This window comes from Salminus brasiliensis, chromosome 14 (assembly GCF_030463535.1).
Source record: "Salminus brasiliensis chromosome 14, fSalBra1.hap2, whole genome shotgun sequence".
In the NCBI taxonomy this organism is placed as follows: domain Eukaryota; kingdom Metazoa; phylum Chordata; class Actinopteri; order Characiformes; family Bryconidae; genus Salminus; species Salminus brasiliensis.
The window spans coordinates 5,549,102-5,693,280 of NC_132891.1; the positions used below are offsets into that span (position 1 = coordinate 5,549,102).

Consider the following 144,179-nt stretch of genomic DNA (forward strand, 5'->3'; position numbering starts at 1 on the left):
TTAAAAAAGAGATGATGTGCTGCTAGAAGAGAAGGAAACCATGCTGCGTTCCCATGTTTTAGTGCAGACCTTCAAATAAATGTGCTCGAACCAGGGTTCAACTTGGAAGTAGGTCTAAACCCCCTGAGGACTACAGTTCAGTTGTTTGGCACCTGAGTACAGGTGGAGTGTTCACACCTGAAGAATTTTGGAGCAGAAATGTTATTGGTCCTCACCAAAAAAGGTAAGTTCTTGTAAGACAGGTGTAGAACTTTGTCCTTGATCCTCTTTATCATCTTGATCCTGTTTACACCTGCTCATCTCATACTTCTCCAGTATCAGGATTCAAATTTGGGTGGTGCTAATCCATCTAAGAATGTAGATGTAGTTGTAAACCCCTGATTTGCGTATTAAGTCCCATCTAGCAATCTGACTTCAGTCTGAATGACAGAAGGCAGTGTATCTGTTTACAGGCCAACAACCTATATTTTAAATGAGAGAACCGGATGTGCTGACCGCATCAGATTCAAAACCCTGACGCTGGCCTACAAAGCCCAGAATGGAGCAGCCAGCCCCTCCGTACTTGATGGCAATGGTCAAAAGCCTGATCTGCACCAAGAGCCCTTCCAGCTTCAAGTACAGCTCGGCTTGACCCGCCATCCCTCAAAATCCACGGAAGACGAGCGTCCAGGCTTTTTCTGTCCTGCACCGAAGTGGTGGAACGAGCTTCCCCTGGGTGTCCGAACAGCAGAGTCCACCGCTCACTGTCGTCAAACCCAGACTGAAGACCCTCCTCTTCTGAGAGTACTTGAGCGAATAGCAGAGTGGTCTCCTTACTGACTTGTGTTTAGTAGAGTCTAAACTTAGAGGATCTTTGAATTTTAGTCTATTGAAACTAGCTGAGGTTTTTCTTGGGTAAATAGCAAAGCACTTTAGTAAGTCGCTCTGGATAAGAGTGTCTGCTAAATGCCTTAAAAGTTAATGTAAATGTAAATTAATGTAAACAGAGTCTTTACTTTTTTCGTATCCAGCCTCACCTGTTAAGTGTTTTAAAAACTTTTCCTTCTTCCTGAGGTCTCTGGGGAAGATTTCTGCAAAGAGACAGAAAGACAGAAAGAGTTGGGTCAAATGTCAAATCCTAGATCAGCTGACCGCCAGGACGGAGCAATGACCCTGAAGCCCAGAATTGGGCCCCCAGCCAATTTCCCACCATCACCGTGCTCTGACTAAGCCCATAGTAGCAGATTTGGCTTTAGTTCAGCACCTAATTACCAACAGGCCACACTTTCTGCCCTTTATTGAACACGCTGTGTTCAGTGGACCACTGTGGTCCAGGTCCTGGCTGAGGTGGTGATTATTATTCATCATTTTCAGCATTTTATTTAGGCAAATGTTGGTTTTACGAGCTTGACCTACATGATGCTTTGAGAGAGGATTTTTTTTGTGACTAGAAATGAATCCATAAACTGAATTTAGGTTCTAGACATTTATTTATTTATTTATTTATTTATCCAAACGTGGACCTGTTATAAGTGAAGGTCTTTGTTTAGAGGTTCGTAAGTGGCCTAAACTCATACTCGGGTATAAGTGTAGTTACTTCGTTAAAATGCTGACTGCACTTGAGTAGAATTATTTGGAAGTTTATTTGGCTCTATTCTTCTCTTTTTTATGCACTTGAATGCTAAGAAGGCTAAGTTGTAGCACAGATGCAGAATATACAGCTCTGGACAAAAATAAGAGACCACTTCTTAAAGCTTAAAGCTGAGTTTCCTGAATTTGCAGAATATAAATGGCATAAAGTCCCGACAGCAATGTGAAAGACTACTGGAGAGCCTGCCGAGACATGAGAGCTGTGATTGGCAGTCGAGGTTATTTCACCATAGTGATTTCTGAATGCTCTCAAAGTTCAGATATTAGTACTGTGTTTTCAATAATAACTTCTGTACATTGTAATTATTATCATCATTTATTTCCATTATTTGAGCAGCTGTTTTTGAGCAGTTGTCATTTCTGCAAATAAATAAATGCTCTAAATATTAATATTTTATTTGGAATTTAGGAGAAATGTTGTCCATGGTTTATTAAATACAGCACCAGTGTTAATTTCCCTTAAACACACTGCCTATAAACAGTAAAACCAGAGCTGTACATAAAATGAAACACATAAAAGAAGTATGTAGTAAATAGATGAAAACATAACTGCAGAAAAATCAGGCTTTTCCTCACAAATATGCTTAACTCAAACCAGAGTTAGATTCAGGTATCCCACTGTCCTCTATTTCTAATATCAAATCGAGCTTACTGATCGAGCTGAGAACCTGTGTACTTCAAGAACAAGAATTAAAGACAGACTAACACAAACCATGCACACTATATGTTTTTAAAAAGATGCCCCATAAATATTTGATAAACATATTTGACAAAAAAGTATGAAGAACCCTTTATAAGTCTTTATAACATAATGGTTTTATATGGGTGTAAAACATCTTCTTTAAAGAGCCTTTAAACTATGTGGGATCACTTTTACAAAAGTGGTTCCTTAAAGAATCTTTTTCTATTAAGACTGTAGGTGGATCAAGTCCATGTGTGTAATCAATCCCCTCCTCTGTGTTTCACTTTTGGTCATAATTTGAACCTGGCAGCTGTCCATTATGTTGTATCAGACGACCATATATATATATATATATATATATATACACGGAAGACGAGCGTCCAGACTTTTTTCTGTCCTGCACCGAAGTGGTGGAACGAGCTTCCCCTGGGTGTCCGAACAGCAACGTCCAACACTCGCTGTCTTCAAACCCAGACTGAAGACCCTCCTCTTCTGAGTGGTCACCATACTGACTTGTGTTTAGTCGTGTCTAAACTTAAAGGATCTTTGAATTATTAGTCTATTGAAACTAGCTGAGGTTTTTCTTTGGCAAATAGCAAAGCATTTTATATATATATATATATATATATATATATATATATAGTGGACTTTGTTTTAAATATTAAATATACATTGCCCCCCCCCCCCCCCCCCAAAGTTATACAGGGTTTCAGAAGCATAGATATATATATATATAATATGTGTATTATATAATTAATATGTGTATTATATAATGAAATTTAGTAAGTATTTAAAGTAAAATGTGTGTATCCAATTATAAAAAGCTGTATTTTTCATTTACAAACGGACCATGCTGTTTTTGTTATTTGAGTAACTCCTACTTTTTTCTCAATTTTTCTGCCTAATTTAGTCATTAAGATTCAGTGTGGTTTGATTAGAAATGCAGCATTTTATAGAAACCCCTTCCGAACTGCTGGCTGTGATGGGAACCAGATGTCTCAAGGCTTTAATGAGTTTATAGTGCTGAGATAAACCTTTGGTCTGAACACGTTTTTATAAATTTAAGTCAAAGAGGAGGGGAACATGTAGGGCGTTGTAGGGCAATATAGTCCAAAAAGAAGACACATGTTTTCAGGTTTACCACTATTTTACCATCATCATCAACATTCCATATAAAACCCTGAGAACACGTGTAGGCTCACTGGTGGCTTTGGATAGCAAACAGAACGGCTACATTTGCGATGCCTGCTTCTTATAATCACCACTGTACAGAAATCTGAGACTCTACATTTCTCATAAATGAACTTTTGCTTACGTCTCAAGGAATTAATTATGCAGAGATTTTCAATGATCAGAATCTGACTTTAAAGCTGATTGGTTTAAATTAAATCTGCTCTTATTGGCTGACCTGCTGTATATTTTGCCTCATTCAAAAGGCAGTCCAGGTTAAAGCAGACCCAAAACAGTAGGATTTACCACGTTGACTTTTGGCTTGAGACTATTTCATTGGTGTAACAGCGTTTCTCGGCCTCTCTACCGGCATAAATAAAGGAATAGCACTTAACAGCCTTCATTTCCTATGCTGATAGATGGAGGATGTACACTATAAATCCTTCTTATAGGGGTCTTCAGATACACTCACTCACACAGGTGTTCAAATGGCAACACATAGCTTATAGAGTTATACAGAGCTTATACAGAGTATAATTTCCATAGAGTGGGACACTCTAGCGCAGTGGTGCCCAACCACCAATCTACCTTCAACCCAGGGAGGGCTTGTTAAGATACAGCTGATTAGCTGTACCTGGTGAGGAGGGTAAACACTAAGATGTGCAGGACAGGGTGTCATCCAGGACCAGGGATGGGAACCACTGCTCTAGAGCAGCCACACTTGAGCCTAGGGTCACTACCCCCAGTGCCAAACATCAGCTAGGGGGGTAGAAATTCTCCTAGGATTGAGCTGGAGTGAGGTACTGGAGCTCCATCCACTACTTGTGGGATAAGCTGGAGTTGCAGAACTAATCATCCAAAATCAGTACCTGACCTCACTAATGCTCTTGTGTAGCTGAACGCAATCAAATCCTCACAGCAATGTTCCATTGGCTGAGTACTTGATTTCAGAAGAAACGCTGGATAAGCAGACGTCTACAAACTTTTGAAGAGTATGTTCCACTGTGGTTCAACAGGGAGCTCAGAACTTGGTTGGCACTCTACCCACCTCACCGGTTCTCTTACCGAGTATCTGTTCCCCGTTCTCCGTCTTCAGCCCGTGCCCGCTCCTGGAGACGTCCTCGTGCTCCAGCTTGTGCTCCTTCTCCGAGGTGGACTGTGTAATCCGCTCAAGAAGGGTGTCACGGCACGGTGCGCACTCCTCTCCATTCCCACCCTCCTTGGGCCGGCCGCTCACTCGCTGAGACAGAAGTAGCAGCACCAGCACCACAACGAGGGGAACCCGTAGAGCACACATCTCTGAACTGCTGTGGTAAGGGCAGAACCACAGGGCAGTGGAGCTACGAAGGCCTTGTGCACTCTGTGCAGAGAGAGAGGGAAGGAGAAGAGCGAGTTAGTGAGAGCAGTGGAGATCCTACAGCTGGAGTCATTAACCAGCATAATAAAGGGATGCTGAGGAGCCCATGTTCGGGACAGATGAGGTTTGAGTGGTTTTATGTACCCCCCAAAAAAATCCAGCAATGCTAATTTCTGTTGGCATCAATATGGGATTCTAGTACTATGTTAGCGATTAGCTGTACCAGGTGTGCAGGACAGGGTGCCGGGTGCAGAACTAGGGCTAGGAACCAATGAGCAATGGAGATCCTACAGCTGGAGTCATAAACCAGCCCAGTAAAGGGATGTTGGAGGGATGTTGGTTTTAGTACTATGTTAGCGATTAGCTCACAACAGTGCACAAATCATTTTTCTGGGCAATCAAGATTGAACATGGTCGTTTTAAGCCTGTAAAACATCCCATGTTTTATTTGAAGCTTATAACAGACATAATAACATGTATTTTATCTTGGATGAAGCATTTCTAGAGTAACTTTAGACCTCCTGCTGCTGTTTTCCATTTCCTGAGAGAAATCTGGCTAGGCTACCACTCGTATTCAAGGACAGTGATGTACCCAGGACTGTATTTGCTTGTATTTATTAAATCCAAAGAACCATTTTTGTAAAAAGGGATGTGTGTGAAGAACCATTCAATGGTTTAAAGAAGTGGATTTCCCCATTTAAAGGTTCTTCACACTCACATCTTTTAAAAATAGCTCTGTATGAAAGGAAAATGGTTCTTCCATGGCTCAAACAACCATCTGCAGCACCTCCATTGATAAAAGTATATGCTAGCGGTTAATTGGACAAGTTAACCAATGACTATAGAAAACATGGACGCCATGATGTCAGACATGCAACCAAAGTCTGTGCAGTAGAGACCAGAGGCAGAGCCAGACTCGCCCCCTTCTCCCACACCTGAGACCGTATGTCTCAGACCGCCTTCACTGAGCTTCCAGTGCAGAAGCAGAGTGAATTCACCCCTGGATTTCCAGTTTGTCCGGTAAGTGGATGCTCCTACAATAAAAGTGCAGCTCATTGTAAGGTCCACTACAGCTCAGCTCCTCCATATAATCAACAGAAAGGGCTGCATGCAGGTCCTGCAGATGACCAGTCTCTCCCAGCTAAGGCTGTCGATCAATTCATTCCTAAGTGTAGCCCCGCCTTCTCACGACAATAAAAAATGGGCTGATATTAGCACAGGGAAAAATGACTGTTGGAATTTGGGGCCACTGGAGATGGGAAGACAGTTTAGAGGAGGAGAATGAGATGGAAAATGGGTCACTGGGCCTAACCAATGAGTTAGCCTGCTTGGTTCTACATAGATATTACAGAAAGAAAATCTGATTGGACGATACTAATAATATTTACTTTGGGTGTTTCAGGATTTCAGACCTTTTTTTCTGCCCAGTGCAATAAATAAGTAGTTTAAATATGCAGAGGCCTTCTCTGAAGGTTTGTAAGGGGACCCTCTAGGGGACCCCCTCTTTTTATCCCTTAGAATTAAACTCACCTTTTTGATACTGTGCATTTAAGACTAATCTGTGTGAAGACTGAACAGTGACCTCAGGAAAATGAACGTACGCACTACAGCAGACGCTTTCTCCTTAAACAAGTGAAGAAGTGGACCCCTTTATCATGGGCCAGCCTGCTGTCGGCAGGATTCAGGTAGCGTGGGCAGGTCATAAACTCTTGTTTACTCCAGTTTCAGCTGCTGATTCTAGTGGATTCTTTCTAAATGAGCTAAAGACATGCTGTAAATAAGCTCAGTGCAGTTTAAAGGGAAGTAAATACACAAATACATGACATTGCATGACTGCTTTTCTGGAGGACTCTGAATAAACGAGTGATGGGAAATGGTGTAAATAGCTTCATTACCTTAAGAGTTGTTTTTAGTGGGGAATTGAATTAAAGGATGGGATTATCAGTCGGAGCCCCATGTGACCTATAACACACTAACCCATATGAGCTCAGTCCACTCTGGCAGGGATGCTGAATTGCTGCTTCGACACAGCTGAGTCATGTGCTCCAGCGTTTAAACACACTGACTTTGTGAAAGTTCAAAAATGTCCCTAATGCTATTATGGCCCACCAGGTGAGGGGGAGGAGGGGCGGGGGGCTTTTTGTAAATGCAAAGTTGACCTTTTTAACCTTGCATGTTTGTGTGTGTATTCATGTTAAGTATGCTTTGTCATATCATATCATTTCCGACATAAAATTCTTGTTTTTTGTAAATTTTTTATTCAATTTTAGTGACTTTCGCTAGTTTTTGACCCTTGGTTACATCGCCATGCACCAGAGGGCGGGGCAAAGTAATATTAACCTCCCTCTCCCACCACCTGCAGTCTATCACAGAGCCAAACAGCTCAGCTAGACCCCCCCTGATGTCATGTTTCACTCAGAAATAAGAGATGGTAGAGGAGGACAGTGTGCTCTGACTTTTGCTCCACATTCAGCTTCGGTTATACTGTATTTGTAAGGTATTTTTATACTGTAAGGGATTTTATGTCATACTGTATTTGTAAGGTATTTTTATACGGTATGGGATTTTATGTCATACTGTATTTGTAAGGTATTTTTATACTGTAAGGGATTCTATGTTATACTGTATTTGTAAGGTATTTTTATACTGTAAGGGATTCTATGTTATACTGTATTTGTAAGGTATTTTTATACTGTAAGGGATTCTATGTTATACTGTATTTGTAAGGTATTTTTATACTGTAAGGGATTCTATGTTATACTGTATTTGTAAGGTATTTTTATACTGTAAGGGATTCTATGTTATACTGTATTTGTAAGGTATTTTTATACTGTAAGGGATTCTATGTTATACTGTATTTGTAAGGTATTTTTATACTGTAAGGGATTCTATGTTATACTGTATTTGTAAGGTATTTTTATACTGTAAGGGATTCTATGTTATACTGTATTTTTAAGGTATTTTTATACTGTAAGGGATTTTATGTTATACTGTATTTGTAAGGACAGACTGTTACTGGGTCTAAAAGTTACTTTTACTTGGGAAATTCAATAAAAGCATGGCTTTTTGATTCAGGGATCCATATCACACACAGCTGGCATGAGCATCCTTATGCAAAAGTCAATACCCAAGACATGCAAAAGTCACAAACACAAAAGCAGAGCATGTAGAATCATGTGTGGCGCATTAGCTTGCATATGTGTGGTTTGTTTTTTTGGACATGTTAGTTCAAATACAGTCTTATTCAAAGGTTTTGGCACCCCTGGTCATATTGGGTTCAAAGCATAATTACTGTTTATTTGCTAAACTGAACATCGCACATATTTTATGACTTGATAAAGTCTTTTACTCTTTTCAGTCTAAATTCAGTCTTTAATAAACTGAAAAAGTTGAGCAATTTGTGCACTAATGAAATAGATTTAGTCTTTATTAAACTCAGCCTTTGAAACGAGTCAGAGTGATCAGATGGGACTGAGTTCTAACAGAGCCACAGGAAACCCAAATCCATATCACACACTGCCCCATATGAGCTGATGGCCCAGCCCCAGCACACTCGAGTCCACCCCCCCCCCCTTCTTCGTGACGTCACGACTCAATGCACTTCTGTGGAACACTTTGTGAAAGAGATCAAATGAAGCTCTTCCAGACAGAGCTGTCTGATTGGTCTGCTCCTAATGCTTAGTGGTCCTCAGTGATGGAGTCAGGTGTTGTGAGCCATCAGGTAATCTGGGACAATTTGTGGGATATTATTGATCCCTGAATGATGATGATGATGATAATAATAATAATAATAAACAGTAATGACACGTCTTAGTTCCCCAGTTTTTAGTTTTAAGTCATTTTTTGCTCCACCAGTGAGATCTGATATGCTTATTGATCTTATTCATGGACATGAAAATAATAACATGATTAATAAAAATGATAATAATAATAGAAATATGATAATAATGATGATGACAATAATAATAATTGTTATTATTCTAATAATAATTATAATAACGGTTATAGTAACATTTATATTAATACTACTACTACTAATAACAATAATCATAATAATCGTAATAATAAATAAAAGCACGTGCGTTTGTAAACTTACCTAACGCGTCTTTTATTCCAGACAAGTTTCAGATCCGCGCGCTTTTTTAATCGTCTCGTGGCTTTTCCTTCTAAAACTGGGCTAAAAGTCGACGGGGCGCGAGCGCTCAAAGCCGCGTGTCCGGTGTGTCCGGTGTAGCGCGCGCGCGCGGCCGAGCTTGTCCATCCAACTCGGAGATGCGCGCGGTGAGGAAACTCAAGAGCTGCTCGTGACACGGTCTCCTTCTGTCTCGCGCGCTTTTTTATCGTCCCACGTAGACGTAAGAAGAAGAGACGATGATGATGATGGTGATGATGAAGATGATGGTGATGGTGATGATGATGATGATGGTGGTGATGATGGTGATGATCCCTCTCGGGATTTAGTCTACATGGCGCGAGGCTTTAATTAGAAGCAAGTTACGCTCGTGGACATCTCCGCGTTCCCGTTCATCGCGTGCCATGTACTTTCCCCCCCTCTTTATTCTTCTGTGTGCGCGCGCGCAGCCGCACCGTGGTACCGGGAAGCGTCCGGAGTGAAAGTCCCAGCGGCCGCGAGGCGAGTTTCACACACGCGCCGCATCAGAGTGTCATCCCGCCGCCGAACAGCTCAGCAGCCCAGCGGTGACTGGAAGCTCCTGCAGCTGATCTAATTACAGTAACGGCCAAGAGAAACACACACACACACACACACACACACACACACACCGAACACCAAACACTAAATGCTCCACTAAAAGCCACGAAATACTCCAGTAAAATACACCAGTCCTCAGAAAGACACCACACACTCCACAACACACTCAAACACACAGAACCGCACCAAACACCCCACCAAACACTGAGAAATACACCAAACACCCCACCAAACACTGAGAAATACACCAAACACTGCACTAAACACTGAGAAATACACCAAACACTGCACTAAACACACAGAACCGCACCAAACACCCCACTAAACACACAGAACCGCACCAAACACTGCACTAAACACACAGAACCGCACCAAACACCCCACTAAACACACAGAACCGCACCAAACACCCCACTAAACACACAGAACCGCACCAAACACCCCACTAAACACACAGAACCGCACCAAACACTGCACTAAACACACAGAACCGCACCAAACACTGCACTAAACACACAGAACTGCACCAAACACTGCACTAAACACACAGAACCGCACCAAACACTGCACTAAACACACAGAACCGCACCAAACACTGCACTAAACACACAGAACCGCACCAAACACCCCACTAAACACACAGAACCGCACCAAACACTGCACTAAACACACAGAACCGCACCAAACACTCCACTAAATACTCCACTAAACACACTGAAATACACCAAACACTCCACTAAACACACAGAACTGCACCAAACACTGCACTAAACACACAGAACCGCACCAAACACTGCACTAAACACACAGAACCGCACCAAACACCCCACTAAACACACAGAACCGCACCAAACACTGCACTAAACACTGAGAACTGCACCAAACACTGCACTAAACACACAGAACCGCACCAAACACGCCACTAAACACACAGAAATACACCAAACACTGCACTAAACACACAGAACCGCACCAAACACGCCACTAAATACTCCACTAAACACACTGAAATACACCAAACACTCCACTAAACACACAGAACCGCACCAAACACTGCACTAAACACACAGAACCGCACCAAACACTGCACTAAACACACAGAACCGCACCAAACACGCCACTAAACACACAGAAATACACCAAACACTGCACTAAACACACAGAACCGCACCAAACACGCCACTAAATACTCCACTAAACACACTGAAATACACCAAATACTCCACTAAACACACTGAAATACACCAAACACTCCACTAAACACACAGAACCGCACCAAACACTCCACTAAACACTGAGAACTGCACCACACACTCCACTAAACACACAGAACCGCACCAAACACCCCACTAAACACTGGGAAATACACCAAACACTCCACTAAACACTCCACTAAACACTTCACTAAACACACTGAAATACACCAAACACTCCACTAAACACACTGAAATACACCAAACACTCCACTAAACACACAAAAATACACCAAACACTCCACTAAACACTCCACTAAATACTCCACTAAACACACTGAAATACACCAAACACCCCACTAAACACTCCACTAAACACACAGAACCGCACCAAACACTCCACTAAACACTGAGAACTGCACCACACACTCCACTAAACACACAGAAATACACCAAACACTCCACTAAACACTGGGAAATACACCAAACACTCCACTAAACACTCCACTAAACACACAGAAATACACCAAACACTCCACTAAACACACATAAATACACCAAACACTCCACTAAACACTCGGAAAATACACCAAACACCCCACTAAACACACAGAACCGCACCAAACACCCCACTAAACACTGGGAAATACACCAAACACTCCACTAAACACTCCACTAAACACTGCACTAAACACTGGGAAATACACCAAACACTCCACTAAACACACAAAAATACACCAAACACTCCACTAAACACACAAAAATACACCAAACACTCCACTAAACACTCCACTAAACACTTCACTAAACACACTGAAATACACCAAACACTCCACTAAACACACTGAAATACACCAAACACTCCACTAAACACACGGAAATACACCAAACACTCCACTAAACACACGGAAATACACCAAACACTCCACTAAACACACTGAAATACACCAAACACTCCACTAAACACACAGAAATACACCAAACACTCCACTAAACACACAGAAATACACCAAACACTCCACTAAACACTGAGAACTGCACCAAACACTCAAATGTACCCACAGCAAACACACAGACACACACTGAGAACGCAGGCACGCTGAGCTGGAAACACACATACAATAAGCACTGCGAGAAACAGAAAGCACCCAAACACCCAACACACACTGCAATCGCTGAGACAAACACCAGAGTGAAGTTAAGGAGAGAGTGTGAGTCCGAGCCCCGCTCTACACTCCCTCTTCTGCTCGCTTTCACCACTCCCTCAAAACGAAGGACAACACGGACCTGTTGGCTCTGTAGCACTGGCTCCGGTCCCACTCCAGACTCTCACAAAACCAGCACCGAGCCCAGACACTGCCCGACACCCTGCAGCCTTTCAGGCCACGCCGCACTTACATCTGGTAACCATGAGGAGGGTCTCATGTGGGTTTGTGTTGCTATTGACCACCTGGAAGCTCTTAACCTCTTATCTGTGAGATACAGAGCATGAAGTACTCACGAGCGCTCTGCAGGGCTCGCACTTTTAGCATCATAGACTGCTGATGGGGGGGTGGTATCACTCCATGCCCCTCCAAGTCCTGGGGTACAACAGAGGCTTCAGTAGCTGTATTTTTTTTTTACGTGAGCGACAGAGGAACGGCACCAGATACCCATTTGACGCATCTGCCGTTTCTTTGTGTGTAAAAGTCAGTGAATCAGAGTCAACTGTAGTGGTAATTATGGTCAACTCTTGAAGTTGGCAGCATGTACACTGTGAAGGCACCATGTGTTATGAACTGAAGAATTTCCTAAAGACCTCCAAAATGTTTCCCTGCCCTGATTCCAGACTTTAAATGGGCTTGTGCAATTATTTCCATGGACTGTGGAGCGTCACACATCCACACATCCAGAAGGGCTGTCCCTTCCAGAGACAGTTTGGTAAGAGCAAGGCCTAAAATTATCTGTGAAGTAATGAAATTCCTATGAAAACTGTAGAAACCTTCAGACCACATATGTCCTCAGGGTTCACGGATTCATGTACAGCTACATGAATTTGCCTGGTGAAAAAGCCAAGTCATCTAAATGGGAGTTTCTACACTATGCAGCTCTGGAAAGATATCATTAATTTTTTTGTCTTCAATTTGCATCTCTACGTGTCTGGCAGTTTATTTCAGGCATTTTATCAAATAAAGCTGATGTACCTGAATCTGCAGACTATGAATGGCATAAAGTCCCAACAGCAATGTGAAAGACTAGTGGAGAGCCTGCCGAGACAGGAAAGCTGTGATTGGCAGTCGAGGTAATTTCACCATAGTGATTTCTGAATGCTCTTTAGAAGGGGTGTCCACAAACATTTGGACATACAGCTTCAGTTCAGTTCAGATATTCAGAAGGGGTGTCCACAAACTTTTGGACATACAACTCCAGTTCAGATATTCAGAAGGGGTGTCCACAAACTTTTGGACATACAGCTCCAGTTCAGTTCAGATATTCAGAAGGGGTGTCCACAAACTTTTGGACATACAGCTCCAGTTCAGTTCAGATATTAAGAAGGGGTGTCCACAAACTTTTGGACATACAGCTCCAGTTCAGTTCAGATATTAGTACTTCTTTGCATTGTAATTAATATAATCATTACTTTGTATTATTTGAGCTGCTGTTTTTTTCAAACCCCAGTCTCCAACATGATGTTGTAGCTTAGTGGCAGGTAGTGGTGTCTGTTGACCACTGGAGTCCTGGAGAACCAATGTCCTGGAGAACGCTGTAGTGTCCCCTGCTCTAATGCAGATAATTGACCCACCCATGCTTCCCATTTATTTGTAGCACTTTTGTGAGGAGGCTTGCTTAGCAAGCTGTCTAACTGCTACAAAGGGTTCACATAGAAGAACCACGTTTGGCCCCATAAAGGGTGGAAAAAGCCTCAGGTTGGTTAAGAACCTTTACATCAAGCGAATGAGCCTTTAAGGGTTCTTCACGCGACCCTTTGTAGCACCTCATATTTTCAACAGCGAACCATAAACATTAAAGGTTGTAGTTGGGCCTTCTAATACAGTATCCTGACTGACTGCTTTCTGGCACATTTAGTGCCATTTAAGGGTCTACAAACCCATGGACTTCAACTTCACCTACACTGTATGTCCAAATGTTTGTGGACACCCCTTCAAAAGAATGCATTCAGCCACTTGGACTATCGCCCATTGCTGACACAGCCTGTCTAGTCCCTGTAGAGAAGTACTGCAGATAGTATAGGACTTCCTGGAGCAGATAAACATGCACCATGCCTAATGCCAGGTGTGGGCTAGAGGGGTACAAAGCCCCCCCTAGCATTAAGCTGTGGAGCAGTGGAAAAACTGTGCTCTCTGGAATGATGGATGATTGGTGCTCCGTACGATACTTTTGGGATAAGTTGGGGAGTCCTAGGGATGAGGTGGGGTGTTTATCATCCATGCAATCAAATGCAATCAAATCCTCACAGCAATGCTCTTCTAAAATCTAGTAGACATGCTTCTTCTCGGGACAGTAGAGATAGTTACTCCAACAAAAGCAGGATCAACTCTTTTTAATGAACACCCTTGATTTTAAAGATACAATGAATGTCCAAATACTTTTGTCCATATCGTGTAGGTGAACGTGAGTCAGTGGGTTTGTAGACCTTTAAATGGCACTAAAGTTGCCAGAAAGCAGTCAGTCAGGATCCTGTACTAGAAGGCCCAACTACAATCTTTACTGGTATGGTACTCTTAAAATATAAGGTTCTACAAAGGGTTCTTTAAGTGATGCCATAGAAGAACCATGTTTGATTCCATAAAGAACCATGCTTGAAGAACCTTTTAAAGGCTTGAAGAATCATTTAGTTGATGTAAAGGTTCTTCACCAACCTTTTTTGACCCTTTATGGAACCAAGAGTGGTTCTTCTATGGCTCACAGAACCCTTTGTAGCTTCCTCACAAAAGTGCTACAAACAAATAGGAAGCAAGGGTGGGTCAATTATCTGCATTGGAGCAGGGAACACTTCAATGTTCTCCAGGACATGAACAGCGTAAGCGTTGCTGCAGCAGGTTTCACTCATTTCCAGCTAAGGAATAAAACACTAGCAGGCCCAATATTGGTTCTGCTACTCTGAGGTATCACCAGATTGCATGTAAGACTGCTGTACCACACAAATAAGTCCAAATCCGAACAGTTAGTGGAAACGGAGAACTTTGACCATGTATCCCACTGGTATTTGAGGCGACATGTTGTGGTTGTGATGAAATCTCCAACACCATTCAACTAAAACCAGACATGCATGGTTCAAAGCCAGCTTCACTCTTTTTGGCAGTGGTATTCAGTTCAGGCTGGGAGGCTTAGAGATGGTCCTTTCCATGCTCAGACACACCAGCATCAGTTCAACTGTTCACTTTCAGGTTTCATAGGCGTGTTTGAGCTGGGAAACCTGCAGACTCTGCTGAACACTGCGCCTCAAGGACCAGATTTAAATGCCTGTGGCCAGTGGGGTAAAATTCTGGCTCCCCCTGGCAGACCCAAAGTGTATTACACTGGCTTGTTTTTCAGACGTAATATTAATGTAATAATCATCAATGGTGTTTAACGTTATCTGGTTGAACATAGGTTGAAGGTTCTAACACCCTGCACAAGGGGCATCGCAATGCTCATTGCTAGCAGCGCTGCTTGTGAATATATCTGCGCTGATGGGCATGGTGGTCTTGAAATGAGGCATGTTCAGGTACATTTCTGGAGTATTGCTGTGTATCTTGACAGTGGAAAACACAGGAGGAGCTCCACTGATTGAAAACAGCCTAGGCAGATGTCAACAGTCAGACATTCGTTGCTATCTCGGCAGTGAATTGTCAACATAGGCACGTGCAGCCTGACGCTCGTACACCCCTGCTTTGCGCCATTGAATTAGCAATCCCCCAAAGTCAGACTGCATCTGGCTATTAAAGGGAACGGCGAGAGACCTGCTGATTGGTTTATTGGACGTTACGCACCCATGATTCATAAAGAGACTTATTTTTCCCATCTTTCCGAGAGCAAAGACACACCGACACGTCCTACAAGTCAGAGTAATGTCTAATGCCAACGTCAATTTGACGTAAAAAACAGCTGACTTAGATATTTTGTTGGTTTGAAGTTGTTAAGTAACCAAAATCCAACCGTTTTCAAACGTCACATGTGGGTATTTTGCCACAAATTACCAACATTAAGTTGTGAGGTATGGTGACTAAAACCCAACGTCTGCTCAAATTCAGAACGTTAACTTTCACACAACGTAAAATTCTTGTTAAGCATTGAAGCTGGTTTGAAGTCCTGGTGTTAAATTACCTAAATTCAACAATTGTCTAATGTTGGAACTTGATGTCAACCCAATGTTGTTTTCTTTTGACGAAGTGACTTTGATTTCCAGCCAAAATTCGATGTCTGTTTAACATTGGATTTTAACATCAACCTGATTTTCATTTCAGTTAAAAATCTGCATTTTTTCAACATTAAAGTCTTTCCAACGTCTTTCTGATGCCAAATTGATGTCCGGTGCCTGCCGGGAATATAGTTTATAAAATATAGCTTGTTTCAAATGGCTTGATGTGAAACGCTGCATTCTACAGAATTTTAGTAATGAAGAACTGTTCTCAGTGGTGTGTACAGGAACAAGAAATGCTAAGCCTTGAGAGGATCGAAGGCTAGGTGAAATTTCTGAGAACTTGCAGCCCAGTAAGATAGTTTTGCGATAAGATTTTGCTTTAAAATACATATACAACTCCTTCATGGTGGAGATTCAAGATTTATTCTAAGCAAGTATGTCTTCTGATTTACTTTTCTTTTTACTCTTGTCAAGAAATCGAAAAAAAAAAAGATTGAAAGATGAACGTAAAAATATTTGGAGACTGTATTCATACTTAGAAGATGTATAGAGTAACTGGACACAGGGATTCCCAGATTTGGGTGCCAGTATTTGACTTGTACTGCTGCCTTACTGATTCCAACTCTGGAGTGGTGGAGCACTATTCTACTGTGCAGCGACACCTGTTGATTGACTGAGTGATAAGAAGAAAACCTCTCCTGTGTCATCAGACATTTTCAAAGAAACACCAAAACAAGTCTGAAGCATTTTGAAAGTCAAAATAGAGTTTGTTTGAAATAGAGTTTGTCAATAAGCAAGAAATGTTTGAAAATCAAATAAAAAAAAATAATAATAATTTTCCAACCCCTTTTTTCATGTCCGATATGGATATGGATACTACAAAGTAGTTGCCAGTTCCATCTTTTTCCCTGGACCCCTCGGTCAATGTTGTGTGATTTTCAAGAGACAGTCAGACAGGCCGTTTTATTTTCAGCAGATTCTAAGCCACTTCAATATGTCAGAATTTTAGATATTATATGAATATGAACAGAATTAGGGTAATTTTACAAGTGTGACCATGTTTTGATCATGAATTTACTTCACACCTATCATTGGAGTTGCCTGTAAAGACCTTATAAACATGATTAAATAGGGTCAGTATTGCTGCTTGTTATAACATGTGTATCTGTCTGTACGTTACACTAATCCTGAGTCATGAAGCCTGGAGTACCGGCATATAGGCCTGATCTATTATTGAACATTTATTTGATAGTTTAGGGTAATAAACACTTTTTTTTATCCGATACTGATACTGATACTGAGTTTCGGGTATTGGATTGCCGTGTGTGTGTATATATATATATATATATATATATATATATATATATATATATGTATGTTAACTTGTCAGTTTGGATAGTAAATTAAATGGTATTGTTGCAAACACAACACCTCGTTTCTGATGCCACCACTATAAAGCAATCCATTTCAAATATCATCATTGTCAATTAATGTTAAATTGCATAAATTTGCATACATTTCATTGCATTTTAAAACCCTATTTAATCTGGAAACATTGTTCAAACCTTTTTCAAGAGTTTTCAAAAACACGACCTTGGCCTAAAGGCCCCAAAAGTGGAAAATGTTGGCAGCAAAACTCTTTATTGCTTCAATATTTGTTGGCTAATAACACAGCAACTAAAGAGAGAAGCAGAATGAGCAGAATCCATTTTACCAGGAACTCTATATTACATTAATTAATACTGCATGTTGCAGGAAGGACCACTCCTGTGAGAGCTGACTCACCGGCTCTTTTTAACAGGCAGCCCTGCTGCCCCCACCATGCTGAAATATAGACGAGTGTCACACTATAGTGCGGAGTGGCGGATCCGCTGCATTGCCGGACACATTCCCCCCGACACTGGCAGCGCCGTGGACCCACCGCAATGCTGGAACGGTCTTACATTCGTATCGTCATGCTCATCATTTAAACGAGAGGTGCAGCCAATGATACCTTGCGCATTGCTGCCCTGTAAATGTAAAACAGGTGTGATCTCTGAGCTTCCTCCTGGATGCCAGACCATTTCTCCTGATAGAAATATGGATGGCTCAACTCAGAAAAGATGCTAAACCATGTTTCCGTCTGTCTGACAGCGCATTTCATTGAATACCTCAGCTCTGTCAGGATCACTGAAAGTCTGACACTTGTTCTGCCCTGTGGGTTTTTGTGAGCGTCTTCAGTGTTTCAGGTTTCAGGTTCCTGTATTGGGTTTTCCCTCTTCTGCTCCATGATCCTGCTTCTTATCTATATGCTCCCTCCGGCCTTTAAATGGAGGAATTCAGTTAGAGAGATTAGGTTTTGAGCACTGTGGCTTACGGTATTTGACTTGCACTGCTGCTATATCAAATCTGAGTTACCAAAACCCCTGTTTGACTGCAAGAGATCTATAGGAAGATTTGGCAGACTCTGGAGGGGTGGTGCACTGTTCTACTGTGCAGCAATACCCTCACAAATATGACCTTAATGGAAAAGTCAATTGTTCAGCATCCAAGGTTTTCAAAGGAACATCTAAACAAGCCTGGGACATTTTGTAAGTTCTGTAGACTGAAGGGAGTTAAAGTAGAACGTTGTGGCGCATTAAGCATAGATCAGTTTGGAGAAACAAGGTTGCAGAATTTTATGAGAAGAACATCTCTCCAACTGTTAAGCATGGGGGTGGGGTGATCAGGCTTTGGGTTTGTGTTGCAGCCAGTGGCACTGGGGACATTGCACTGGTAGATGAATTTAATTTAAACCAGCAAATTCTGAAAGCAAACATCATCACACTGTCTGGGATAAAGCTGAAGATGAAAGATGATGGCTTCTACAGCAGAAACACACCCCAACATTCACAAATTACTACCCAAAGAGGCACAAGCTGAATGTTTTCCCAAAAATCTGTGGAAAAAAACTAAAAAGAGAATTAGCAAGATGGCACAAAAATCTCAAAGAACTGCCCAGATATATTTTTTTTCGTTACAAGAAATGTTACAATTCTTAAAACATTCCATCTGTCAAGTTTTCCAGAAGTTCCTAGATTGTTTTTGTGTGTGTGTGTGTGTGTGTTTATTTGTTTATTCACAAATGGATACATATTTGGTGGCATAAAAGTAATGCAAGTTCATCCTTTATCACTGTAAATTCAGGAAATATTCTGTGTAAAAAAAAAATTTAAACGAAAAATTTAAAAAAACATTTTATGATGCATTTGTTGAATATTATTATTTATTATTGTGATTATGTATCAGTTTTATCAGCATTTTGGTTTTATTTGTATTTTTATAGAAACGTCAGATTTCTTTACTTTAGATGTTTCTAAAATGTTAATATTTTGTGTCTGGTACTGGTACTGGGAATATTGTGTAGAAACATTTTAATAACATTGTAATGCATTTTCAAAACATTCCTGGAACGTTGTTTCTGTAATGTTACAGGCTAACCTTCCTGGAACCTTAAAAACACAGATGGACATTCCTGTAATATTCTCTGCTAGTTGTTTTTTGCCTTTTCCAAACAAGAACTCCTGAGCATACAGAACACTGTAAAATAAGGAAATAAAAAATTTAGCTATATACAGTAAAAAAAATGGACCAGGGTGCCCAAACTTTTGCATGGCATTGTATCTGTTTGTGTTTGTTTGTGGTTTTCGGCCTTGACCACTCCTGAAGACTTGACTGGGCTTTGTATTGTTTACTTGGGAGAAGCACAATGCACTTTGTGAACTCGTCACCTGTGGTCCTGGTCAGTCTGCTTTCTATACATACATTTCCATTTGTTTTGCAGTATAACTCATACCGTCTGTTACAGCTCTTCCTCCCCAAGAGAGGAAGGTCATAATACACTCCATATACAGTATATTTATTTGTATCATATCCATGTTTCTGAGTTACTGTGTAAGATGTGCTCCCACTCACATTTCTACTCAATTATTAAAGGGCTTTTCTTTTATTTATTGGTGGGATGTTGTAATTAGGAAACACTGAGGTAATTACACTCTTAGACACTCTGAAATGTTAGACTAACCATGTAATCCACACTACACAAAAGCCTAATCTGGGGACCAAATAACAGCAAAGGGCTTCTCGCAGATGAGGACTCAATCTGAACAAGTATGAGACACAAAAGAACAATAGGCCTCATTCGCCAACCAGTCTTAGGACAAAAGTTCTTCCCAAAACCTCCTCACGCAGAAGTCACGAAAAGTCTGGAATTTGCCAGGGTTTCCTTTATTTGGGATTTGTTGAGTTTACGAGGACAGTGGGATCCATCGTTATAAGAGCAGAGCTGAGAGCCTTTCTGCCCTTTAAAAACACACCATGAATCTGACGTAGACTTTTCATTAGGGCTTTTCTCAAAAACAAATTTAGGACAATACTTAGAAAGATATCGGTGAGTGAGGCCCAGTGAGTTCATGAAGCATTGCAAATTAGGGTTATTAGCAATGTTTACAAACGTTCAGCTGTTTGCAATAAACCAATCAAACAAGAAACTGCCTATTTAAATAGGTCAACCCAATTAACAGAACAAGTGTTTCTCCGAATTCAACACAAAATGCTACTTTTAATGACGACTGCATACTCTGAAGCCTCTGAATAGAATCCCACACAAGACATGCATTCTTACATCCGGTGTTCATTCATTAGTTTATTAGGTGCGCCAGGTGCGCTTTAGATAAAACACTTCGAATGCCTGAACTGGCCTTGGGGGGGGGGGGGTTGTTGACTGTGACTTTGAGTGAATGTTAAAAATATGTTCAAAGAAATCTAAAAAGAGTTTATTGCCTTCAGCATCAAGGAAAGGGAATCTAATGCACTCAATGTTAAATTGTCCCTCACAGTCACCTGACTTCCACCCAAACTACTTAGGAGCTTAAAGAACCACTGAGAAGAACCAAGACTCAAAAGAAAAAAAAATCCAAATCCAACCACTGAGAAGAACTAAGACTCAAAATGAGAAACCCCCTAAGTGCATGAGGAAGAACCAAGACCAGGAGAAACCAAGAGAAACCGAGACCATGACCAAGAGAAACCAAGAGGAACCAAGACCAAGACCAAGAGAAACCGAGACCAAGACCAAGAGAAACCAAGAGAAACCGAGACTAAGACCAAGAGAAACCAAGAGAAACCAAGACCAAGAGAAACCAAGACCAAGAGAAATTAAGACCAAGAGAAACCGAGAACAAGATCAAGAGAAACCAAGAGAAACCGAGACCAAGACCAAGAGAAACTGAGACCAAGACCAAGAGAAATTAAGACCAAGAGAAACCGAGACCAAGACCAAGAGAAATTAAGACCAAGAGAAACCAAGACCAAGACCAAGAGAAACCGAGACCAAGAGAAATTAAGACCAAAAGAAACCGAGACCAAGAGAAATTAAGACCAAGAGAAACCGAGATCAAGAGAAACCGAGACCAAGACCAAGAGAAAGCGAGACCAGGAGAAACCGAGATCAAGACCAAGAGAAAGCGAGACCAACAGAAACCAAGATCAAGAGAAACCGAGACCAAGACCAAGAGGAATTAAGACCAAGAGAAACCGAGACCAAGACCAAGAGAAACCGAGACCAAGAGAAATTAAGACCAAAAGAAACAGAGACCAAGACCAAGAGAAATTAAGACCAAAAAAAACCGAGACCAAGAGAAACCAAGACCAAGACCAAGAGAAACCGAGACCAAGACCAAGATAAGCCAAGACCAAAAGAAACCGAGACCAAGAGAAACTGAAACCAAGAGAAACCAAGAATTTTTCCTGTTGAGGAGAATTTTTCTCTTTGGATGAGTCTTGATTCTCCTCACTGATTCTTCTTTATGTTCTCAGAGCACTTTTTAATGACGGTTGCAGACTCAGAATTATTCAACCCTTTCATGACAAGCGTTTTTTTGTATTCAGTATTTAAGCACTCTTTTGCTGTCACAACCTGAATAACAGATTTTTAGATTAAGCCTAACAAACCCAGACTAAATCTATCAGAGGTAACCTAAAAACAAAGGGAACGAAAATGGAATCTGGGACTGCATGCCCTTACAGTGTGAACAGTTAAGGAACTCAGTACGGAGTGAGGCGGGTAGACTGAAATTGAGTTTTCTCCAGCTGTCCACCAGCTCTGTCTGTGTCCATGTGGAACAACTGGTCATTTTGTTCCCTTTAAACTGTCCATAGGCTGCTTTTAGGGAGTTTTTTGGGAGTTTCTCATTTTGAGTCTTGGTTTCTCTCCATGGTTCATCCTCGTGCTCTTAGAGAGTACCTTATTTTATGTCTTGTTTTTTTTCAGAGTGAGGTAGGTAGATTGAATTTCCTCAGCGTTTTTGAGGAAATGGCATTTGTGTCCATGTGGAGCAACTGGTCTAAACTCATGCAGTGGTGATGTAAGCTGTAATGCCAGCATTTGAATTCCAGAGTATTTCATTACTTGGTGAGAGTCTGTTAGTTGCTCTTGTTAAAAGTGTGTCCTCAGGTGATCCACCTACCTGATGTCGCTGTATTAACCACCAGGCTAGATATGGCCTGCGTTTATTTTTCATAGGCAGTGTCTCTGTTTAACCCAGCAAAGTGTCTCTGAACTTCATGCCCTGGGACTACTCCCTCCAGGCTGGTGAAGCAGTGATAAATAATGGGATTACTTTGGTCACGCAACCGATCTGTTTTAAGGAATAGAGGAAAACACCCTGCCTCAGCAGTGTTCCACAGTTCTGACATTTTGCACTTTGAACCACACATGCCTTGTAGACCTTTGACTTAATTAAACCCACACAAGCAGAAAGTCAAAATCAACATATTCATCAACACCAAATAAACATATTTGCCCGAAACCATCAGTGAAGCACCACAAAAGAGGCCTTTGTGCTGACGTTATTTACTAATGGATTACCTTGTGCTCAGTGTTTGGGGGGGGAGTGGCCGCTCAGGTGCTGCAACATGAACAGGTAAGACAGAAAGTCATGGGGCACGCTAGGGCAATTCACAGAGCACTTCAATCTGTTTACTCTGCAGTGATCCGTTGGTAAAGATCTTGGCATGCCACTGTAAACAAAAAAATAATAATAATTTACTGAATGAACTTAGTTCAACTAAACGTGTGAGTCAAAGACCACCCTTCCTTCCATCTAATTTGAATTAGACCACTGGTAGACCACCAAAACTGACCCCCAACGACCGCAACGAAGCGATGTAGGGGGAAGCGCCATCTACCCACCCTGGAGAGAACAAGGCCAATTGTGCTCTCTCTGGGCCTTGGTTGCTGGTGGATAGCAGCACAATCCGGGATTCGAACCAGCGATCCTCATGGTGACATGGTGATCATGGTGACAGCGCCTCAGTCTGCTGGGGAGTCTTGGTTCTTCTCAGTCTTGATTCTTCCCCATGTTCTCTGGAAGTTTCAGGATGTCTGGACTTAGTATGGAAAGGCACGTACCTGGGTCTATAAGCAGCCACATTGTACACTGCATTGTCAGGACAAAAACCAAGTCATTAAGTCCAAGGATCTGTCTGTGGATCTCCTTGATCAGATTGTGGCAAGCCATAGATTTGTAGACAGTTTTGAGGAGGAATGAAATTAATTGAGGGTGGTCTCTGACTTTTGCACAGTGCTGTCATTTTGTTTTGGCCAGTTTTACTTTTCTTACTTACTTTACCTTCTTGCTGCTTCTCTGAGAGCTCTTCAGCTGACGGCTTGTCTCTGATATTTTTAGGCCTGACTTTGGTGATTCTCCCTGTTCTAATCTGCTTTTGTTTGGGTGTCCCTGGAAACCCCGAGCTTGTCTCCAGGAAGAGTTGTTGTCCTTTTAGAATATGTCTGGATGGGAATCTCTTCAAACAGATGTGAAGCGAGCGAGAGAGAGAGAGAGAGAGAGAGAGAGAGAGTGTTGAAGTGTTTTCCGCTTCTGAAAGTGGTCATCTTGTACAGGATAGTATCTCCTGTAGAGAAACTGTGGAAATAATAGGTTCTTGACACTCACACATCTCTTACAAACATGGCTCTTAATGATACCAAAACTGGTTCTTCTCTGGCATCACATAAAGAACTCTTTGTAGCTGTTGAATCTTTTGATTTTCTATTTAAGATGTTTTCTATGACTAAAACTTGTACTTAATGACATTTTTGACTGAAACTTAGATGAAGGGTGACTTTTGCACAGAGCTGTAAGTTTTAAGGTGAGAGGAACCAAGACTCCTAAACTCCTAAAGAGCATTAGAAAGAACCACTGAGAGAGACCAACCCCCAAAAAGAAAAGCTGCCATAGAGCATGAAGAAGAACCACTGAAGAGGACTGAGATTTAAAAGGAGAAACTTCTTATGAGCATGAAGAAGAAGTACTGAACCAAGACCTACAACAGAAATCCCCAAGTGTTAGAAAGAACCACTGAGAGGAACCAAGACTCCCATATAGCACGAGGAAGAACCACTGAGAAGACCCAAAAAAACAAAAAACAAAAGAGCATTAGAAAGAACTTCCTATGAGCATGATGAAGAACCACTGAGGGAACCAAGACTCAAAAAAGAGAACCTCTCTAAATGCATGATGAAGAACCACTGAGGGAACCAATACTCTAAGGGGAAATGTCCTATGAGCATGAGGAAGAACCACTGAGGGAACCAATACTCTAAGGGAAAACGTCCTATGAGCATGATGAAGAACCACTGAGGGAACTAATACTCTAAAGGAAAACATCCTATGAGCATGAAGAAGAACCACTGAGAAGATCCAAGACCCAAAATAAAAAACACCAAACGAGCATTAGAAAGACCTTCCTATGAGCATGAGGAAGAACCACTGGGGGAACCAAGACTCTAAAGGAAAACATCCTATGAGCATGATGAAGAACCACTGAGAGAACCAAGACCCAAAAAGAGAACCTCTCTAAATGCACGAGGAAGAACCATTGAGAGAAACAAAGACACAAATCAAAAACTGGTTCTTCTATGGCGTCAGGAAAAAAACCCTTTGTAGAAGCATTATTTTTAAGAGTGTAGCTGTTGAATCTTTGAATTTTCTGTTAAAGATGTTTTCTGCTGGTTCTCCTGACACTGAAAAATGACTAACTTGTCCTTCATGACATTTTTGCTTTAAAGACCCAAAAGGTAAAACTCCAAAAGAGCATTAGAAAGAAGTCCCCATGAGCATGAGGAAGAACCACTGAGGGGAACCAAGACTCAATAGGAACTGGTTCTCCCATGGCTTCAGTGAACGAATCCTTAGTAGCACCTTTTTTTGAGAAGGTACCTGTTGAAGCTTCTGATTTTCTGTTAAAGATGCTTTCTGCTGGACCTCCTGACACTGAAACTTCAGAAACGACCAACTTAATGATCTTTTTGACAAGAACTGAGATGAAGGGCGCTCTGACTTTTGCTCAGTGCTGTGTCTGAGTTTTGAGGCTGCTTGTTTTGAAAGATCTTGTTGTTGTGCAAGATGCTTCACCGTGTCAACTGTTCGTAATGAACTAATTACAGAAGGGAAAACCTGTGCGGTTTGTAATTGTTGGATGTAGGAGGCGGTGGAATGCTTGTTCCTCGGGCTGTTTGTTTAGCAGGCCGTTCACGTTCTGCTGGAACCAGCTCTATCAGTTTTGAGAAAGCCTCATCCATTTTCTGAAGTGACGGCTGGTTTAGGATGACCGAATGGAAAGCGAGCTTGTGTTTCCTGATTGCAAAATGTCAGGTTGCAAAGTTCTTACACTCCTGCCAAGTCCAAAAACGAGTGTGTGTGTGTGTGTGTGTGTGTGTTGTCCACTGGGGCTGAGTATCAGGGGAACGTAAAACACATTCCCCACCAAAAAGAAAACAGTTTTGATATGACATGCTGGAGCTGGGTGTTTACATGCACTCGAGGTGCTGTTGTTGTAAGCTGGAGGAGCATCTACTCCACTGAGCGCGGCCAGGCCGTCCGTGGGAAGCTTCTGGAGGTGACGCTCGTTTCCCTCTGTGCAGCAGGGGTGAGTTAGGACACCCGGACACCAGCTAAGCAGGGTGTGAGACAGGAGAGGAGATGACAGTTATATATATACTGTGTGTGCATATGTGTGTGTGTGTGTGTGTGTGTGTGTGTGTGTGTGTGTGTATGTGTGTGTATGTGTGTATAGAGTATGAGTTGTCAGTGAGATTGGTGTGGAGATAGGACAAATGTGAAACTGCTACCTGACACCTCGAGGGTATTAATAAGGTGTTGGTCGCTGGTTTTTGCTGCAGTAACAGCCTCTACATTTTTGGGGAGGCTTTACAGTAGACATTGCTGTGATGATCTGATTGCATTCAGCCACAGCCCAATGCTAGAGGGCTATACTGCTGGATTGGATTTGGATATGGTAGCCTTAGGGCTTAGCTGCTCCAGAGCGTCCCATTCTTCTGGTTAATGCCTGTGTTAACAGTAGGTGCACCTTAAAGTAATGTCCAGATACTTTTGAATACATGCACTCCTAAAACCCATGTCTACTCATTTTCATGAGTCTCTTCCAACTATTATCAACTAAGTTTTGTGAGGTTTTGAGAAAAATCATGCTGGTCTGTTGAATTTAAGTTGGGCCGGACATCAGATCAGCCACAGAACCAACCAGAGTAAGCAATAAGCTCACGTCACCTACCTCGACAAAGAGAAAGCCTTCCCGTGCATCCAGCTAAGCTTCGAACTTGGTGTGAGATTTACCTTTAATTCCACTAGTTTATCTAACCTGCATCCCCTAACTACGTCCCAACTGCATCCTACACACTGATACCATAAGGTACTATATACCGAACAACAGGTCATTCAGCTGCACTTTTTGAAATAGCTCCTCCCTTTCTGTTTTGTATTGCATTGTGGGATAAACGTGTCTATCACAACCAGACTCAAAAGCCAACCAGTTCTGAGTGTGCATCCTGAAGAGTGGAGTAGACCTTACCCGACGCTTTTATCTATACTACACACTTCCTCGGTGCGTCCAAAGCTAGTTAGTAATAGTAATTAGACTGCAACATGGACACATCTCGAGTCACTGAAACACTAGTTTTACACTACTAGTTTAAGCTCCCTTTAGGAAACCTATGGGCCGCCGGCGGGCCAAAAGTGTTAGCACAAACTTTCGAAAATGTTCTGTTTTGAAACATTCCCACAAACACAGTTGAACCAACGATATTCTCCAGCTTCTTACAGGAATTTTGCGTTCCACCTTAAATGGTGCAGGGCGCAGTTTTAGCTTGTGATTGTGTTGTTTAAACTATTTTCTATCCGTCAGATCAGATGAAAACCTGAATTGTCACCACCTTAATAAAGCCAATCATTCTGAGATCTGACGCCCTCATTGTTCTCTCTCTTTCTCTCTCTCTCTCTCTCTCTCTCTCTCTATATATATATATATATATATATATATATATATATATATATATATATATATATATATATATTTAATTTAACATTGATTATAGCTAATGAATGCTTATTATCTTCTATTCTATTAAAATACATGTGTAAATATTCTGCAATGATCCACTCCTACCACACTCCATTTCTATACATATACATACTTAATCCACATGGACTTTAACATTAACATATGTCTGAGCATATGTCCAGCACCTACTCACAATCATACTCCATACCCTGTCCCTACATTAGCTCTAGCTCTTCATTATGTCTTGTTCCTTATGTAATGTCATTTGTTTGTTTGTTTATGCTGTACGGGTGATGGGTTCCTTGGACTGAGTCTTGGTTTCTTCCAAGGTTTCTTCCTCTTAGTATGAGAGAGCTTTTCCTTGCCACTGTCGCTACCAAGTTAAGTCAAGTGGTTAAGTGGGTTTTATTGTCATTTCAGCTACATACAGAGTACACAGTGAAACGAAAGAACGTTCCTCCAGGACCATGGTGCAACACAGACACGGTGCATACAGAACACAAGTGCAACACAGTACAAGTGCAGACAAACAACACAACACAGTACAGATAGAGAATAATAAATAATTAGGGTTAGTGTGCAAATTATGCAGTGTGCAATAAATATTGAGTCCATTGAGGTAGTAAAGTTATTAGTGCAAATGCTTCCCATATTGGGGTAAATGGTTGGAGAGAGAGAGAGAGAGAGAGAGAGAGAGAGTATGGAGCAGACCATCTGTTCAGTCTCTGGAGTTGAGAAGTCTGATGGCTTGGGGGAAGAAGCTATTGCAGAGTCTGGTCGTGTTGGACCGGATGCAACGGTACCTTCTTCCTGATGGCAGGAGGGAGAACAGTCTGTGTGAAGGGTGGGTGGAGTCATCCACAATGCTGGTTGCTTTGCGGATGCAGCGGGCAGTGTAAATGTCCATAACGGAGGGGAGAGAGACTCAGATGATCCTCTCAGCTGTCCTCACAATGCGTTGGAGTGTCTTGCAGTCAGAGGCTGTGCAGGTTCCAAACCAGGCAGTGATGCAGCTGCTCAGGATGCTCTCTATGGTCCCTCTATAGAAGAGGGTGAGGATGGGTGGAGGGAGACGGCCCTTTCTCAGCTTCCGGAGGAAGTAGAATCGCTGCTGGGCTTTCTTGGCTGTAGAGCTGGTGTTCAGGGACCAGGTGAGGTTCTCCGCTAAATGGACACCAAGGAACTTGGTGCTCTTAACGACCACAGAGGAGCCATTGATGCTGAGCGGAGAGTGGTCGTGTCTTGTGGTGCTTGCTCATAAGAGGCGTGGACCTGGATCTGTTGTAAAAGGCGCTATATAAGTACATTTTTAATTGAACTGAATTTAATTGAATTGAATTAAAATATTCAAAGCCAGTTATAGACAGGAGCTTAAAAAAAATAAAGGCATATTTGTTTGATTCCATTGAAGTTCCACAGTTTTTGAAAAAGAGACATATGTGTACCCTTCATAGCACCCTTATTTTAAGAGTATGGTGTAGTGGGAATTTTATTTATCACCCTATGCGCTACCGGCGGGCCGAAAGTGTTATTACAAACTTTTATTACCAAGGAATAGCCTCACCAGTTTGTACAGAAATCCCTGTAGTTACGGAGTAATACACCTTACTGTGTGATAAGGGGTTAAAATGAGGATCCCTAAACTGTTCTTGATTCGGAAGAACCTTTACTTGAAACAAGAGTATAGATTCTATAACTTTACAAGATCCGTCATGCCCACACATCATTTCTATAAACCCCAGTCTGAATATTCCATAAATATGACCTCAATAAAAGATGGACCTCCGATTTCTGTCTGTGACAGTTAAACCCTTGTTAAAGTTAGCAGAATTTATAGAGGAGGGAAACTGAGCTCAGGACAAAACTATGTACCATTCACTCTCCCCTCAGGAAGGCAATGCCAAATAGTACCATGTGCAAAAAAAAAAAAAGAAAGTCTACACCTGCAATGAAATCAACACCAGCAGGCCGAGAACCACGTACAGAGAGCCCGCACAGCATGTCAGCACTAGGTAACTACAGCTACTTCTAAAATCTTCATTCAGTAATGAAGAACCTGAATAAAACATCTTATTTTTCACTGCAGCCCTCTACAGCATGCCATTATCATTATTCTTAAGTAGGAGAAAACCCAGGACAAAAGTATTGGGACACCTGCTCCTTCATTGTTTCTTCTGCAATCAAGGACATGGCTGTGAGGCTTTGATTTGCACTCAGCGATCAGAGAGTGAAACAGCATCAGTGTGGATGATCCCCACCCCACCTCATCATCCCCAACTCCCCAGTTCATCCCAAAAGTATCGGATGCTGCACCACCATCCATCATTCCAGAGATGGACACAGTTCTTCCACTGCTCCACAGCTCAGGGCCGGGGGGCTTTATACCCCTCTAGGCCACGCCTGGCAGCATGAGGCAGCATGGTGCCAATAGGTTCATGGTTAGTCCTATTTTATTGGCAATTCTTTTCTACAGGGACTAGACAAACTGTGTGTGTGCATTTGCACATCTGTGTCAGCAGTGGGTGCAGCTTAAAGTAGCTGAATGCACTCACTAAAAGGGGTGTCCACAAACATTTGAACATATAATCCGATACAAAAGAATCGCTAAGTAGCTGCAGTATGGTTGTTGCTACTGTGCCAAAACGCAGACACCTTGCTGCAAGTCTTCTTGTTATAGCAGAGCTACGGTATAGCATTTCTGTAAGGAAAAGCCCTCATCATTAGCAGGTACAGAATAAACATCTTTAATTAGACTTCCCAACACATGTTACCTCTTAGCAATGTGCTATCTGCAGGCCGTAAAGCTGTGTGTAAATGCTTGAACTATCGTGTCAATGGGATTTTAACTCAAACCATCACCTCAGCTGTAAGGCTCCATTTGAGCTTTATTGAAATCATTCTGTTTTGATAGATCTATTTTAAAATGCCATCCTCATTTAATGCGTGTGTATTTTTATATTTTTATTACGTCATAGATACACACTGGACAATCAACAGCAATACCCCTATCTAACGAAAACACCACCACTACTAGACTAGACTACAGTGTCCTAGCATGGCCCACACACCAAGTTCTCCCATGCATAGCTGTCCCATTTTCTGGGTCTTGCTCATAATGATAACTGTTTAGCCTGGTTCTTTGTCATTGCTTGCCACTCAAGTGTGAAATATGAGCAAAATCATAGAACTATGATATCATATAACCCACCTAGCTTAGGTCATCAAAGCAGACAGAAAGAATTTGGTTGAACTGTTGCTGGTTTCTGCTGCAATTGTTACCAAAGACAGGTACTGTTTGGTCTTGTTGGTACCCATCCAGCACAGGTACCGCAAACCATGAAACTGGAACCTGGAGAGCTGGAAGAAAAGCATAGTAGCAGTTTTTGGTGACAAAGGATCCAGTTCTCTGTAGCGTGGAAGTATAAATCAGTGATCCAACTATGTGACCACATCTCATGTAGATATCAAGTATCAAGTATATATCATAATATACTGTACTACACTGTACTGTACTACACTATACTGTACTACACAATACTATAGTATAAACCATACTACACTATCCTAGACTACACTATACTATATTACACTATACTATACTGTAGTATACACTATACTATACTATACTGTAATATACACTATACTACACTATACTATACTACACTATACTGTAATATACACTATACTTCACTACACTATACTACACTATACTATACTATACAATACTACACTATATGTATATAATATAGTGTAGATATAATAGTGTAGATACGCTACTGAAGATAGTGGTAAATACGAAGTGTACTTGATTGACTGAATCTCTGCAGCAGATTTCCCTGGCTAGGGTTGGTGACCTTTGCTTTAAAGAATAGAAGGATCTAATTAGAAACCACATCCTGCTATTAACTGCCTAGATGGCGCCAAAAACACCAGGGAGCAGCACAGCGTGAGGCTTGTGTGTGTGGCAAAGTGCTCTCGCTTCTTTTCCTCTGGACAACTCCCTCTCTTTCCACTAACTCTCTCTCTCTCTCTCTCTCTCTCTCTCTCTCTCTCTGCTGCTCTCGATTCGAGCCGTTATTACTTTCCCTGCTGACCTCCCCTCGAGATTTGTGTGGAGGAAAGTGTAGCGTATCGGCCCTCATCAAAGTACGTGTTGGTGAAGGCGCCGTGTTTTTCTTAATTAATAAGTCAGCCCTCTCGCTCGCTGCTTCTGTGTTGTTGCACGCTGAGATTTAGGCCTCTTTTTTGGGGGAATAAACAATAAACTCCCTCCGTTTTTTGGGCCGCAGCTAAAAAGGAATGTCAGCAGAAACAAATCAATAATGAAAAAAAAGAAGAAAACACATTAACAGAAAATTGTGCGAGGGGGAAAAATGCAGGCGGAATCTGTCGGCCTGCGGCCTTCATGCAACAAAAGTCTGCAAAAAAAACACCTGTTTGTTATTAGATGCTGATGTGTGTGTATGTGTGTGTGTGTGTGTGTTGGAGGGGTAGAGTGGGGGTGTTCTTGTGCACAGCCTGTCCTTTTATAATCCCAGTTGTTGACCTAAAAAGAGCAGCATCGTTCACACGCATGCACACACACACACACACACACACACTCAAAACACACGCTGTCCTGTTGCTTTAAAAGGATGCAAAACCGGCCTTTACTGCATCAACTTAAACTGTCATAAAACAATGTAAATTGAGTGCAGAGTCATAAACGTTCTCAAGCATTACAGGCCTGAGTTATGTGTGACGGGGTGGTTTCTTTTATTGTCTTTCGTATGTGTCTGTGCCTGGGCATGTGTGCACACGAACCAGCAGTCGTTACTGATCTCTGTTAAGCGTGTCCACAAATTACACAGGGTTAGGGGTGTGTGGCTGTGGTAATTTGGGCTTTTTGAGCATTAAACATGTCAAATGTCTGTGGGGGCTTCTGGCACGTGCTCCGCAGCAGGAGAGAGAGGAGGAGGAACACTCCCTGTCTGAAAGACACAGTGATACATATGCAGACATTTCCCCATAGAACATCCCATATTACTATATACGCTATGTTCAAATGTTTGTGGACACCCCGTTTCAATGGACACATTCAGCTACTTTAGGTAGCAGCAACTGCTGACACAGATGTGCAAATGCACACACACACACAGGTCGCCTAGTCCTTGTAGAGAATTACTGCCAATAGAATAGGACTCTCTGGAGCAAATAAACATGAGCCTATTGGCACCATGCTGCCTAATGCCAGGCGTGGGCTAGAGGGGTATAAAGCCCCCCAGCATTGAGCTGTGTTCTTTGAAATGAAAGCATGGGTTGCAGAGTTGGTGATCACCCAACATCCTGACCTCACTAATGCTCTTGTCGCTGAATGCAATCAAATCCTCACGGCAATGCTCCTCCAACATCTAGTAGAAAGCCTTCTTCCCTGAACAGTAGAGACAGTTACTCCAACACAAGCAGGAGAAACAATGAGTGAACAATGAATGAGCAGGTGTCCCAATACTTTTGTCCATATAGAGTGTGTTAGGCAGTAATTAAATGGTCAGTTCTTGTAGTTGATGTGTTAAACCTGTAGGCACCCAGCCAACATGGCAACAGGGCCCCATTGTTACAGCCCATCTTAATCTTACATGGGTCCCATCTAGACCCCATCTGCAGTGTTCAACCCCTCCTGGTCCCATCACTGACCCTGGTGGGCATCCATATATAAGGGCAACGTGGAACCCGAGGACAAAGCTGCTCTGGTTCCCAGTTGGGGTCCCCGTACAGGACCCATATGGACCCATATGTTCTGCAGTCATCTATAATAATCGCTGTGTCATGATGGCCGTGTGTTCAGGTTTTATTAATATGATGTTCATGTTTTCAAGGGGACTGAGATGTTCTTCTGAAGGCTGTAATCAAGTCACTTTTGCTGTGTTGGGCAGAACTGCAACTGAAGGAGCGAGCTCGGGTATGAGCAGTACAGTATGAGCAACCCGTCACGTCTACACCCACCTGGTCTATGCATACAGGCCAGAAGACCTGTTTCCATCCTCTCATTCTTCACATACACCTTTTTTGAGACTGGAAGACACTCAAAGGTTCTTTGAAGTATGGAGACTGATTGTTCCTGGAGAAGGACACAGTGACCTGTTGGGATGTTAAGTGGACACTACAGACGCAGCCTTGCTGATAGAGGTCATCCAATGATGCTATTTTGAAGTCATACGTATGTTTTTGAGACCAGTTTTAGAAGAATGGGTATCTGATTTTAACATAACCAATGAGAAGTCTGTATTTGATCCTTTTGATTTACATGTAATTTGCATAAAGGTGTCATTGCTTTCACTACACAGTTCAAGTCTGGGTGTAAGTTTAGAGGATGAAAAAAAACAAGGGTTTCTTTGCTTCTCTCTCTCTCTGTGAACCTGTTGGCCTGCTCATTGTACTCCATTTTTCTCACTTTTTTATTTATGCTTCTTTTTATCTGCCTGTAATACTGAAAATATTTTACATTTACATTTAAAACTTTATAAAAAAATTTTATGTTAACTTTATCCAGTCAGGTTTCAGATAAGTTCAAGGTTTTATTTTAGTCTTGTTGTGGTGAATTTCCCCAGAAGTGTGGGGACACTTACCCGACAGTTACCTGAGAACTGTGTGGGAACATCATTCAATTTATGTGTTATACTCAGTATCTGTATTTGTTTTTGAAGATGAAAATAGAAAGAATAAAAACAACAATAATTATAAAGACAGTTTATGATTTTTAACAAAAAAAGAAAAAAACTACCAAAAAGCCAAAAACAAAATATTATATATTCATATATATAAAATGGGGTGGGGGTTATAGGCATACATAATTACTGTCAGTTTCTATTCTGACACTGCAGTCAGATCCTTTTATACTGTTCCTCTTTAGGCTGTTCCTGCCCACATTTCCTTATAGAACACCCCATATTACTATATATGCTATATATTTCATTACATGTGTGACATAGGCTTCTCAGCGTGTCCAGCAGGCTACAAATATTTACACAACATAAAGATATAATTGTTCAATTATCAGTCATTAAAGTCAGATGGCTCTCTTTTCAATAAAATTTAGGAAAACCTCCCATTTATCTATGAATGACACACAGTCATCAGAATATCATGACCACCTACCTAGGAATAACCTCCCTTGGCTTGGATGACACGAGGGAGACATTGAGGTTCTTATAGAGCTTAGCTGGTCCACTGTGGCGCAGTGTATGCTCTGTAGTACCCTCTGGCATCAGTGACCCGTGGGGGCACTCAATGTGCGACAATTCTCTCCACAACTTTGGGGGGGACGTTTGAGTGGATTGTAGTCTTGCTGTAAATTATCAATACCAACCAGACAATATCAGCAGGGTGGGAACGTTTAATGTGTTCTTCTCAACAATCATATCACCAAATTGTGGTTAAACTAATAGCCTACCTGTTTCTTTTTTATTTACTTGACTTTTAATTTAATCTTTATTTTACATTTTATTTTTGTAAAATGTTGAAGTTTTTCTAGTTGATCTCTATTAAAAACACAAGGGCTGTCATTTGTAGACTTTCTCTTAGTATGCATTTGGTCTTTTATTGGTATTGGACTCCAGATTGGACGCATTTTCTCTGTTATGGTCTCCAACCATAAACACCATGACATTGCGAAACCCAGCTGAGTTTACTAGGCCGAGACTTAAGAGCAGCTACATTACTTTGCATGAATCATTCCAGTTGTTTCTCTCTCCGTCTCTGCCTCTCTCTCTGTTTCTCCCTCTTTTTATGCGAAACTATCAACCTGTTGCTGTAATTTTAGTCTATTTAATTTGCCTGTAATAATAAAAAATATTTTATATCTTTTCAATTTTAATCTACAACTTTCTTTATGGGATTCATACAGTCATTCACTGACTGGGAATGCTTTATACAATATCAAGTTTTTATCCTAGCCTCACTGTTGTGAACTACCTGACAGTGTAAACAGTGTGCGAACATCATTCAATTGCTAACAGCCCACCTGTTTTTGACTTCTTTTAAATTTTACAAAAAATTAGTTTGTGGATTTCTTGTTTGTCAGTTTTACATTAAAAAAAGTACCTCAAAGCCTTTCAATGATCAACATGATTAGTTTCGGATGGCACTCATAGTTTAATGGCACTTATCTTACATCAAGAACCTGTCCTGTTGTTTTTAACTTGCCTCTTGTTATGTACTTTATGTAAGTTATTTCTAATTTTACCCCATTTCTTACCCAGTTTGATAGAAAATAGGCAATTACCCAATCCCCACTCATGTGAACTACCCTCATCACTAGCAATGCCCCCAACACTAGGAGGGTAAAGACCAGCACATGTCTCCTCAGACACATGTGAAGCCAGCCATCGCCTCTTACAGCAGCTACCAGACGCCTGCGCTGACCAACATCACACTAGAAGTAATGTGAGGAGGAAGTGCCATCAAACCATCCCTGAAAGAGCAAGGCCAGTTGTGCTCTCTCTGACTCCGGCAGCTAATGGCAAGCAGCATGACTCGGGATTTGAATCACATGGACCACTCTGAGCCCCCCGTTATGTGATTTTTTTATTAGACTGCGGTAAAGATCTAGAACGGCTGCCTGTCCAATCAGATTTAGTTTCTAAAACATTGAGAAAATGAGGTCAATTATGCTCTCTTGGACATCTGGCCATGAATGGCTGTTGCGTCACAGGGGAACCTGGAACCTGTGATCTATCTCCTAATGATACGACCATGACCATCCCCATGATCTGCTGGGACCAAAAAATACTTTGAAAATGTCATTTGTTACCTAATCCAGGCGATTACTAGTTTTTTTGTTTCAGGTATGTGACAAATACATTGATCAGCCATAACTTTAGAACCACCTGCTTAACATTGTATAGGTCCCCCTCGTGCCACCACAACAGACCAGACCATTTGAGGCGTGGACTCCACAAGACCTCTGAAGGTGTCCTGCTGTGGTATCTGGCACCAGTATGTTAGCAGCAGATCCTTTAAGTCCGGTAAGGCCTCCATGGACTGCACCAAAGAGCCGTATGTGCCCATGACCCTGTCACCGGTTCAACAGTTGGAGCACTTTTGGTAGATGCTGACCACTGCATACCAGAAAAACCCCACAAGACCTTGTGAAAATGCCTAATGCAGTCTATCCCACGTCGTGACAGACGTCACTGAGGAGGGGGATAATCAATGTTTCCCACTTCTACTAATGTTATGGCTGATCGGTGAAAAAATTATAGATGATCCCTTTCAGAAACAAGAGGTGTGGTCTGTGGACAGTCCCTATGTGTGTATTCAGCCTGTAATTGGTACAGTGACTCCTTGGCCCAGATTGGACGCATTTTCTCTCTCACAGTCTTCAACCATAAACACCCCAACAGCGCGAACCCCAGCTGAGTTTAGTAGGCCGAGACTCCAGAGCAGCTACATTACTTTGGCTCATTCCAGTTGCCTTGCGCCTTCTGGAGAAAAAGGACAAAATTCCAGACTAGCTGTAACTATGTTTTACCATTTAGAAAATAAGAAAACTGATCTTCAATTAGTGGTCAAGTGCAAACTGTACTGACCCCGCTTGGACGACATGATGTTTCTTGCGCATGTGGTTTCCCCTCGCATTTAAGAGGGCGTGTAGGAGGAGGCCGAAAGTGAGTTTTAGGAGGGTCTCTCTGCATACCCTTGGACTTTTCTTGGTTTGAACAGGTCAAAGCCTGGGTTTTAGGGGCTGTTTCATCCACAGCGTAATTCATCATGCTCAATTAGCCATCAGGTTCTCCTCAGCGCTGTTGACAGCTTCTGAGCATTGATCGAAACCAGGCGAGATTATATTTCCAGGAGTGGAGAATTTCCAACAGGAGCTGACAGAACATTTGAAGTATCTACCAAACTACTGTCCCTGTGTGTGTGTGAGTGTATGTGTGTGTCTATGTGTTTCTGCCTATGTTTCTCTCCGTCTGTGTGCCTATGCTGTGTGTAATGAGCCAAAGTGTTTCATCTGATTCATCTGCGGTCTCCGCTGCTGGCTTCATTACTATCAATAGCGCTGGGATTCATTTGATTCCTCCCTGTCTGTCCCAGCCTAATTCTTCCACAGAATTCATCTTCCACACCCCACTTACAATAAAGCTATTTTAACCCTGACGAAGAAGCCTCCTCTGATGGAGCTTCGCGATTACGCTCTCTACGTGCCCATAAGCCCAAGGACGACGGTGTTTTGCTTGTCGTTTTTTTTTGCTGGGGCAGTGTGGGTGTGTCGTTGAAGGAGGACTAATGTAATCAGTATGTTGGTGGTCCTTGTAATGGTTGTGTGCGAATGCTCGTCAGCCTGTTTCGAATGACGATAAGGCCCATCTGGTGGAGGAGCTGAAGTCGAGTGAAGCTCACACATGCTGCGGTTCAAATGCCCCGATGCGTCCTGATCACATCCAAACAAAGCACTGCAGTGGAGAGACACATGGAATTACTCCGGTTGATGTTCTTGGACCATAACAATTGAGCTAGAAATAATTATGTGACCAGTGGACAAGCTCCAAGCGGGTCTTAAGCCTGTCTGAATGGTATACTCTTAAAAATACTGGGTTCAAAACAACCCAATCTGGGTTATTAGGCAATCCAGTACTGGCTATTGGACTGAACTTGTTTTTAGCTGGTTGGGTTTAGTCAGTTAACTACTGTTACTCTGACCCACAATGCTGGGTTCCTTTTTTAAAATATGGATGTTGTTGTTGTTTTTTCAGCTGATATATGTATTAAAAACTACAATAAAAAGCTATGCAGAAATATAGTATATCCTGAAGACAGTATACAGGTGGTTGCTATGGTGTTGCTAGGCAGTTGCTATGCTGTTTTAAGTAATTTCTACTAGAAGAAACCTTAAACTTAACAATAATGGAAGGTTAAAGTTTTTGGCATGGACCCTGTTGTCTGCCCAGTTCTTGTAACATTTGGACCCATGCAGATCTTGTCACACAGGGGCGGCAGGGGTGGAGCCAACCCCCTGTGCAACCGGGCGGGACCAAACTGGTAGCCAATCTGGTTTGAAAGCAGCAAAGTAGGCGTGTTTAGTAGACAGGTGGTAGCTGGTGATTGGTTCAGGGGAAGGTGATGTAGCATTAGGTTGCTGGTATGGGGTTTTTGGTAAAGAAGTTTCTATGGTATTTCAAGTGCTTAATACGGGGTTGCTAGGCAGTTGCTATGCTATTGCATACCATAATAGCATGGACAGCATAGCTTAAAAATAGTAATAATAATAATAAATAAGTCTGATCAGGAACAGCGGCTCATATATAGCTTTTGGGTTTGCTGAACAGTTTCCGCACCACCTTAGCAACACCCTAGTAACCATCTTAGACACCACGGCAACTACTTACATCACTTTATCAACACCACAGCAGCCACCTGACATACCATAGGAACTGCTTAGCAAGAGCACAGCAACTTATCTAGTATCTAGTAAACTTAATATCAACCACCTGGAATACCATAGCAACTGCATAGCAACTGCATAGCATAGCAGCCGCTTGGAAAAGCAGTTCGAGCTTGGAAATAGAGTCCTACAAAAATCTGTGCAATTGATCTTGCACATTTAAAACCTGTTAGAGAAGGAGCTAGAAGAGCAGCTCCACACGCTCTGCCAAGACATCAAAACTCAGCAGGAGATTTAACAAATGTAACCGAGAAAAAGTCAAATTCTGTTGGTTTCCAGAACGTTCTGCCACCGATTAAACGCATCGTTATTATTAATACAAAATGGCAGCGTTTCGCTTCGCCAGCAGCTGTAAACACAGTGAATAAAGCTGGAAGCGCTCATCCCACACTGCAGGATCAAAACATTCTACAATTCCCTGAGCACACCGAGATGGACGGAGACTGAGAGCATGGACTGACCATACTTGTTGTGTCGGGGAGTTCAGAACTTTGGCCTTAGCAACTGCAGTGTTTGTGCAAACATAAAAGTTATCCAGAGTGGAGTTCGTGCACTGACACAAGATCGGGTCTCCGTCCAAATGAAGCAAAAGCTGTCATAGCGGTGTAGAATTAAGGGGTACATTCACCAAAAGCTGAAATCACCCACAGTAAGCCCTTCCACCCACTCTAGTGTTCTTATTTAAAGTGTCAGTGTTCTTCTGGCCTGCTCAAAATCCATCCCTGCCTCGAGATTTCATATGCTGTACCATGGCGGTGCACAAATCAACCTTGCTGTAGGCCATACAAGACAATGAAATGCAGATAGCATCCACCAGAAGTGCCAATAGTAGCATTGTGCCAATATAAAAAAGTGCAATGTAATAACATATGGTGCAAGAATGGTAGTTTTGTGCATACATAGAACAGAGTGCAAGAGTAAATGATAATTAATAAGGAACCATCAACATATTGACACAAGAGTAGTGTGCATTATAAGGTCCAAGGAAGACAAGAGTCCAGGCTTTTTTCTGTCCTGGCCCCGAAGTGGTGGAACGAACTTCCCCTGGGTGTCCGAACAGCAGAGTCGCTCGCTGTCTTCAAACCCAGACTGAAGAGCCTCCTCTTCTGAGAGTACTTACATTAACATTTACAGCATTTGGCTGATGCTCTTATCCAGAGCAACTTATGAGGTTACTCGTATTACAGAGGTGGGCCAATGTAGTGTTAGGAGTCTTGCCCAAGGACTCTTATTAGAGTAGCCACCCATACCGGGAACCGAACCCCAGTCTCCCACATGGTGTGGTAGCTCAGTGATAGGTAGTGGTTATATCTGTTGCGCCACACCAACCACACTTGGGCAACTACTAGGGTCTCCATGTTGACTATTGTGTTTAGCAGTGCTTAGAGGTATCTTTGGATCCTAGTCCTTACAAACTAGCTGAGGGTGTTTTCTGAGGAAACAGTGAAGCACTTTTGTAAGTATTTGAATAAGATCGTCCGCTAAATGCCATAAATGTAAATAAGTATAATGAGGCAGTGGTATAGCCAGTGTAAAAGCCTGTCAGTGTAATGAGGAGTTCAGTAGTGTAATGGATGTAGGGAAAAGGCTGTTGCTGAGCCGGCTACAGCTGTAACTGGGGCTACATTTACCATGGCAAACCTTGGTTCTGGATGTGAATTTAGCTGCACACTGTTAAAAGTATAATGAAAAAAAGTTCATTGAGGAACTTTTAGGGGTTCTTTCATTTGAAACTGTATAGAAATGTATCAAGGTGCTTTGAAGAACCTTCAGCCTTCTTTTTTTTCTAAAAACCTTTTCCTTATAGTTCTTTATAGCACCTTAAGAGATTCCTCCACAGTTTCAAATTGAAGAACCTGCAAACGTTCCTCAAGGAACTTATACTTTTAACAGTCTCCACACATAGACACATGTGTCCCTTCAGAAATAGACTAGCCTAGCATTGTTTTTATCAATGTGAAATTGAATATTAACTATTACTGGATAGAGTTGCTGTTCTTTTGGTGCGGAACGATGAAGCGATGACCCGATTGGCTAGGGTTTAGCTTTTTGCTGATACCCGCTGTGCTTTCCCTGAAGGGTGCTTTCCACAGCTGTTGCCTGTGTAGGGTGACCATATTTTGGTTTTCAAAAAAGAGGACACTGGGAACATGCGGGCATCTGTCGTGGTTAGGATGTTTAAGTAGGCCTACGTTGTGTGTAGGCCTAAGTTGTGAGGGTAGGAGGGAGTCCAATATCTCTAAAACCATGCAGCTTTATTAATGAACATAAATTAATGTTGAACATTAATTTATTCTTTTAACAAAACTAATAAACAGCCTTAATAGCCTGTATTGATAAATCATCTCCTTTCTATTCAACTTGAGTGCCTCAAAAAAAAAACACCTGTTACATTATGTTTTTATTTTCAAGGCAATATAAAAAGAAGCAGCTTGACCAATGGTTGATGTAGATGTAGGTGTTTGTAGACCAATAGTGGTGGTGAGAAGGCGGGACTTAAAAAGTTTGACCAATATCTGCATGAAGATGCAGGTACATGATGACCAATAGTGGCAGTGAGGAGGTGGGAGTGCCTCTTGACCAATGGTTGACCAATGGTGCAGCTTGACCAATGGTTGATGTATATGTGGGCATTTGTAGACCAGTAGTGATGGTGAGGAGGCGGGACTTAAGTAGTTTGACGAATGGTTGATGTAGATGCAAGTACATGTAGACCAGTAGTGATGGTGAGGAGAAGGGAGTGCCTCTTGACCAATGGTTGACCAATGGTGCAGCTTGACCAATGGTTGATGTGTATGTGGGTATTTGTAGACCTTTAGGGGTGGTGAGAAGGCGGGACTTAAGTAGTTTGACTAATGATTAATGTAGATGCAGGTACATGTAGACCAATAGTGGCAGTAAGAAGGCAGGACTTCGGGGGTGTTTAGTCCCCCTATGCCTGCGCTCCTCTGAACACTGCTTTCTTCCACTGATGGATGCTTTCCACAGTGAAGCTTCTCCAAGCTGTGCTTCCGCATGCTAAGGTTAGCTATTAGCCTAGCATCTGCTAGCTTCTCTGGCTTTATCTTCCTGAATGGCCGAATGTGAGCTACCGTTCAGCAGACACTGGCACTCAGTGCCGGCCCAACGCATATTCAAATTACGCGGCTGCTTAGGGTCCCAACACCACCAGGGGGCCCCCAAGAGCACCAAGATATCATGTAAAAAACACATATTTTTAAAATAACGTTGAATAATAAAATGAAATGATATTACACAGGTAAAATCAATTAATCAATTTATCAGTTAATCAATTTCTGCTGTTGGCTGCTGCCACCATTGGGCAAATGCAGATATGCGCCGCTTGGATGGTGGATAAAGGCCCGGGCGCTTCAGGGTGTTCCACAATATCTCTCTCCCAATGAAATGATGAAGCATCTGGTGCTAAGTGATGATATGGGGGGCCCAAAATGAAAATCTAAGGGCCCCATAAAGGCTTGGGCCAGCCCTGCTCGTGGTCAAGTGTCAACAACACCACATTCCCCCGAGGGATCTGCTGCCTTGTCCTGTGTTCCAGCACTGTGTTCCACAGGGCTAGCAGGGCTATGTTTTGGTTATGCTGGATTTTCAGTGGAAGGAGGAGCAGCAGTGTTTGAGGCTCACGGTGCGAACTGTCATTATTTAACCATCAAACTAAGGCGAACACAGTTTTCCTTTCTAGGGCATCTTAAACTCAGACAATTTAGCAACTAGGCTAGTAGCTTCTATTCTAAGTGATTTCTGATTGCCAGTGACGCTCCAGCCTCTTCTAAACCTTCAAAGCATCACTTAATGCTCTTAAGACGGGTTCCACGTCACAGTGCTGTTAGAATGAAATGAACTGGACCAAAAGAGGGTCAGTCAGTGCACCTATCAGTGGAACCCTGATGATCCGCAGCGTATGACTCAACTCTGCACTCTCTCTCCCTGACGGTCACGTAGGACACCACTGTTTCTCGCCATCGCAAGCGGCTCCGTGTGGCAGGATGATGACAGGTGTGAGTCATCCTTACCTTCGGATCAAGAAGGAGGAGATTGTCTTTCCTTGGCTCTCAGAGGAGTGTGTGCATGGGCTTGTTACTTGGTACATGTACTTTGCAACTTTATGAGACCCTACTTCTAAAAGCCAGTTCATACCTAGTTTGGACATTGTGAAGAGTGAGGCGTAATGTGAGACTTCGGGGGGGGGGGGGCTGTGCCTGTGGTCCTCCTCCTTTTTTCCATCGATGGATGCTTTCCACAGCTAGACTTCTCCAAGCCGTGCTTCCACAAGCTAAGGTTAGCTATTAGCCTAGCATCTGCTAGCTTCTCTGGCTTTATCTTCCTGAATGGCCGAATGTGAGCTACCATTCAGCAGACACTGGCACTCAGAGCCGACCCAACGCATATTCAAATTACGCGGATGCTTAGGGTTCCAAAACCACCAGGGGGCCCCCAAGAGCACCAAGATATCATGTTAAAAAACACATATTTTTAAAATAACATTGAATAATAAAACAAAATGATATTAGACAGTTAAAAGTGATTTATATATATATATATATATATATATATATATATATATTGTTTTTTAATTTATGGTATTTAGCTGAGGCTCTTATCCAGAGCGACTTACAAGGTCACTCGTATTACAGATGTGGGCCAGTGTAGTGTTAGGAGTCTTGCCCAAGGACTCTTATTGGTGTAGCGCAGCATAGTCACCCAGACCAGGAATTGAACCCTTGTCTCCCACATGGTGTAATAGCTCATTGGCAGCTAGTGGTTTTATCTGTTGCGCCTCACCAACAACTTATTTAATTTCATAGTTGGCACACCAGTACTAGGTTAATCAATTTCTGCTGTTGCCACTGTTGGGCAAATGCAGATATGCGCCGCTTGGATGGTGGATAAAGGGCCGGGCGCGTCAGGGTATTACACAATGTCTCTCTCCCAATGAAATGATGAAGCATATGGTGCTAAGTGGTGGTATTGGGGGCCCCAAATGAAAATCGTAGGCTGTTTCTTCACTGAGACACCACTGTTTCACTGTTTCTCGCCATCGTGAGTGGCTCTGTGTGGCAGGATGAGTCATCCTTACCTCCAGAGGAGTGTGTTCATGGGCTTGTAACTTGGTACATGTACCTTGCAACTTTTTGAGACTACTTCTAAAAGCCAGTTCATACCTAGTTTGGACATAAAAAATGAGGCGTAACCTGAGGCGCCACTATGAGACCAAACAAGCAGCTTTGGCCAAAACTAACATTACCCACAGAACACGGTGAGGTAAGAACCACACAAATCCACCAGCTTAAATGACAACATCAAGCCACAGCAGCACCACAGCACACTCTCAAATCTCTGTCTCCGCCTGACCTTTTCACCTTTTAGTTTTAGAAACTAACAGAAACATGGTGTCATTTTTTTTGCATGTACACTACATGTCCAAAAGTTTGTGGACACCCTTCTATGGAATGCATTCAGCTTCTTTCAGTTGCACCTCTTGATTGCTTCGCTTCAAACACAGAGGTGGTGTACAAAGGCAAAACTGCATCGAGAAATGTGAAAGAAGTGTCGCTGTCCAGATACTTTTGGACCTGACTGTTTATGAAAGCAGTGGGCGCATGGCAGTGTTTACAAGCACAGCCAAGGTGATGTGCTAAAGCTATTGTACATTATCTGGCACTGAGACTAACAAACCTTTCTGTTTGTTACATTAGCAGTCTGAGAATTAAAGCAAATGAGGTGTGCTGGAGGGAAATCAGAGCTTCTCCGAAGCGCCCTCAGGTGAGTTCATTTTTATATGGACCTGGCTTTAGCACTCTGGGAGCGAGAAGAACCATTTCCCCCACCATTCCAGTCTACTCATGTCAGTCCAAATCTTATTTATTTTCACTTATTGCAACCAAATCTTGGGGAAATCCATCCTCAGGCTTGGATACTCTTAAAACAAACAACCGTGGTGATGAACTGTGATGAACTGTTACTGAAGATGCTTGGAGGGGGAGAAACCTGCAGAGAGAAAGAAAGGCAGTGAAAGCGAGAATGAGTGGGCGATTCCAAATGATCAGAACAGCTGACCAGGTGGAGGACTTTGGACTTTGCATGGATGAATGGAAACTTTTCTGACAAGCACAAGGCCTCCGAACATGAGTGCATGTGTGCCTGACTGATACATAAGCCAAACTTTGTAAAGCGTGACCTGAAACTCCACCAGATAAATCTTTAGTCACAGTAGTTTATGCTTCAGAGAAGCCTTAAGCTCAGGTGTTTAGTATGGATGTATGTGTGGAGGTGAAATGCTTTCATCTGTGGAATCTACCAGCTGGGTAAATTGTTCTGTTTGAGCAGCCCGTCACCATCATATAGCTGAGTGGAACATAAGGATTAAGCAAGAATACACAGAATCTGCAATGATGTAAATCTCAGCCTCTATTGTTTGGAGCCCAAAAGGAGAAATCTTTTAAGTCAACCTGAAATCAAAACTCCTTAAAACACCTATGGACCACCTGCAGGCCGAAGGTGTTGTTACAAGGTTCTACTACCAGAGAATAGCCCCACCAGTTTGCACAGAAGTCCCTGTAGTTACTGAGTAATGCACCTTAGTGTGTGATAAGGCTTGCTTTTTTTTCTTCTTACCGACACTCTGGATTCTTTGAGCGATGCCACAGAAGAACCACTTTTGGCGCTTTAAGAGATGCTAATATAAAAGTTCTATACTACTTTATGGACTCTGCCAAGAATCTCTACATCAAAGATGATCAATTCTTATTGATGAAAAACCAGAACAACAGCCTAAGGAGTTCAGTCTAAAGACCTCAAACTAAGGTGTTCAATCTAAAGACCTCAAACTAAGGTGTTCAATCTAAAGACCTCAAACTAAGGTGTTCAATCCAAAGACGTCAAATTAAGGAGTTCAGTCTAAAGACCTCAAACTAAGGAGTTCAGTCTAAAGACCTCAAACTAAGGAGTTCAATCTAAGGATTTTATTCAGGTGTGTTTGAGCTACAAGATCACTGGACACTGACCCTAACATAATTGAACCCCCAGCCCTATGTTCTTTAAACTTTAAAAAAGTTCTTCAACCTCACAGGATGGAGTGATGGATGCTAAAAGAAAAAGTAGACAAATTCCCAGAATGTGTGTGGGAATGTGTGTGCTAGGGAGGCATTAAGTAAGATTGAATAAGTAGACCCAAGAGACTTCCAGAGACTTCCAGAGACCCAAGACTCGACTAGAATACACCCTCCAGAGACTTGAGGCTCAACTCAAGAAACTCAAGACTCAACACTCAAGAGTCAACCTGGAGTGGCACCTCAGAGACTCAAGCCAAAACTCAAACTCACACTCAGTAAACTTGACTACGACTTGCACCCCTGATTTGGACAGGCCCACAGAGACTTGAGACTCAGCTCAGAACCCATAGACTCAAGCCCATATTCAGACTGACATCACAGGGACTCAAGACTCAAGACTTCAAGAAACTCAAGCTTGGTCTCCCTGTTGAGAGACTTGACCTTGACTTGTACCCTGGAGACTTAAGACTTGATTTGGACATGACCCCAGAGCTCAGACTCACACCCCATTGACACAAGCCCAAACTCGGACTGGCACCACAGAGACTCAAGACTCAACTTAGACTCATGTCCCAGGGGACTTGAGACATAGCTCAGAATTGCACCCCAGAGACTCAAGACCCCAAGACTTAAACTGGCACTGCAGAGACTCCAGACTCAGCTAAGACTCACTCCCCAGAGACTCGAGACTCAGCTCAGACCCACCCTAGAGACTCAAGCCCATATTCGGACTGGCACCACAGGGACTCAAGTCTCAACACAGACTCACCTTCTAAAGACTCAAGCCCAGACTTGGACTCACTGTTGAGAGACTTGACTTGAGTTGACTTGAGAGAACTCTCTTGTACCCTAAAGACTTGAGACTTCATTCGGACATGACCCCAGAGAGTTGACACTCTGCTCAGACTCACACCCCAAAGACACAAGCCCAAACTGGCACCACAGAGACTCAAGACTCAACTTGGACTCATGTCTCAAGGGACTTCAGACATAGCTCAGAATTGCATCCCAAAGACTTGAACTGACATTGCAGAGACTCCAGACTCAGCTAAGACTCACCCTGGAGACTCAAGCTCAAACTCAGACTGGCACCACAGGGACTCCAGACTCAACGCAGACTCACCTTCTAGAGACTCAAGCCCAGACTTGGACTCATTGTTGAGAGACTTGACTCTGACTCGTACCCTAAAGATTCGGACATGACCCCAGAGTCTTGACACTCTGCTCAGACTCACACCCCAAAGACACAAGCCCAAACTCAGACTGGCACCACAGAGACTCAAGACTCAACTTGGACTCATGTCCCAAGGGACTTGAGACATAGCTAAGACTCGCACCCCAGAGACTCAAGACTCAGCTCAGACTCACCCTAAAGACTCAACCCCAAATTTGGACTGGCACCACAGGGACTCCAGTCTCAACTTGGACAAAGTAGTCCCTGAACATATGTGGTGGAGAGATTTTAGGTAGGCTTGGGTTAGCACAAACAGTGAAATACTAACACATGGAGAAGGCTGCAGCGATCCAAAGGGAGATGGGTCACAAGGATCAGAGAGAATAAGAGAATTCAAATAACTTATCATTCTCAACAAGACCTTCACTCCAATTCAGCCCATCTGACACTGTCCAATCAGCCTCCTACTCCCATCCTTTCATCCATCTATCATCTGCCTAATTCGCACTTCTGTTCATTAATCCCTTAAAGTGGAAAGAGGAGTCTGAGACAGAAATAGTGAGAGTATGTCTGACAACCTGACATGATTCATTATCCTCTAGAACAGTCTGACAATACTGGGGGAACAGATAGAGAGGATAGTGTGTGTGGGTAGATTCCAAAAGTTTTCCGCTAGTACGTTTCAGGGGTTATCCAGACATGGTCCATTTTCTCCTGTTAGGCCTAATGGCTGGCCCTCTCTTTGCCATAGCAACACCTCTAACAGACTCTAAAAGTGAGGAGCCAAGCCCAAGCATCAAAAATCATTTAAGCAAAGCTTTACATTTAATGCCGGAAATGAATTACAATTTTGTTTCCAGCCATGTGTGTGACTTTGCCCATGACTGTAGCAAAATGGACAGGCATTCATTACAGCAATCTTATTCTTCCCCAGCTCTCCTCAGGTTCAGTATATTTACATTTGCATTAATGGCATACATTTACAGCAAGGCTAATTACAGCTTCGTTACAGAAAAACCTTCAGTGTCTTCAGACAGAGTGACGCGCTAGCTGCTGTACATGTAATGTTTTAAAAAAAACCTTGAAGCATGCAGGTGTGCTAACTTGTGCAAAAGGCATGCTCTCTACTAAAGATTCAAGATTGGATTCAGACTCACACTGCGGAGACTCAGACTTGCATCCCAGAGACTCAACAGTCAACTAGGAAATGCTCCCCAGGGGGCAAAACAAGTTGAAGCAGTGTGGATAGCAAATATGCTAAAGAACACTAGCTTTAGATCTTCACTACGTTCTCTACTGAAGATTTAAGACTCAGACTAAACTTGGACACCCTCGACTGGGGGATTCAGGCTTGAAACTTAGGACTTGACTTAGACATGCGCCCAAGAGACTCAAGGCTCTTCTTGCAGTTAGGTCTCCAGTTTCTGGAGTGTATGTCCAAGTCAAGTCTCAAGTCTCTGAGAGAGTGCAAGAAGAGCCTTGAGTCTCTTGGGCGCATGTCTAAGTAAAGTCCTAAATTTTGAGTCTAAATTTCAGGGTTCCATGCGAGCCCCAGTCGAATCACAAGTTTCTGCAGGTGTCCAAGTTTAGTCTGAGTCTTAAATCTTTAGTAGAGAACGTAGTTTAACGTAGATTCAGGCTCAAAATTTAGGACTTGACTTTAGGCCCAAGAGACTCAATACTCTTCTTGCACTCTCTCAGAGACTTGAGACTTCACTTGGACATACACTCCAGAAACTAGAGACCTTTCTTGGACTTACAGCACAGAAACGTAAGATTTAACCTGGCATGATTTGGACATGCCCCAGATAGACTCAGAGACCTAGATTTGAGTAGACTAGACTTGCACTCACCCCACTCCCAGAGACACCCAGAGATATGAGTCACACTCCAGAGTGACACCCCTTGAGCCTTGAGACTGAACTTGGACATGCCCCCAGGAGATTTAAGTTAGACTTGCACTCCAGAGACTGAAGACTTGACTTTGCTTGCACCTATCCCGACTGCCAGAGACTCAAGACTGGACTTGGATGTGCCCCCCCAACACCTGACTCAAGAATCTACTTGGACAATCAGCAAGAGACTCGAGACTTGACTTGGACACGCCACCCCAGAAACTAGAGACCTAACTTGGACTCCACAGAAACTTGAAATTAACCAGATCGCCCGACTCTTAGAGCCTTAAGGCCTTAACTCAGATATGAGTCACACCCCAGAATGGCACTGCCAGAGACTCGAGACTAGACTTGGACGTGCCCTTCAGAGACTTGAGATTCGACTTGGACGTGCCCCCCAGAGACCTGTCTCAGTCCTCCAGAGACTCTACTTGAGAATCTACTTGGATTATCCCCCAGAGACTAGAGGCATGATTGAGAGATGCCCCCCAGAGACTTAGGACTCTCAGAAATCCCAAACACTCAAGACTCGACTCGGGCTTGCCCCCCAGAGACCTGAGACTTAATTCGGACATGCCCCCCAGAGACTTAAAACTCGGCTCAGTGACATACCCCTGTCCTCGCACTCCTGAGACTCATTTAGCTATCCAAGATCTATTTTGTACTTTATTGAAACTGGTCATTTCACTGCCAAATCCCATGTCTGGCAACCTAACAGGATCACCACCAGAGTAGCACTGCCCGGGACAAATGGGGATGAAGTGCCTTTCCAAGGGTGCAACCAGAGGTACCTAGTGAGTCCTTGGAATTGAGCCTACAACCTTCCATTGCTGGCTTGCCCTTCTTACCATATGACTACCAGCCAACCTTTATTTTTAAAGTTGTATGCTCTGACGCCAAGCTGAAGGAATCTCAGCCTAATTCTAATAATTATATATGACATTTCAGATGTTTGCTTGAACTTAATCTGACAGCTTGAGCGGAAACCTGGCATTGATGTGTGTAAAAACCCCAGCAACACCGCCGTGCCTGATGCCAGGTCACTGCTTTATCACTGTCAATACTGTGCTAGGAAAGGTTCGCCATGCATCTGCTCGGCAACGGGCCTGTGGTGAGAAACCGCCCAATAATAAATCATTTGGAGGTGACTAATAACATGTAAATGACAACAGTTTGGATGTTTCTAATAAAGTGGACATGTCCACAAATTCATGACAAACTAATTTAGACTAGAAACCATAAATCAACCATTTCGGTGTGAATCACTTTTATACACACAGGCTTTGCCCTCAGCAACATCGTGACTGCTTAAACACCATTAAGCCTGTTGTTCTGTAACTAATGTGTTGGCATACGAGTGTGTGTGTGTGTGATTGTGTGTGTGTGTGTGTGTGTGTGTGTGTGTGTAAGCCAGCATATAAATGTTTTTTCTATCAAACAATGAAGTGCTGAAATGGGTCTTCCTCTGTGTCATTAAAACTCTATCAGGGCAGGGCCCAGCCAAAACACACAAAAACACACACTCTCTCTGGGTCTCCAATACACCCACACACATTCACACACACACACACACACACACACACACACACGCAGACCTCTACAGGGAGATTTCCTTTAACGATTGCCATGGCGCTGGAGGTAGTGTGTGTGTGCCACACAGTTTCAGGCTCCTCGCTCTCTGCTCTCACTGTCTGTGAGGAGTCGTGGAGGAGGTGTGTTCTCCAGTGTCTGTGTGGTGTGTCCTCTGGGTGTTTTGGCATTCTCTCACTTCCCAAACACGGTCAGTTCACATGGTGGGTGAAACGGCGCTGCTAAATTGCCCATGCGTGTGTGTATGGTACCCAGGAATAGACTGGCGCCCTGTCCAGGGGGTGTTCCTGCCTTGCGCCCAATGATTCCCTGTAGGCTCATCCTTGCCACAAGTGGGTAATACTACGGAGAAGGAAGACAATGTGCTTAAACACATGAAACGTGCACTGAACACACACACTAGTGAGCACACACACACACTAGGGGGACAGTGGGCAGCTCGAGGGCACAGCAGGTAGTAGTGTGCCCTTTCTTGCCCTTTAGAAATCCGATACATATCCAGGAGTGGCAGAGCGACTCAGACTGAACAGCCAGATTGGAATTCATGTGGCTTTTACATCAGTCCAGCTTAACATTCCTCATAAATCCATGGAGATGGAAGTAGGGGGCAGCATGTGACGCTCTTTTGCACAGGCACGTCGGTTTAGGTCAGATCAATGTCAGATGTCAAATCAGATTCGGTGAGAAAATCGGATTTCGGACACTTTATCAGCAGTGTGAACGGACCTACACTTTCTTTACAGGGGTTTAACCTGATCTAAGATCTAACTCTAAGTTAAGGCCTTCACAGTCACCAGATCAGAACCCAGTCATTCACCTAGAACAGAGATCATCGGATCTGGACCTTGAATCCAGTCTCCAGTCCTGGATTTCGTGGATCACTGGAAGTTAATGGAACCGGTGATGTAATCGATTGGCCATGTAGTGCCACACCTACCAAGGATCACATAGTCCAGGAACGGAAGCTGGATTCAAGGTCCAGATTTGAAGACCTTTGACCTAGAGGATTGCTTTGGCTTGTTGGACAGAGCTCTCTGCCACCATCATTAAAACACAGACTGAAGGAGTAGCCTTTAGGAGAATGATGTTCATCCCGTCAGTACAGTTGCAGACACAGAGTCTGTGCAGAAGGTGCACTGAAGACGTTCTGGTGGTCCAACTCTTACTAATGCTGTGTCAGTTTTCCTTCCATTTCTCACCCATCTGTAGGTAGATACAACATCTAAAGTTCTAAAGTCCTTCAGAATATCATCAAAACATGCTAATTGACCTGGGATGTCCAGATTTCTGCATACGACTGTAATCAGCATCAAATAATCTTCATATGCTTCGATTATAGAAGGTTAGAACTGCTGAATTCACAATGCAGAAGTAATGTGCATGGAAACATCTTGAAGGGATTTAGAGAACTGTGGCTCTGCTCTCTAAGCTGTGGTAAGAGTTTAGTTAGACTCAGCTGGAGCTCTTCAGTGATTCTGGTTCTGATTTGTGCGTGCTGATGGATTTCTGATGGGACGCTGTGTGAGTGTGTGTGTGTGTGTGTGTGTGGCTGGCCTATGTGAGGCTGGCACTGCGTGAGCTGTTTGTTCGCGCATGTTTCTGATTCATGGACATCCTCTGCTGACAGTGTATGAGTTGAAATCAGTCAAGCTGCCATAACCCTAAATATAGAGACCAGGAGACCTTTCATCAAGCAGCATCCCAATTACGCCACACACACACACATATACACACAGTTGTGTGCAAAGATTTGAGCAAGTCTGGTAAAATGACATGTTTGGGTCATTTCCCAAGGGTGAAAAAGATCTCAGGACTGTGCAACTGTAATACACACTTCAGATAAAATACAAAATGTAGTACTAATGTTATGGCTCAGTTTATAGGGGGTACACTCAGTTTCCCCCACATTTTAGTGCCAGGCTACACAGCTTTGTTGAGCCTGGGCACTACACACTGCAGCCTCAGCTTTCTGTTCTTGGCTGACAGTAATGGATCCTGACGTGGTCTTCTGCTGTTGTAGCCCATCCTCCTCAAGGTTGGAGGTGGTGGTGTTTATTCTGAGATGCTTTTTGGCTCACCACACTTGTACAGAGTGGTTATTTGTTGTAGCCTTTCTGTTAGCTCCAACCAGTCTGAACATTCTCTGTTGACCTCTCTCATCAACCCAGTGTTTCCACCTTCCATCTTCCAGCTCACTCCATTCTGACCATTCTGACCAATCTGATGATCTTCTAGAGAAGATACCTCTGACATCAACAATCACGCCATGTTCAAAATCACTCAGATTATTGCTCACTACATGTCTAAATATTTGTGGACATCCTTTTCTAATGAATGCATTCACACACCCAGCTTGCCCAGTCTCTGTAGAGAAGTACTCCCAATAGACCATAACTGGGGCAATAGAACAGGTGTGGACTAGAGGGGTATAAAGCCCCCCAGCACTAAGCTGTGGAGCAGTGGAAGAACCATGTTCTCTGGAATGATGGTTGGTGCTCCGTCCAGTACTTTTGGGATAAGTTGGGGACATCCTGACCTCACTAATGCTGTTGTCACTGAATGCAATCAAATCCTCATAGCAATTCCCCTCCAAATTCTAGTAGAAAGCGTTTTTCCCTGGACAGTAGAGACAGTTAGTCCAACAAAAGCAGCCTTGATTTGAAAAGAAACAATAAATGAGCAGGTGTCCCAATACTTTTGTCCATTTAGTGTGGTATAATTCATGTAAGTTATTGTTGCAGAAAATTACAGTCGCCTGTTTTTTTTATTCCAGTAGTGTGTTTCCTTTCCCCCCTCTCTGTCTGTCGTTGCATGCCTTCTTCCCTTCCTTTCTCACACACACAGACACACACACACACACACACACACGAATACACTCTCATTCACACACATGGTCTAATGAAGATCAGAGCATATGATGCAAAAGCCTTCTCCCCTTTCAGAGCTTGAGGTGTGCTGGCATTCTTCACAGCAAGATCCAGCCTTGTCATCACAAACACACATAGAACACACACACACACACACACACACACTGAAGACTTTGATCTTAGTCTTCTCTACGTATACATGGCTTTCTTTTAGTTCTGTTCAATGTATTTGTTTTAAACTCATCGTACACTATGTGGACAAAAGTATTGGGACACTTGCTCGTTCATTGATTCATCCAAAATTAAGGGTGTTAAAAAGAGTTTGTTTGAGTAACTGTCTCTACTGTCCAGGGAAGAAGGATTTCTCCTAGATGTTGGAGGAGGATTGCTGTAAGGATTTGATTGCACTGTTGGAGTGGATTGTTGGTGAGGTCAGGACGTTGGATGATAACCACCCCACCTCATCCACAATTTAGCCCCAACTACCGAACTCATCCTAAAAGTATTGAATGCAGCACCATCCATCATTCCAGAAATGGACACAGTTCTTCCAATGCTCCACAGCTTTATGCTGGGGGGCTTTATACCCCTCTAGCCCACGCCTGGCATTAGGCAGCATGGTGCCAATAGGTTCATGTTTGTTGATCTGCTCCAGAGAGTCCTATTCTATTGGCAGTACTTCTCTACAGGGACTAGACCAGCTGTGTATGTGTTTGCACATCAGTATCAGTAATCGCTGCAACTTAAAGTAGCTGAATGCATTCATTAGAAAGGGTGTCCACAAACATTTGGACACATAGTGTACTTTATGCAGGTCTGGTGTTGAGTGTGTAATTTATCTTTAGGATGTGTTCTGTAAGTTGTGAAATAAGTAAATCTTTGGACACATCATGGTTTGGGTTATTCCAGGCGGGGGATTCTTTGTTGTTTAGGAAGACCTCTCAACTTTCACTCCGGGGCAGACCGGGCGAGAGGCGGGTGTGTTTGTGGACGGTAATAGGGTCTTCTGACCTGCAGGATGAAAGAGATTCTCTGTAATTGTCTTCTGTTCCTGGCGCTGAGTGACAGCGTTCAGAAGCGGAAAACACTTTCACAGCTTTAACTCTCTCTCTCTCTCTTTCGCACATTTTTTCTCTGCGTCACATCTGTTTGAAGAGATTCCCGTCCACCCAAATTCTAAAAGGACAACAACCCAAACGGAAGAGACCCAGAGACAAACTCTTTTTTTTCCAGGGACACCCAAAGCATATTAGAACAGGGAGAATCAGGCCTAAAAATATCAGGGCCAGGCCTCCAGCTGAAGACCTCAAGCAGCAAGAAGGTAAAGTAAATAAGAAAAGTAAGACTGGACAAAAAAACCCTGACCTTCAACTATCCTTCAACTTAATCTGTATTAAATGCAACTGAACTCTAAGTTGAATGCAAATGACTATTGTGTCTATGACTGTCTGCCTAATCTTAACCCTACCTTAAATCAGCCATTAATCCTAACTCTAACCCTAACCTTAAACCTACCCTTGAATCAATTCTTAATCCTAACTCGAACCTTAACCTCAATCCTACCCTTGAATCAACCCTTAATCCTAACTCTAACCTTAACCTTAACCCTACCCTTGAATCAACCTTTAATCCTAACTCTAACCTTAACCTTAACCCTACCCTTGAATCAACCTTTAATCCTAACTCTAATCTTAACCTTAAACCTACCCTTGAATCAACCCTTAATCCTAACTCTAACACTTACCTTAACCCAACCCTTGAATCAACCCTTAATCCTAACTCTAACCCTAACCTTAAACCTACCCTTGAATCAACTCTTAATCTTAACTCTAATCCTAACCTTTACCCTACCCTTGAATCAACCCTTAATCCTAACTCTAACCTTAACCTTAACCCTACCCTCGAATCAACCCTTAATCCTAACTCTAACCTTAACCTTAACCCTACCCTCGAATCAACCCTTAATCCTTACTCTAATTCTAACCTTAAACCTACCGTTGAATCAACCCTTAACCGTAACCATAACCCTACCCTTAAATCAACCCTTAATCCTAAATCTAATCCTAACAACCTACCTTTAAATCAAACCTTAATCCTAAATCTAATCCTAACCTTAACCTTAAACCTACCCTTAAATCAAGCCTTAATCCTAACTCTACTTCTAACCTTAAACCTACCCCTGAATCAACCCCTTAATCCTAACTCTACTTCTAACCTTAAACCTACCCCTGAATCAACCCCTTAATCCTAACTCTAATCCGAACCTTAAACCTACCCTTAAATCAAACCTTAATCTTAACTCTTACCCTAACCTTAACCTTAAACCTACCCTTAAATCAAGCCTTAATCCTAACTCTACTTCTAACCTTAAACCTACCCCTGAATCAACCCTTTAATCTTAACTCTAATCCTAACCTTAACCTTAACCCTACCCCTGAATCAACCCTTAATCCTAACTCTAATCTTAACCGTAACCCTACCCCTAAATCAAATCTTAATCTTAACTCTTACCCTAACCTTAACCTTAAACCTACCCTTAAATCAAGCCTTAATCCTAACTCTAACCCTAACCTTAAACCAACCCCCGAATCAACCCTTAATCCTAACTCTAATCCTAACCTTAACCTTAACCCTACCCTTGAATCAACCCTTAATCCTAACTCTAATCTTAACCGTAACCCTACCCCTGAATCAACTCTTAATCCTAACTCTAACCCTAAACTTAATCCTAAAAGGGGTTGGGGTTAGATGCAGGTGTAGGGTTACATTCAAAAGAAATAGTCCAGCTGCATTTAGTACAGCTTCAGATGAATGTCTGGTGAGCATCTTCAAAGCATTTTCAATGGACCATCCAAGTAAAGTGTTACCCAACATTTATAATAGTGTGAAAAAGTCAGGAGGCCATCCTCCTTTGTTTATTTCCCACCCAAAGTAGCCAGTAAGTACATGTAAGTAATTGAGGAACCTGTGAAAATTAGAATGTAAAGCTGCTTATCTGAGCAGTAAGTGTTTATCTCCTCAGTCAAAACTGATATTAGAATAAACACTAATCCAGGAAGCCAATCACTGCCATTTGTTTTGGGCCTGTCCAAAAAATAAATATCTTTTGGAGCAACATTTGTACAGAATTAGTGGCTAAATTTCAGACAGAAACAACTTTTAATTGGAAAAAAAACTTTTTAGGGGCTTCTACACTCAACATTAACAAACGAACATCAACATTTAAATCAAATATTTTTTGGAATATCAAGTGTAGCCGCTAGAAAAGCAATCACAAAGAGTTGGTTCAAGCCAGTCACTCCATCTACTGAGAATAGGTATGATATCATTTAGGAAATAATAAAGAATTATCACTAGGCTCCAGGATAACAATTTAAGCACAATTTGGAAGAAAAGGTGTGTAAATTTCCCCAAAATGCCCCTTTTGTGTAAAGATGTTTTATTTGATGTTTTAATTTCATTAAAAAATAAAAGAAAAAGAAGAATATTCCTATAAAGGTTCGTGGTTTTCCATCTCTGTGTTCATTGAAACATCTCCAAAGCTCTCTTTATGGAGTCTACTATTATTTATAGTCAGGGGCGCTGCCAGGGATTATGGGCCCCATGCCAAATCATTTTGCCAAAATACTCAGTTAATACATTTTTAGGGCCCCTTTGAGTAACAGGCCCTTAGAATTGTCCAACTGTGCTGGTTGGCAAAGCTGCATCAGCTGCACTTTAAAAAAAGAGATGGTGATAGGGTTTACCCTGTAGTGTTGGGGGCATTAGGGGAAATTGGGTAAAATTGAGTAAAAAGGGGTAATATATACAGTGAGTCCAAGAAGTATTTGATCCCTTGCTGATTTTCTTCGTTGGCCCACTAATAAAGACATGATCATTCTATACTTTTAATGGTAGATGTATTCTTACATGGAGAGACAGAATATTAAAAAGAAAATCCAGAAAATAAATCTAAGGAATATATATTAATTGATTTGTATTTCATGGAGTGAAATAAGTATTTGATCCCTTAGTATTCATTAGCAGTTCTGGCTTTTACAGACCAGTTAGACACTCCCAATCAACTTGTTACCTGACCTGAAGCCACCTGTTCTCACTAATCACTTGTGTGAAAAACACCTGTCCACAGAATCAGACAGATCACACAGATTTCAAGTCTCCAACATGGGTAAAACCAAAGAGCTGTCACAGGACCTCAGAGTCAGAATTGTTGACCTTCACAAAGCTGGAATGGGCTACAAAAAGATTAGTAAGGTGTTGGATGTGAAAGTAACAACTATTGGTGCAATTATCAGAAAGTTTAAAGAGTATAACATGACAATCAACAGACCTCGGCCCGGTGCTCCAAAGAAGATTTCGCCTCGTGGGGTGGCAATGATGCTGAGAACAGTCAGAAATCGTCCTGCAACCACTCGGCAGGAGTTAGCAAATGACCTGAAGGCAGCTGGGACCACAGTTTGCAAGGAAACAATTGGCAACACTTTGCGCAACAATGGATTCACATCCTGCAGTGCCCGAAAGGTACCCCTGCTGAAGAGAGCACATGTGGAGGCGCGCCTCAAGTATGCCAATGATCATTTGAAAGATGAACCAAGTTATTGGGAGAAGGTTTTGTGGTCAGACGAGACCAAAATTGAACTTTTTGGCCTCAACTCCACCCGCCATGTGTGGAGGAAGAAAAATGCTGCCTATGACCCCAAGAACACTGTGCCCACCGTCAAGCATGGAGGTGGAAGCATAATGTTTTGGGGGTGTTTCTCTGCCAAGGGTACAGGGCTACTTCACCGCATCACTGGGAAGATGGATGGAGCCATGTACCGCACAATCCTGAGGGACAACCTCCTCCCCTCTGCCAGGGATCTGAAAATGGGCCGTGGTTGGGTCTTCCAACATGATAACGACCCTAAACATACAGCAAAGGCAACAAAGGATTGGCTCAAGAAAAATCACATTAAGGTCATGGAGTGGCCCAGCCAGTCGCCAGACCTCAATCCGATCGAAAATCTATGGAGGGAGCTGAAGGTCAGAGTTGCCAAGCGACAGCCCACCAACCTTCATGATTTAGAGAGGATCTGCAAAGAAGAGTGGGCCAAAATTCCCCCTGGTGTGTGTGCTAAACTTGTGGTTAACTACAACAAACGTCTCACCGCTGTGCTTGCAAACAAAGGCTTTGCCACTAAGTATTGAGTGTGTTTGGCAAGAGGGATCAAATACTTATTTTCCTCATTGAAATACAAATTAATTAAAATATATTCTTTAAAATTATATTCTGGATTTTTGTCTTGATATTCTGTCTCTCCATGTTAGAATATATCTACCATTAAAAGTGCAGAAGGATAGTGTCTTTATTAGTGGGCAAACAAAGAAAATCAGCAAGGGATCAAATACTTCTTGGACTCACTGTATATATATATATATGTATCAGGAAGCTGCCATTAAATAAAGTGGCTAGATGGCTGGTGCACTGAGAGGGAGGGCCTGGCAACATCCTGCAAGTAGGCAACAAGGGCCATATAATCAGCATATTTAATAAGAGAAATGCATTTTCTGTTACATTTGTGTGTAAATAGAGAATATAAGGGGGCATAAAACACACCCCTGTGGGACACCACTTTTATTTTAATCACTTACAGTCTGCGGTGAGATTTTTCTGTACCTCTGAAGTTCAGTCATTGAAGTTCAGTAGCATTTTCTGCTTCTCATCATCCAACTCATCCCAAACACTTTCAATGATGTTAACGTCCGGACTCTGAGGTCATCAGTCCACTGTTCTGAGAACAGCAGCAGCTTCAGTTCTTTTACCTTTTCTCAGTAAGAGCTTCTCTATGAGCTCCACATCCTTTCAGACTCACAGTGTTGAGTCATCTTCTGATCTGGAAGGATGGACAGAAACCCCCATAGTTTTAAGCTGTAAGTGTTGTTTATCTGAGGGGGCCGTTTTGGGTTGTGTACCTGATCTTCTACAGTTGTTAGAGGTCCTGAGTTTTGGAAACACCAGTTTTTAACTCATTGATATTCTCCTTCCTTGTGCAAGTGGACTATCTTAAATCTAATCCCCTCACAAAGACCTCCTGAAAAGAACTTTATTTTAATTATTGTCTGCTGTATTTCTCCAGTATTGCTCTCCTCTCCATGTGGAATGGGTGGCCCTAAACGTGGGTCAGGTTTACATTAGCATACTCCTGACCAATCACAAGGCTTACATGACTCGCCCTGTCTTCGAGTCTGAGGTAATGCTAAAGCTAAACCTAAACCTGTCAGGCTAAAGCTTGAGCTGCAACTGGGAAAGGTAGCAACTGCCCTTGTGGCCCGTCGTCCCTCATGTCCAGCACTCATTGCTCAGCTGGGTGCCGGGATGGACAGGAGGTCCAGACACAGCATCACAGTCAGGGAGATTCACTACCCGCCACCCATTCGGACCATACCGTCCTACCGGCATAGCACATAGCCACCCGCCGAGGAGGAGAAGCGGAGAAGCGGAGAGGCAATGGGCACTGAACGCGATGGACAACGGAGCACGTGGGGAGAGCTTGTATCTATATATGGGCTGGTAACTCGGTTCCAGATATCAGAACCTCAGTACACTCTAAAGATCTGTGAAATCACAACCGCAGTTCAAAGGAAAAAGTTTAGCTTCTCTATCTCAAGGCTGTGTGAGTTGCCAAGGTGATGTAAACAAATGTCACATATTAAACCACGCCCATCATATTTTTGACCAGATTTTTGTCATATTTGTGTAAAAACCCTGTAATATTACTCTACCGTCTCAGTCCACATGCTTCTTTACCTTTCAGTGACAGTTCTGTATCTCTCAGCTTGTCCAGAAATGCATGTGTAAAGCATGTCCCAAAAGAGCCCAACTGTAGGGCCCAGGAGCAAGCAGTGACAATTCTCGCATAATGCCGCTTTACGAATAAGAATAATTTTATGATCAAAATTATATATATATATATTGTTTGTTAGTTTGCCCAATAATAGAAATTAACCAACATACCAACAAAGTTTTCTTTTGATCTCAGGGTTAGAGCTGAGCTGCTCTTCATCATAAGACAATACAAATAAAGCATTTTCAGATGGATTTGTTTTTCTATGTCAGAATCTCACCTGTATTATTTAACAGTCGACTGTGGTTCTTCCGGGGGCATCTGCCCCACACAGTAGCCAAGTTCCACTGCGTCACAATCCACTGTAATACGCTAAGAGTAAATTTTTCAGAAGGAAGAGCCAAAAAAGAGTGAAAAATATGGTCTATAAACAGAGTGATCAATAAAACATCACAATAATACATCTGTGAGTTCAGACCACGCCATCAGCGTATGATAATATGGGAGGAGAAGGAGGCAACTCTGAGAACTGAAGTTTGAGCTGGAGTTCAGGTACCTTCTGCTTTGAGCTAGAAGGCTGGGCCACCCTCTGATAAAGGAGTAAGGACAGAGAGATATGACTGAGGTGGAGGGAGGTATCGGGCTGGTGGTGCTGGGGCATTAATAGGATGTTAGATTGGGAGGTAGAGCAGGGGCCTCAGGCAGGTGGAAACTTCCTCAAGTCCAGAAGTCTCACATTACCCAGTCATACGTGTCTCTTTGTACTGGAGTTACGAGATATCAATAAATTTAGCTAACAAGAAATGGAAGCTTACACCCCCCAATTAGCATCTTGCAAACCGAATGGCTTAATCATCACACACTTGCTAAAATAAACCGAACGCTGTGGTTCCCTCCTTCAGTTCTACAGAAATGAAGCCAAAACTGTCCGCCATGTTGACAATTTGCAACCAGAGTGTGTGCAGTAGAGAGCAGAAGCGGAGCCAGACCTGCCTTCTTATTTGGTAGACCCGCCCCCATTCTCCCAGATCAGTGTCCCAGACCGCCTTCCCTGAGCTTCCAGTGCAGAAGCAGAGCGCATTTCCCCCTGGAATCCCAGTTTGTCCAGTAAGTGGAAGCACCAACAGTAAAAGTGCAGCTCATGTAAGTTCCACTAATGGGCTAACATTAGCACAGGGAACTAACTGTTGGAATTTGGAGATGGAAATACAGTTTTGGGGAAGAAAATGAGATGGAGATGGGTGTTGTCATGGAAACATATGGAAATGGGTGGAGTTACACAGCATACTGCAACCCGCCAACAGATGTGCTAAAGTTTTGGTTGCTTAAGTTTTGAGAGACGTTGTGCTGTAAATGTTTTCTACAGTCTAGAGCCCAAATGTGTCGGGTTTGGTGAGAAAGTCCCACAATGTTAAAAATTGCCTCCATTATCTTGGTCTGAGCAAACTGTGCTTGATGTGAATAGGCTTCCACAACAGGAACACAGACCTTTGTGGTTAAAGGACGTTTGAGGACGTTAGGCTCCCTGGACAAAAATTAATCACCCTGCATGTTTAAGATAGAAGTAAGTTCTGATGGTCTTCAGCTCCCTGCAGTTCAGTGTTCTTTCAGAAATTGATGGTGAAGAACCGGCACTGACTTCTAGAAGCCATTCGGTGACAGTCCCTGTCTGTCATCTTTCGGCCAAGATTCTGTTGAGAATTTCCTTTAGACTGAGATTACTGCAACTGCTGGTAGACCTGTATGACCGTACGCTTCCATGCAGTACTAATGCAGTCACTCCTTTTAGCCAATCATTAACTGTATCTGCTTTGTGACCCATTTTACACACATCCAACGAGACCCTCACTGCACTGTACCGCCTCTTCACAAACTATGAATCCCTTCACACACCCTGCAGGTATTTGTAGCATATATGCTGCTTCTGGATAACAGCCTAGATTTCTAACAGGGGTCAGATGTGATTTAGGGTGAACTCTTCCTTTAATATGCACAACGTTGGTTGGTACGAAAGGCTGATCTATTTTCTTCAGAGGTGAATGTGTTTCATATACATGCGTGTTTCATATACATTCATATACATGAATAAAATAAAACATTCTGCACAAGTTGTGACTGATTTGTGTGTAATGTGGGCCGTGTAACTGTCCGTGTGGGAGGGGAAGCGTTTTTCTGTTGAACAGGCATGCATTTTTCATCCACGCTCAGATACATTATTAATCTACCCATAATATTTACTGGTTACTCCACTTCCTGAGCATTTTCGCTGCTGGTTACACATGAATAAAATATTTTGTTTTATTTTTGCTTTGGTCCAGCCTAGTTTCTGTTATTACAGTTGGTCACATGGTCACAGGATGATTCTCAGCCTATAGCATTTTCTGGATCTTGTAAGACTGGATTTATGAATTCATGTTGTGAATTTTTGCATGAAAACACATCTTGTTATAGTGTAGACTGTCTCATGCATTGTATGGCTGTGTTGTATTGTGTTGAACTGCAGCAAAAGCAATTTACACCCGAAGGAGCTTTTATTGCCAAAGTACTTAAGTGTATTATTATGCATATTATTATAGTGCCATAATACACTTATGCAGTAAAACTAAACATTTTTCTTTGCATATCCAGGCTTAGAAAGCCAGAGTCAGAGAAAATGTTCAGCCATGCTACAGCTTCCCTGGAGCAGGGAGGGTTAAAGGCCAAGAAGTGGCAGTTTAGTGGTCCTGAATATTGAAACCACAACCTTGTGTTCAATAACTCAAGGATCCAACAACTGAATAACACCTCACTATAATCACTGAATAACAAATAACCACTGAATCTATCTATCTGTCTATCAATCTGTCTGTCTATCTATCTGTCTGTCTGTCTGTCTATCTATCTATCTATCTATCTATCTATCTATCTATCTATCTATCTATCTATCTGTCTGTCTATCTATCTGTCTGTCTATCTATCTATCTATCTATCTATCTATCTATCTATCTATCTATCTATCTATCTGTCTATCTATCTGTCTGTCTGTCTGTCAGTCTGTCTATCTATCTATCCATCTATCTATCTATCTGTCTGTCTATCTATCTATCTATCTATCTATCTATCTCTCTGTCTATAGTCAGAGATAGACAGACAGACAGATAAATAGATAGATAGATACTATCTATCTATCTGTCTGTCTGTCTGTCTGTCTGTCTATCTCTGACTATCGACCTTTCTGTCTGCCTAAGTATATATGTGTCTGTCTGTCAGTCTGTCTATCTATCTATCTATCTATCTATCTGTCTGTCTGTCTGTCTGTCTGTCTATCTATCTATCGCTCTGTCTATCTATCTATCTGTCTATCTATCTATCTGTCTGTCTGTTTGTCTGTCTGTCTATCTATCTATCTATCTATCTATCTATCTATCTATCTGTCTGTCTGTCTGTCTGTCTGTCTATCTCTGACTATCTACCTATCTGTCTGCCTATGTATCTATATGTCTGGCGATGCTGGTCAACCAGCTTGGTGATGCTGGTCATGCTGGTCGGCCAGCGTGGTCATGCTGGCTGACCAGCTTGGCAATGCTAGTCAACCACCTTGGTGATGCTGGTCAACCAGCCTGGTAATGCTGGTCATGCTGTTCAACCAGCGTGGTAATGCTGGCTGATCAGCTTGGTGATGCTGGTCAACCAGCCTGGTAATGCTGGTCATGCTGTTCAACCAGTGTGGTAATGCTGGCTGATCAGCTTGGTGATGCTGGTCAACCAGCTTGGTGATGCTGGTTATGCTGGCTGACCAGCTTGGCAATGCTGGTCAACCAGCTTGGTAATGCTGGTCATGCTGGTTGATGATCTTGGTCTTGCCGATCAATCAGCTTGGTGATGCTGGTCAACCAGCCTGGTATATAATACACAGGGCTATTTTGACAAATTGCAACACACTCCAGGAAATGTAGGGGGCGATATGGCTTCTGTTGTTTCATCGTATCACGAAGAACGGAGCTATCTATCTATCTATCTATCTATCTGTCTATCTATCTATCTATCTATCTGTCTGTCTGTCTGTCTGTCTGTCTGTCTATCTATCTATCTATCTATCTGTCTATCTATCTATCTATCTGTCTGTCTGTCTGTCTGTCTGTCTGTCTATCTATCTATCTATCCATCTATCTATCTATCTATCTGTCTGTCTGTCTGTCTATCTCTGACTATCGACCTTTCTGTCTGCCTATGTATCTATATGTCTGTCTGTCAGTCTGTCTATCTATCTATCTATCTATCTATCTATCTATCTATCTATCTATCTATCTATCTGTCTGTCTGTCTGTCTGTCTATCTATCCTTCTCTCTATCTATCTATCTATCTATCTATCTGTCTGTCTGTCTGTCTGTCTATCTATCGCTCTGTCTATCTATCTATCTGTCTATCTATCTATCTGTCTGTCTGTTTGTCTATCTATCTATCTATCTATCTATCTATCTATCTATCTATCTATCTATCTATCTATCTATCTATCTATCTATCTGTCTGTCTGTCTGTCTGTCTATCTCTGACTATCTGCATTAGTCTTGCAGCTCCAGTTCAGTGCAGTTGTAGATGGAGATCTTGCACACAGAGAAAACTCAGAATCAAACACTGCAGAGCCCCTTTCCATGACCTCCGGGCATGCATGCATACATACAGACAGAAAGAGAGAGATTGTATATAAATATGTGTGAGAGTGTGTGTGTGTCCATCCCCTCCATAAGTCCATGCACTATTCAAACACCTCAGCAATCATCCATCAGATTGGAGAGACAGGTTTGGCACAGGGCAGGTGTTGTTGGCACCAGGGCTGAGCTCATGGCAGCCTTACAAAGGGTATCTCTCTTTCTCTCTATCTCTCTCTCTCTCTCTCTCTCTCTCTCTCTCTCTCTATCTATCTCTCTCTCTATCTATCTCTCTCTCTCTCTTTCTCTCTCTCTCTCTATCTATCTCTCTCTCTCTCTCTCTCTCTCTCTCTCTCTCTCTCTGTCTCTCTCCCTCTCCCCCCCCTCTCCCTCTCTCTCTGTCTCTCTCTCTCCTTCCCTCTATCCACAGCATGCAGCAGAATCCCCCATAATAGTCCAAGCATGACTTTTTAGGCAGAATAAAATCCACAGACTTACAGCCTGTCAGGCTCATATCTGGGCATAATAGAGATATCTGGGTGTGGGAGAGAGAGACAGTGTGTGTGTGTGTGCACTGTTGGACAGGTTGGTGTTTTCAGACACTCTGCTGGAGCTTTTAAAGTGCAAACAGAAACAGCTGAGAAGTAATTGGCCTAATCAGGGAGTTTGGGAAGCGAGGACGATAAGGAAAGTAGCTAAGGATGGAGGAAGGGGATGAACACCCTACTGAAAAATCCAGCTTTTGCTGGTAATTGGTTTCAGATGCTCTAAGCTGGTCTTTGATGGCCAAGGCTGTTGAAAAGCTGGTCATCCAGGTAAAATATACATATGCTGGTAAGCTGACTGGTTAACCAGTTCCTGACCAACATGTGTATATTTCATTTGATTTTGGTCATGCTGGTCATACTGGTCAACCAGTGTGGTCTTGCTGGTCATGCTGGTTAACCAGCTTGGTGATCCTGGTAATGCTGGTCAACCAGCTTGGCAATGCTGGTCATGCTTGCTGACAGGCTTAGCAATGCTGCTCGGCCAGCTTGGCGATGCTGGTCAACCAGCTTGGTGATGCTGGTCATGCTGGTCGGCCAGCGTGGTCATGCTGGCTGACCAGCTTGGCAATGCTAGTCAACCACCTTGGTGATGCTGGTCAACCAGCCTGGTAATGCTGGTCATGCTGTTCAACCAGCGTGGTAATGCTGGCTGATCAGCTTGGGGATGCTGGTCAACCAGCTTGGTGATGCTGGTTATGCTGGCTGACCAGCTTGGCAATGCTGGTCATGCTGGTTGAAGATCTTGGTCTTGCTGATCAATCAGCTTGGTGATGCTGGTCAACCAGCCTGGTATATAATACACAGGGCTATTTTGACAAATTGCAACACACTCCAGGAAATGTAGGGGGCGATATGGCTTCTGTTGTTTCATCGTACCACGAAGAACGGAGCTTTAGAGAACTCACAGTGAAGCTGCAGCCGGTGTAGGAGGGCCCGTGCTATCACTGGTATCTGAAAGCTCCTCTTTACAGCTTATTCGTGAACATTCGAGACTGAAGGTTGAGCAGGTTGTCCCAACACACTACAGCTTATTGGCATAAGCAGTGCAGCACGTTTACAACCTACATTTAAAAAACGCACTTTGCAGCTGTCTTCACAATTTCTTAAGCAGACGTGAAGGACTGTGGTGGAGTCAAGATCTTCAAGGATCCGCCCATGAGTCTGGATTTCTCAGAAATTAAGAATCCTCGGTCACGTTTAAAGGATCCTGCAAAGCGGGACAGCCTTTAGTGATGTAACGGCTGAGAAATGCAGCCTTCCTTGACCGTCTCCTTGGCTTTGAGACAAGGCTTTTGGGTGTAAGAAAAAGTGAGAGGAAATGGCATAAGACATGATGGTTAGATTTTAACCAAAGAATCAAATATCGTTCATAGATTCGTTCAATACAATACAGACATAATCACTGACTGGAGTCCTAATCCAGGTGGAGTCAACAGGCCTATTAGTTACATTAAAGGCCAAAAACTCCCAGCTAAAATGACCATTTTATGCATCTAACATGTATATCATCTATTTTCTTAAGCTGTAATAAGTTAAAGTGACAGAAATGAATAGTGAAGCCTTAGCTCCATCACTCTTGGCCCAACTACACTATAGGGACAAGTACTGGGACACATTCTCATTCCTTGTTTCTTCTAAAAATCAAGGGTATTACAGTTGATCCTGCTGTTGTTGGAGTAATTCTAAGTGTCTACTGTCCAGGGAAGAAGGCTTTCTACTAGATTTTGGAGGAACGTTGCTGTGAAGCTTTGATTGCATTTAGCAACAACAGTGTTAGTTAGGTCAGAATGTTGGATGATGATCACCACCCCACCTCATTCCCAACTCTCCAGCTCATCCCAAAAGTACTGGAAGGAGCACCACCATCCATCATTCCAGAGATGGACACAGTTCTTCCACAATGCTGGTGGGCTTTATAAATACCCCTCTAGCCCACACCTGGCATTAGGCAGCATGGTGCCAGTGGGTTCATGCCCATCTGCTCCAAAGAGTCCTATTCTATTGGCAATATTACTTTTTTACAGGGACTAGACTGTGTGCATTTGCACATCTGTGTCAGCAATGGGTGCAACTTGTCAGTAGCTGAATAAATGTATTAGAAGGGGTGTCCACAAGTATTCGGACACATGGAAAATGATTAGATAATTGAATATGAATGAGTAAACCCAGAGGTAAGTGCAGTATTGTAGTATTTCAGAGGAAAACACATTGGGTCCACAGATTGGGTCTTTCTCATATTTAACATCCCCCCGAAGCAGACGACCCTCCACACACTCAGTCGCACAGTGACTCAGGAAGCACACACCCAGGCCAGCATGAGCAGCTCTCATCTCACAGAATTTATGGCTGCCTAATTGAAGTGATCTTTAAATCTGTACTAGGCCCGGCTACATTGGCTCTACTGCGAACGGCTTCGCAATCCGCTTTCCCTCGGCAGGCCTTGAGTCAAGGACATAGTAAGGATGAGTAAATGTTAAAACAGTCTGCAAGATTATGTTGGAATGCTTTGTTGTCTCCTCCTTGCAAGAACGTAAATCTTCACACAGCCTCTCCCAGCAAATAAAAAGCGAGGTTCTTTCGACATCGTCTAAATGTCTAAAAGGGAAAACACTGGAACTCCACTGCCTTTCCAAGCAGATGTTGGACCCCCTGTTGGTTTTTTGACAATGGAGTTACTCATTGCGAGTGGGCTTTCCAGCTTTGGTTTATAGAATTCGGGGGGATTTTCTGGGTCGAAGGCATCCATCGATGAGGCGTCTGGCATGGTGGGACAGATAGATTTCCCATAAGTGAGTCAGCGTAATAGGAGACAGTGTCAAGGAACGTACCGGTGGCCGTTTGTGTGCTTCAGTGAAATGCAAGTAGTGGCATCAGTGACATCAGCCCGCTTCCACAGTATCCACAGAAACGCAATCGAGTAATTAGAAGCCAATCTTTAAGAAAGTGGTGCGATCAAATGCTATTTCCAAATAAAAGAGCTGCCTGGTGATGATCTCAGACATACCAGGGGTGATGTCAGCATTCTTAGGTAGTACTGTATCTTATGAGCTTTGTGTTGGTTGAGGTAATCCAATGAAATAGGCAGTTCAGAAATAATTGGACAGTTATTAGTTATATAACAGATGCTCATGGCTGTAAAATCAATGCTCCTATGAATATGCAGCTACAGTGAGCAACAAGCAGACCCTGTGATGGACTACATCATGCTGCCAGCAGTGTTGCCAACCAACATTACAGAGATGAGTGAGGGTGAGAAACATTATTTAAATGGGTTCTTCACACCCCCACATACACTATATGTCCAAATGTTTGTGGACACCCCTTCTAATGAATGCATTCAGCTACTTTAAGTTGCACCCATCGCTGAGACAGATGTGTAAATGCACACACAGAGCTTGTCTAGTCTAGAGAAGTATCGCCAATAGAATAGGAATCTATTGGCACCATGCTGCGTAATGCCACGTGTGGGCTAGAGGGAGTATAAAGCCCCCCAAGCAGCATTGAGCTGTGGAGCAGTGGAAGAACTGTGTTCTGTACATTTTTGGCTGAGATGCAGTGGTGACCAATCCAACATCCTGACCTCACTCAAATGACTCCAATCAAATCCTTAAAGCCTGGACAATTCTAACTAAACTTTTTTTTAATACTCTTGATAAAAAAAAACCCAACAAAACAATGAATGAGCAGGTGTCCCACTACTTTTGTCAGTGTAGTGTAACTATTACAAACATAGTTCTTTATGGAACCAAAAGGAGTTCTTATATGGCATCGCTCAAAAAAAAGAAGCATCATATTTTTAAGAGTGCGCGCCACGGCGATGGGTCATAAATCTTGTCATCGGCAGATGCTCTGGATAGTTTTGTAAGGGAGAAGGAAATTCTGGCGAAATAACTTTCGGTTTGTAAAGGCCCCAGTAAACTACCTAGCTCTGCGTATCGCGAACATTACTGCCTTACACAGTTTTCTTGAGGAGGGAAGATGGCCTAGCCATCATGCATTTTGCCAGAAACCACTAAATGGCTCAGCGATTGAAAGTGGATGTGTCTGACCCTGATGCTAACTGGTAACAGCACAGCTAATGACACTGTTTTGGTTCGAAATGCGAGGCATGTGTTTGCAGATGCACACACATGACTGTTGCAATAAAATACACTTTTCATAAAAGTCAAAAGTAATAGAACAGAAATTTCCTGACAAAAAACAACACTTGATGGACTGACTACAGCATGGTCCACGCATTGGACGAGCACTAAATGTAGGCCTAGTCTACACTTATGCCCTTGTTTTTTTTATATGCCTTCATTTTCATTTCTAACCCAATTTCCACACAGGAGGTCTGTTAGCGAACAAAGTGTTGCTGATTTCACCAACTAAAAAGTCCGACCTTGCACTCCTACTATCACACAATGCTACCAGGGCCTGGAGGGTGAAGGCAGGCGTGTGTTTCTTCTGAGACGCATGAAGCTATCTAACACAACGTCACTGGACAGCTCAACATGCTCGGAGGACAACACCAACTACCAGTTGTGTTACAACAGCTAACAGATGCCCTCAGCACAGCATGGTGTGCGCTATGCTAATAATAATGTAGTTCTGTATTTCGCTTAGGAAATGTCTGTCCATGTCATTTTACTATATTATTATTATTTATTTATTTATTTATTTATTATATATTTTTTAACTGGCTTATTAACCATTTTCATAAATTTTGGGGCAACTACATAAAGATCTGGCATGCGTGATCTGGGATGAGATTGGTGACAGTGTTTAGCCTCTCCTGTTGTAAATAAAAGGAGCACACATCAGATATCAGGCATGTCTTGGGTGATCAACTGCATTAGAGGTCAGTGATCAATCAATATTCCTTCAAAGAGAATGAAGAGGGGGCACGGTATATTAAGGTGAGCAGACGTCCTCTTCTTGAGATGTGAAAAATGTGTCCGGTGGGATTTTTTAAGTGTCCGGCATTTCACAATGATTTCCCATCACCGCAAAGTTGCACACTAACACCCCCTTAAGTCGTAGTTTCTAGTGGGATATTCAGTTTCGAGTTTAGCGTGGCAGAGAAGACAGATAGTACATAATATTTACATGGACTCTGTCACTATCTGTCTCTATTATTATTATTATTATTATTATTATTACCACCATTAACCATCATTACTCTCATTCCTCTGACCATCACTACTATGATTATATTAGTTATACTGTATTATATTAGTAGGATTATTTTGCACACCTGAGCAGTAGAACAGTCTTATGTGGTGGTATTATGGTCAGACTCTTCAAGTGGGAAGTAGTCTGTTAAAGCCCCGCCTTCTTAACACTATTGTTATATATATATATATATGAAAATGAAAAGAAACATTTAATGTAACAGGGTGGTAAAAATATATATTATATTACTATTAGGCTATTAAGGCTATATTGGTTTTGCTAAGTGAGTCAATGGTTACATATTTATGTAAAACTTGATTTTATAAATATTGAACACCCTCCTGCTCACCCACACACACACACACACACACACACACACACACACACACACTGACATGGTCCTACAACTTAGGCCTACTTGAAGCCCCCCAAGCCACAACATCCTAACCACAAGGGATGCCTGTGCGTCCCCAGTGTCCTCTTTTTTGAAAACCAAAATATGGTCACCCTACAGTCTATTACAGAGTACATTCCAGGCCAGATTAGCACAAATGAACTTGGCTATATGTAGCATGTAGTGGACTCAAGACCCTTCTTCCCACCCAGAGAGCATCACACTGAATGGTCGAGCGAGAGGACTGAAGACCCTCCTTCAAACCCAGAAAGCAAAAAAACAAAATATGGTGACCCTACAGTCTATTACAGATTACATTCCAGGCTAGATTAGCAAAATGAACTTGGCTATATGTAGCATGTAGTGCTAAAGCTACTAAAAGTCGATGAATTGTCCTGTTTCAGACTGTTCCTCTGCTGTGTTTAAAAAAAAAATAACGAAATAATTTTGCCCCGCCAGTTTTGAAGGTGTGGTGCGGCCTCCTTTCATCACAGTTCTGATTTCACCACCTCAAAAGTCGCTTTACAATGATCTCTGCGATGTGACACTTGTATTTTCCAGAGAGTGGGAAATATAACATTGTTTCTGAATGATGACTCCATTTCCTCTAAATGAACATATTCCTTACATTCCGATAAGCGCCGAGCTGCGGTGCGATTCCTGTTAAAGCCGCAGCGCTTCCTGGAGTGCTAACTGGACTCAAAGTCTTGGTGCTTTCCTCACAAGGTTTGGGTCAAACGCCCCACACAGACATAAGCATAGCCAATTACATCATATACATCCAACCTTAGTGGCCTAACAGTCCTTGAGAGCTCATTTACATTGTACTTGGCAGATCAATCAATGCAGGCAACGTCAGACGCGTATTCTGCTTTCGAGGAATTACTAATGGACGTCTTCTCACTTATCAGCCGTGTGTGTATGTGTTTGTGGCGTCTCGGGTTTCTCTCTTGAGAACAGTCTAGTACACTCTGCTCTGTGCTGGGAACAACGAGGCATTCTGGTCACATGACTAGGCGGAAGTGCCGGGGATGCTGGGAAGTCAGAGAGAGCCTGTCGTTCCTGAGCAACCGCGTGTGGTATCACTGCACACGTACAAGCGATCGATAGCTGTAATACGCTTACTGTAAAGCATGTTCGCTGGAACACGCATGGAGAGAGGGCGAGGGAGAGGTAGAGATACAGAGAGAGAGAGAGGGAGAGAGAGAGAGAGATTAATATTAAATGTTAATCCATTCATTCGATACTTTTAATATTTAGAAAATACATCATCACCAGCTAACATGCCCCATGCTACAAGTTTCAATTTTCATTTAAATGATGGGGCCTATAAAAGCCATCACTGGGCCGAGGCTTTCTCCACACCACCAAGTGGTAGTACAGAAAACACTGCACTTGTGTAATACAGCGTGGATGTTTCTTTTAAGCAGTACTTTTTTCTTTTTTTTTTTTTTACAAATTTGCCATTTATATAGACATTCCCTATTTCACAGTCCCTGGTTTGCCCCAGCTGAAAAGGTAAAGGCCAACATGTGCATCCCCCACGACACATGAAGCCAGAGAGCATCACTCTGAACAACAGAGCGAGAGGAAACGAGGAAAAACCTACAGTGAACGATAGCAGAGAGAGAAACAAGGCCATACCAGAGAGTACCACAGAGCATCACACTGAACAAGACCCTTTCCCCTCCACAACCATCACACTAAACAACAGAGAGGGGAAACAATGACCTGCCTTTCCACCCCAATGGTCGAGCGAGAGGACTTAAGACCCTCCTTCCCATCCAGAGAGCATCACACTGAATGGTCGAGTGAGAGGACTCAAGCCTCTTCTTCCCACCCAGAGAGCATCACACTGAATAGTCGAGCGAGAGGACTCAAGACCCTCTTTCCCACCCAGAGAGCATCACACTGAATGGTCGAGCAAGAGGACTCAAGCCTCTTTCTCCCACCCAGAGAGCATCACACTGAATAGTCGAGCGAGAGGACTCAAGACCCACCTTCCCACCCAGAGAGCATCACACTGAATAGTCGAGCGAGAGGACTCAAGACCCTCATTCCCACCCAGAGAGCATCACACTGAATGGTCGAGCATAAGGACTCAAGACCCTCCTTCCCACCCAGAGAGCATCACACTGAATGTTTAAGCAAATAGCCAAAGCCCCTTTTTCCCACCCAGAGAGTATCACACTGAATGTTTAAGCAAATGGCCAAAGCCCCTTTTTCCCATCCAGAGAGCATCAATCTGAATGGTCAAGCAAGAGGACTCAAGCCTCTTCTTCCCACCCAGAGAGCATCACACTGAATAGTCGAGTGAGAGGACTCAAGACCCACCTTCCCAACCAGAGAGCATCACACTGAATGGTTGAGCATAAGGACTCAAGACCCTCCTTCCCACCCAGAGAGCATCACACTGAATAGTCGAGTGAGAGGACTCAAGACCCACCTTCCCAACCAGAGAGCATCACACTGAATGGTTGAGCATAAGGACTCAAGCCTCTTCTTCCCACCCAGAGAGCATCACACTGAATGGTCGAGCATAAGGACTCAAGACCCTCCATCCCATCCAGAGAGCATCACACTGAATGATCAAGCATAAGGACTCAAGACCCACCTTCCCATCCAGAGAGCATCACACTGAATGATCAAGCATAAGGACTCAAGACCCACCTTCCCATCCAGAGAGCATCACACTAAATGGTCGAGCATTAGGACTCAAGACCCTCCTTCCCACCCAGAGAGCATCACACTAAATGGTCGAGCATTAGGACTCAAGACCCTCCTTCCCACCCAGAGAGCATCACACTAAATGGTCGAGCATTAGGACTCAAGACCCTCCTTTCCACCCAGAGAGCATCACACTGAATGGTTGAGCATTAGGACTCAAGACCCTCCTTCCCACCCAGAGAGCATCACACTAAATGGTCGAGCATTAGGACTCAAGACCCTCCTTCCCACCCAGAGAGCATCACACTGAATGGTCGAGCATTAGGACTCAAGACCCTCCTTCCCACCCAGAGAGCATCACACTGAGCAGCAGGGCTCCCTGCTACAGATATCTTTGGCATCATCGCTGTGATTAGTCTGCAGATATTTTATAAAACCATGTTTTCATAAACTCGTCACTAGTGTGAGATATGTGAATTAATTAACGCCCCCAGTCAAAGGAAACTGAAAAGAGGGAGAGACAGACAGCTTTCACTGGCTCGACGTTGTTTTTCATAAGTACGAGGTATGAGCGGCTGCCAGGAGTTTGTGAAGAGGATGGTTTGCAGATGATGCATGTGCTCCAGTCTGAACCATTCAAAACAGAGTGATCTGCAGCTGCGGAGGATTGGGAAGCCGACTTACACAGGAATTATACAGACAGGGAGTGAACGAGCGAGAGAGAGAGAGCAGGAATGACAGTATATCACTTCACGTTTCGGTTTGCCGTAGTCATGCTTATCCCCTTGAAGGAACATTTAACTCTTTGAAGGCATGTTGTTGAGGTACCATGTCATTCCTCGCTGGAAATGGAGAAACTAGGAGGACAAGGATGGGTAAATGACATCGTATCAAGCTGGTGTCCCGGAGGAGGTCACTGTGGGGTCACAGAGTAGGCCTATTTCAAATAAAAGCAAGTTACTTGATCTTCCATCTCACGTTCCTCTGAAGAGTCTCCTCTTCCCCCCCTTTTAACCACAGGAGAGGCCAGAGCACACCTGCTTCAACCACTGGCCCCAGAGTTCCTTCTGGCGCAGGACAGCCAGCGTCAATCACGGACAGCACATCACAGGAAACGCGTTGGGTCGGAGCCCAACTCCACTTACAGCTTCCTCACTTTAAAGCCATGTCTGTGTGACCTTAGGGCCTATGAGCAAGGCTGTTAGCATTGGATCTGACAGATCCAGAACCGATTACACATCGACTCCCACTGGACGAGCAGAGGACGCAGAAGAGGGTGAACAGATAAAGAAACAGCTCACAGCTGGACCTGGACAGGCGCACAGAGGAAGGCGCGGTGATGGACAAAGCATAGGCAAGCTAATAATCCCTAAATGCAATGATTTCATTTCCTGACTTCTGAGGGGCAACGGCCAGCTTTGAAGCTCCACCACCGCTGGTCACTGAACGCAGATTCTCTTTCAGTTCTCACTCAGTGGCACTAGTGTGTTCCAGTGCTATTATCTACAGACACTGTCCCAAGGCAGCCTTTCCAGCAACACGGGTCCAGAACCCTGAGTAAGCCTCCACTCTTCAAAATAAAAGTGCCAAAAGTTATTTGGAGCAGTGCCATAGAGGAAAAAGCAACCAACTGGTGGTTCAAGCAACTGGCGAAGAAGTGTGAAAGACTCATAACGTAACAAGCCTGTACCGGATTTTTCCTGGAACCATACATCCCACTCAAGAACCACTTAAGGACTTTTATTTTGTTTAGCTATTGGGTTTTTCCATTGACCAGTCCCCTCTTTTAGCTAGGTCTCCACCATCGTATGATGCCACCAGCACTGACAAATAAGGGGGACCACCCTATCTAACTAGCTAGAGGAAGCTCAGTTGTGCTGAGCTATGTGAACAAAAGTATTGGGACATCATCTGCTCATGTATTGTTTCATCATTGAAAAGGTTTCGTTTGGGAATAAGGCTTTCTACTAAATTCTGAAGGAGCACTGCTGTGAGGATTTGATTGCATTCAGCAACAGGAGTGTCAGTGAGGTCAGGATGTTGGATTATCACCACCCCACCTCATCATCCCCAACCCATCCCAAAAGTGCTGGATGGAGCACCACCATCCATCATTCCAGAGAATTCCACAGTTCTTCCACTGCTTCGCAGCTCCACAATGCTGGGGGGCTTTACACCCCTCTAACCCACACCTGGCATCAGGCATGGTGCCATGTTTATAGGCTCATGTTCATCTGCTCCTGAGAGTCCTGTTCTATTAGCACTACTTCTCCACAGGGACTCCATAGGGGGAGTAGCTGAGTGCATTTATTAGAAGGGCTGTCCACAGATATTTGGACATCTAGTGTAGCTTTGCAGGCTCTTTCTTTAACACCATAAAACATTTTATTGCTTCTTCAAAAGTGTTTGTGTGTGTGTGTGTGAGCTCAATGGGGGTCCATGTTCACTTCTCATATTGGCCCCTGGACTCATAGGATCCAGTGAAATATTGATCCATTATCGCCCTCTTCTGGAAGGAGAGAGTAAAGCCCATTCCGTCTGATGGGCTGCACTTGAATCTACGTCCCACTGGGGATGTATATTAGTAATTAAGCTGTGAACCAATTTTTCATATTTTCATAGTAATTCAGAACTGAATTAATCAAAAGCAAACCATGCAGAGCATCCAGACACTCCAAAACACTGGAAATAAACAGGAATCCACTGCATTTATTAACAAAAACATACAATTTACATTTCCCATGCACACAGCAGACAGCAGAACGTACAAACGGATTAAGAAACATACAGTTATGGTTGTAGAAACAGGCAGAGCTTTTCTTTTCCTGGAGTTTCCCCAGCTCCTCTCACTGGTATCAGTGTGTCTACACCAGACTACTGCAACAGCCTCTCCAGGCTTATGCTATAATTTAGGATTTAGGTTAGCAGAACTTTACTGACTGTTATAAGACTGTCTTAGCTTTCTTCAGCCACCCGCCAGCTTCATGTCGTCATCACGGTCTCCTGAACTGTGCCCACTTTCTTAATCCGCTCTTAAAAGGAAGAATATTACTGGTCCCCTCCACCACCAACCTGGCCCGCAAACATGGAAGAAAACGGGACGAGCGCGGCCACTTCACTGACATAGTCCGTAGTATTACCTCCCTAGTCTCCGGCTATTGTTTTTTTTTGGAATTTTCTCTGGCTGCTTTTCTCTTCAGCTGCAGGGTCTTCAGCTCCGTCATGGTCGAGAATGTCCTCTTCACCCACACGGCCTGAAACACACCCATCAAACACACTGATTAGAACAAATGCAGACGTTCATATCTCTGTGCATCGCTCTATGTACAGTAAATGCCCAAATGTTTGTGGACACCCCTTCTAAAGAATGCATTGAGCTGCTTTACACGTGAATTTATTGGAACCATGCCTAATGTCAGCCGTTAGCTAGAGGGATCTAAAGCCCCCCCAAAGCATTGAGCTGTGGAGCAGTGGAGCTGTGTTGTCTGAAAGGATGGATGGTGGTGCTCCCTCCTATACTTTTGGGAAGAGTTGGGAATGAGGTGATCATCCAACATCCTGACTTTTGTCCACAGTATTGGGCATACTGTCGTTCACTGTAAATAGGGCCTATATTCCAAGCGTTCCTATCAAAAGCTTATTAACCTTTGAACTGAGAAAACACTTTGCAGAGCTTCCTAAAGCCTTCTACTGCTTTGTGGGCATCAGTCATTTTAATTGTGAGCATGCTAGACAGCTGTTAGAGCAGCCAATGGTGACTGGATGTTGGAACCGGTTTTGAGGAGTCTTTAAAAAGCCTGAAAAAATATACCTGTCTCCTGGTCTTTCCTAACCAAAGCTAAGTAAGGTTTGAGACCTTGGTAAAAGTTGTCAAAAGGCTAAAATTTCTTGGGGTGCTCAAACTTTTGAATGATGCGCTTTTTCTTTTTTCACTCTAAAATAAACAAAAAAATCATAATTTTGACGAAAATTATGAAAATAATCTTTCTGGCTTCCGTATATCAGTACATCATCTATTCACCTAGCTGTTCACAGGAGCAGACTTTTTGACTGGGTGGCCAAACTTTTGCACTGCACAGTAAGACATTTTTAAAATGGGATTGTATATAACCACAAACACATTTATGGTTGTTTTTACACGACCAGCTTTTGTGTAAATATCCTCTGTTCTGATTGGCTGCTGTGTACTAAGCCCAATTAAGGAAACAGTCCTGGATGAACCTCTCCTTTTACCTTTAAAGGAAGTGGACACTGCTTAACTGGGATAGGCTAAATGGGGGGGGGGGGGGGTGCTTTTATATGTAAGGGCTATAAATGAAAATGTGGTTAGTTAGATATTCACAGTGTCACCCTTCATTAAGCTATTTTACTCATTTTTGCATGCTGTGTGTCCTTTAAAGACACAACGTGCAAATAATAATAATAATAATAATAATAATAATAATAATCTTACCACAATGATTACAGTGTTGAACAAGAGGGGCATTGAATACACCAACGATATGAACATTCCCTTGGAGTCAAAGTACTGAAACTTTGAAAATGACCTAAAAGTGTAAACATACAGCTGATAAAACTGTGGACCATCAAACAAGAAAAAGGAATAAGAATAATACAATTAAAATAAATAAATAAAATATAATATAACTTGCCTCCAGTTCATGGCCGCCACTTCATTCAGATACTCAGCACTACACACCATGGAAACTGAGGATGGCAAACAGTATTAAACAGTGTTGCACAGAAGAGAAGCTACAAAGTATGCAAACCAAAGTGTTTAGAACTGTGACTTTACACATTTAATACACACACACACACACACACACACACACATATATATATATATATATATATATATATATATATGTGTGTGTGTATGTGTATTAAATGTGTAAAGTCACAGTTCTAAACACACACACATATATATATATATATACACACACACACATATATATATATATATACACACATACACACACACATATATACACACACACACATATATATATATATATACACACACACATATATATATATATATATATATATATATATATATATATATATATATATATATGTGTGTGTGTGTGTGTGTGTGTGTATGTGTATTAAATGTGTAAAGTCACAGTTCTAAACACACACACTATATATATATATATATATATATATGACCCTTGTAACTACACCAACACAGCTTGGTTGTCATCAGCAGCACCATAAGATCACCAGCTGCTGTCTTTTGTGTAAAATATGTTGTAGATTTTTTATAGATTTCTCTTTCTGTCCAACAGATTCTGTACATCTCAGAGTTTCATACACAGGACTTTTATTTTGTATATTAAGCCTATGTGTATTGAACTGACACTACTGAGAATGTAAAACTAAAGATAATAGAGGATTATGTGCATTATAAGAGTAACATTTAGATCAGGGTGCTGAACTGGCAGGTCTTTATCATTTATTTGAACCAAACTCACCCATTAGCAGGAAGAGGAGGATCTGCAGTCTGTAGCATCTGCAGGTGAGAAGAGTGAGAGCAAGACACACGAGGTGAAACGCCAGAAGGCCCAGCAGCCATGGCTCAGTCCACTCGACCTAGACAGGGGATGGACAGTAATACAGGGCTGTTAATCTCGTGATGTGGATCATCTCCTAAAAAACGTGTTTCGTGTGCGGTCAGTCAGATGTGTCCTTACAGACTGCAGGAAAGTCCACGTCGATGTAACTCGTATGTTGCTGAATCCACCGAAGGGGACTGAGCTGATATTCTTGGCTTTCTCTGCGCTCATTTTGTGGAATAATAGCTAATAACACGAGCAGGTTCCCAAAAACCAGCGTACCACCATGACAGTGACCAGCTTCCGCATTCATCACGTCTCTGACAGCCAACTGGCGACACTTCAAAAAAGAAGTCCCTACGACACGTCGGAGAAAAATACAAAACACGAGGCAGCAATTTATCTGGTTTGTTTTTTAGCATCAGCTTGTAAAAGCTCTCTCTCCATCTCTCTCTAAATATACTTGTCTCCACTTGTTGTATTTGATTGATTTTCACAATTATTTTTTTTCTAATTAAATTATTATACATTACCGTATGTTATTAACTAACTTACTCCTCTTTTTTCTTTACAAAACTGTTACAAACAGGTGTAAATTAAAATCACACAATTAATTAATTAGTTACAGAGTGAGCCACGCTGTCACTAAAGCCTCATAGGGGACTTTTATATATAGCTCTGTATGTACGCGCGCGCGTGCGTGTGCGTGTGTGTGTGCGTGTGCGTGTGCGTGTGTGTGTGTGTGTGTGTGTGTGTGTGTGTGTGTGTGTGTGTGTGTCCTTGTTTATAAAACATTTATCAATCACAGTTTATATTTCTTTTTATTTTTCTATCTATAGTGATACTAAATATGATACACTACATTAGCCATAACATTACCACCACTGGCAGCACAAATACTCAAACTATTATACTATACTCTAAATATTTTTAAAAGTGAACATGTTTTTGAGCATGTTGATTAGTAAGGCTTAAGTCTATATTACCCTTATATTTTGTGTACATTTTATATTCCTCTCATACAAAAAAGGCAAAAATCCACCTGTATCCCACCTCTAGGCCTCTAAAAACATGACTAAATTATTCGGAATAGGTCCTATCGAGGAGAAGATCTGTATTACCGCCTATGAAAGTTGGTGATGTTCATCTGTTGGGTAAGAGAATGTGACAGCAGACTAGTTAGTACGGTTTTGAGAAGAGCAAAAGCAAGACACACGAGGTGAAACGCCAGAAGGCCCAGCAGCCATGGCTCAGTCCACTCGATCCACACAGAGAATGGACAGTAATACAGGGCCGTTAATCTCGTGATGTGGATCATCTCCTAAAAACAAACCTCTAACGTTCAGTGGTTGAATAAACGATGTGTGTTACGTTATCAGTCACACAACCAAGCTCTCTGACGCAGAGGGCCCGAGCTAGCCAAACTGCTCAGATGGAGGCCTCCTAAAAATCTAGTAAAAAAACATGACTAGATTATTAGGAATCCTGGAAAGGTCACATCTCTACTGTCTATGAAAGTTGATGATGTTGGATCTGTTGGGTACAAAAATGCGACAGCAGACTAGTTACATTTACATTTATGGCATTTAGCAGACGCTCTTATCCAGAGCGACTTACAAGGTGGGCCAATGTAGTGTTAGGAGTCTTGCCCAGGGACTCTTATTGGTGTAGCGCAGCATAGTCACCCAGACCGGGAATCGAACCCTGGTCTCCCACATGGTGTTGTTGTAACGCAATGGTAGGTGGTGGTGTTATCTGTTGCGCCACACCAACCACCTAGTTAATGACCTTCGAAACCTTTTTCTGCTATTCACAGAATATAGAGCCTCCTTCTACATAAAAGATCCACATTTGAAATGGGGAATTTCTTCACTGCTGCTTTTATCTGACATTTATAATTGATTTTAATAAAAAATGGGTAGGATACCTAATTTTACCTGTAATGACATGATATGGGCCGCCTAAGCACAAACATTTCAGATACAGTTAATGTTGTCATTATTCTGAGGAAAATATCATATACACTCTTAAACAATTTGCCAACTACATAAAATCAATAAAATATCTTACAAAAAAAATAATTACAAATTAAAATAATAATAATAATACAACACAAAGAAAAGGGTATACTTGAATGTTGTAATAATTTCTTTCTAATTTTTTATTTATTAAATATTACTATTTTTAATTATTAAATAATTGTATTGATTTGTAATGATTGTCAAATTAATGTATTAATTAATTTAATGTATTAATTTAAATAATTAAGGTGTTGATAAACAAGCTTTCAATGGTAGCAGCTTCCTCCGCCTTCTCTTTATTAGTTTTAATTAATGTTTTTTTTATTTTTTTGTTTTTTTATTATATTTAGTGTTTTATATATTTCCAAATGCATTAATAACAATAAAAAATTAATAAATTAAAAACACAGGGAGAGGATCGCGGTATCTCCGTCCTGCTCCGGAGCTCCTCGCTGTAGGTGGCAGTACCGCTACCCGCTGCCGCTCAGTCCGCCATAAAGCTCCAGCAGCAGCAGGAGGACTGGTAGCCATTACGGGTGTTTTCTTACTGGCGTTTCTCTCCCTCTGCCCCCGCTTCTCGCTCTTCTACCCGTTAAACACCACATTCACCCGATGAAGGAGTTTCGTCCGGACTGACGCTGGGAGAATGGGGGTATTAAACGTTTCAGACCAGGTGAGAAAGCCTCCAAACAGCCAGCCTGGCAGCCCTGCGCAGCTACGCTACGCTAAGCTAGCCCTTACGCTAACTGCGCTGGTCCTCTGCTGCTGGGGACGCAGCTAGCTGTTAGCTGTTAGCAGCTAGCAGCCATGCTAAGGATTATCTCCGGCGTTTTGCTCGCGTGTCTGTGCTCTGGGGCAGGTTTTCGGGTTGTTAGATAGCTAGCTAGGTCACTCTCAGGTGTTTGCTTGCACAGCCAGGGTGATACCTGTGCGAATGGCGCTGCACGTTTGCGGTATTGTTGGGCTCTCTGTTAGCCAGGCTGGCTAGCTGTAGCCCGCCCAACAGAAGAGCGCAGTTTTTCCTTTCACTTTCTGATTCTCTTAGCTGCTGTGCACACTATGTATCCTGCACATGTCCAAATGTTTGTGGACACCCCTTCTAATGAATGCATTCAGCTGCTTGAGGTTGCACCTATTGCTGAGACAGGGGTGCAAGTGCGCGCGCGCAGCTTGCCTAGTCCCTGTAGGGAGGAAGCTAGCTACTGCCAGTAGAATAGGACTGGATCTGGAGCAGATACACATGAACATGAACCTATGGGCATCATGCTGCCTAATGCCAGGCGTGGGCTGGTAGAGGGGGTATAAAGCCCCCCCCCCCCCCCCCCCCCAGCATTGAGCTGTGGAGCAGTGGATGAGATGGGATGGTGAGCATCCAGCATCCTGACCTCACTAACACATTTGTGCTGAATGCAATCAAGGCCTCACAGCAATGCTCCTCCAAAATGTAGTAGAGATGGACAGTAGACAGTTACAACAACAACAGCTATTTGGCATACCCTTGATTTCAGAAGAAACAAGAAATAAGCAGGTGTCCCAATACTTTTGTCCATCTAAGGTGTGTTTATGTATTTACACACAAGACTTGACTTAAGATCACTATGCCCCCCCTTTAGTGTTGGGCTATATTCTCAGGGGTGATTGAGCTCCATTCAGTACCTTTGGGATGAGTTGGCATGGCAGAACTGATCACCTGACTTTAGTACCTGACCTCAGGTTAAATGCAATGAAGTAAAAGCCTTCCCAGACTAATGGAGGCTGTTACTGCAGTAAAGGAGGGGTGGGCAACCTCTCTGTTAATGCCTTCAACCAGGGCTGAGCGAGTAAGGACATTTTTCACAATATATGTAATCACTTAAATGCATTAGTCTCAACATTCTTATAAAGGACCAATCGGTACTGGAGAGTACAGTAATTTTAATTTCTAATTACACAAATCTAATACAGTTTGTAATGCAATGTGCAGTTGATTAGTGTGTGTTAAGACCTGACAATGTCCAATATCAATATATATGCTAAAAAAAAAGCATGTTGTGGATCTCGGTAACAAAATCTACCACAATACGATGAAATATCGTAATATTGCCCAACTGTACCTTCAACCCTAAAGATCTATATAAGTGACCATGACTCAGTTTTTCACTCTCATGCAAGAAAATGTGTATTTTCATAATAGTAACCAAGTATTTTACGTTAGATACTGAATAAATGATGAGAGGAAACACTAATAACTTTAGGAAATTGCATTTTTTTTTTAAGTGTTGTGGTGTTTGGACTGCATGTTTATAACCTTTGCCTCATTTGACCCCCCTCAGCCACCTCTGGTCCAGGCAATATTTAATCGGAATGTGGAAGAAGTTCAGTTATTTTTGCACAAGAAGGATGAAGTCAATGCACTGGTATGTGTTTTATTTATTTATTTATATTTATTTATTTATTTATATTATTTGTAATTAAATATATTTTAAATGCACATAAAATAAGCATCTAATTAAGATCCATGCAGTATTAGATTGTCTAAGTGTAGTGTTAGTTTTCTTAAAAACTACTGGTTGTCAGTGGTCCTGGGGTCAAGATTTGTTTTCACTAAAGTGTTACGCTTGTTTGTATTTTTTATTTTAAGGACCAAGAGCGACGCACACCTCTGCATGCTGCTGCTTGGTTGGGAGACGTCCATATAATGGACCTTCTCATCTCTGCAGGTATTAATGCGCAGCAGGGATGCATTGGGTTTATGTAATATTCTTGCTGCTACTCATTAATACTCATTTAATGGCTTCATTAATTTTTCTCCTTCACACGAGGTCCTGATTTCCACTCCCATAATGTCTCCTCTTATGGTTTAGGTGCGAATGTCAATGCAAAGGACCATGTCTGGTTAACACCGTTACACAGGGCAGCTGCCTCCAGAAATGAGGTGAGTCGGCTGAACACACAGGGTGCTTTTCCTCCCTCTCTTATGGAGTGACCACATGATCTACATGTTTGTCTACAGTTAAGTCAGGGTTTAAAATGTGCTTATTTACATTTGTGGTTTGAAATATTTGTTATGCAAATGCTCTGTATATTCTGTAGGCCTTTAAAATGCCGTAGTAGTTATTATTGGACATTGTTTCATATAAAGGCATATAACCTTTAAAATGCATATTGATATTATTTAAAATGGCTGCCTTTGCGTTTTGTGACCATTACATCTCAAATGAACAGATAGAAATGAATTATGTATTAAATAAATTAACATGCGTTTAAAATTAAGTACTTTTTTATTTCTTTATGTATTACTAAAATTTAGTTACTATTTCTGCAAGACTGTGATGTGCTTTTGTAATTATGTAAATATAAAATATAATTTATTTTTATATAATGTTTAGAAATCAAATCTAAACCACATTTGTACTCCAAATTAAAAATCCTGCTCTCTCGCTTTTTATTCCAGAGGGCCGTAGGGCTGCTGCTCCGAAAAGGGGCGGACGTGACGGCGAGGGACAAGTTCTGGCAGACAGCGCTGCACATAGCGGCAGCCAATCGGTCCACGCGCTGTGCAGAAACTCTGCTGCCCCACATCAGCAGCCTGAACATGGCGGACCGCACAGGCAGAGCTGCCCTCCATCACGCCGCCCAGAGCGGCTGCCAGGAGGTAGGAGGCTTATCTTAACACTGGAGCTCATTATTGCATCTCCACATGGTTGTACTGACCGAATAATCAGAAACATAATGATGATGATCTTCTTAAAGTATCCTAAGATGGTCTTGTTTTATCAAACTTAATGTGTTTTGACTTTGTTTTCTTTAGATGGTCAAATTGCTGCTGAACAAAGGAGCCAGTTTGAGTGCCAGTGATAAAAAGGAGAGGCAGCCCATCCACTGGGCAGCTTACCTGGGTGAGTTATCAGTCAGTTTGACTTATAGTTGGGAGGCTCCTGTGTTCAGTATTCATAGATCTTTATAAATACTGTGTATGTCATTTATGAACTTCTTTATATTTAGTTCTCTAAAAACAGCCTGATACAGACTTCATTTTTGTATATGTACATATTTTGTAGTCTTGCATTTCAACACTGTTCGAGTTTCCAATGAAGATTTTTGGAATCTTTCCAGGTCATCTGGAGGTGGTGAAACTGCTGGTATCTCAGGGCTCAGACAAGAGCTGTAAGGATAAGCGAGGCTACACTCCTCTTCATGCTGCTGCTGCCAGTGGACATGTCGATGTGGTCAAGTACCTGTTACGCAATGGAGCAGAGGTCAGCATCTCCAAATTGTGATGATGTAGACCTGGCACTCTTTAAATAAACAATGCTTTTCTGTGTATAAAATAGTGCAAAATGTTTTTGCTTTGGTTTATTGCTGTATTATGATATCCAGAGTCCAGGGAGTTGTTGCATGTTTTGTTTATTAACATTCATTTAAATTTAGTCCAATAACTTTTACCCTTGGGCCATAATTTTTGGCCAGTCTTCTCAGCATCTGCCCATTTACTACAGCTTGAGCCTACCAGAGCTGTGATGTTGCTGTGATATTTTTGAAAATGACCAATGCTTCAAAGGATGCTACTGTTTGGTCATTTATTATTATTTTAAGATGTTAATTTATCTTAATTTCTCTCCTTTCGTTCAGATTGATGAGCCCAACGCCTTTGGTAACACCGCACTGCATGTAGCCTGCTACACAGGACAGGAGGCAGTGGCTAATGAGCTGGTAAACCGCGGGGCTAATGTCAACCAGCCCAACCACCGTGGCTACACCCCACTGCACCTGGCCGCTGTGTCCACTAATGGCGCCCTCTGCCTGGAGCTGCTGGTCAACAACGGGGCTGATGTCAACATGCAGGTCAGGGGAAAATGCAGTCTTGATGTTTGGAAACTAAATTACTTTTTGCTTAAATGCTGTTCATCACCAGGGTTGGGAACCACTGATCAAAACTATCTGATCTTCTGTGCAGCAACATCTGCTTTCCAAATTTGATTGTTTATACTGTTAAATTTCTTTCTAGAGCAAAGAAGGCAAGAGTCCCCTTCACATGGCCGCCATCCATGGGCGCTTCACTCGCTCCCAGATTCTCATTCAAAATGGTAAAGCCATTTTTCTGTTTTTCCACTGAATAACACACAGGTATACCTGTACACACGCAGTGATTCTCAGTCTTGCTCTGTGTCTCTGGCACTCTTTAAGGTGGGGAGATAGACTGTGTGGACAGATATGGCAATACTCCTCTTCATGTTGCTGCTAAGTATGGCCATGAGCTGCTCATCAGCACCTTAATGACAAACGGTGCTGACACAGCCAGGTATGTATTGAATAAGCTTTTGGAAAGCAAATAATTAAATTCAGCAGAAGGGTAATTGAGGGCAGGTAGACACAGTACACAAACATAATGTTAAATAATGACGTAATAAAGGTTCACGTAAAACACCGTGTGGATTGCATGGTACTGTACCAGAACCTAGTGCTGGCTGATATGACCTCAGATCAAGAATACAGTTAACTGATCATTTTACCTCAATTAAATGTTATAAACAGTTGAATGGGCCACTTGAGTTCCCCTCCATATTGCTTCCCTGCCGGAAACAGAATGGGGGGGGGAGTCGCATGGCTGCACACAGGGTAGTACATTTTTAAGGGGACAGTAAATGATCGCACAGTGGGAAAAGTACTAACATAAAATTTAAATAATCATCATGCGCATAAATTGTTTTCATAAGAGCATAAATTTGAGAGTGGTTGGAACAGTGACCATTGCAGATGTTGGCCATAGTAAAGCCACTCAATCCCTTCGACTCGAGGCTTATTTAGTCCTTTAATCCTAATACAGAAACTATAGTGAATTATTTGGTAATTTTAAAGTTTGGTGTAGCATATCTTGGGGCATCCCACAGGGTTCTATTTTAGGGCCTATGAAACTGCTGTTAGATATGCCAGCAGTGTAGTTATGCAAATGAATGAAATTAACGAAAACTCTGATCTGTTAAGAGTGATGTATTAGAATGTCCTTATTTATTAAATGTATTGATGTGTGTTCTCAAATAGTGACTAGATCATTAATAAGTACACTGTTTAAAAAAAAAATATATATATATATATATATTTTTTATTATCTATTATTGTTCTTGTTATGTACAATGAGTGATTGTTTCAACCACCCCATGTCTTTTAAAGGCAAGGGATTCATGGGATGTTCCCACTGCACCTAGCTGTGCTCTACGGGTTCTCTGACTGTTGTCGCAAGCTACTCTCCTCAGGTACGTTTCAGTTGAATTCAAGTTTGTCATTATACTGAGTTGTAAAGTACAGTGTAACACTGTTGGGTTAAATCTCCAGAGCAGTAGAAGGTAAAGACGAGGGACCGTAGTTCAAGGACCATTTAAAAAAAAAAAATCTAATGCATCTAATGCGTGCGTCTGTGTTTCCCTGGACAGGTCAGCTGTACAGCATCGTGCTGTCTATGAGCAAAGAGCATGTGCTCTCAGCCGGCTTTGACATTAACACTCCAGATGACTTTGGGAGAACCTGCTTACACGCTGCTGCCTCTGGAGGGTGAGAATGAAAATGTGTCAGGTCTCAGTCTACAGCTCTGTGTCAGCACTCTCCTCGCTTATGTCTGCAGTGTGATTGTGCTAATGTTGCTTATTTCCTCCTCCCCCCCCCCAATTCAGAAACACTGAATGTCTCAACCTGCTCTTGAGCAGTGGTGCTGACATGAACAAGAAAGACAAGTTTGGAAGGTACAGAACATCTGCATACGTTCCTAGCGTTTATATTTTGTAGCGAATATGGAATTTACAATATCAATTCATTCATATGAGCGTAATGATTTGGATTAGTGTTCTGCTCACTGTTTTGACAGCATCTGCAAGTTCTTAATTACTACCTACTGACACCAATGTGCAAACATGCATACATACACGCACAGCTTGTTAAGTCCCTGTAAAGATCTATTGCCAATAGAATAGGACTTTCTGGAGCGGATAAACATGAACCTATTGGCGTTATGCCTAATATCAGGTGTGGGCTAGAGGGGTATAATGAGCTGTGGAGCAGTGGAACTGTGTTCTCTGGAATGATTGATGGTGCTGCATCCAGTACTATTTGGGATGAGTTAGGGATGAGGTGGGGTGGTGATCATCATCATCCAACATCCAACCTCACTAACGCTCTTATTGCTGAATGCAATAAAATCCTCACATCATCATACAGTGTATTAAATCAGAATTATGACCAGAATTAAAACCACAAATTAAAGCAACATTAAGTAGCATTTTTACCGTAGAGTAACAAGAAATACCATTTATTGCATAATGCTGCTTTAAATATAGGAAAACGTTAAATGATTAATTTCAGGCTGTCGTGCACCATGTTGTCTTTTTGTAATCTGCTGTGCAGCTGTGTTAATCCCCTCCAGTGTTTAATGCATGCCTGTTCTCTGTGCAGGACCCCTTTGCACTATGCGGCTGCCAATAGGAGGTATCAGTGTGTGGTGATTCTTGTGGGAGCGGGAGCAGAAGTCAACGAGCCTGACCGATCAGGCTGCACACCTTTACACTACTCTGCTGCGTCCACGGCTTTCTGCAGGTGAACTGCGCACACACTCGCCCAATACGCCTGCATCCCATGGAGTCGTGACCACTACTTAACACTCATTCGTGTGGCTATTTGCAACCTACATAACTTTACTGTCCCATACTAACCTTGTATCTCTAAAACAATGCTCCACTGAAAGTGACAAATTTTTTTTGGTCACTCTGGAGAGTTTCTGTTGGCCCGTTTATCATAAAATTCAATGCAATGTAAAGAACTGCCAGATTTACAGTATAATGATATAATCAAAAAATGAACAGCATAAATGGAGATACAATGTTTATGCATGACAGCAACGACATTCACAGCACAATGTTGGTGTCCTAGCTACATATTGACCTTCCTTTCAGTATGTTGAACCACACAGAATGTTTCGGGGGCAAATTGTCACAGTTTAAGATTGTAAGGGGCACGAGGCGCTGTCACTGTGATCAGAGGATCGCTGGTTCGAATCCTGGTCATGCTGCTAGCTGTTGGCAGCCAAGGCCCAGAGAGAGCACTGTTTGCCTTGCTCTCTCCAGGGTGGGTAGATGGCGCTCTCTCACCACATAGCTTCCCTGCAGTGCTAGCAGTCACTGGCATCTGCAGGCTGGTGCGTTGGAGCCGGGTATGCGGCGCCTCCCTCCAGGCGCGTTGGTTGCCCGGTGTGTGCCCGGCTGTGCTTGCACTGGAAGGGGCATGTTGGTCCGCCCTCACTAGTGTCAGGGTGCATTGCGTCCAATTTGGAAGAGTATATACGGGTTGGGTAATTGGTGGTCCAAATCATGGAGGAAATGGGTGAAAAATCGGATAAAATAATTGTTCTGTTTTTTTGAGAGAAATAATTGACTTCCTAAAGTATGGAAAATACTCTCCAACATTCCTGGTATTGGTACAGATGCCAATGGCGCTAGAGTTAAAAAAAACATTGTGAATGATCAGGTTCCATTTGCATATTGCAGTCGTCTTCTGTAGTATTAGTATTATAGCATTACTCCCTTGCTTTCCTAGGTTGGACAGAGCCCAGCAGAGCCCAGAGGATGGAGAAAAGGAATCCTTCATGTATGTCTGTTGTCATACTCCAATTTTTAATGCCTACTCTGCAAAAATGCTGAGGTTTTAGTTTCCTGGCCTAGTTGCAGTTGGCTAGTATAGTACATCCATTGTCTACTCCTGGTCCTCGTATGCCACTATTACACAACCAAAACCGACGATACGCACATCTCCAAAATGCCAAAATAACAGGAGAAGGAGAATAAATTTTTTTTTCACTGAAAGTCTAATTCTAGTCAAAGTCATTTTGAAGCTTTTCTATTTGGAAAAATGTAAAGGACATTTCATAGATACACATGAAAAACAACAGAGACCAGTTTTTTGTGATGCCGACATTATCAAGGCCTAGGTTTGTGTGTTTTCCTGGTCTGTATGTGTGTTCTAACTGTGTTCTGTATGTTTAGGTGTGTGGAGTATTTGCTGGATAATGGAGCAGACCCATGTTTGCGCAACTCTAAAGGATACAGCCCTGTCCACTACTCGGCTGCCCATGGCAACAAGCAGAGCCTGGAGCTGGTGAGGAGCTTCACGCGTTCTTCAGTGTAATTCTTGGCGTCTTATGTTCACTGTGGTGGGAAAAGGCTTTGATCATGTTTGTTTGTTTGTTTGGTAGCTTTTGGTCATGTCCTTCAATACATCAGGAGATGCGGAAAGCTGTGGACCGGTCAGTCCGTTACACCTAGCGGTATGTATATAATGAACAATCCACTACATTGCAATTGATGTGCGTTTTTTTTTTTTTTTTTTTTTTTAGACTCACCACTGTTGAAGGTTTAGCTAGAGTTGGATTGTAGGTAATCTTCAGTTTGTTATTTCTGTCTGTCCGTTAGTGTCCAACCACAGAACCACTGTTGTCTGGATATTTTTGATTGGTGGACTTTTCTCAAGCCAGTAACCTTAAGTCACAGCATTACTTTTATTACTGCTCCATTACAGTGTTTGTGTCACGGCTGTTCTGAGAACCGTCCACTGCCCAGATCAGGAATCCACTTAACATTTGATGGGTGTTGTGGAGGGGATGACGGATGTGCAATAGCTGATAGACTACGGTTTCAGTGCACCTGTACAGTGGGTGGACCCAATAAAATATCATAAATAAAATAGACAGCAATTATTAACGTGATTTGCAAAATTATTAGTGACTAATACAGTTAAATACCTGATACTACAAGCTTGATATTGAATTAGGCAACTAATTATTTCATGTTGGATATTTTATTGTATATTTACTTTATTAATTACCTAGAATGGAAGCGTCATTAGAATTATATTGTATCTTATTTGCTAAAGTTTGCAAATTGATTTTTATGTTGTTGTAAACATTGACAACATTGTATGGGGTAATCGATTCATAGTCATTATATATAGCAGTATTTATTACCATACTGTATATTAGCAGGTGCCATACGCATAGCATTTATAGTTCCTTAAACGTGTTCAATTTGTGCTTCACAGGCGGCAGCAGGACACTGGGAGTGTGTGAATGTGTTGGTCGAGTCAGGAGTGTGTTTGGACGTGTGTGACTCTGTGGGCCGCTCTGTTCTGTACGTGGCCTCTCAAAAAGGCCATTCCCGCTGTGTTGAGCTCCTTCTAAGCCAGTCAGCGTCCTGTCTGTTAACGGAGCACTGCAGCAGGTGGAATCCGCTCCACGTTGCCGGTAAAAGGCTTTTGTCAGTTCGTTTTTCGCCTTTGGTCAGGACAGGGATGTATTAATTTACATGACTTGTAGAATGTAATGATGCTTTCAGGTCGTTATTCTGAACAACCATCCTACTAACATCACACGTGTGTGTTTCACAGCTGCCAATGGCCATACAGAGTGTCTGCAGATGCTCTTGTCCAGCAAGGAGGATCCTGACCTCCCTAATACTTCAGACACTGAGGGACAGTGAGTGGACTTCCTATCACATTCACATTTTTAAATTTTGTATTGCACGATTTCAGTGTAGTGTACACTATATGTCCATATTGTGGACAACCCTTCTAATTAATGCATTTTAATTTGGTTAATTGTGCTCACACAGTGTGTTTAGTCCCTGTAGAGAAGTACTGCTGATAGAATAGGACCCTCTAGAGCTGATAAGCATGAACCTATTCCCATCATGCCTAATTCCAGGTGTGTGCTAGAGGGGTATAAAGCCCCCCCCAGCATTGAGCTGTGCTCTCTGGGTTTATGTTGCTCCACCCAGTACTTTTGGGATGCGTTGGGAATGAGGTGGAGTGGTGCTCATCCAACATCCTGACCTCACTAGCGCTCCTTTTACTGAATGCAATCAAGTCTTCTCTGGCCTTTTCCCTGGACAGTGGAGGCAGTTACTCCAACAAAAGCAGGATGCACTCTTACCCTTGATTTCAGAAAAAAAAAAAACTGTGAATAAGCAGCTGTCCCAATACTTTTGTCCATAGACTGTTTGTGATGTAAAGTATATGCAAAGTTCTATGTCTGATTCTTTTATGGTTACAGCAGTTTGTCCAGTTATTTGCACACCATGGAATTTAAATAGGGTTTACTTTTTATGTAAATGTAATTTCCACCTAAATTCAAGCTTCTAAATCTGTCCTTGTGTTTGGTGTTTCTATCTCTCTCTGCTCTTTGCAGAACTCCTTTGATGCTGGCTGTGCTGGATGGTCACATTGACTGTGTGCATTTGCTGCTAGACCAAGGGGCCTGTCCTGATAATAAAGACAGGAAAGGCAGAACAGCCCTGCACAGAGCGGTCAGTCTATACGCGAATCCAGCCCATCTAGCTTGTGCAGTTACTGTTTTAAACATCTGGGAATCTACTTTCTATAAAACTGAGACCTAAATGAAAGCTGACCAGTATAAACACACCCTAAGTGAAGGCTTCATACGAGTGCAGTGCATTCTTGAAGAATCAGACCTTTACAGTGAAGGCTGTTTGTTAAAATGCGCTGGGTAGTATAATAGCATAACCAACATAATTATATTAATATTAGTTATAACAAATATTTTCTGTGTATAGAACAGTGTTTCCAACCTGTCTCCTCTCTGTAGGCATTACTGGGTTGGGAGGACTGTGTGACTGCTCTGCTGTCCCACAATGCTTCAGTCTTGAGTCGAGATGTTCAAGGACGCACTCCAGTCCACTTGGCTGCTTCTTGTGGCCATGCTGAGATTCTGTCCAGCCTGTTGTCTGCTGCTGACCACTCCCACCCACAAGATCCTATCACTGACCGCCATGGCTTCACACCTGCACACTGGGCAGCCTATCATGGTAAGGAAATGACGGCGTGTCCTTCACACTGTTGTAGCTGTGTTTTAGAAGGGCAAACACTGAGCTGTTCCAAATACAGGGACCTTCACAGTGTGTAGATTTACTCACTGCACTTTTAGTAAATTTGTACATTTTAATTTTTGTATGGAATTAAGTTATTTTAAGAAGGCGAATTTATCGTAATGGTGTAAATTGTTTTCTTAAGTATGTCTTTTAATTTGGCAGGTCACGAAGACTGTTTGGAAGTTGTACTTGAACTTAAACCTTGTAGTATTCAGGAGGGAAATCCCTTCACCCCACTGCACTGTGCTCTGTAAGTCCACTGATTTGTCTCTGATATGAGAGATGGAGATTACTCAAATATGAGAGATGGAGAGATTGACTAACTGTGTGCTTTAAAAAGGGTAAAGAACCTTGTCTGATCAAAAACCTTCTCCTCACGTCTCATCAACAGAATTAATGGCCATAGTGGTTCTGCAGAGATGCTCTTGAACTCAAGTTTTGGCACCTCGCTTGTCAATGCCAGGGATGCCAAAGGAAGGTGTGTACAAGAACTTTAAGAATGTTGAGTAATAATTCAAAGGTTTAACTGCCAAGTCATTGCTTAGATGGGGAAAGCTTACTCATCATAATGACTGACCTAAGCCAGACGCCTTTTTCAGACTCAACAGCCTCCCACATACCCAAACCGTAACCATAGGAATGTTGTCCAAAAATGTCAATAGCGGTCATTCATGCTGCCTGCAGGGCCCCTCTCCATGCAGCCTCCGTAGCAGAGGACGTTGCCGGGTTGCAGCTTGTCCTGAGAATGGGAGCTGACATTAATGCCGTGGACCACTCTGGCCGCTCCGCACTTATGGTTGCTGCCGACAAGGGCAGAAGCGGTGCTGTGGGTAAGAACTGATGAAAATGTAGATTTCCACTGTCGTCTTTTCCGGCTTTCCTTTCCATCCACTTAATCCATCCATTACATCCTTTTTATTAATCTACATCTACGTCCACTTCGTCTATCCACCCACTCCATCAATTTATGCATCTACTTGATCCATCTTCCACGTCATCCGGCACATGTATTAGTGCCAACCACTATGGCACCGGTATAGAGGGCGCAATGCCTTTTCTTTTCCAATGCTAGCTATATATAAATAATATAATGTCTAATCCAGCATTTTCTTCTGAAATTGGCTTAATGCCAATATGCAATCTGTGGTAACAATTGAATAATAATATGTACCTGAAGTTTAGAAGACTAAATGGACCGTCATGGTTTCCTTGTATCATATAAGTTTACATGAACTTCTTTCCTTTCTGTTGTCACCAGCCCTGCTGCTGCATAGAGCCAAAGCGGACCTGTCTATACTGGATGTAAATAAGAACACTGCCCTGCATCTGGCCTGCAGCAAGGTATGACCAGCCCTCAACTTGACTTCTCTCTTCGTTTTCTTCATCAGTATCTCGTTTAGTGGTGTTTAAGCAGGAATTTGGCCCCTGTTGACTCAAGTGCCTGTGTGTTTACATATGCTTTTAGGCTCATGAGATGTGTGCCATGCTCATCTTGAAAGAGATCCACAACCCTGTTCTCATCAACGCAACCAACAGTATGCTTCAAATGTAAGTTGTTTATTTTCACCTTTTATTTTTAGGTCAGTTTAGCCAAGTTGTCTCGTAAATATGTAGTAAATATCCTGTTGTTCTTTAGGCCTCTTCACATAGCGGCCAGGAATGGCCTGGCTACAGTAGTTCAGGCTTTGCTGAGCCGCGGAGCCACCGTGCTGGCTGTGGATGAGGAAGGTAAGCACACTTGCTTTAGTGGTTCAAATTTGCTTGAAGTAGTGGGAGATATACATGAACCTTTTCACACCATGCTGCCTACTGGTGGGCTAGAGGAGTATAAAGCCCCCCCCCCAGCATTGGGCTGTGGAGCAGTGGGTGAACTGTGTTTTGTGGAATGATGATGGTGCTCCATCCAATACTTTTGGGAGGATTGGGGATGAGGTGGGGTGGTGATCATCCAACATCCAGACCTCACTAACGATATATATATATATATATATATATATATATATATATTACACCCTTGATTTAAGAAGAAACGGTGAATGAGCCGGTGTCCCAATACTTTTGTCCATATCGTGTATTCATAGTAGTGTACCAAGATGCATTCTATTACTGACCGTCTGTATACATTTTCAGGTCATACCCCTGCCCTGGCATGCGCACCCAACAAAGCAGTGGCTGACTGCCTAGCTCTCATCCTCTCGACCATGAAGCCTTCTTCCTCCACCACCTCCTCTTCCTCTCCCTCATCTCCCAGCCTGAACCTACTCAAGCATTGCGGCATCACGGCTGCCTGTCCCCCTCTACCCAACGGAAGCCTTCGCCACGCTTACGGCAAGGATCGGCATGGTGCCACCATCGGCTTGGACGGCTGCCTGACCGAGTGAGGCGTTCTAACTCCCTCGAAATGTACAACACACAGAATACCAGTTCTTTGTGTGTGTGTGTGAGTGTGTGTATGAGTGTATGGATGCTCAGTTTGGTCTTCTTCTCTCCTTAGACACCTAGTCAAAACGATATGCAATTACAGCCACATAACCCTCCTGTCCCCATTTATCACAGGTTTTCTTTAGCGGTTAGTAGAAGACGACAAGTGAAGAATCGGTTCTATTTATTTAGCTTTAGTTACTTTACCTGTTAGTTCTCGATGACCGTTTTTCAAGTTGAGAACCTGATACTCCAAGCCATCTCTTGTAGTAGAGTTTCCATGAGTGCTAGCTAGTAATTTTAAGACGTTTTGATTTTTAAGCCCAGTTTACTTGGCTAAGGTTAGTATTATGCAGCTGTGCATCGTCTTGGTCACAGTGACGACAAGCGTGCGGTTTTCATATCATGCTTCCCATGTCTTGAGAAGCTGTGGCCTTGCATAGGAATTTACAGCCTGCCCTGAGGAACAGTTAAACGGGTTACTCTAAACTAGCATGAAGGTGCGGGCCATGAGTTGGATGGTCTTGATTTTGTGTGTGTGTGTATGTGTGGGTAGTTGAGAGTATAGGGGAGTGTGTGTGTGTGTGGAGTTTTTCTTGTTTTAAACAGTCCAACCAGATTTCCATCCCATACTTGATTATTGCTTTTTAAGCTTGTGCATTGTATGTCAGGTGCAATCAAATTTAGCACAAATGAGGAAAAAAAATCTTTTTTTTTTTTTTTTATTTGACAAGGGAAAACCATACAACCTTAAGCCAAACGACCAATGACCTCTGGGTTGGAAAGGTCAAAAATGGTGCATGTTTACTGTAGGCTTTTTTTTTTTGTGGTGTGAGGAAGGAATAAGCTGGGGACTTTGCAATAGTTTTACACAGAACATATTTGTTATGCCGGAGCCCTGCTTATAGAGCAGCAGAGTAATGCTCGTGTGTACCATCAGCTATTAGATAAACTGAGGAGGAATTGAAAGCACAAGCATCCCTGTGGGTGAGTGGGCATAGGCCTGTTAAAATTGACATTGTGGTGTACAGCACTTGCTCTTTGGGACCACCTTTGTTTTTGTTTCAAACACTTCATTTTGGGAGGAGAGAACAGTTGAAAGCTGCTAGCTAGAATCTCCATGTAGTGCGTATTATTATTATTATTATTATTATTAATAATAATATTATTATTATTATTGACTGTGTTCTCCCCTTTAGCAGACCATATCAACACCTAACTGGTCTTGTATTGCATTGAGCTGCTTTTTGCAGTGCCTTTTCCAGAGCTTTTCTTTTCAAAGGTCCAGTCAGTTAGATTTGACCCCATTCACAGCTTAAGTGGTGCTTCCTCTACAGTACGTTAACTTTAGCCATATGAAACTTTTTTTTTTTTTTTTTTTTTTTCTTCGTCAAAGCATTTCGCTGTTACTCAGTTCTGTGTTTTTTAATGACTTCATCAGTACTCTGTGGGAAAGAGCTTATGTTTTCCGAGCAGCTTTTTTCTGTCAGGGAGTGAATGGCTTTAACTAATGCAGTTCACACTCTTGCGATACAAGAAAACTCTCACTCGAGTGATGTTGGTAACTTTTGCTTTTTATTTGTTTGTTTTTGAGGGAGTGCTTCTCGGTATGACCAAAGTTTTTGTTCGTTTCCTTGCGTCGTCTTTAGAATTTGGTACAAATAAGGCGCTTTCTTTGACTTTCTGGCTTGTTGAAGATCTTTCTAAAGCAGCGTGTTGTCTCCCCCTCTTTGACAAAATGCTTCCTTATTGCCAAAGGTAGATTAACTGTTCAGTGTACGAATGTGCTTCCTTTTTCATTTTACGTCGAAGCCACAAAATTTTGGAGAAAAGATTGGGGCCGGAAAATATCCCTCTTGTCTGCAGAACATGGACATGCAATATTTGCTGGTGTAGTAAAGAGACAATCAATTGAAAGGGCTTTTAATTTTCCCCCTCCTTGACGATGATTATTATTACTGTTATTAATAATGGCTCACTTTTCCTGAAGCATTTGAACACCACAGGCGACTGAGACGTAAAGTATACTGTATTTGGAATCTACCATCTTAACCTGAATTAAACACACTTTAGCTTTTAAGATCTGCTTCTAATTCAGCATAGTTATTATTATTATTATTATTATTATTATAAAGGTGGGGAGTCCTCAGTAAGTGGGGTGTTTAAATATGCTCTTTGGCATTGCAAGTAATCAGCCATCTAATATACCGCGGGACTCAGCAAAGGCCTGAGATGAAGCACTTGTTTTTTGTTTTTTTTTTAAATAATATATATATATTTGAAAAGGATAAAGGCACTTTCGTATCGTGTTGACGCTTCAAATTTGCGTGTTTGCTGGCTGGATGTACTGAATGTAGCCAGGAGATGCATTCAGGTTTCCATTCAAAAACAGAAGTGCGTTCTTGGAGAAGTTCAGAAGCTGAATTTGGAGGTTTACAGCTACAGAAAGTCAGAATAGACGAAAAGGCACTCAGGGCAGCATGTTCTAAGCAATTAAAATAGATTAGCACTGCCAGTTGTTGTCTTGATTCATTTACAAGCAAGTTTTAACACATACATAAATAAATAAGCAGATAATCTAGAGTGTACACACCCCTTCCTCGTATAGGAGAGGTTCTAGAAATGATTGGGGCTGTAATTGTTCGGTAAATTTTTAAAAAGTAATAATCAGCCTTGGAGGTTGAGAAGCTGCAGCCTGGGTGGTTGTGGAATAAGCATCTTGTTGACACTGCTGCCACGGAGCACATTTTGGAGGGAAACCCTCAAATTACCCTTTGTAAGATATGATGGGGTCACGTTTCCAGACCTGACTCGTGCCATAGGACCTTCTTTCGTTTCACTGCTTTTCATTTGATTGAGTTTAGAGCAACTGGAGGGCGTAAGTGAAGTACTATATTCAGCAACGTCTCGCCATAACCAAGGTCGAGGTCTGAAAGGAGATGGGACTGTTGTTTGGGCTTCTGTTTTAACATTTTACACCATTGCCCATAACATTGGCACCACTGTCGGGTGATATGGCATCTCACGAGGGGTGGATATTTTAAACACCAAGTGAACAGTCAGTTAAAAGGTGATGACACTTTGCCAAGAACCAAACTACGATGGCCTGATCAGAGCATCTCCTAAACATCAGGCAGGTCTTGGAGGGTTTTTTTATTTTTTTGGTCTAATAAGGGACACCAGTAAACCGCTGACCCCTAAGGCTCATTGATGCTCGTGGAGGCCCCACTTCACAACTTGCACTTGCAGGACTTTAAAGGAGCTGCTGCTCACATTTTAGTCTTAGCGCCAGATGCCACAGGACGCCTTTCAGCGGTCTTGTGAGGTCTGTTGTGACCGCACAAGGCTGATAATGTTATGGCTGAACGGTGTGAAACGCCATCTGTAGTTGAAATTAAGCCACAAGATTGTTCTGCAGGGGTGAAGCGGGTTTCAGATTTGACTAAAGCCATTCTTCTCAAGCATCGTCTAGCAGCCCGAGAAATCCTTCATACAATCGTTAATGATGATTTAGGGTGAGCGACTGGTGAGCGACTCCAGCGAAAATGTTTTTTTTTTTTTTTTTTTTTTAGCGGTCCAAAAAAAAAAAGTCAAAAAGTCTCTCTCTGTAAGGCCAGTAATTGTTTAATTGGCGAGGTTTGTGTTTTACCAGTTGATGAAATGATGCCTTAACTGTGTGAGGAGGAGGAGGCCGAGAAGGAGGATAGGAGTACGTTTGCTTTTGGTTTTTCTGTCATGATGTGGAGCAACACTCTTATCCATGGGGTTTATTTAGACCCTGATCAAGCTATGATGCTTGCAATGAATTGTAAGCTAATAAATACATGAAATAAATAAATAGTTTGTGTGCATAACGTTGAAGCTGGAACAAAACAAAACAAAAAAAAACAGCCTTTTAACCATCGCATCCGATTTGCAGCAAAGGGGATAACGTGTAGCTACTTCAAACTGTGTCTTAATGGCGTGTCTGTTGTGTCTGCGTGGCGTGTGTCTAGCTTATACTCTCAAAGGTGGTGTTGACTGATGGAATGTCTAATTTACCTCAGTGGACTTCAGTGTCCCTACTACTTGAAGACACCTCCATTTAAGGCAATATATATATATATATATATATATATATATAAATACCTATTTGATTTCTGCTATGTCCTAGTTATCTCTAGCTACTTGCCTTAAGAGGAAATGGTGTACTCAACAAGCAGTTGCAGCACTTGAGAGGAGATGATGATGATAATGATGATGATGAATTCTGAATCTTGGGTCTCATATTCGTCTGACTACAAGATTGTCAAGAAGCACACATCTATTGGGGTTTTCTAGGGCAGAGAAAGTAATATATACAGATATATTGCCACACAGTTTAATGATGTGTCCTATGACTGTCATGAGGAAACTAGGAAACATCCTCTTCATGTGGCGGTGTGTGTGTGTGTGTGTTGAGGGGGGGAGGTGTATAGTGTGAGTGTGTGTGTGTGTGTGTGTTTGTTTTTTTTCCTGCTTGCAGAATTCACGTGGTACTATTTGTTGTATATTCAAAGTTTAGCGGGGGTAAGCCGGTCTGAAGGGTCGTTAATTGGCTTGAGTTTAGCCGTGAACAGTGTTTTTTTACTTTTACTGAGTTTGTTGTTGCTCATTTTTGTCTAAACGCAGAAAATGGACTGTTTTACCCTTTAAAAACCTGCAAACTCACTACACTTCTACTTCTCCAACAGTGCAAACATACCTCTGAATAGTACATTGATATTGGACGAAGATTTCCAATCAAGAGCGCTTTCACGAAGAGTACATTTAAAAATATACATTTATGGTGTAGAATTTACCGACACGAATCACAAAGTCCAAACTACAAAGTTTCGAAAAATGACTTTTGTCTTTGAGAGCTATAAATACTCACACAGAGCTGCACTACTGTTTCCTGGCTTAATGATGCAGGAAGGTTCTAGCGATGAGCTAATCGCTCACAGTATTACATCGCTTTAATACTTTTAATTAGTAGTGGCGCTACCGCTGTGGCCCAGTGGTCGCAAGTTCGAGTCCTGACCCATGCCGCTTTGCCATCAGCAGCCGGAGTCAGAGGGCGCACAATTGGCCATGAGCTCTCTGGGTGGGTAGGTGGCGCTCTCTTCCCTCATCCACTCTTGAAGCCGGTGTGTGTTGGCCGGTACAGGCGTCTATGAGCTGGGGACCCGGCGCTTTCCTCACTTTCCTGGCTGGCTTTGCATGTATCAGAGGAGATGGGTGTTCTGTCCTTAGCCTTCTAGTGTCAGGAGAATTGCTAGTGCTGGGGGGAGCTGCAAACAGGTGGGTTTATTGGCACTGGGAGAAAAAGGGGGGAAATTGGGAACAAATTTAGTTAATTTAGTTTTTGTTGTAAAAAATAAATAAATAAATTAAGATTTACAAAATTTACTAAACAACCACCCCAACCCCAGTGGAAGGGAGAGCCATGCACTGAAAGTAATTTGTGGACACTAGAAATTCATTTATTTTGAGAGTTGCATTTAATGTGGTGGTCTTACCTCAAAACTAGTGGTCTTTTGAAGAGAACCTAATCAGAAAGTGAGAAAGACGTACAGTCAACGCCGTTAATGTCGTTGAAGGAGGAGCACGCCTCTGAGGCCTTCTGGAGAAAGATGGGAGTTTGTAGGGTGCTGATTAACTTCAAATCGATGTCCTTTACCTTTTAGCTAAAGGGTAAAACTCATTAAACACCACAGTCGTTGCTTTTGTCCAGATTCGATGATAATGATGATTACCGATGCTCATCTTTAACGTTTAAATATGCGAATGATTGATTGCCGTTAAAACGGCTGCTTCGGTTTTCTTTTTCTCGTACGCGGCAGCTTATTCGATTACCGCCCTTAGTGATACAACCAACAGAGCCTGACTAGAGTAGTAGTCTTTTTATGAGGCATATGGGGATCCCTTTAAACTCCATCCCATCATATGTGATGAAAGCTATGCAGGAATATATATACATCCATATATAATATATATATTTTTTAGTTTCCTTTCCAACAAGAATTTGCATAGTGCCACCAGATTGTGTTTATTTTTGAACCAAACCAACAGAGCTATGAAGCGTAATTCTTCAACCTGAAACTGACCTTACTTGCTCGTTAGCTAGCAACAGCTGACCAAGCATCTCAGCTAGTCCATATCACTGCTATGTGTGGCATGCTGCTATATTACTTTGGAGTCTGTAAGCATCTTCACTGTTTAATTTCCAAAACTACTACTACTATTATTATTATTATTATTATTATTATTATTATTACTACTACTATTACTACTACTACTACGCCATGTGGTAAATATGTGGGATTGTGCCTTTTGTTATCAAGTACATGCCACAGGGTATGGTCTTCCATTGATACCTTTTAGTGAGCCTTACGAATGAAAACATAACAATTGGTGTACATGAAACTCTGTCTATTCAAGTCATTCGGCTAGATGGATATCGTGGATATCGTGTCGTGAACGGGATCTGGAGCCTCTACACCTTGCAGCGGCTTTGTGACCTCGCATAGGCAAAGTAAAAAATCTCTGTAAATCTAATCCAACATGATCGGTCTGTGCTAGCTCGTGACTTTGATCCAGAACGGACGGAATCCCGTTTAGTTTTACGACGTGTGAGTTCTTTAGTGAAGTAGACGTGTGCCGTGTGTGTGGTTTTGGGTTTTTTTCCCCATGTGGTTTTGTGCATTTGAAACAAAAAATAAAAATTTGGTTGTAACCGTGTCTCGTAGAATGTCCGCATGAATTGTCCTCTCTATCTTGTGATAGCGTCGTAGTATCCACCTGAAATGGATTGGACTAAAGTGCAATAACTTTTTCTTTTTCTTTTTTTGTGCACCATAGCATCCTTAACAGAGGAGAAACGTCCTCCCTCGCGAATCAACCACTTTTCCTAGTGTTGTGGGTTTTTTTTTTTTTGTGGGGGGGGTGGTTGTTATTTTGAGGATTTCTGCTCAACCATCTGGCTTCGCCTCCATAAAAGTGGCACTTTCTTGTGGAATGTATAAAAGACTTGGTGGAGACTGTGACGGACTTAACCGTGTCAGTACTTGTAGCTTTCTGCAATGATGGTGTATTTATTGATCAGTCTTTTTTAAAATAGAGCATTTTGTCCATTTCACCTTCTCTAAATCTGTTGATGTTGCATCAGCATTTTTTGGCTCACAGGCGTGACTTGACCCATTTGTCGTCTTGTTTATGTGGGTATGATGGACATCTTTTGAATTTACTTGGTTTTTTTATCCCCATAAATCATCATGTCTTTTTTCTTTCCTTTTTTTAATTAATATAACCAAAAATTGCCTAACGGTTCGTTTACTGATTTGGCCTGTTGTGGTACGACGACGACGACGATGATTGATGGCTGTAGGTGGGTGTGGCCAGTTACTAGTGAACTTCTATGTGTTTCCATTCGGTGTATGTGTTGTGATACAAAAAAATAATAATAATATTCTATGATAATAGGAGATCTGTTAGGAGTCTGTGTTTAGGGCGTGCATGAGTGCGTTTAGATATGGTCAGTGTGCACTACTAAGCCTTTATCATAAGTACCCATGTGACCGCACACAGATTTGGAGACTGAGTAATAAGCTGAATTAATACTGAAGATTAAACTGGTTTAACATGGAGAAGAAGAAGACAAAAATCATACTGATCATGTGACATTCCATCACACCTGGGAAGTTCAGTTCAGTATTTGGTGACCAAGATAAAAGGACTTTGATTTGTTATTTAAGACCAAAATCTACTGCTTTCTACCTACTTTTTAAGGTCCTTCTTTGTTGTGTGGGTTTTTTTTTTTTTTTTTTTTTTTTAATTCAATCAAAACTGAAGTGTCTCGAGCTGGACCACAGCGAGCACTCTGTTCACTGCTTAAAAGAAAAAAATAAAGTGTTTAAAAAATAAAATAAAATCACAAAAAATAGTAGCCTAGTATTTTATCACACAGGACCAATCCATGCCTCTTTTTTCAAAGATGGCCAGTGACTCATTTTAATTTTCATCCAAAAAAAAAAAAAGAAACACACTAAAATGAGCAATACAATCAAGAGACAATTGTATATTTCGATGTATTTCGTATGATTTGATCGCTGGGTCACTTTGGCTTGTCTATTTATTGCGTGGCACCTTAGGTAAACACCCTCTCCTCGCGACTGAAACGTCAGTGCAGAGAGAGCCTTACTTCAGTCAGACTGAATGTGAATTTGATATGTACAGGATTTGGCCATTTAAGAATGGGTGGGCTTTAATACACTGATCTCGTCGTCTCATGTTTATCGAATCCAGTTTCGCGTGGACCCAAAGCGAGAGTCTAGGAGACTTCTCTCTCTCTCTCTCTCTCTCTTTCTCTCTCTCTCTCTCTTTTATTTCTTTTTTTTTTCTCTCCTGTCTTTCATTTCCAACATTTCTGCTGTTACAAAAAGGAAAAGCAAAAATAACTATGCTCTGATGGTGTCAGGCAGCACCCTACGTGAGTGTGTGTGTGTGTGTGTGTGTGTGTGTGTGTGTGTGTGTGTGTGTGTTTTCGTGAGAATCGCCTGGGGTCATGTATCAAACCTCGTATACCTCATCGACATATCTGCAAATACTCTTGTATTTCTGTCCTTTTTTGTGTTTTGATGTTGGAGAAGATGCCATCACCAGCATGTGCTGAAAGCCTGGGACCACTGCAGGGTCTGTAACATCACTCAAATCCTGTATCAGCCAATAAGATCATGATTTACTTTATTTTATTCATTTTTTTGGCGCATTAAGACACACCTCTGCCTCTGCTTAAAGCCTGACCTAAAGACCTAAAACCAGATTCCAGCTGATTTGTGTTCTTAGCATTCATTATTTTTCTTTTTTTTCGTTGTTGTTGACGAGTAGTAGCATTATTCCTACCTCTCTGCGTGTTACAGCTTGATGTATCAATTATTTCACCTGTCGTGGTGACCAATGGAAAACGTGTATGTATATGGAACAGATATATGTATAACTTATAACCAACGCGCGATATTACAGATTAATAAAATAAGGTGTGTGTGACCGTGTGTCTGTCGGTGTAACATGAGAATATTAAGTGTCTACACAGCAGAGTACCACTGGAATGTGAAGCCAGACTGTATTAGAAAATGATACTTTTACTTCTTTTGCTTTAATCATGCCCTTCTCTCCCCCCCCCTTTCCTCCAGTTATGGTTCAAATGATGTCATGTATGTTGCCTAATGCTCTCGTCATACATGGACATTTTTCACACTTTTATTTTATTGTATTTGCTAAAACAGGGAAGACTATCAGCCTATTTCAGCTTTTATACCCCTCGCCCCTCCCTATTGTTCTGTCTTGTCCCCATTTGCTGTGTTTATTGGCATCTTTAGCGCCCCCTTTCTCACTTTCTCAATGTTCACTGTGAGCCCTCTGAATTCAAGTTTACAACTCTTCTTCATAGTGTGTGTGTGTGTGTGTGTGTATGTGTGTATGATCTTGGTGGGTTTGTGCAGGTGGGCGTGTGACTTTGGTACCGAAGCAACAACCTAATTTTCTACTGGCGGTGGGGAGGGGGGAGGGGTTGAAAGGGCATAGGTTGGAGTTCTTCGTGTCCTTCTGTTGTCTTCTGTTCTGATGGGGTACAAATAAACAGTCCCCAAGCCTTACACCAAGCCGTTCCAAAACACTGCGCCCGTTAATATCCGATCAGCATTAGCATAACGGCAGCCTCCGTACCTCCTGCACACCACCCGTATCTGGCATTGCTGAGAGGCACTTTGATGAATTTTCATCTTTTTCTTTTTGATTTTATTTTTATTTTTTTGTCCGGAATTCATCACAGTGACCTTGCACTCGCAACCCCGACGTACGGCCTCGCTCTTTCACAACCCGCCCCTCCCCTACCTGTGCCCCACCTCCCCCCCGAAACCTCAAGCCATTCATTTTTGTGTGACAATGCAATCCTGAAAGCACTTTGCCTTGTTAATTCATAGTAGGAGCTTGTAAATGGTTAATTGTTACTAACAGATGTGAACATCTGTACATGTATTTAAGTAAGAAGGAGCATTTATCTTTTTTTTGTTTGTTTTGGATTTGGCATTATATACAGACTTGGTCTCTCTCTGACTTGAAAAAAATATATGTGGAGAAAAAAAAAAAGAGCAAACCCATACATTTGCGTTTGTCAGTTTCATAATATGCTGCAGCCAGTAGGTCTCGTCATTCAGTATTGTGGCTTAGGATTGGTTATGTTTGAAAATAAAGTGCTATTGCTACGTAAAGTCTGCCGTACTGTGGTTTTTGCTGTACTGTCTGTTTTGGACGGTCCAGCAGGGTGTGAATGATGTGACCGGTTATTTTTATTCTTCGACGTCCCTCAACTGGCCCTAATTATCAGTAGTTTCTTCTTCTTCTTCAGCTTCTCAAATATCCTTTAAAATTCCGGGCTCAGAGAGCGCTCCTGCTAGAAGACTGGTGTCCTCTGTGCTGAGCAGGGCTGTGTATTCGCAGGACCTGGTGCTACAATACTGTGTGTGTGTGTGTGTGTGTGTGTGTGTGTGTGTGTGTGTGTGTGGTGAAAAGGTTGCTGCCTTCTCATCCTTTTTCTCCAACTTCCACCTCCGGCCTGTCGAACACCTAGACGTCACCCACCAGGTTTACCAGGTTTTCTCCTTTCTTTACATTAATTGATGTTAACATGATCCTTTATTATAGAAACAGAAAAAACTATGAACTATGGACTGACTTCGATTGGCAGTGTTCTAGGCAGAGCCGGCCCAAGATGTACTCTTATTACTTGCCACTTGGGGCCCCAACAGCACCGGACTCCCTCCTAAGGCACCAAAAAAATAATGATAAAAAAAATATTTTTAAAATAACATTGAATAATAAAGCAAAATGGTATTACACTGGTAAGTGTCTTTTCTATTAATTTATTTTTATAATTGGCACACTGATACTCGGTTAATTAATTTCTGCTGTTGGCTGCTCCCCCTGCTTGGCAGAAATGCGCAGCTTGGGTGGTCAGTAAAGCCCCTGGTGATTCAGCGTATTACGCAATATCTCTCCCTATGAAAAGAAGAATCTGATGCTGAGGTGGTGGTATGGGGGGGGGGGGTGAAATCTGCTTAGAGTTACGGGATGGTTTATGGGGTGTGTTTGTTATGATTTATTTATTTACTTATTTTAATTAAATGTTTTTTCAACACTGATCCACTTGCACCAGACCACCCCCACCACCATGGCAGTGTCACTGCAGGACTGAGAATGTCCCACCATCCCCTGTGGGGTCCTGAGTATTGAAGAACAGGGTGAAAGGAGGCCACCGGAGTATGCAGAGAAGATGGTCTACAGTCTGGAAGTGCTCCTATATGGGAAGTGGAGCTGCTGAACTGGACGAGTGTAGAAACAAGGGGGTGGTTTTATTGTTGATAACAGATAGTAGTGATGCATCTGTGGTAAACCCAGGAAACGTAACGGTGTTGAAATCAGAACCCATGTGCATTTGATTAGATGGCTGAAGAGGTCCTTTTACACTGTGTGTATCTTTAAACAGTTATATTTATCACAGGATACAGCAGAGAAAACTACTGTTATCTCTGTGTAAACTGTATTATATATAAAATAAGTCTGGCTGACTGTGTAAGTTTAGACCATCATCGCTGTCTGTAGACATTTGGTCTATTTACACTCGTGACCCTTTGAACCTTTCAGTTCCTTACTCTTACAACTACATTACTGCCGCAATTTCACCAACCCTAAACCAGAACCCTGTGGGACTCTGTTACCCAACAGTTACCAAACAATTTACACTGGTTTCTACTTTTACAGACTAAAAACTGAATAATAAAGCCCAGGTTCAGTCAACGACTGTGAGTTCTCCAAGCAACCGATACAGATACACTTTATGTCCAAATGTTTGTGGACACCCCTTCTAATAAATGCATTCAGCTGCTTTAGGTTGCACCATCAACTAACATAGAGGTGCAAATACACACACACGCAGCGCCAGAGCAGTTTTGTTGATAGAATAGGACTCTCTGGAGCAGATAATCATGATCCTATTGGCACCATGCTGCCTAACGCCAGGCCTGGGCTAGAGGGGTATAAAGCCCCCCAGCATTGAGCTGTGGAGCAGTGGAATGACTGTGATCTCTGGAATAATGGATGGTGCTAAATATTGGGTGTGGTGAGGTGGTGATCATCCAACATCTTGAGGTTCTTATGGAGCTAAAAGTGGTTCTTCTATGGCATCGCTCAAAGAACCCTCTGAAACACCTTTATTTTTAAGAGTGCAGCAGCTGGGCTGGCTTCTAATACTGAACTGAATACTCTGAGAACTCTGTTCTGCTGAGGGGCAGATCTCCTGTACCAGAGCTTGTTTGCCAGACGTTAAACCTGAAAACGAAGTCCTGTGTGTATGAAGTCTTTAAGTGCAGTCGTTTCCACTGTACACATTTTTTTAAAAGGCATGTAAACAAATAAAAAAAAACGGTGAAAGAGACTAACCTGCATATCGTCACAACTTCAATTAAAAGACTGCAGAATTTAATACCAGTTTTCAGTCCAGGTCTATTTTGGAAACCTACCTGTGATCTTCACCTTGAGGTTTAATTTGATTATTATTATTAGTCTCTTTAATCATCATTTTAATTCTGAAGAAATTAAACCTTTCCTAATATAGTAGTGGCGTCCAATTACATTTGTCCTACTTTGGTGCATGATTAGACCTGATTATACAGGTAGAAGATAAAACTTGGCCTTCTAGGATTACACTGAACCACTCTTCAGGGATACTGTAGGAATGCTATGGCCTTTAAGAACGTTAAGACGCAGCCTGCCTTGCCAAAGCCCTGTTGCACGTTGTCCATTTGCCACATCCCAGTAACCAGTAGAGGCTTTTACAACACCTTCAGGGAGGGGTCCATGTACAGAAGGTATGTGCGCCTCTCTCAGTACTGTTCCAGCAGTGCCTGAGTTCATCACCTCATCTGTCCCCCATGCTAACAGCAATGTCCTCCTCAAAGAGGGCGATGCACAGCATAATGGCGCCACCTGCCAGCAGCCCCACACACTGCAGGAGGAAACACTTCACAGGGCCCATCGGACCTCGATCTCCGTGCAGCATCTCGGGCATCTGTGCACCCAGGAGAGGGGAAGAGTAATTGGTAAGTATTTGTCTGTGTATTGGATAGAAAAGCACTGCATCCATATTACGGCGAGTTCTACTGGAGCTGTAAGGCTAACATAGCAGTTCCAGCTCACCATGTCTGCCAGAGCTACATAGAGGAAGACTCCAGCGGTGACTGTGAGGATCCAGGGGGAGTGCTGAGCCCACTGATGACCCATCGCCGTCCCCCCCAGCACTCCCACATAGCCCAGCAGGGCCGAGAGCATGCTGAACACGGCCAGTCTGCGCACAGGCCAGCCTGCAGCCAGCAACACTGCCAGATCACCTGCAGAGGGAGAGGCAATAGTTCAATACCATTCATTCATGTTCCCACAGATATAGACTACACAATATGTCCAAATGTTTGTGGACACTCTTTGTAATGAGTGCATTGAACTAATTTAAGTTGCACCCATTGCTGACACAGATTGACACACTTGACGCTTGTCTAGTCCCTGTAGAGACAGACGTACGGCTAATAGAATAAGACTCTCTGGAGTAAACATGAACCTATTGGCTTAGAGGGGTTTAAAGACCCCCAGCGTTAAGCTGTGGAGCAGTGGAAGAACTGTGTTCTCTGGCATGATGGATGGTGGTGGTGCTCCATCCAATACTTTTGAGATGAGTTGGGGAGTTTATCCAGCATCCTGACCCCACTAATGCTTTTGTCGCTAAATGCAATCAAATCCTCACAGCAATGCTGCTCCAAAACCTAGCAGAAAGCCTTCTACCCTAGACAGTAGAGACAGTTACTCCAACCAAAGCAGGATACACTTTTTTTTCTCTTTTAATTTTAAATACCCTTGATTTTGGAAGATACAATAAATGGACAAAAGTATTGGGACACCTGCTCATGTAGTGTATGATAACTTTTAATTAAAGTGCAGTTACACTCTTTAAAATAAAGGGGCTTCAGACTGTTCTCCGAGCACAGAGAACCACTTTTGGTTCCATGGAGATGTGAGAGAGTGCAGAACCTTTACATACTCTAAAAGGTTCTTCACACTCTCTGTTGCAAACGTGGTTCTTCTGTGACAACAGGCTCGAAGAACCCTTTGAAGCACCTTATTTCAAAGCAGTAAAGCAGTGCTAATGTAGCTAAAACACCTCCCCTGTTTTAACAACTGTTGTTTTGGCTGATTAAACTACATTTGGGGTCTCAGAACCATCACTTTAAGGATGTCGGATGAATGAATGAGAATCTGTGCTCAGAAGCTGTAGGTCATACCAAGTTCATGAGGAAGCTCATGGCAGAAGACAGCAATAGTGGTGCTGAGTCCTCCAGTCAGGCTCTGAGAGAACGCAACGCCTGGAAGAGAAAAACATGCATGAATAATGTATTAAAACTAAGGGCCCTATTATCACCCTTTTAACACCCTTCTTAAACAGCAGCACTGTTTGTGAATATATCTACGCTGATGGGTGTGGTGGTCTCGAAATGAGGAGGAGGAGCTCCACTGACTGAAAACAACCTCGGCAGACATCAACAGTCAGACGGTCGTTGCTATCTTGGCAGTGAATTGTCAACACAGGGGCGTGCAGCCTGACGCTTGTACACCCCCTCACGCTTTACACCACTGAAATAGCAACCCGCCAAAGTCAGACTGACCGCACCTGGCTCTTAAAGGGATGGTGAAAGACACACTGGTTGGTTTATTACGGCACGTTACACCCCTGATTAATTAAGAGACTCAGTACATGACTTTTGTGCGTTTCGAGCCACACAGGATGAACTTTTCCAGTTGTTACCATAGCAAAGACCCACCGACACACCCTAAATCCAGCTGCATGGTGCACGTATTACATACCAGTGCTAGTCTTAGCCCTGAATGCCTCTTTAACATGTAGAGCCACTGTTAGGGCTGGATAATAGAACCTGCCCCAGCCCAACGTACTCAGAGTTACACACCAATAGCCAGTCCATCAGTCAGGTTGTGGATCCCATCTCCCATGACGACCATCCAGGCCACACTGCCAAGGCCTGAGGATCCGTGGGCAGGTGCAGCGTGAGAGTGGCCATGTCCAGAATCGGAGCGGACCGTGTGCTCAGGAGCAGAGGAACCTGTTGAAATGTGCAGTAGGGTTTAGGACATTGTTGTGGGAGTTATGGCCAGACTAAAATCTTGAGATTCACCCTGAAGACGGCCAAAGTGCAGCCTCCAATTAATAGGCTTAGTTTCAGCACACTCTTACAACAGACCCTCCCTATGTCCTCGGTGTCATTTCTCAAACTGAGGTTATTTAAATGTGTGTCTCTCAGAAATAAGAGATTCTGCTTGTAGAAGCTTTATATCTCATCAGAACAGATAAAGCAGGAGAAGATAAACCCAGTAAAAAGGAGAATCAAGAGCTTCTCATTCTAAAGAAAGAAAGTAGTGACATCTTGTCTGTGAGCTAGTCTGAAGAACAGAGCTCGGTTCCTCCAGGTTTCTCCTGGACGCCCCCCAGTCTAGCCAGCACAGCGTGGAGGATGTGTTCAACTCCATCAGCAGCAGCAGCAGCAGCAGCAGCAGCTCACCTGATTTACCATCACTAAGCCCTGATTTACCATCAAACCAGGTGTTGATCTGAGGAGAGCTCTAAATAACACTAGACTCCATGAGAGAGGAGAACTTTGAGAGGAGATGTTCTAATGATGAACACAGTGACCAGATGTGCAGCTTTTCAGTGTATTTCTCACCAGTGCCTCAAACCTTTGCACAGTACTGTATGTAGTGTATATTGTCCCTCACATAAAAAACACATCTTAATTTTTGGTACTTTTCTTTTTGACATAATGTCCATGTGTCAGTTTTTTAAAACTTTAAAATGAAGGTTATATATATGTGTGTTATATATTCTATTGTTCTAGTGCTGTAGTGTGTTAGGTCATGCTGGAAACAACGATTACTTTTTAAATTGCAAATATATATATATATATATATTATTGAAAATGTAATTTTATTATTGATTTTTTTAATTATTTAGCAGAAATTTAAATGTGATGTCAACATAATGTCTATTTTATTGAACATCTCGGCATGTTTTGTAGCTCTCCTCTCTTGAATAGAATTTCTACATACAGTTTTCAGATGTATAGTTTTAATTGTATCCTCCATGGGACATTTAATATCTAGCTAGTGATATGCACAATTTATATATATATTTATATTTATATATATTTATATATATATTCAATGAAATCTACATATCTTTAAAAAAGTGACTTTACAGGAGAAAAAAGGCAAAAATGCTCTCTTAACTTTGAATGGAAGTCAAAGTCAAATAAGAGTTTATTCCAAGTAATTTAGAGCATTTCTATTGGTCCATTCATCCAGAATTATTTACACAGCGTACAGAAGCAGCAAACCATGGAGGAAACTTAAAACTGACAAAAACAGAGATGAGAGAGTGAGTTTTATTGGATAGCAGCTGATATATTATATATATTAGCTATATTAGCTATTATCTAGTATTCCTGTTTGTCCTCATTACTTAGAGCTTACCCTCCAGTGCCTCCAGCTCCTGGACCACTTCTGCATCCGGTGTCTTTTTCCTGGACTTCTACGTGAACAAACAAGCAAACAAATATTTATAAAAAAAAACATCATCTGTTGCTTCACTGGTTTAAATATATAGTTTGATTAAAATGTCATGAAACACAAGTACTGGAGTGAATCTCACCTTGTAGTGCTGCCTAAGTCCCACCACACTCTCAAACACAAAGAGCAGGAAAAGCCCCCCCAGCACACTCAGACCCTTCAGCACAGCGCCCTGATGATCGCTGTGTGGACCGGAGTTGGCCTAAAGGACCGCAGGCACTCGTTAATCACACATAGCTACACTCATACATACATTTAGGGTGCAGTGTGTTTGGTATAGCCAGTCTTCAACACAGAGAATGAATGTATATGGTAGAAATGCAGTGTCTGGAGTTTGCTTCATTAGTTTTGCAATGTACAGTCGTGTGAGAAAGTTTAGACACCCTGTAAAAGCCTTCTTTTTAAACATATTTAAACCTCTGGACATGTTGATCTAAACACATGCAACTGAAAATCACCTGTAATGAAATGTAGAGATGTAAATTACTTGTGAGGAACATTTAGAAGACCCCACATTTACTACTACTTAATGTTTAAAATGAGAGTCAGGTGCAGAACATCAGCTGCAGATGATCAGAGCATGGTTGGAGAGGATTATTCTGGAGGAGTCTGAGGTCTTATTGAACCCTCAGACGTTTAGTCTGAGAAGTTGAAGTGAGTGGTGAAGAAGATCACCATCATGGCCAGATCCAGAGAGCTCTCTGAGGCCTTCAGAAAGAAGGCTGTAGATGCAGATGAGTCTGGAAAGGGCTTTAATAAGATCTCAGAACAATTAGAAATCAGCCAATCCACTGACTGCTACATCATTTACCATTGGAGAACATTTAATACAACTGCCAGCGTGGCCAGATCAGGCCGTCCTAGCAAGTTCAGCCCAAGAGATGAGACCTCAAGATGAGTAAAGAAGCCTCCAACAATCCTACAATGTCATCATGACCGAGCTACAGGGAGCTCTCGCCACAGCTGACGTCAAAGTACAGCTTCTACCATCAAAAAAGAGAAAAACAACACTACACCTTACTGTCAAAACAAAACCCCATAAAACACCAGGGCAAGACTAAAAGATACCAGAGAACACCTTCTAGGACAGAGCCCAGGACTTCTAGGACGGTCTGCTTTGGACGGGGGAATCTTGAGTCCTGCCCTGATGGTTTTTCATAGGGTTTCTCCTTAAACTCCTTCCAAGAACATCAAACATGCCTACATTATCATACACTCACCACAAGCACGCCCTGGCTGCTTATTTGTGAGTAGGAGTAATAATGTGGATGTTTTGCTGGTCCGTTCCCTTTAGGGTTTAACACTATTATACCCACAGAATATTCTGGTCATGCACTTACATGGGGCAGAAGGTGCAGCAGGGCATCTCCGCACAGAGTGCCCACTGCCATGGCAGCCATTGGGCAGAGGAATGTATGGAGGCTGGACGGTGGAAGGAGTGGTGCCAGGCCCAGAGCAAGCAGGGAAGGCAGACTGATTACAAACAATGCCAGGGAGGCCCAACCTAGAGCTGAGAGAAAGCAGAAAACATACCGGTCCTGCATGGATTAGCCTTAGGCTTAATGTGGGTCTGGACAACTAGCTTACATACACTATATGGACAAAAGTATTGGGACACTGTTTATTTATTGTGTCTTCCAAAATCAACAATATTTTGTTGGAGTAACTGTCTCTACTGTCCAGAGAAGAAGGCCTTCTGCTAGATTTTGGAGGAGCATTGCTGTGAGGATTTGATTTGATTGTTGCATTCAGCAACAAGAGCATTAGTGAGGTCAGGATGTTGGATGATCACCCATCCCAAAAGTATTGGATGGAGCACCACCACCATCCATCAATCCAGAGAACACGGTTCTTCCACTGTTCCACAGCTCAATGCTGGGGGGCTTTATACCCCTCTAGCCCACGCCTGGCATTAGGGTTCATATTCATCTGCTCCAGAGAGTCCTATTCAAGGACTAGACATTTGTGCATCTGTGTCAGCAATGGGTGCAACCTAAAGTAGCCGAATGCATTCATTGGAAGGGGTGTCCACAAACATTTGGCCATAGTGTATGCATATAGGAACTATTTACCTTTGAGGAAGGCCACGCTGTTTTTGGCTTCTTCCGTGCTGGACTCCGTATGGCGGAGACACACACCGCTGTCTATCTGGTAAAGCAGCGCCGGACACAGGAAGGTGAAGTGCGCTGGTGTGATGTGGGACGCCTGGCCCAGGCCGAAATTCCACAGCAGCTGGGTGACGTTCAGGCACTGAGGACAGAGAGTGAAAGGAACACCAGTGTTTACTGGCAAAGTGGCCCAGCCTGATTTACTGGAGACTGGCTAGTCACTCAGGAGATCCTAAATTTAGCTTCAATTGATTATCCCCATCTCTCAGAGTTAAGAGTTCAACTGAAGATCAAGTGTCCATATGTTAAAATATGTCAAAACAAAGGTTTCATCTGGTGTCCTAATTTGTCCACACGAAGTACACAAGCAAATTCGGTCACCAATCATGTGTAGCTATCATTTTTTTAGCAGCCACCGCTGTAAGCTTCACAAGCCCTCATAAGAAATGTACAAGGTAGCCGATATTGTCTTTGTTAACAAGACTCACGAGTGAATCATCCCCCATTCAAGCTGAATAAAGGTATAAACACATCCCAATTTGCATGTGACTGAGACAGGGACACCTTAAGATGTCAACAGAACTTTGATCACCTGATAACAGAGACGTATCAGGCGTGCACTTTGATCATTTATAGGACAGTCTACTCTACTCCAACGAGCTCGGCAGTCGGCACTCACGTTCTCGTGGGTGTGTTTCTTTGTTAGGTGATTTGACAGCAGCGATAAGCCTTCCTGCAGTGTTTCTTCTGTAAACTGTGAAGGATCTCTCTCTCCAGACTTGATTTTAGCATCAGGCATCGTATCTGAGCCAGGCTGACTCACTCTGCGTGGGGGAATGGGAAGGAAAATAGACTGGATAAGGATTAAATGAATGAAATCTAAAGCTAAAGCATGCGTGAGGAACATGGCTTAGAGAGAGAACTGCACATGCTGAACAAATGGCTAACATGCTAACATGGCTACCAACAAACAGGAGCTGATACCATCTAAAGACATGAATCAAAGAGCTGCAGCTTAGGATAAGTCAGTTTCCATAGAGAGCTACAGTCTATTATCATTTTAAAGCAACAACAACGAGCTAAAATAGGCCTAATTGGGCATATTTAGACATAAAAATCCATTTAATCAAAAAATTATTACGCCCAGATCCATCCTGGAACCTAAAAAAGGCCATCCTGAAAGGCCTAGCTGGCATCAGTAAATGTTTTGAGGAATGATGGGTATATGTGAATGCAAGGAAAGGCACTCTATGATACTCCCAGCTGTGGCTGATCATCTACCAGTAAATAAGCAAGGGCAAAAGGTCGTGCACACACATACTCACAGTATATAGCAGTAACATAACAGTAATAATTGCTCATGTTAAATTTCCTAGAAAGACCAATTTCTGCTTGCCGAACTGACCCCAGACATGCACACACAACGCATTTCGTTGATTGGGATGATTGGGTCTCCGACCACCTCCCCCAATAAAACATGACCATGTGGGGTCCGTATGGGTAGCCCAACTGGGAACAAGAAAGTTTTATCCACAGGTTCCATGTTGGCCCCACTTATGGATGGCCACCAGGGACAGTGATTCAGGGACCAGGAGGGGTTAAACATGTACTTGCACACTTAGGGTTGCCTTTTATTTGTCCTCGTCCTTTATTTGGCATGTAAATGTTGTGTCCTGTATTGAACCAGTTTTGTTCAGATTTCTTTTTCTTTTATTTCCATAAATGTCCAATAGAGGCGTGAGAGGGAGGAGGCACATCACTGGCTGGACAGCGTCAATGGAGATGATTAGAGGGTAAACTGTAAAATGGGCAAAGCTATTGTGGTTTAATTGATTGGTTAGGATGTTCAGTTTTTAAATGAATGATCATTTATTTAATATTCAGTAGTGTTAGCCAATAAACATATTATATATGGCCATTTAAAGATCAAATCATACTACTGAAATAATACTTTAACATTTATTCTTTAATACATATATATTTCCTAGATTAAAAAGGTTTGTAGTCTGGCCTGTGGTGGACATGGCCCTTGTCCCTTATTTTCATTTCTGAAAGGTGGCAACCCCATGTACACTGCATTTGGGGCCTAAATGGGGCCCATGTGAGATTAAGGTTGGCTGAAGCATAGGGGGCTCATTTGGGAAGCCGAACTGAGCTCCAGTAGCAGAGTCCATACCCACCTGGAACCCACCTAGCCCATGTGAGCCCATGTGAGCCCAACATGAACATGTTTCGAGTGATTGGATCGGAATCCAATCACAATCCTAATGTATCCTTTGACTATGATCTGATCGCCAAAAATGCATGTTTATTCCAGGTGAAAATCTCCTCAGAGAGTCCCATATGTCCTCACTTCCTGTGAACGTCGTCCCACTCTCCCATGACTCACTGTGATGCTTGGTGGTGGCCTGTTAGCTAACGTTATTGTTCTCCTCCAAGCGTGTTCAGCTGGTCAATGAAGATGCATTGGGAACAGTGGTTGGCTGGCTTCATGCGACTTGAAGGAAGCACATGCTAGCCCTCACCCTCCCCCAGCACTGGTAGTATTGTGTGTCAGGAGTAGTCCTAACTAGTGTGTGGGAATTAGAAATGACTAACTGTGGGAGGACGAAACAACATCGCCAGGTTTCTTACTTGTTTACTGGTGCCATACTTGAGGGCTGGTGAGGATGATGATGGTCAACATAAGAGTGTGGGTGAGAATGAGAAAGGCCTGGAGGTGAATGCTTGGTCACTCCATGTCTGATCTCCAGCACGCTGACCTCACCGAGTCCCAGACTGCCCAACAGTTTCTGTAGACCTTCATATGTCAGCGTCCCATTGCTGCCGTACTCCAAGAAAAGCCTCTGCAGGTAGTAGCCCTGGTGAAGACGTGTGCAAACAGTACAGATTGAGAGTGAGATTAGCAGCTTTTTCAAGGCCAGCAAGGATGTGCTCATGGGCCAGTTTATGACGGGTCATTAGGGTTGTTCTCCAAACTGAAGTCTGTGTGACCGTGTCTACACTGAAATTCAAACTACACGTTTCTCCACAGGTGCTGAAGCTAACCTTATGGATTTGGAATAATTGCATCACAGTATAGATTCTTGCAGGCCTGTGGAGAAGTTAAATAAGCTAATTAACTAATTAATTAATTAAGGTGCTCGGGGTTTCTTTGTAGCGATACTGTAGAATAACCACTTCTGGTTTCATAAAGAATCATGTCTGTCAAGGTGAAGAATCTTTAAATTGGTAAAAAATCACATCAACTTAACATCCCACATTTCTATTATATATCCAGAGAACATGCCCATTATATACCCAGAGAACATGCCCAGTATATACCTAGAGAACATGCCTCTTATATACCCAGAGAACATGCCCAGTATATACCTAGAGAACATGCCGAGTATATACCCAGAGAAAATGCCCCTTATATACCCAGAGAAAATGCCCCTTATATACCCAGAGAACATGCCCAGTATATTCCCAGAGAACATGCCCATTATATACCAAGAGAACATGCCCATTATATACCAAAAGAACATGCCCATTATATACCCAGAGAATATGCCCCTTATATACCCAGAGAACATGCCCAGTATATACCCAGAAAACATGTCCAGTATATACCCAGAACACATGTCCTTTATATACCCAGAGAACATGCCCAGTATATACCCAGAGAACATGCCCCTTATATACCTAGAGAACATGTCCATTATATAACCAGAGAACATGCCCTTTATATACCCATAGAACATGCCCATTATATACCCAGAGAACATGCCCCTTATATACCCAGAGAACATGCCCATTATATACCCAGAGAATATGCCCCTTATATACCCAGAGAATATGCCCAGTGTATACCCAGAGAACATGCCCCTTATATACCCAGAGAACATGTCCTTTATATACCCAGAGAACATGTCCATTATATACCCAGAGAATATGTCCATTATATACCCAGAGAACATGCCCATTATATTCCAAGAGAACATGCCCATTATATACCCAGAGAATATGCCCCTTATATACCCAGAGAACATGCCCAGTATATACCTAGAAAACATGTCCAGTATATACCCAGAACACATGTCCTTTATATACCCAGAGAACATGTCCATTATATAACCAGAGAACATGCCCTTTATATACCCATAGAACATGCCCATTATATACCCAGAGAACATGACCATTATATACCCAGAGAACATGCCCATTATATACCCAGAGAATATGCCCATTATATACCCAGAGAATATGCCCCTTATATACCCAGAGAATATGCCCCTTATATACCCAGAGAATATGCCCAGTGTATACCCAGAGAACATGCCCCTCATATACCCAGAGAACATGCCATTTCTGGGAACGAGACAGTACTGTCCATCGGTTCCATGTTGGCCCCACATAGGGACGCCCACCAGGGTTAGTATTGGGACCAAGAGGGGTTAAGCATGGACCCAGTCTTGGTTATACACTGTACATTGGGGCCTACACTCTAAAAAGTGGTTCTCCTATGGCATCAATCAAAGAACCTCTTGTAGCACCTTTATGTTTTTGACTGCAGATGGGACCCATGTGAAATTAGGGTGGATGGTAATGATGGGGCCCATTTGGGAGGCCTAGCTGGGTCTCAAGAACAACACATGTTGAAACCCACTCAGAGCCCATGCCCATCTGGAACCCACCTAGCCCACGTTCCAGCCACATGAGCCTCACATGGGCATCTTGGCTGTGTACACAATTCTTTACTGGTACTGGTTGTTGTTGTTGTTGTTTTTTGCCTGTGGCATCAAACCCACTGTAGTAGCTCTTTATTTTTAGAAATGTACTAAAAGGCAAAATCCCATAGAAGACAAATTGCAAAATTGCTCCAGAGCCCATCCAGGAAATCTGCTCGAGCTATTGATTTCAATAACAATTGACTAAACAAACCAGCACTGCACTTTAAACGTAGAGCTCCTCTGGATGTTCTTACCTGCTCTTCAAAAGCCTCATCTAAGTGCTCCTGTTCAGATATGTCCTGAAGGTCTCCCTCTACCTCAGCTTTGTGATCGTTAGAAACAGGGATTGAGACTTTCTTGGACGAAACCACCACAAGACTCAAATAAAGGTGAAGAACCAGCTTGAAGCTCAGGACCGTCCTGAAGACAAACAACAGGGAGCTGTAAACTGGCATGACACTTAGCCCTGCAGCACTGAAGCAGTGAATGAACACTTGATCAAACTAATTAAAAGCTTAATTAAGCCGGTGTGTAAAAAAAAAACATCATCTAAACATCATAGTATTCTGGTGTACTATGAAGAACCACTTCTGGTTAAGGAGCTGAGAGTGTGAAGAACCTTTAAATTGACTTCTTTCAGTCTTCAGAAAGTTCTCCACACTCTCAGCTCCTTAAACAGAAGTGGTTCTTCTATGGCATCACTCAAAGAACCCCTAGTAGCACCTAATCTCAGCTCTACAGCAATTATAATACTACTGTAAATGCCTCCAACACTCATGTAATTCTGTGATTAACCTAGTAATTGCAGATCAATTAGTATGATAAAGAGAAATGCTGGAGAACGAACTGGTCTGAAGTGATCATTTATAAGTTATAGCTTGGATGAGCTTCTAACAGAATTTTTCAATTACATGTAATTTTCATATTTTTATTAACAATCAAAAAATCAAAAATTATTGAAATTATGGAAATGGAAAATATTATTTCTTCAGCCTCAGAGAACACATAGCACCATGGACATGTCAACCACATATACCACATATTTTAACCCACATTTATTTATATATTTATAAATACATTTATATTTCATTACCAAAATGGCTTTACAGGCAAAGGAACTCTGAATGGACGTTAATGTAAAATAAAAATTTATTCCAGGTAGTTTAGACCATTTCTATTGGCCGAGAAAACTAAAAATGGACATATATCACTGCTGTCCAATGAAAAACATGGATTAGTTTAGTCGACCAATAGAAATGCTCTAAATTACTTGGGGTGGGGGGGACTTTTATTTTACGTTAGCTTCCATTCAAAATTATGTTGTTGTTTTTTTTTTGCTTTTGGCTGTAACGTCACCATTTTGGAGATATATTATATATTTTTAATATTATATGTTTTATATATAAAGATATCACATCTTCAAAATGGCAATCTTAAAGGAGAAGGAAAAAACCCTCTTGACTTTCAATAGAAGCCAATGTAAAAACACTGTATTCCATGGTCCATGACAAAATGTAAAAAAAACTAAATTCAAATTACATCAAAATAAAATCATTAAAAATGGAGGTGCTTGATCAAGTTTTTTGCGTGATAAAGATATACACACATTTGACAGAAGTAGAGCATGCAAATGCCTTACCTGAGATTTGGCCCCTCCATCGTTCGAGGAAGCAAAACAGTGTAAAATAATAGTCTGGCTGTGAAGTCACACGTTCCTTTATGCTCCCTGGCTTCAGCACAGCACTGAATGATCGGCACGGCACGGGAAGATCAGCACGGCACGGAAAAGGCTAGAGTTAATGTTTACACTGTGTTTGAGTCTGTCAGGCAGGGTCAATCAGGAACAACACATTGATCACCTGTTTATTCTGTTATCATCTCAAAGGATTTGCAAGAGTAGGCTAATCAGCAGGCCACAGTGAGTATGATTATGAGTAGGCCCCAGCTATTGTTTTAGGGGGGGTTCTGAAAGTAGGCCAGATTGCTCCTCTGAAGGCCACCACTGTCTCCTCAGCCTCTACCATACGTATTTCTAAGGAGACACAGCTGAGATGATGACCAATATGAGAGTCGTGTGATCTAACACTCCTTTGATGAACTGATCACTGAGTTGAATGAGGCGTCTTGGAGTAGGAAATCGCCACTCTGGGCTGACCTCTGACCTTTCAGGACTTGAGTGATTGTACTTTGGGACTAGACTTGAATGCTGTTTTGGAGGATTTGTACTTTACTGGAAAATTACTGAAACTGAGTTGACCTTCAAAGTTTCCAAGTTTGTCCCAGCTGCCCACAACTGCTGATTCATCCTTGTGCCGGGACCAGTGCTGACCATTAGCCGGCGGTCTGACACAGAAGCCGGCCCAGTTAAAAAAGCCTCCAGCCCTCAATGGATTTAATCACTGTGATGTGAATATATTATGAAGTTAGGGGCAGGGGTGGCTCAGCGGTTAGAGCTCCAGGCTATTGATAACAGGGTTGTGGGTTTGATACCCTGGCTCGGCAAGCTGCCACTATTGGGCCCTTGAACAAGGCCCTTCACCCTCTCTGCTCCCTGGGCGCTGCAGCAATGGCTGCCCACCGCTCTGGTCACATGTGCTCACTGTCCAAATTCCATCTGTGTTCGTCACAAATGATCAATATGGTTGTCTAGTCTTATATACAGTATGTATGTACACTATTAAACAAAAGTATTTGGACACCTGCTCATTCATTAATCCTGCTTTTGTTGGAGTGCCACCTAATTTCCACCACCTCCCCAACTCAACAAAAGTATTGGATGGAGCTCCACCATCCATCATCCCGGAGAGCACAGTTATAGCCCACGCCTGGCATTAGGCATGGTGCAAATAGGTTGACGGTCATCTGGGGCAGTGGTGGCTCAGCGGTTAGAGCGCCGGGATATCGATAACAAGGTTGTGGGTTCAATTCCCGGGCTCGGCAAGCTGCCACTGTTGGGCCCTTGAGCAAGGCCCTTTACCCTCTCTGCTCCCCGGGCGCTGGAGTTGGCTGCCCACCGCTCTGGGTGTGTGTGTGTGTACTCACTGCCCCTAACACGTGTGAGTGTGTGTTCACTACCAGATGGGTTAAATGCGGAGGACACATTTCGCTGTACGGTGTACACTGTATAGTGACAAATACATGCACCTTTACCTTTTTTTTTACCTTTATCTGCTCCAGAGAGTCCTATTCTATTGGCAGTTCTTGCCAGTACAGGGACTAGACATGCTGTGTGTGTGTATGTGATTGCTCATCTGTGCCAGCAATGGGTGCACCTTAAAGTAGCTGCATGCATTCATTACAAAGGATGTCCACAAACATTTGGACATATAGTGTATTTTGACTGTATTGTAATGGTCTAGGTATAAATGATGTGCAGAATAGATGGATTAGGTAGTGTGGTAGTTATATTAGGTCTGTTCGGACCGAACACGTCCACGATATGCAGATCAGCCCTCAGAACCACTGCCTTATCAGGCTGACCCACAGAGCTCCATGTGATGCTCTCCGGAGTGACACACATCCGTTCAGCTAAGGAAGAGCGAGGCATCGTCTCACAGATTGAGCCCAATGAAACCCTGGACATCGACATAATCACGTCAAATCCAGGACGTCTGTCTGCACGGGCAGGTACTGTAAATCCTGGCATTGCTCTGCTGAAGGGTAAGAGCATTTAAAGCCCATTAAAGGTCCGGAGAGCGCAGAGCGCAGAGCGCAGAGCTAGCCAGCCCTCCACTAACCAGGGAGAGCAGTGGCAGCTAGCTGGCTTGGGTGCTTCTTCCTTACTGAATGAAAGGTAGCAAACTCATTTGAGCATTTTAATAACGATACCAGGCAGTTAAGGATGCTTTTATAACCTCCGAGCTGACGGTTTGTGCCTTATTAGACAGCCTAGGTTGCTAGCACTGCGTTAGCTGCGTTAGCTGCTAAGCTGCTAAGCTAGCTAGCTTGGCTTGGTGACGGTAAGCGCTGACGCAAATCGCTGTTTTTACTCCTCGTTCGGATCATTTTTGGGTCAGCACTTCAGCAGCGCACTGTCTCGACAGCTAACACATTTTCCACATCGCTTCAGATGAGATTGAGAGGGTATCTGTCTTCCTTTTTCCTTCCCAGTCTCTGTTAGCTGCGCTAGCCTGGCCATGCTGCTCGGCTCTCGGCAGTGCTAGCTGCTGCTGCTGCTGCTGCTGCAGCCCTCCGTGACTCAAGAACCAAGATGTAGATACTGGAGTGGGGGTCTCTTTATTGAGAGGTGGGGGTGTGTAGATACGTTAAATACTCAGATATTTAATGTTAGTTTTGTGTTTGTTAGTTTGTTTAGCAGGTTTTAACATTAGCCAGCCTGACCGAGCTAAGCTAGCTCAGCTGTGGATGAGACTCGGCGCTGGTCGATGTTGGGTTGTTGGAGCTAAATATTTACCTGCTTTTGTGTTTTTCGATAAATTGTTCCCTCCAGTTCACTAATCCCTTCCTTTCGGGTTAATAGATCATTCCCGTCTAGTTCATCAGGCCCTTTAATGAATCGTTTAACACCCCTAACAGCTCCGGATTGATCAGTCCCTTTCCATCCAGTTCAGCAATCCCTTCCTTCCAGTTTAATAAATCGTTCCCTCCAGTTTAATGCAGATCTTCCCTCCAGTTCGATACATCCCTTCCTTTCAGGTTAATAAATCGCCTCCATCTAGTTCAACAGTCTGTCCCCACCGGTTTAATAAATCGTTCAACAATCCCTTCCCACCAGTTCAGCAATCCCTTCCCACCAGTTCAGCAATCCCTTCCCACCAGTTCAGCAATCCCTTCCCACCAGTTTAATAAATCCCTTCCCTCCAGTTTGACAATCCCTTCCCACCAGTTCGATAATCCGTTCCCTCTCCAGTTCAGCAATCCCTTCCCTCCAGTTTGATAGATCGCTTCCCACCAGTTTGATAGATCGCTTCCCACCAGTTTGATAGATCGCTTCCCACCAGTTTGATAGATCGCTTCCCACCAGTTTGATAGATCGCTTCCCACCAGTTTGATAGATCGCTTCCCACCAGTTTGATAGATCGCTTCCCACCAGTTCGACAGATCCCTTCCCACCAGTTCGACAGATCCCTTCCCACCAGTTCGACAGATCCCTTCCCTCCAGTTCGACAGATCCCTTCCCTCCAGTTCGACAGATCCCTTCCCTCCAGTTCGATACATCCCTTCCTTTCAGGTTAATAAATCGCCCCCATCTAGTTCAACAGTCTGTCCCCACCGGTTTAATAAATTGTTCAACAATCCCTTCGCTCCCAGTTTGATAAATCCCTTCCCACCAGTTTGATAGATCGCTTCCCACCAGTTTGATAGATCGCTTCCCTCCAGTTTGATAGATCGCTTCCCTCCAGTTTGATAGATCGCTTCCCTCCAGTTCGACAGATCCCTTCCCTCCAGTTCGACAGATCCCTTCCCTCCAGTTCGACAGATCCCTTCCCTCCAGTTTGACAGATCCCTTCCTTTTGGGTTAATAAATCGCTCCCATCTAGTTCCACAGTCCATTTAATAAATCGTTTAACAACCCTTTAGCTCCGGATTGATAAATCCCTTCCCTCCGACCCTAGTTTAGAGGAGACACTTTAGTTAAACTGAGGCACAGTTTATTAAGTTAAAATTTGTCACATCGAGAGACCAGATAAAACAATAATGATTTATTAACCCAAGCGAACTGATTGTTAAATGAAGGGAACTATTCATTAAATTGAAGGAACAATTTAGCTAATTAGCTAAGAGTGTTACATTAAAGGATTGATTTATGTCAAATTTTTGTTTCTACCTTGATACTTCAGATGCTCTGTAGCTTTACCTGTAATCAGCGTTATTAATTTACAATGAAAACTGTAGTCCATTAGTTACATGGCGTGTCTTGTTTCTGCAGGACTCTGCAGGGCTACATGTAGGTGACTGTAAAGCCTAGTTAAAATAATTGGTGATCCATTTATTATTGTCTCTGATTTGCTTTTCAGTGAAGTCGTCCCAGTCAGGGAGAGGAAGTGTCAGGGAAAGGTGGGCAGCAGCCAGTTACCAGTATTACTGCATGTAAACATGATGCAGAATGTGTGGAGCACTGTTCACAAGCTAGTTTACCCTTGGTATTATTTATGGGATGGAAGGTAAATTGTAACCGCACATCTAAATGCATCATAAGCAGCAGTAGTAGTATAATGCATCTTAATAAGCCATTGATTCTGCTAACTATGAGCTACACAGGATTGCATCGGGCCGTGTTTGTTCAGTCTGTGGAGACTGAAGAAGCAGAATTGCTAAAATTAGTAAGTGGCACATCATATCATACAGATGGCACGTGTATTTGAAAAGTGGGTACCTTACTCAAAGGGAAGGACCATTTATTCCAAATACAGTCAGTCATCCTTGATGCGTTCGGTTGGATTCGCTTCTTTGGGTGCTGAAGCTATAAGGCTAGTCTTTGCCAGTCGAGTACCTTTGAAACTGGGGAAACTGTGTAAATTAGATTTTTCGGGCAGCCGTTCCTTTAAAATGCATCCCGTTTGAGAGGGGTACATTCTGAGCATTCCTGACTCTACCCCCCACCCCCCACCGTCTGTGTTGCCATGCTGAAATTAGGTCACCAGCATCCAAATGGGACACATCGCCCCCCTTAAAGTCTGTCATATGCAAAAAAAAAAAAAGAGGTACTTCAAAAGCAGAGGATTTCCCCCCACCCGTTTAAAAACCAACCCAAGCAGTTTATGCCCTGTCAGCTTCCGAATCGATCTGCAGTCTGTAGACTGATCAAAGCTCTCGGCTTCTGTTTCGGGATGCATTGTTAGGGAGGAAGCCGATACTGCTGGATTAATGTGCTTCCTGTGAGGATACATAAAACTCACCACAGCCCTGCCAGCCATATCTGCTTTTGTTTTTTAGCGTCTGAGGATTAGTACGGACTAATCTGTCAAAAGAAGACGACTACTTGCGAAACAGCTGGGCTGGTACGTCCACAGCTGGAGCTGTGTTAGGCTGAAAATAGAAGGTGGGGAGGGGGGGGGTAACATAGTTGGTTGTATGCTTTTGGTAGGAGTGGCAGTCCCAGTAAAGGACATTTAGATTTGACCTGTGTGTCAGACTGAGGTGCCGCTGGACTAATGTGCTAGTTGCCCTACTGTAAGTTAATATTTCTCCTAATGCTGGTCCAGGTGGGCATGCCTCCTATTTCTACATCGCATACTGATGCTGAGGTGTTCATGGATAAATCTCAGAAATTGGTAGAAGCCCAGAATGCCTGTATTGGTGTGTCCCTGTTGTTATTCTTGCCACATTAATAAAACCACACAGTAAAGACTGTTTTAAGCCTGATCTGGGTCCGATCCTTTGTTTTTGCCACTGTGTTCTAGCAGAGGCACCATTCTGGACACCATTACCGATCGCTGTTCACAGTCCACAGCCGTGAGGAGCATTCTGAGAAGATAGGAGAACAGTTTGAGTGCTTTGACACCAGATATTTGTCTATATTTGTCTACCTAAACCACATAGGGAAAATATAATCCCACCATGCCTTTACTCTTACGTTATGGCTGGTAAGAAGTGAACCCATCACAGAAATGCATGGTTTTACTGACGGGAAAACCTCACGCCACCTTTGGTTTTGAACCAGAATTGAACTGTCACATTCCCAAGACCCAAGAGGAAGAGGTTAAACGGATCAGTCCAGAATGTCTGATTACAGCAACGTTTAGTAAAAACTGTGATATTACTGTGAGATTGGATCAGATCAGTATCGACCAATGCTCGCGTTTAGGTACTCAGATCGGATGTATTTTGTCTGATCAACCTTTGAAAAAGGGTCATGTCACACAAACAGATGTAAAGGTGGGTGTACAAGCTATTGGTATAGGTTATGAATATGCAGATGTTACAGATGACTATATATTTTATTTATTTATTTATTTATTTTCTATTGTATATTATGATTGATATTGTTTATTTTAAAGTATTGCTATTTTTGGCCCATTCTTGCCAAATATATGCAGATATTGAGCTAGGATATGTGAACAGGCCGTCTACCCTTACCTGATATTTAAGCCTGTATTGGAAGGCACGTTTACGTTCACTCTGCAGGCCCTGATCAGGCCGTGATTTCTAAAGTGCTCTTTTCATCTCCAGCTGCTGTGATTGTAATCTGTGTTGCTTCATAAATGGTAATAATGGCTGGGCACGGAGAAAATCAATACAGAAGCAAAATAGGATTTATCTGATGGACGCAAGGCTCTCAGAAATTCACTGTTAAGAGGTTCACATGATCACTAATCCAGTTAAAGATGGGCTTATAAATTGTGGCCAAAAGTATCCAGACATTGGATAGTTGGTGAATTCCGCTACCTTAAGCCGTTTAAGATGTTCTGGAGAAGCCGCAAATTGAGCCGCAGATCATGATGCCCAGTGTTAATGGTGGACTTCTTTACAGTACCTAGTAGAGAAATGGTGAGGTTCAGCGTCTTCATCTTTGATGGATCGTACTCTTTCACAAAGTTCTGCTAGGCTGCTCTTTGGGTTGCGAATGTGTTCACATTAGTTCTGTAAATGAGTTCAGAAAATGGAGCTGCTCCAACGTCTTTGGATATTATTGAGGGAGTCAGTGGAAGGTCATTTGCAGCTCCAGATGAACTGTCAGATATAAATAAACATTAGTCAGTGAGGCCTAAATAATGGTATGGAAAGTAAGAGTGTGGTAGTAGATGATGTAGCATTTAGAAAAATAGCAGAGGAGCTAGAGTTCCTGAAACGAGTCTGTTTTTCAAATTGGATCAAAAGCTGACCCTTCGTTACGCTTTCATATTAATATTTTAGATTGCAAAATGTTTTGCTTTCAGAGCTGGTTTTAATGGACTCTAATGGATGTTTATTTTTCCATTTAGGAGTGATGAGTGTTTCATAGGAGGCCATCTCCTCCATCTGACCCATGAGGAAGACGGAAGACTGACCACCAGAAAATATGAGGGCAGTGCTTGAGTGAGGTAAGAACATTTCTCCCCCTAGAATCAGTGTCTGCAGTTTTAGTGTATCCAACTGGGTGAAGCGCTGTATTATAAAATAAAATAATAATAATAAAAAAGATGATAATAATAATAATAATAATAATAATAATAATAATAAAGGTAAATAGTACATATATAAATAGATACATAAACAAGGATATAGACAGTCATTGCAGTTTTTAACTTGGCAAAACATCCTAGCAACCACCTGGGCAACCATGACAACTCTACAGTAACCACATAGCAACTACCTAGCAATGCTATAGCACTCGTCTAGCCAGTGCTTAGCAACTACCTAGCAATGCTATAGCATCCAAACACTTACCAACTCCATAGCAACGCTGTAGCATCCATCTCATCAACACTTAGCAACTATCTAGCAATTCTATAGCATCATTTAGCCAATACTTACCAACTCCATTGCAGCTACCTATCAGTGCTATAGGATTCATCTTGCCAACACTTAGCAACTACTTAGCAGTGGTATAGCATCCGTCTAGTCAACCCTTTGCAACTAAGTAGCCATGCTATAGAATCTATTTACACACACTCAGCAACTACGTAGCAATTCTAGATCATCCATCTAGCCAATACCTTCCAACTCCATAGCAACCCTGTAGCATCCATTTTGCCAATGCTTAGCAACTACCCAGCAGTGCTATAGTATCCATCTCGCTAACATGTAGCAACTACCTAACAATGCTATAGCATCCATCTAGCGAATACCTTCCAACTCCACAGCAACCCTGCAGCATCCATCTTGCCAATGCTTAGCAACTACCTAGCAATGCTATAGCATCCATCTAGCCAATACCTTCTAACTCCATAGCAACCCTGTAGCATCCATCTTGCCAATGCTTAGCAACTACCTAGCAATGCTATAGCATCCATCTAGCCAATACCTTCTAACTCCATAGCAACCCTGTAGCATCCATCTTGCCAATGCTTAGCAACTACCTAGCAATGCTATAGCATCCATCTAGCCAATACCTTCCAACTCCATAGCAACCCTGTAGCATCCATCTTGCCAACGCTTAGCAACTCTAATCAACCGCCTATAAACATCATAGTGACAACCTAGCAATACTATAGCACTCATCTGGCAACCAGTTATCAACACTGTAGCTACCACCTGGGATACCATAGCAACCACTAAGCCTACTGACCTACTGAGGATGTTTGTGGTTCTCCTGAGTTGTAAAAGGTCTGAAAGCCGGGTCCGCTCTGTGATCGATGGCTGCAGATCCCTTTAGCACTTTGTATGGATACACATGCGCTTACAGGTTTGTCTGTATTCATCAGATCTCTCTGAGAAGTTGCTTATGTGTCATTTTGCAGCTGTGAAAGCCAGCGTTTGAAATGAAGCTCAGAGCGAACTTCCAGGCCTGTTCTGAATTATGTGCCTAAACTTTTCCAGTAAACAAACACCTCGCAGAGCAGAGCGGTAGTGGGCGTTTTCAGGATGAGTTGTGAAACTGTAACCTTAAGCAATCCAGGGAATGTAGTTCAGCAAACTATTTGCACATTGTTCTCTAGACTGGTGGGGCTTTAATGTGCTTGGATTTAGTCAGCCATTGTGAGATGAAAGGTTGAATACGACACTGCGCTCAATTTACAGCGTGCATAAAAAGCGGCAGAAATGCCAGTCGGTAGTAGTAAGGGATTTACTGTAATTCTGCCGCTTCAGGTGTTCTTGGAATGCTGTTGTACAGATCTTCAGCAGTTCCTTGTGGGAATTCTGCCCCTTGATTTGGGGGGGAGGGGGGGGGGCTGTACAGATGCATGGTCATGCTGAAAAAGCAATGAGGGGGCAGGGTGGGTTTTAGTTGTGCTGCAGCTCTCAAGAAAACACTGCATCTATTTATAGAGGAGAGGAGCAGGCTGCTCGGCCTGAATGGGTATTTTCTTTGTTTGTTTCTGCCGATGGCACATCTGTAATTAAAAATCCCCAGTGAACCGACGTCTCTCCTCAAATTGACTCCTATTGTTTTAACAAACTCAGAAAAAAAAATCAACTCAAAATAATAAGAATTTTCATTTCCTCTCTAAATTACTGGTGCTGTGAATTACACACCTCTGACAGTAAGGGTTTCCTCCTTGCACACCTCCCATGAAATCAAGCTTTTGGTCTCTTACTGATGGTAGATGCTGTACTCTGTCCGCAGCTTTGGCGAGAGGCAAAAGGCTTTAGGGAACAGTGGGACGGCTGATTTCTAACATCTGAGATGTTTTTAAAGCCCTTCCCAGACTCGTCTTCATCTACAGCCTTCTTTCTAAAGCTCTTTGGATCTGGCCATGATGGTGATCTTCATCACTCTTCTTCATCACATAATCCTCTCCAACCATGTTCTAACCACCCCTTCAAATTGATGCATTCAGCTACTTTAGGTTGAATCCTTTGCAGGTGCAAACACTCGGCTTGTCTCTACCCTGTAGAGAAGTACTGCCAGTAAAATAGGACTCTCTGGAGTCTCTGGGGAACCTCTTGCCACCATGCTGCCTAATGCCAGGTGTGGGCTAGAGGTGTGTGAAGCCCCCCAGCATTGAGTGGTTCTCTAAAATGATGGTGGTGTTAGGGATGAGGTGGGGGTGGTGGTGGTGGTGATCATCCCACATTCTGACCTCACTAACACTCTTTTTGCTGAACTTGCGTCAAATCCTTACAGCAATCCTCCCCCAAAATCTAGCATAAAGCAGCCTTTGGATAGTTAGAGACAGACTGTTTTAATACCCTTAAAAATAAAACACAAACAATGAATAAGCAGGTGTCCCAATACTTTTGTCCATATACTGTATTTATTTTCAGACATCTGAGAATGATTGGGTTGCCTGTTCCTCTAAATGTCTGCCTATTCGTTCTTGCTGACTGTCTAATTCTGACCCTACAGAAGCCTGTTCTTACAAACGAGCTGCAGTGTGAAAATCTGATCTGTGTAATGCTGTGGCTGGTGTTGAATTTCTGAGAACTGTAGTGATTAGTAGGCTAATATACAGTGACGTTCACTACATAGCATTGCTTCAGTTGTACAAGCTTGCAGATGCCTGACCAGCTCTGTGCTCACGTGATGGGTGGCTTAGGCTTGGCCTGAACGTCCTCACGCTGAGAGGGTGCAGAATGGTGGAGGTGAGGAGGAGGTGCTTTGACTGTACTCACACGCCACTGAAATTTGCTTGTGTGCACAGCTGTAATGGTAAAAATACAGTGCCTCAATGCAGTTAGCAGTGGTGCTCACTTTGTCAGACTTGCCCATGTAGAACTAATGATGAAGACGAATAAAATCTAGCCTCTCACAAAGTCAGCTCGAGTCCACTCCAATATGGGGCATAGTGCTGTGACTAACGATTATTATATTATTTTTTAACGATTAATCGGAAGAAGAAGAAGAAATAATCGACAGATTAATCGATTATTAATTGCCGAATTCAATGAATTGGATCAAAAATGCATTTTCATCTCTTTATTTAAAAATATTACATTGAATAACAAAGCAAATAAGTGCATACAGTCATTTAATAAAAGATAACATTATTACATTTAATCACATTTATTCATAAATTAAATAATAAAGAAAAATAAGTGCATTGCTGATGCAAACGCTGCATGGAAGTGAGACCAGATGAGTTGCCTTTAGTTTGTATGTAGTGTCTTCACTCATGCTTAAAACCTGAAGCTTAATCATTAATTACCACCATTGTGTAAAAGTTGCATGTTATTATAAAGCACATTTAAACACTGCTTAAGCAAATTAGACTGATAATAAAAGTAATACACACACATACACACACACAAACACACAGTCCATCACTGTCATTGTCCAACAAGCAAAAAACAGCATGTGCCGTGCTGTGTTCGCACAGTGTGAGCGCGCCGTTACGTTTCCTCACTTCAAACCCGGAACAAACTCTGGATACTGTAGTGACTGTGCTCCCACACTTTAGAGGATTTAAGCCGAATATTCTTTTCTGCGTCGGTCAGGTTTCATTTTTTGGAATATATTTACTTATTGATATTAAACTTATTTTGAAGATTACGCTTCCGCTCTGGCTCGCTCTGTTCAACACTCTCTTATTTATTAATTTTTTTCCAGCGTAGACGAAGCGGATATGACCAGGCGAGTAACACAAATCGTGCAACACAACGATTCCATAATGAAATTCATTGCCAACACTTTTAATAATCGATTATTGCCGATTATATTTTTATTACCGATTATTTTTATCGTTTCCTTGGTGCAGCCCTAATGGGGCACAATACATGGATCAGGACGTCCCGAGTAAAACCACAAGCTCAAATACAGTCATAACTGGTTGAAATGTCATTTCTGTTAACGAACACATCTCTCCCCTTTCCCCTGCAAGTGTTGGGAAAGCACAGAAGGAGGACTGTGAAAGGACGTGCTGTGCGCTTCATTTTTTTTATTGTACTGTATTGTATTACTTTGGCTTCGGCACACCCAGTGACAGTGAGGGAATGGGACAATGTCAAGGATGCCGTTCACACAGCTATACGCTCTCTGCCAGCCTGTTCAGAAGCCAGTTTGTGCCGGCGCTCAAGAGGCCGTTCCTGCTTACTCCTGCCCTCTCCCAATGCTCTGCTTATACTGGGGTCCAGGCATCAGGATAAATTGAGATTACGGTGGATTCATTTCACATTAAAAAGAGGTGTCTTTCAAAGCTTTGGGGGGAAGCAGGAGCAGGAACAGGTAGCCGCTGAAATACGATGCAGTCTGCGCCACTTAAGCATTGCACAGCCTTATTGAGGGCTCCAGTGGGCAGAACAATGGTCACACATCACTAGTACAGAACATCAGTAATCTCATACTCAGCAGCCCTAATTTACACACACATACTTGGCCAGACACACACGCGCACACACCCCACTGCATCTCATTCCTGAGCGAGGCAAGCAGTCTGACTCCAGAGCAGGGTCGCTAACAGGAACAGCGAGAAGGTCATCTTTGTATAGGAACCGCTATCGCATTACCAATGTTTGTACAGGGGCAGTGGAGTGAGTCCACCACCTCACAGAGACATGGAGGCGAGGTTTTAAGGGAATATTCCAGCGTTTAACAAACTCTCCATCTGCTTCATCTTTAACTTGCGGCCCTGTAAAATATTCAGACATCAAATAAAGATCAGACGTCTCGACATGTCAGGTGAACAGTACAGAGAGGTGGAGGAAATCTAACTATACGCATGCATTTTTCTTCTTGCAAGGAAAACATTAGAAGGCCCTCCACATTCGTTACTTCTTCAAATGAGTAAAATTAGAATCAGCTGCAGAGGCTTATTCTGGAGGAGTCTGAGGTCTTATTAAACTTCAGACGTTTCGTCTGGTCTGCTCCGGATTGTTGAAGTGAGTGGTGAAGAGCTCTCTGAGGCCTTCAGAAACAAGGTCGTAGCAGCAAAGATCTCAGACCAGTTAGAAATCAGATATTCCACTGTCCATTAGGGGTGTGCGATATAGACCAAAAATGATAACCCGATATTTTCTGGGATTCTGCTGATAACAATAATTAGACGATATGTAAATGTCCTGCGTTGTGCTCGCTTGTTCTACTTCTTTATGTTCTTGAAACTATACTTCCAGAAGAAACAGTGCAGTCGCATAATCTGATGATGGCTGTCTCTGTCAGAATATGTGACTGCACAGAAGATCTCAAACTACCCACTGAGGTCACAGAATTTGACGGTCACAGGTTGCGGTCCACCAGGTCCTTGGCTGGTTTCGGCCTGTAGTGAGCAGCGAACTCCCGAAGTTTTTAATAATCTTCATATTCAGCGTGGAGGTCAGTTCGCAGAAGGTGAAATAAGTTAGTTGTCGAGCTGCTGTCTTCAGTTGCAACCGATTTTCGACATGGTTTGCAGAAGGCAGTCTGGTGAGAAATCTCTGTTTTCAAAGCAAAACCACCTCCAAGCTAGTGAAGACGAGCCAGGTCTAGCAGCTAAACCTAACGCCGCAGACTTGCAGGGTTTTTGTTGCGCACATTCGCAGTTGTCTCTCCCATCACACTACAGGACGCAGTGGATATGTGACGTTTGAGTGGTTTCTGCAGAGTGAGTGACCTACTCAATAATGTCTGCTCGCACATTATTAAAACAATAATTAAGATCTTATCAGAGACGATACATATTGCACACCCCTACTGTCCGCTCGGTCATTTAAAACAACTGCCAACATGGTCGGATGAGGCTGTCCTTGCAAGATCAGCCCAAGAGCAATCCTACAGTGTCCTCATGACCCGGCTCTACAGGTAGCTCTCGCCACAGCTGATGTCAAAGTACAGCTTCTACCATCAAAAAAGAGAAATACTGCTCTTCTAATGAATGCAGCATTTAGCTACTTTAACTTTCACCCATTGCTGACCCTGATGTGCAAATGCACACACCTTAACCCAGCTTGTCTAGTCTCGGTAGAAAAGTACTGCCAATAGAACAGTACTGTTAGGAACAGATAAACACAAGAGCTGGGGATGAGGTGGGGAGGTGATCATCCAACAACCTGACCTCCGTGCCCATCTTGCCGCTGAATACAGTCAAATCCTCACAGCAATAGTAGAGACAGTAACTCCAACAAAAGCAGGATAAACTCTCTCAATACCCTTGATTTGTGAAGCCGCAATGAGTAGGTGTCCCAATACTTTTGTCCCTGTAGTGTTTTTCTCTAAACATCCTCAACCTGCTCAGAGAAAGGGGCTGTAAAAATTTTTAGTTTTTTATGACCCTAGATGACACCTTCATGACTGGTTTGACCACACCCCTGAAAGTCTGTTGTTTTGATCTTGTGCTTCTGCAGGTGTTGGTGTGCCAGTAATGTGCCATGGGGTACGACGTCACCAGGTTCCAAGGGGAAGTGGATGAGGATCTGCTTTGTCCCATTTGCAGCGGAGTGCTGGAGGAGCCAGTGCAGGTAGGTGTGCTTTACCTGTATGTGTGCCTGAGCGGCTTTAGGATGTTCTCAGCTCATTTGACACAGTTCTTTCCCCCAAGGCTTTTCTTACCATTCACTCCCGGTTCGTTTGGTGTGGCCATTCTTGTTCTGGAAGTCTAAAGCCAGCCTACATTTAAATATAGGTACCAATACACTGATAAGATTCACTGGGAGGCACGCTTTGTTGGTGCTCACACCTACTTTGTTTTAATGCAGACCTATCACACCTGTACACCAGCAACAGAAGAACCATGGTCTTCCAAAAATTGTGGGACTTGGTCGTCTTCTAAATGATCATTGGTTCAGATCGCTTCTGTTGGACTGCAGTATTATGGTGTACCTTCAAGTCAGACCGCTTATTTTATCCGGGAACGTCTGCGGTACAGATGCTCATTGCTCCTGGATCTCAAGGACTGATGTAGTGTGGTCTGCTTGCCCAGCCAGTCACAAATGAAAATGGGGGTGTTACCCACTACAGTACACTAACATGAACGCATTAAGAGGTTTTCAGGCACCTAAGCACCCTATCTAAAGCCATATATTTCTGCAGTGAGAACTCCAGACCCTATTTGAACAGATGCAGGTAAACCTAAATCCAGTAAAAAGGAGGTACAAGAGCTTCTCATTCTGAAGAAAGAAAGTAGATGAGATCTTGTCGGTGAGCTAGTCTGAAGAACAGAGCTCGGTTCCTCCAGGTTTCTCCTGGACGCCCCCCAGTCCAGCCAGCACAGCGTGGAGGATGTGTTCAAATCAATCAGCAGCAACAGCAGCAGCAGCTCACCTGATTTACCATCATTAAGCCCTGATTTACCATCAAACCAGGTGTTGATCTGAGGAGAACTCTAAATAATACTAGACTCCATGAGGAGAACTTTGGAGATGTTCTAATGATGAACACAGTGATTGAGAACCACCACCACTTTCTGTAGGAGTGTTATCAGTGTTTTACTGAGGAAATAAACACTTACTGCCCAGATAAGCAGCTTTTCAGTCGAACATGCAATCATTTAGACCCAGGAAAAATGATGCGCTGCAAAAACCCCAAACTCTAGTGTGGACCTTAAAACACGCTGCTTGCATGTTTTACTTGGATTTGGCTCCTCCTTTAGCTAGCTTTTTCTCTTCTGCCCTGCAAAAACACTTGGTATGAGTGCCGTGGTGTGAGCTGCACCTTTTTTCTTTACTTTCTCTGATCTCTGGAAAATGCTTGTGGACTATGGACCTCATCTGTATCATCACACCTCCTCCCCATACAAACACACTCTGCACCCGGCACTTACCACTGGAGACCCTATGCTCAGTCTCACTGCACCCATAAAGAGTTTCCCCCACCCACACTACACCTGGACCCGCACCCATCCAGTGCGTTTTGTAAATAATGTAAACATTCAGATGTTATCAAACCTGTACATTTACCTGCTTTTACCAGTGCAGTGTTGTAAATAGAGTATGTATATGTGTAGTAGAAGTTAATGTGTAAATATATTATATAAATATATTAATTATTTATTAATATTTGTAAATTTGTATTCCTTTTTTTTTTTTTTTTTTTTTTTTTTTTTTTTTTTTTGTATGGCTGTGAGGGACGATGCACCCAAGTTTTTCACTCTGCTTTACACCTGTGTAATTTGACATGACAACAAGTGATTGATTTGAAAATGTTGCTTGTGGACACAGACCAATCTCTCTTGTATTAAACCGTTGGATTTACTGGAGGATGCAGAGTCGCTGTGCACTTAAAAGGACTATTTTGAGCAAAGTGGTGAAGCATCTGATGAGACGTTCTAAATATACCATTATGATCTGCCTCACTGACCCAGAATTGATTTGTAGAGTAGTTTGAGATGCTGATTAACATGATGCCTTAAAAAAGCCTTTATATGAGTCTCTTGTCTCCATTTGATCAAAATTACAAATAAGCCTTGGACCCTAATCAGTCTCTCTCTTTTTCCGGTCTCCTTCAGGCCCCACATTGTGAGCATGCCTTCTGTAATGCTTGCATCACACAGTGGTTTGCACAGCAGCAAATTTGCCCGGTGGACCGCACTGTGGTGACCCTCGCCCACCTCCGACCTGTGCCCCGCATCATGCGAAACATGCTGTCCAAGCTGCAGATCTCGTGTGACAATGCAGGCTTTGGCTGCACTGCGACGCTGCGCCTCGACCAGCTGCAGTCGCACCTTAAAGACTGCGAGCACAACCCCAAACGGCCCGTGACCTGCGAGGAGGGCTGCGGGTGAGTGGGTTTCAGTAGATTATGAAGGAGGAAGGCGGGTGTGTGCCCGGTGTACTTGGAAAATGCATGTTTTCAGGCAGAAGTGATGAATTATCATTTAGAAAGGAGCTGCTTGATCAACTGTTGAAAGGAACGGTGTATTGAATATTGGTGGCAAACCTAGTATATCCAAAACGCCAACTTTCTTAACTTTCAATGGAAGTAAGTGTAAAAACAATTTATTCTAAGGAAGGAACGAATGGGCTCGGGTTCCTGGCATATTTTTTAAGTCAAGTGGGGTTTGTCATTTCAGCTATATACAGAGAACACAGTGAAACGAAACAACGTTCCTCCAGGACCATGGTGCAACATACACAGTGCATACAGAACACAAGTGCAACACAAAACAAGTGCAGACAAACAACACAGTACAGACAGAGAATAATAAATAATTGGGGGTAGTGTTCAGAAGTTGAGTTGAGTTGAGAAGTCTGATGGCTTGGGGGAAGAAGCTGTTGCAGAGTCTGGTCGTGTTGGACCGGATGCTGCGGTACCTTCCTCCTGATGGCAGGAGGGAGAACAGTCTGTGTGAAGGGTGGGTGGAGTCCTCCACAATGCTGGTTGCATTGCGGATGCAGCGGGCAGTGTAAATGTCCATGACGGAGGGCAGAGAGACTCCGATGATCCTCTCCGCTGTCCTCACAATGCGTTGGAGGGTCTTGCGGTTTTAATGGGTTGGGAATCTGCTATTTTAATTGCAATCTAGTTCTGAGCCATTGTTTTAACCTCAGAGCGCCATCTGGTGTCCTCAATACACACGTCTGTAATATGTGTATCTGCATGAACTGATTTTTCACAAAAGCACTTGACTGGTAGAGAGATTGGTAGTGTTCAGTGTTCTGCTCACCTCACCATTTAACAGTTATTTTCTTGCCACCTGAGCCCTGGCTCACGTAAATCAATGCTAATAAAACCTTTTTATTATTATTATTATTATTATTATTATTTATTATTATTTTTTATGTCTCATGTCTTCATTTCTAGGCTGGAGATGCCCAAAGACGAGATGCCGAACCATAACTGCATCAAACACCTGCGCAGTGTCGTGCAGCAGCAGCAGACCAAGATCGCAGACCTGGAGAAGACGGCAGCTGAGCACAAGCACCAGCTGGCCGAGCAGGTTAGACCTGTGCACGGTGCTCTGTATAAGAAAGCCGTCTTTAATCAGAGCTCTGGTCCTTAAAGAGGCTCTTTATTGCGTATGAGGGTTCAGAGTGAGAAACAGCAGACTCGCACTAACAGGACTGTGCGTGTTGATGAACAGGCTTTCACAGAAACAGTCCTGGACACTTTGGTTTTGGAGAAATGTTAGACGTAGTGGCGCCGGTAATGGATTCAGTGTTGGTTTTTGTTTTGTTTCATTCTGTGCAGAAACGGGACATCCAGCTCCTCAAAGCGTACATGAGGGCTATCCGCAGCGCAAACCCCAACCTACAGAATCTGGAAGAGAGCATAGAATACAATGAGATCCTGGAGTGAGTGCTGTGCTTTCTGTTGTCTTTTATTTTCTTCTCTCCAGGTTATTTATAGCTGAATGTTCTGAGGTGGGCGATAACTGTGTGTGTATATATACATTGCAAAGCTCCCGGTTAGAGCCATTTATTTCTGCAGTTTTGCTAAATAGAGTAAAAAGTAACTACAGTGAAGATGGGGGTGTTACCCACTACAGTACACTAACATGTACGCATTAGGCATATTGTAGAGGTTTTCAGGCACCTAGGCACCCTATCTAAAGCCATATATTTCTGCAGTAAGTGGTTTTGCTTTTGAGAACTCCAGACCCAATCAGAACAGATGCAGGTAAACCTAAATCCAGTGAAAAGGAGCTAGAGCTTCTCATTCTGAAAGTAAGTAGATGAGAAAGTAGATGAGATCTTGTCGGTGAGCTAGTCTGAAGAACAGAGCTTGGTTCCTCCAGATTTCTCCTGGACGCCCCCCAGTCCAGCCAGCACAGCGTGGAGGATGTGTTCAACTCAATCAACAACAGCAGCAGCAGCAGCAGCAGCTCACCTGAGTTACCATCATTAAGCCCTGATTTACCATCAAACCAGGTGTTGATCTGAGGAGAACTCTAAATAATATTAGACTCCATGAGGAGAACTTTGAGAGGAGATGTTCTAATAATGAACCCAGTGATGGAGAACCACCACCACCACTTTCTATGCTAAAATCATTGCATGGTTCTGTATGACATAATTGGATCAGTTATAGACAACCTGTGAACAAGAACCAGCGTATAGTAACTGCACAGTAACCAGTAACCTGCTATTATGCTTTTGAAGGAATTAATATGGCTGTTGTTTCTTTGCATACCTCAGCAAAAGGAAAATTCTTATACATTAAATATTTAATGAAAAACGGGTGATTAAATTGTTAATAAGCAGGTTTTTAACTCCTTTTCCAGGTGGGTGAACTCCCTGCAGCCTGCCCGGGTGACCCGCTGGGGCGGAATGATCTCCACCCCTGACGCCGTCCTACAGGCAGTCATCAAACGTTCCCTTATCGACAGCGGCTGCCCGCTGTCCATCGTCAATGACCTCATCGAAAACGCTCACGAGCGCAACTGGCCGCAGGGCCTGGCCACTCTGGAGACGCGGCAGATGAACCGCCGCTATTACGAGAACTATGTGGCCAAACGCATCCCGGGCAAGCAGGCGGTGGTGGTCATGGCCTGTGAGAACCAGCACATGGGTGAGGATATGATCCTGGAGCCAGGCTTGGTGATGATCTTTGCCCATGGAGTGGAGGAGATCTTATAGTGTGTACTGAAGGATGGAGAAGGGTTGAGGAGTTTGGGGGCAAACAAAATATGGAGTACTGGCTTAAGAGGGTTTTACTGTGAGTCAATGACCCCTCTTTAAAAAAAAAGGAAAAAATAAAAGTCCTAATTCAGATCCAGTGTTGGGACGTTCCTGGCAGTCTTTACCTCATATTTAAAAGAAGTATACTAACACGGGATGAAAACAGAATATATATGAAGGAACAGAATCAACTGTGGGCTGAAGAAGAAACCCTCCAGCTCTCCTGTTCTTGTTCTTGCCTTAAAAGGAACATTTTCAAAAAGTGGACCCTGAAGAAACCTGCTCTGAAACCTGCTCATAATCATGATGATCTAATGGAGTTTTATCATCGTCAACACTGACGCAATGAATTGAAGTGATTGTTCACCCCTTTGCCATTTAATGCTGTCTGTCATGGACTGATGAGAAAAATGCCCAGTCCTGATGCTTCACTAATGTAAATGGTCTGATGATGTTCTTTTGTAAATATGGAAGATAAAGAAATATAAACATATATGCTGTCTATTCTTGGTATAATAGAATAGTTAACTTTTTTTTTTATTTCCCCCTTTTTTTGTTGCTGTTTTGAGTCATATGCTTTTTTTTTTTTTTTTTTTAAGTTACCGTGAATCTCTTGGCTCCTTTTGCTTAAAGCCCCAATTAGGACTGCTGCACAGATGAATGCTTCCGAATAACAGCTTAACCGTATATAACGGGTACATTTACTCTGCAGGCTGTTGGTAAATTGGACGTGAGTCTGGACCATGACACTGTTTTGGCAGTTCCTAATTAAGGCTTTAAGGCAGCACTTACTGGCCTAAGCCTGTATTCACAACGCATCTCCGAGATGCTGATCAAAACCTCGAGTCTTCTCTTATTTACTTTGAACAGATCCTAGATCAGTACTCCTTGCCGTGTACAGGCCCGGGTAACGCATTCTTCTCTCTGTCTGCACAGCAGAGGTATTCGACTGACTTGACAGTAACCTCTTCAGCGTCTGGGAAAATGCTGAGTGTTTGCTGTCAGTTGATGAGGGAAGATGGAGCAAGTATCTTGGTTGTTAATGGTGTGTGGAGACCACAATTGTTTTACCTCTTGGCTCCAAATCCAGCTGAAACCACAAGCATTATGAACCGCAGTGTGGATGTATGACCCCGTCTCATTCACTTTCCGCTTGCTAGTCTCTCGATTCTTGCAGCTCTTTGGGCTTGGCTTGTTGGAGCAGCATATGTTCAGATGAGTGGTTCCTGAGCATTTACTGTAATCCAGAGAGCAGAGCAGATCAGAATAATGGCCCGTCATGGCTTAATCTGCATTGTTCAGCCCAGTTCGAGAATGATTGATTGGTCTGCTGCGCCTCATAGCCTCTGTTGGGATGTAATGGGGAAGATCTCAATTCTAGAAAGTGCTGCAAAAGAGGTTAATAAAAAAAGAAAAGGTAGAAATCCAACATTATCTGTGCTGTGCAGATTATAATTATTATTATTATTATAATTACATATTTTTGTTGCCACTTGAAGTGTTTAGGACTTTTTGGCTTGCTTTTATTTGGTGCAATTGATTCCTCTGTTGAGGAATAGTGATTGATTTAAGAGTTTATTTTGCATATATATATATTGTCTCGATATTTTGTTCTGTACATAGTTGATTTTAAAGAGGGTCTGGTGTAACTCTTGTGCTGCCGTGTTGTTTCTTTCTCAACCAACCAAAGTGTGTTGTAGTGACTTGCGATCATTGTGCTTTTTTTTGAACTGTTGGATATTGTCCTGCTTGTTTTTTTTGTTTGTTTGTTTATTTTATTATTAATAATAATTTGCGCCCAGATGCTCAATGTGTCATTTATGGTAGCCACCATAAGTGCTCCAGTTTAGCTACCAAGTATTTAACAGAACATTTTGAATGTTTCTGCTCAGCACTATTCAAAAACCAACCAGGGAGGGAAACCGTGTGGCTGCAGGTCATTGCAGACTTTGCCTTATAAGCTGTGCTCTTCGTTCTACACGACTTGTATATACGGCCCCTTTTCGTTCGAGGGGGGCACCACATAGCTCACTTATACTGCTCATTCCTGGTCTGTACGTCACCTGTCCCATGAATTCTGCAAGTCTGTCAGCAGATTTTACACGTATGGTCCTGCATAGTCATATTCCAGTCATACTCTGGTCCTTTAACCCACTGCAAAGGGAAACGGAGCTGAAGTTCCACTGCTTCTGTCTGATCGTGCTCCGCTGAAGTGTGCTTAGCTTGGTTCGTGCTACAGTCATACACTTTCACTCAGTGCAGCTCGAGTCCTGAACTGACGGTACAAGCATTTAGATATGATTAGTGGGATTTCCTTTTTTTAATTATTTTTTTGAAATAAATAAATAAATAAATAAATTCTGACCTTCTGTTACAGGAGAATCTCACAAGACCTGCAGGACCGCTTTAGGCCTGTGGGAATAATCTTGTGGTGGTGTTCTTGTCTTGTCCCGTCTTGTCTGAGATGAACTGTTGGATTGGGAAGACTTCTTATCAGCGTGCAGTGTCTTCTGTGGACGTGGCACATTTTTTTTTTTACTTAAAATTTTTTGCCCCATTCGTTGCTCATTTGTCTTTTCTTCTGGCTTTTGTGCTGTGGAATATTGACATTATTAATAAACAGCAATGTTTATTTCAGAATCCCACGCTCTCTGCTATTATTATAATAGTGCAACACATTAAAAGTCTCAAGTTTCTGATGACCATGTTGTGTAGAAAGTGGTGGAGGGGATTACGCATGTTTGATTTGTGACCTGACTTGGCCTTTATCTTTTCAGCAGTTCTTCCCCTGTTTTACCACAACATGGCACTAAAGTGCTGCTTTATTTCCCTGAACTGCCTGCTTTTTTTCCCTTAAGATTTTCTGGCCAGATCTCTTTCGCTGCATTGTACCTACACTGACAGTAATATTTCAGACAGGCCTTTGTGCTCTAAGCCCTAAGCCAATAGCATGTATACATGTTGGGCTTTTCTGATTGCTTTCTGCTCGCCTTTATTCAATTCCTCATCTCGCAGGCTCACTTTTAGCACACACGAGCAAGCGTAATCCCCTCTTGTTTGGTATTTGCTTTGGCCAGCCCATACTCAAATGGAGCAAGCCATTTTAATCCTGCCTTTTGTGACGGTGTAGACTGGAATGCCAGGGTTGTGTGATCTCCGTCCGGCCACACTTCTGACTTCTGTCTGTAAACACATTAGCAGATGCTCCACGCCATTGATTTATTGAGTATTGTGCTGGAGCAGCAAACTCCTGAGGCCTGCGGGTGGAGTTTACTCCTTCATTTGCTTAAACAAAGCTTTTACAAACAGGAAGCACACAAGTATTCTTATCGAGCAGTGCATTATGGTAAAGCGAACTGTAATCGGTTTCAGTTGCTTACTACATCTGATAAACACCTGATCATTTTATCACCCAGGGCCATCTTTCAGATGTAATACACAGCCACAGCAGTTCTGCTTAGGCACATTTAACACAGTTTATGCTGGTTTAAAGACTGCTTGTGAATTTAGACCGGCTTTTTGAGGATGGAGTTCAAGTTTTTTAAACACAGAATATTGAATACCAGCTGCTATTGGTGTTCTTATTTTACACACCCCTGCTTTTTCAAGTCTTGCTTTTTAAATGTGGCGATGGCTAACACAAGCCCACAGTGGTTATATGGTCAAATTTTCCACAGCTTAGTTTCTTTAGGTAATTTACGCCTTTAAAAAGTTAGGCTTATTCCCAAACAGGCTTTTAAAGGATGGCTTTCTGATCATTTAGCATAGCTTGTTGATTAGGCTCATTTAGAAACTAGTATGTTAGCTAAGACAAGTCCACAGCAGTTGTCTAATTAGCACAGCCCAAGTTTGGGAAAGTTCAAGTTTTTCCCAGGGAGGCTTTTAAAGGATTATAAGAAAATCTAAACTTTTATATTAATTTAGAAATGTTCATATATAGGCCTGTGAAGATATTGTGCAGGATGAACAACGTAGCAGCTTTTAGACAGAATGCATAGGCTGTGAAAT

The 144,179-nt window shown here is 42.6% G+C and overlaps 5 protein-coding genes across 7 annotated transcripts in view; 2 read left to right on the plus strand and 3 right to left on the minus strand.

Annotated features, from left to right (window-relative positions):
• Nucleotides 1–11,938, minus strand: part of alkal2a (ALK and LTK ligand 2a) — an 18,130-nt gene extending 6,192 nt beyond the window's left edge. For both annotated transcript variants that reach the window (XM_072697446.1, XM_072697445.1), the window contains exons 1-3: nucleotides 8,935–11,938; nucleotides 4,547–4,841; nucleotides 1,017–1,070 (exon numbers count right to left, since the gene is read on the minus strand). In XM_072697446.1, the coding sequence (XP_072553547.1) occupies nucleotides 1,017–1,070; nucleotides 4,547–4,778 (286 nt within the window). In that variant the 5' untranslated portion in view covers nucleotides 4,779–4,841; nucleotides 8,935–11,938. The remainder of the gene's footprint in view (nucleotides 1–1,016; nucleotides 1,071–4,546; nucleotides 4,842–8,934) is intronic.
• A 64,453-nt stretch (nucleotides 11,939–76,391) lies between these two features.
• tmem18 (transmembrane protein 18) lies at nucleotides 76,392–79,566 on the minus strand. The gene is made up of 5 exons (XM_072696973.1): nucleotides 79,399–79,566; nucleotides 79,180–79,297; nucleotides 78,355–78,409; nucleotides 78,156–78,249; nucleotides 76,392–76,956 (listed from the first exon to the last, which is right to left on the minus strand). Exons 1-5 carry the CDS (start codon nucleotides 79,489–79,491, stop codon nucleotides 76,858–76,860), a joined length of 459 nt encoding a protein of 152 aa, XP_072553074.1. The 5' UTR covers nucleotides 79,492–79,566; the 3' UTR covers nucleotides 76,392–76,857.
• A 2,235-nt stretch (nucleotides 79,567–81,801) lies between these two features.
• On the plus strand, nucleotides 81,802–99,161 carry ankrd52a (ankyrin repeat domain 52a). Its single transcript, XM_072696343.1, has 28 exons — nucleotides 81,802–81,954; nucleotides 83,594–83,677; nucleotides 83,902–83,980; nucleotides 84,125–84,195; nucleotides 84,715–84,915; nucleotides 85,072–85,159; nucleotides 85,377–85,519; nucleotides 85,893–86,105; nucleotides 86,269–86,347; nucleotides 86,448–86,562; nucleotides 87,432–87,514; nucleotides 87,692–87,809; nucleotides 87,929–87,997; nucleotides 88,704–88,844; nucleotides 89,841–89,891; nucleotides 90,287–90,398; nucleotides 90,496–90,567; nucleotides 91,338–91,539; nucleotides 91,683–91,770; nucleotides 92,482–92,599; nucleotides 92,899–93,118; nucleotides 93,344–93,431; nucleotides 93,573–93,659; nucleotides 93,866–94,011; nucleotides 94,440–94,522; nucleotides 94,647–94,729; nucleotides 94,818–94,909; nucleotides 95,312–99,161. The coding sequence occupies exons 1-28, from the start codon at nucleotides 81,928–81,930 to the stop codon at nucleotides 95,560–95,562; spliced, it is 3,204 nt and encodes a 1,067-aa protein (XP_072552444.1). The 5' UTR covers nucleotides 81,802–81,927; the 3' UTR covers nucleotides 95,563–99,161.
• A 9,414-nt stretch (nucleotides 99,162–108,575) lies between these two features.
• slc39a5 (solute carrier family 39 member 5) lies at nucleotides 108,576–120,818 on the minus strand. Its single transcript, XM_072697429.1, has 12 exons — nucleotides 120,799–120,818; nucleotides 119,414–119,579; nucleotides 117,082–117,308; nucleotides 115,127–115,271; nucleotides 114,412–114,589; nucleotides 113,680–113,849; nucleotides 112,422–112,541; nucleotides 112,244–112,301; nucleotides 110,668–110,820; nucleotides 109,987–110,067; nucleotides 108,854–109,044; nucleotides 108,576–108,725 (listed from the first exon to the last, which is right to left on the minus strand). The coding sequence occupies exons 1-12, from the start codon at nucleotides 120,816–120,818 to the stop codon at nucleotides 108,576–108,578; spliced, it is 1,659 nt and encodes a 552-aa protein (XP_072553530.1).
• Nucleotides 120,819–122,659: 1,841 nt separating this feature from the next.
• Nucleotides 122,660–142,811, plus strand: rnf41 (ring finger protein 41). 2 transcript variants are annotated; one of them, XM_072697484.1, is made up of 7 exons: nucleotides 122,660–122,786; nucleotides 128,045–128,143; nucleotides 134,961–135,074; nucleotides 137,060–137,331; nucleotides 138,355–138,490; nucleotides 138,742–138,845; nucleotides 139,775–142,811. In XM_072697484.1, exons 3-7 carry the CDS (start codon nucleotides 134,985–134,987, stop codon nucleotides 140,127–140,129), a joined length of 957 nt encoding a protein of 318 aa, XP_072553585.1. In that variant the 5' UTR covers nucleotides 122,660–122,786; nucleotides 128,045–128,143; nucleotides 134,961–134,984; the 3' UTR covers nucleotides 140,130–142,811. The 2 variants fall into 2 exon arrangements, with proteins under 2 accessions (XP_072553585.1, XP_072553586.1); XM_072697485.1 differs by lacking the exon at nucleotides 122,660–122,786 and adding an exon at nucleotides 122,830–122,952.
• Nucleotides 142,812–144,179: the final 1,368 nt, after the last annotated feature.

Excerpts from the sequence above, each read along its gene's own strand:
- ankrd52a (XM_072696343.1), top strand. The coding sequence starts at position 81,928 with ATGGGGGTATTAAACGTTTCAGACCAG. Across the intron at positions 83,981-84,124 it reads GGACCTTCTCATCTCTGCAG|GTGCGAATGTCAATGCAAAG; the intron begins GTATTAATGCGC and ends CTTATGGTTTAG. Across the intron at positions 86,348-86,447 it reads CCAGATTCTCATTCAAAATG|GTGGGGAGATAGACTGTGTG; the intron begins GTAAAGCCATTT and ends GCACTCTTTAAG.
- tmem18 (XM_072696973.1), bottom strand. The coding sequence starts at position 79,491 with ATGAGCGCAGAGAAAGCCAAGAATATCAGCTCAGTCCCCTTCGGTGGA. Across the intron at positions 78,410-79,179 it reads CCTCCTCTTCCTGCTAATGG|TTTCCATGGTGTGTAGTGCT; the intron begins GTGAGTTTGGTT and ends TGCCATCCTCAG. Across the intron at positions 78,250-78,354 it reads GTGGCGGCCATGAACTGGAG|GTCATTTTCAAAGTTTCAGT; the intron begins GCAAGTTATATT and ends TTACACTTTTAG.
- rnf41 (XM_072697484.1), top strand. The coding sequence starts at position 134,985 with ATGGGGTACGACGTCACCAGGTTCCAAGGGGAAGTGGATGAGGATCTG. Across the intron at positions 137,332-138,354 it reads ACCTGCGAGGAGGGCTGCGG|GCTGGAGATGCCCAAAGACG; the intron begins GTGAGTGGGTTT and ends CTTCATTTCTAG. Across the intron at positions 138,846-139,774 it reads GAATACAATGAGATCCTGGA|GTGGGTGAACTCCCTGCAGC; the intron begins GTGAGTGCTGTG and ends CTCCTTTTCCAG.
- slc39a5 (XM_072697429.1), bottom strand. The coding sequence starts at position 120,818 with ATGGAGGGGCCAAATCTCAG. Across the intron at positions 114,590-115,126 it reads AGAAACACACCCACGAGAAC|TGCCTGAACGTCACCCAGCT; the intron begins GTGAGTGCCGAC and ends CTCTGTCCTCAG. Across the intron at positions 108,726-108,853 it reads ATGTAGCTCTGGCAGACATG|ATGCCCGAGATGCTGCACGG; the intron begins GTGAGCTGGAAC and ends CTGGGTGCACAG.